Below are 144179 nucleotides of genomic sequence, written 5' to 3' on the forward strand. Positions count from 1 at the left end.
AAGACTGGGCCTATAAATAAAATGAAATAATAAATCAACTGTGTTAAGCATATAATTTGAAGAAAAAGTCCTCAGCAAATAACCTTACAGGTATTGATTTTAAGATGAACACAATTATAGCAAAAAGATTATTCAAACAGGAGTAGGTGTTGTGGAACAAAAGTTATGATCCCACTAAGAATATCCACATCCTATATTGGAGTGGATGGTTAGAGTCCTGGCTCCTCGATTTCTGATGCAACTTGCTACTAATGCACACCCTGGGAGGCACCAGTTAAGAATGCCAGAGTCCCGGGCACCACACGGAGATCTGGATGGAATCCTGGGCTCCAGCCCTTGGCCTGTCCAATCCAGGTTGTTTCAATTATCCAGGAAGTGAAGCACCAGATGGAAGATCTCCCTCTGTCTGACTCTGTCTGTCTCTGTGTGTCGCTCTAACATTTAAAGAAATGGAAAAATGTTAGAAAGATTATTCAGACCACCCATATATTTTTACAGATTCAAGTTAGCTAGAGATGGAATATACCCACTAAAGGAATCTGGACATCATTAACATCAACATGATTAGTTTGTTATAAATATGCAAAATAGATGATAACTGCTGAATATTTTGCTCCCTTGAAATTGCTCCATTATGAAGTGACTGGAGCTTCCATTGATTATTGTTATGTTTATGGCTATAAACATGTATATTAGTGTAACAAGAAGGTGTTAAGTATTAATAATTTTCATTCCCTAGTACAAACTATGATTTAATACATAATTACCAGGTCGTTCTTAAGCGCTTCTTGTTTAGATTTGTCTGCAAAAGTCTGCACAGACCTAAGCCCGTTGACGATGTCCTTCGTTTTCCCAAAGTAGATCTCATTCAGCATACTTCGGATTTTATTTTCCATGTCCTCTACCAGGCGCCCGATGTTGGCTATGTGTGGGGAGCAGTCACTCACAGTCTCATCTTTCTCCATCTGTCTGGTAAGGCTGCCTCCGAGGTTCATGGTACCCGAGCCGGATTTGTTGGTCTGCAGCCACAGCATCACCGTGGAAGTCAGCTTGTAGTGGGCGGTGCGGCCACTGGACTTCTCCTGCACTTCCACCACGTGGATGGACTCCCAGCAGCCTTTGATCTTCTTTGATCCACCTCCAGCCTTCTTTATGAGGATCACTCCCGCAAAGCCATGACCCAGATCCCAGAGGTAGACAGATGAGACACCACCTTCAAAATACAGGTCTCGGTACTGGTCAAAGGCATTGTTGGCTTCTAAACAAGAAGCGCTTAAGAACGACCTGGTGGAGGCTTTGAAGAGAAAGCAGCAGAGCTATGCCCCTGCTCCGCGGTAGCCGGACACGCCGCTCACTCTTTAGGTTCTTTTCCTAGAAAACTCGTTTTCTGCTCCCTGGCCCTGGCCTTTCCCTCTCTGACAGGCCCCTAACAACCCACATCCTCTACCGCACAGCGCCATCTCCCCGCATAAAGCCCAGTCACAGCCCTGCTCCGGCTCCGAGGCCTGCTTCCCACCGTTCCGCTGTCGGAACTCCGGTGTCTGCATAAAGCCCGCGAGGGCCCGGTCCGCCCCGCCCCGCCCCCCCCCATAGGCATAAAGACGCTGTCCGTCAGCCCCTCCCCTCCCCTCCCCCTTTTTGTTACATTGGTGTAAAAAATGTAAAAAAAAAATTTATGAAATAACTGTGGTGTGTGAGAGACAGAAGGAAACCTGGAGGTGCGACTCCAGTGCGTTTGGGAGTTACTTGGGGCGGAGGTCGGCGGACAGGGGCCAGCCCTGGGCGGAAGGAGAGGTGGCTCAGCCGTCCTGTGCAGGCTTGCCCCTGTCCCTCGGAGGCCGCGGGGTGGGGGCGGGGGCTGCTCCTCTGGCCAAGTGCTTTTCTGTCAATTTTTACGGAATGCAAAAGGAGTTTTTTGTTTTTGTTTGTTTGTTTGTTTGTTTTTGTAAAGCTTAACAAAAAATATCTACATCTTATACTTGAGCCTCCATACTTAAAAAAAGGAAAAAAAGAACAAAAAAATCAAATAAAAAGAAACTGGGACGCAGTTAAAAAAAATACATAATTACAACTTCCCAGTTGGTAAAGAAGAGTGATATGATGGTACTGGTTGATAAAAAATTCATTTTTCTTGGCCAGCGCCGCAGCTCACTAGGCTAATCCTCCGCCTGCGGCGCCAAAACTCTGAGTTCTAGTCCTGGCTGGGGCACCGGATTCTGTCCCAGTTGCTCCTCTTCCAGTCCAGCTCTCTGCTGTGGCCCGGGAAGGCAATGGAGGATGGCCCACTTGGTACTTGGGCCCTGCACATGGGAGACCAGGAGGAAGCACCTGGCTCCTGGCTTGTGATCAGCGCAGCGCACCTGCCGCAGCAGCCATTTTGGGGGTGAACCAATGGTAGGAAGACCTTTCACTCTGTCTCTCTCACTGTCTACTGTCTAACTCTGCCTGTCAAAAAAAAAAAAGAGAGAGAGAGAGAGAATTCATTTTTCCTAATTAATCATTAAGCAATTAAGTTAATCAAAATTTTCGACATCCCAATTTTTTCTGCTTGAAATAATAATTAACATTATAACATTTAATAATATTGTTGATTAACCAAGAGATGCTGTTTTATTTCTGACAGTATTTGTTTATACTTGTTCTTTCCCAAATGTATTCATAATTGAAACAACACAAGTGGTGTACTATCTTATTATTCTTAGTCTTTAAGGTACTTCTAGCCTGGGATTCACTCAATAAAACAAACATACCTCTATAAAATAGAATTACAGTATATTTCTAGAGTTCATAAAATATATAATTATAATGACAACTTCTGAAATATGTAATAAAATATCCAAGTGTTTAAGTAAAGATTCAATTCTTAGAAATTCTTCTCCAACTTATTCTTGAAAAATTAACAAACACAAAAGTTTTACTTAGCATATACTTCAGCTGGTTATAAACATATTTTGTGAAATCAGTTAATTCAGAAAAAAATATAGTGGTTAATTTACTAGATAGGAATTGGGGCATGTCTGTCAGTTATCTGACAGTGGGATCAGATTCAAGAAAAGTTTGGTGCCAAGTAATTGAAAAACTGCCTGAATGCATTTTGGGCTTTGATTTCAGAACAATTTTCAAGAAGCTCAACCACAGGCATTATGCAGTATCATGCTTGGAAAACAGGAAGCTGCCTTAAAGGGAATTTGTTACTGTCATTTCTAATCTATCTCAGACAGCTCAATCAAGGACAGACAAGGTGTTTTGCTGCGATGCAGCTGTATTGTACTGGAAAGCAAAATAGTCACAAGAATGGGCTATGTATTCTGGCTGTTCTGTGAACTAACACCATGTACAGCCTTGGGCAAGTCATTTAATGTATAACCTCAATTTTATCAATCCTTAAAAGGCTGTAAAAAATACTTGCTTCAAAGGCTGCAATAAGGTTCATATCAAATAATAAATGGAAAAGTGCTATTAAGTCTAAAAGACTCTATTTATCGAACAGAGGGTGGTTATTATCTCCTTACAATATCCTTGCTGTGGATTTAGAGAATTTATGACCTTGGATGCTGGGTTCTAAAGACCCCTTTAAGAACCTATAACCTTTTCATCTTGATTATAGATAGGAAAAAATAAACATCTAGAGAACACCCTAGGACTGATAAATGGTAAACATGACTCACTGGAATAATATTGGTTTATTCCTAACCTTTAAACTCTTTTATGCATCATGTACAGCAAACTAACCTGTAGAAGATTAAATACATTTATTGGTTGTTGGTCTGTCCTTCATTTAAGAGATGTGTTCTGAAATATTACGTACAAATTCCCTTACATTCAGCTATACTGCAAGTAAGTTACACTTAGATTAAAAATTTATCTTACTCTTTTATAGAACAAAGAATCCTGGGGCAGAAGTTTAGCCAGCAGTTAATATACTGGTCGAGATACTTGCATCCCGCCGGCGCCGTGACTCACTAGGCTAATCCTCTGCCTGTGGTGCCAGCACACTGGGTTCTAGTCCTGGTAGCTCCTCTTCCAGTCCAGCTCTCTGCTGTAGTCTGGGAGTGCAGTGGAGGATGGCCCAGGTCCTTGGGCCCTGCACCCGCATGGGAGACCAGGAGAAGCACCTGGCTCCTGGCTTTGGATCGGCGCAGCGCGCCAGCTGCAGCACACTGGCCATAGCGGCCATTGTGGGGGTGAATCAACAGCAAAAGGAAGACCTTTCTCTCTGTCTCTCTCTCTCTCACTGTCTAACTCTGCCTGGGTTCAATTGTCCACTCTGGCTTCAGTGTCCAACTTCTCATCAATGTAGGCCCTGGAGGCAGTGGTTATGGCTTAAGTAATCGGATTCCCATTACCCATATGGGAGACCTAGATTGAGTTCCCAGCTGGAACTAGATTGAGTTCCCAGTCCTGGACATTGCAGGCATTTTGGGAAGTGAACCAGCAGATAAAAGATCCCTGTCTATGTGCATCTTTCTGTCTTTCTTCCACTCAAATAAAGAATCCTTCAGAATTGAAACGTACAGTGGCATTGTGGTGTGCAGGTAAAGTCACCACCTGTGACACTGGCACTCCATATGGGCACTGTTTCAAGTCCTGGATGCTCCTCTTCTGATCCAGCTCTCTGCTATGGCCTGGGGAAGCAGTAGAAGTGCATGGGCCTAAGTGTATGGGCCTGCACCCACATGGGAGACCCAGAGAAGCTTTTGTCTCCTGGCTTCAAATTAGCCCAGCCCTGGCTGCTTTGGACATCTGGGGAGTGAGCCAGCAGATAGAAGAATTTTCTCTCTGTCTCTCTCTCTCTATGTCTGTAGTTCTATCTTTCAAATGAATGAATGAATGAATAAATCGTATTAAAATTTTTTTGAAACAATGATCTTATAAACTTGGACTTTTATATGCCTTCTGTTCTAAAAGTTGGAATATAAGTTTTTGTTAGACATTTTTTTGGGGTTGAAGGGGTAGGCGCTTCACCCATAAACTGGAAGAAGTACCTATATTGGACCAAAAGATGATACAAATGAAGAATTAAAACACTGTAAATTAAATATTTTTTATTGAACTCATTTTCTTAGGTGGCAAATTACTATATCTATACCTAGTCACTCATTTAACACTACCCTTCCCTTCAGCAAGTGGGGTCATAGTTATCCTCTCTGAGCCTCAGTATACTGGGACCTAAACAGCAGCATCTATATAATAGATGCTGCATCTGAACTTTTCATAGATTTCATGCTCCATGTGATTTTCTTGAGTTTCAGGATCTGGCTTTGGTCTCCTTGGTGTATGTATGTGTTATTACTTTTGTGGAATACTATATGACTAGCTAATACGGCTTACTATATGACAATCTCATCTATGTAGTCTCTAACTCCCAACATTTTCTTTATCCCTTGTCACTCCCCGTCTTCATGGAGGAACGACACAGGACCCTGCGTTGTTCTTTTGTCTGCTCGGCCCTCCCCGGGTTTTCTGCTGGTTCTTCCCGGGTTGGCTACTGTCCCTTCCACCTCCGTGGAAGGGCGGTTCCCCCTGCCACTTTCCCCACTTCCGCGGGGGAGCGGCACACCACCAGCTGGCTCTCTCGGGGGCTGCACAGGTGTTCCTTCAGATAGATGTTCCTCTAGATGTTCCTGGTGCATGTTGTCTCTCTCCTCCTTTATAGTCCTCTTCCGCCAATCCCAACTCTGCTACCCACACGCCGAGTACGCTGCTCTCCTCCAATCAGGAGCAGGTCCTACAGTTTATTGGTTGAACTGGAGGCAGCTGAGTAGAAGCTGTTTCCTCCTCTCCCAGCGCCATATTGTGGGAGAGCAGATGCATAGAATAAGTCTTAATTCCAGTAACTTAGTCTAGTCCGAGTTGCTCCCAGTTGCTCCCCACAATCCCTGACTTCAATACCTTCCCATTTAGCTCTGCTTAGAGGTAGGTAAGGACAGTATTCACTCCTTATTCAGAGCCAACTTTGGGATTACCTGGGCAGACTCTGGAACTTCCCAATGGCCCTGGAGAGTTTATAGTCTTGACTTTTTAAATGGATTTCCTAAGTCAAGTTTATTTGTAATTGAAAATGGCAGCAAGCCAACAAGAAACTAGGTAAGCTAAAATAAATAGACATGTATTGGAAGACTTATAACCACAAAGAGAACAAATACAGCTCAGGGTCAAATTGGGAATAGAAACTCCACTTTCTCCAGAACATACTAGATGTCTTCCGTCTGCATCTTGGCTGCATTTTCTTAGGAAATACTTTCCCATCAGCAGGAAACATTGAACCTGGCAACTTTATCTTCAGTCATTCAGGGTCATCATCAGAAAATGAGTGATCCATGCTCTTTTCTCAAATTAAAAAGCCAGGGAGAAGATCTCTTATTTTGGCCAGTTTAAATAATGGGTTCATTCCCAGAACAATCAACCTAAATCAGGCAGTAAGAGAGATCATTTTGGATTTATTTGTTCACTCTTAGACCAGGAAGTGTTTGAGAAAGATCATTTCCTAGAAGGAGAGGGTGACTGAGGACAAACCATGTTCCAAAGAAGTAAGTTAGAATTGTTGGATAGAAAAGGCAGTTCCATGCTCATGGGTTAGATATCTGGTTGGCATATTAAAAGGCTTTGTAGAAGAATTAACACTTTCTGAGTGCTAGCCAATTTTCAGAAATTTCTCCTAAAATCTCCATTTGCAACTCCTGTTCCAAATAATCCTGAAGTGGGATAATCATTTCCAGATAAAGAAATTAATACTCAGAGTTAATAAATAACTGCTTCCTGATAAAGCTATCAAGCACTGAGAACCCATACATATTTAATTGGAAAGAGAAAAATGTGTGAGATTGGCATGGATAGAATTCACGAGGATGATTGTGAGAAAATAGTGTTTGGTGTCTAGGTCTCATCTTTACCCTTCTGTGCCACAAGAGGTTTGTTCCTTGTAGGGATCAGGTCCAACAACAATTGGTTATATTCCCAGAGTATAAGAATTATAAATAAGTAAATGCTCTACTTTCTTTTCTTTGGGATCTACTTATTCATCACCACAGCATTAAAATAGAAAGTTGATATTAGGGTGTAGACCCAGAGAAATGGGGCCAAGAAGACCAGCTGTCTTGCTGACTATATCCATGCTAAAGACTTTCTCACAGTCTCATATTTTAAAGAGACTCCATTGGGATTTGATAGAAAGTCTTTTAAAAATAGGCAGAATGAGTTTTTCCAAGGTTATCCCTTTGGCACAATGCCTTCTTGAATCCACAGATGTGTTAGCAAGTTATTGGGGGATTCCTGTGACTCAGTTCCTTTTCAAATGTCATTGCATGCCAAATAACATGAACCAGAAAAGGGGATGGTTGCAAACACAGAACATGTAAGATGATAGGATACTCATCTTTATTACATTACATTCTTATTTCATGTTTACTTTGTAATATCTTACACTCATTTACTGTACTTGGATTTGGGTCTGGGTATACAAAAACATGTCTCTTCCATCAAACCCACAATATAGTGGATGCAGTTCGATGCATCTCAAGGTTCAAAACTTTATATTAATTCTCAAGACATTTTTGTGACATGTGTACCGAGTGTTATGAGTACTTGGCATAGATCACAGGAAAGTTCTGGCAACATGTCTATAAAGTAGCTAACATCATTCCCTTGTTGAAGATGAAGGAACAGCTTTTTGAGAGACCCACACAATGAATAGCTGGCCAACGCAGGATTTGAACTCATCTGTTAAGCACTGGAGCCCATACATTTGTCCCATTCCACCACATCCCCAGGCAAAACTTTAAGTTGGAGAAATTGTTTCCTTTCCTCTGAGACCCCAGAAGTAAATATGGGAATGTACTCACTGGTCTGAACATTGACACCAATAGAATTGACTAGTCTTTGACATTGTACTCCATGTTTGTTTAAGCTTTTAATTTGTGACAGTTATTCAAAAACTAGCCTAGAAAATTGGGAAAAATCAATAAATTTTCCCTATCCAATTCCAAGCCTAGAATTCTAGCAAAATCTAAGAAATTTTTTGTGCTGGGGGCCAGCAGCGTGGCTTACTTGGTTAATCCTCCCCCTGCGGCACCAGCATTCCAAATGGGCACCGGGTTCTAGTCCCAGTTGCTCCTCATCCAGTCCGGCTCTCTGCTGTGGCCCGGGAAGGCAGTGGAGGATGGCCCAAGTGCTTGATTCCCTGGACCCATGTGGGAGACCAGGAAGAAGCACCTGGCTCCTGGCTTCGGATTGGTGCAGCCTTGGCTGTAGCAGCCATTTGAGGAGTGAACCAACAGAAGGAAGACCTTTCTCTCTGTTTCTCTCTCTCTCACTGTCTATAGCTCTACCTGTCAAATAAATTAAAAAAAAAAGAAAAGAAAAAGAAAGAAATCTTTTGTGCTATGAAAAGTGTTCTTAGATGGAAAAATAACATTCAGTTGAATGGTAATATGCAAATTAAATGACTCTGATGTAAGAACAACATCTTGATTTTATTATTGAATTTAGATGCATTTTAAGAACTTCTCAAATTATGTTGACAAATATTATATTGAACAATTTTTCATTTTGACTTTCCAAAATTTTTACTACACTTTTTTGTCTCTATCATATAGGAGGCAAAATGCCATCCACACAAACATCACTTTATTTTTTTTCTTTTTTTGACAGGCAGGGTGGACAGTGAGAGAGAGAGAGACAGAGAGAAAGGTCTTCCTTTTCTGTTGGTTCACCCTCCAATGGCTGCTGCGGCTGGCGCGCTGCAGCCGGCGCACCGCGCTGATCTGAAGCCAGGAACCAGGTGCTTCTCCTGGTCTCCCATGCGGGTGCAGGGACCAAGCACTTGGGCCATCCTCCACTGCACTCCCGGCCCACAGCAGAGAGCTGGCCTGGAAGAGGGGCAACCGGGACAGAATCCGGCGCCCCGACCGGGACTAGAACCCGGTGTGCTGGCGCCACAAGGTGGAGGATTAGCCTATTGAGCTGCGGCGCCGGCCACAAACATCACTTTAATTAAGGTTCATACCCTCATGAAGATTCTCATAAAAATAATACTCGAAGTAAAATAGATTGATTATGTAGATATTCTGAAAACACTCTTTGATACAAATTATCATATTTAATCTTAATGGAGACAGTTTTTGATAATTGTTATTACTATGCAAATAAGGAACGGAGGACTAGGGTGATTGGGCCTTCTGTTCAAGGGTACAAGCTTCTGAATGGTAAAATACAGATGTGAACTGAGGGCTGTGTCTGACTTTCCTGGGAGTCACTTATTTTCCTGCTACCCAATTTTTGTTCATTGTTCGTATGAGTCTATTTTCTTCTTCATTCTCAGTGGACAATGCTTTCAACACTTGGATCTCTGCATATTTATTCCCTATTCAGTTATCATTACTTGAACACATATTTCAAAAGGCACTGGGCTAGGCAGAGTTGGGAATAGAGATCAATAACATGCAAGCTTGGGCCCAGCGCTGTGGTATATAGGATAAGCCTCTACCTGTGGCATCGGCATACCATATGGGTGCTGGTTCATGTTCCGGCTGCTCCTCTTCCAATCCAGCTCTCTGCTATAGCCTGGGAAAGCAGTGGAAAATGACCCACATGCTTGGGCCCCTGTACCCTCCTGGGAGACCCAGATGAAGCTCCCGGCTTCTGACTTCAGATCAGCCCGGTTCCGGCTGTTACAGCCATTGGGGAGTGAACCAGTGGATGGGATGGAGGACACCCCCCCCCCATTTCTCCCTCTCTCTGTTTATAATTCAACCTCTCAAATAAATAAATTAATTTAAAAGAACCCAAGCTCTTCTCTTGTGGAGTTTAAAGTCTAGCTTCTAGACAAATTTCTGTAATTCCATTTTACTCATTTGTATGGAATACTTACCCAATATCAGACACTGCACAGGTTCACATATTCAACAAACAGCCCTGAAATTAAAAATCCAAAAGATTGTTATTATTTAAATTAATCACATTGTGAAGCTGTATGTTCCTTTTCCCAAGGTTACCATTACTCAAAATATTTCTGGAATTGCTGTATTTTGCAATTTATTTACTGCTGAGTTGAGCCTTTGTAGTATAGAGGCTGATTTGCAGCATAGCTATACTTATTTAATAAAGATATTAACACTCTTGACACAGTGGGTAGAGGTTTTAAAAATCATTGAAATCCACAGGGTTAGAGGAGACCATCCCAAGTAATATGGATAGGAGATACAGATAGGACAGCAAAAGGTTCCATTTCACTGCTTACTCTGGCTGTCAGGACACAGATGGTACACATACAGGGAGACACTTAAGGGCATATTAATAAAAGTATCACTTATAAGTATGAGGAGGTGAGGGAAACCACAAAGAATACTGCAGAATCCCAGGCCTAATAGCAATTGGTCCCTAGAGGCACTGATGGAGTGAGTAGACCTTGGGATTTGGAAAGAGTGCAAAGAAGATTACATAAAAAGAAATGCAAAATTTGCCCAAGAGAGGTTCAGCCAGCCTACACCAACCTGTCAGGGAAGAAGTTAGGGATAAATACCCCAACCTCACTGTGTTTCCCCTCTCAGTCTGCTGCGCATACTCAACAAGCACATGAAACCAAAGGGGAAGAGATCTCACTTCATAGCACTTCCAAACTAACCTCCTGCTGCAGAGCTGCGTGGACAAAGAGAAAGAGAATTTAGAGGAGAAAAATATCTAGCACTAGAAACTGAGTGAAATGCAGCTTTGACCAGAGCTCTACTGCGGCCATTGACCCGTTGTTTATCTTATTGTCTCCCCTCGGGAAAGGCTATTCTTGAGGCAGAGAATGAATCTCTGTTGTTCTACGTCGAATCCCTTGCACTCTGTAATTACAGGTTGAATGACCACTGAATTACACAGAGCTTGTACTTAGAGAAAGGCATATAAGTGCTATACAATAGACATTTACCCAAATCACACATCGAGTGAATCCATGCACATGAACACTTCTATCCAAGCTCCACTTGCAAACTCAACCTGCATGTATAAGTGCACACTTTCTATTTTTGATGCACTCCAAAAGAATAGGTTGAATACCAGTAACCAATCAGCGACTCCAGCTATTGGCAGTGACTATTACTGTGTCTTGTAAATAGTTTTCAACAAATAGTGCTTTTGACTAAATTGAACCAGAGTTCCATTTGAATTGCACAGTGTTAACACATTTAGGAAATGTAGATCCTGAGCATCTCTCATCATTCATCTCATTCCTGGAGTGATAAGGAAGGAAATTGCAAGTGGATATTGCAATGACAGCCTGAACATCAGTGCTTCCCTCAGTAATAAAAAGGATATTACTCTGTGGGAAAGCACACTGCATGAGATGAAAAGTAGCAGAATGCTTACTTTTAGAATCTTTTATTTCCCATGCAAATTTGCTCTCTTGATGTTTAGAAGCTCAACTAAATATACCACAATGGAATATCTTGGAGAAATGGGAAATGTGCCAGTGTCATGTATGTTGTCTCAGAAAATTTAGATCATCAGCCTCCCTGGTAACAAAACCCTGGGTTCTTAGTGCATCCACATCACATGAACAATGACACAGCTGTCAACATTATTATTCAAAACCACTCATCATATTCTCACATACCTATGCTTGATTTTGCAAAATGAAATATTTCAGGAAATTTTCCTTTTTTTAATTATTTATTTATTTATTTTGACAGGCAGAGTGGACAGTGAGAGAGAGACAGAGATAAAGGTCTTCCTTTTCCATTGGTTCACCACCAATGGCTGCTGCGGCCAGTGCACTGCGCTGATCTGAAGCCAGGAGCCAGGTGCTTCTCCTGGTCTCCCATATGGGTGCAGGGCCCAAGGACTTGGGCCATCCTCCACTGCACTCCCAGGCCACAGCAGAGAGCTGGACAGGAAGAGGAGCAGCCGGGACAGAATTTGGCGCCCTGTCCGGGAGGTCTTTCATCTGCTGGTTCACTCCCCAATTGGCTGCAACAGCCAGAGCTGTGCCGATCTGAAGCCAGGAGCCAGGAGCTTCCTCTGGGTCTCCCACATGGGTTCAGGGGCCCAAGCACTTGGGCCATCTTCTACTGCCTTCCCAGGCCACAGCAGAGAGCTGGATCAGAAGTGGAATAGCCGGGACTCGAACTGGCATCCATATGGGATGCAAGCCCTGCAGAGGGTGGCTCTACCCACTCGCTACGCCAGAGCGCTACCCTCACAATTACTTTATTTTCAAACCCATTCTCTCTGTCTCTTGTTTCCCATGACCCTTGTGAACTGTTTAACTTTATAGGTATTAGGAGCAGCCATTTTGCCTAGCTTTTAAGACCAGTCAAGATGTCTATATACCACATCAGAGAGCCTGGGTTCATCTCCTGGCTTAGGCTTCTGATTCCAGCATCCTGCTTATACAGATCCTGGGAGGCAGTAAGAATGTCTCAAGTAGTTGAATCCTTGCTACTTGCCTGGCAGACCTGGATTAAGTTCTCAGCTTCTGGCTTTGGCACAGTCAGGGGTCATTGTGGGCATCTGGGGAGTAAACCAGCAATGCGAGTAAGCTCTCCCTCTTTCTCTCTCTCTCTCTCTCTGTCTGTCTCTCTCTCTCTCTCAAATAAATAAATAACTTTAAACTTACATGTATGGTAAATGTCAGTGTTCTGATAATAAAATTCAGTGCAACAAGGATCTTTTAAAAAGTTCATGGGAAATGGAATTTAAAGATAAAATTATCTCTGTGCAAAAAACATTTTGAAATTCATGCATATCGGGGTCTTCAAAAAGTTCATGAAAAGGTACATATTGTGGAAAAACTCATGAATTTCAAAGATTTTGCAACAAAATAAGCATACCTTTTAACTCCATTTTCCAGTCACCGAAGTGCTCTTAAAAAAAAAAAAAAAAAGATTTGTTTATTTGAAAGGCAGAGATACAGAGAGGCAGAGGCAGAGGTAGAGAGAGAAGTTCTTCCATCCGCAGATTCACTCCCCAAGTGGCTGCAATGGCTGGAGCTGCGCCGATCTGAAGCCAGGAGCCAGGAGCTTCCTCCAGGTCTCCCACGTGGGTGCAGGGACCCAAGGATTTGGGCCATCTTCCACTGATTTCCCATGCCATAGCAAGAGAGCTGGATCAGAAATGGAGCAGCTGGGATTCGAACTGCTGCCCATATGGGATGCTGGCACTGTAGGTGGCAGCTTTGCCTGCTACGCCACAGAACCAGCCCCTGAAGTACTCTTGAACACTTGCAGAAACTATGGCTTATTATGTTACAGGAGAAATACTTATCAACAGAACCTTGTCCTTTTCCCAAAAAGGGACTCACTATGTTTAGTTACCCTAGAAAATTATTTGCTGAATTTCAGGACATTTTTCCTCCCTTAACATGCCATGAGCAGAGACTTCCATCCAAGCAAGGATAAGTACACACATTTCTTTTATGTTACCTTGGGCTTCAAATGCCTCCACCAAAACTGATGCTTCTTAAAGGCAATGCAGGGTAGAGTTCGGCGTTACACTGAGCTTTAAACCATGAAAGAAACGGAACCCCAGGTTATCTCCTTAGACTCTCTGTGTCTTGATTTCTTGGTCTATAAGAAGCAAATTAAAATAGCATCTACTTGTGGAGCTGTTGGCAGGATTAATGAGCTAATTCTAGCAAAATGCTTTATAGCATAAGTTCCATGTTAGCGTTCCCTTTCCTATAACTCTGCCTTTGCTCACATTCTAGAGGTGCTTCTCATAGTCATAGGGCAAGAAATTACAGGAAACATGACAGGCAATGGTGAGGACAAGATCCAAGATGAGGATGTGGGGGGTGGCAGCAGATAGCTCATAAAGAGGATGGTAAGCCATGGTAGGTAGGCTTCCTCCTATAGAATGAGAAGCTAATCATTGAAAGGCTAAAAACAATGGAGTGACTTGACCAGTACCTTGTGGTAGGAAGCTCTCTCCATTTGCTGTACAGAATAAAAGGATTGGCCACTGAACCGAATCCAGAGAATATTTGAGCTTGCCAGAGTCCCTTGGACTTTGATTGAAATTGCTGACACCCTCCATGGTCACTGCTTTCATTGGTCCATCCCAGCTGGGACTCATCTCTTCATTTTATTGCTTTATGTGTGATATATCCCCTGATATGGAAAAATGAAATTTATTTCTGTTGACTCTGTTTCAAAGGAACTATATTACTATTGTTGACATCATTTCAAATCTCAGAATCAAGTTTACAGGGGGGAAAATAATCTTATGAGAGCTGAATCTGAAAACATTGTACCATAAAATGATGTCAAAGTTCATATATGCACAGGTGTTTAGAAGTTTGAGTCTACAATCATGCAACATTATTTATAAAGGTTTTCTTTGTCATTCAGCACAACTTTAAATTATTTTTGTTCAGGGTTTTATTGATGCTCCAGTATGTGCCTTATTGCTTTCTTATCACCAAAATTGCTTTGGATTATTTTTGCTACTGCTAGGGAATTCTTTCTTCAAGGTCAGTTCATTCTTTCACTTATTCAACAAATATTCATTGAATATCTATTAGCTTTTAGGTGCTTGGGATACACAGTTGACTGGACAGTCCTTTCCGCTTAAAAATACACAGCATGGGAAAGAAAGTTAGAATACATGTAGTTATTCTGTTTTGCACAGTGTGATTTTCTGCATATTTAGAAATAAGTATGGGGTAATACAGAAGCCCATGGGGAACAGAGCATTTGGGGCAGACATAGGAGGTCACAGAAGACTTCCTGTTAGAAGTGACTTCCAAGCTCAGATGTGAAGTGTAAGGTGGAATTTGATGGTAAATGGGTAGAAGGAGAAAAACACTGCTGATAAAGTATGCATCATTCACAGTGATGTGCGGAGAACATGGCATACTCTGGGCTAGCATGTGAGGGGTGGAGAAGTGACCATTGAGGACACACAGGTTGCTCAATTTAGATCTTAAAAGTTTCTCTGTCTCGTAAAGGACCTTGGATCTTATCCCTAGGGCACGGATGTGGGAAGGAAGGGTATGGAAACACTGAGGACTATAACCAAGGGGCTGACAGATTAGGAAAACTCCGCAGAATGGAAAGCTCCCTTCATCTTCATCAAACACCTCCCATCCTTGACTACCCATCCCACATAACACAACGGTGCGCTTGCTTTGAAAACACAGCTTCTGCGGCTCCAGTGGCACAATCGGTTAGCACGCGGTACTTACAAGAACACCCAGCTTCTGATCACTCTCCTCTCTCCGCACCTGTGATCACACATAGCTACACCTTCTCCTAATAAAAACTTCATTGACAATGGGAATAAGGTCCAGGGGTCTCAGGCAGAAACTGACAAGGGTTCTCAGAACAGGACATGTTTTAATTCAAAGTAGGAAACAGGAATTTCCGGTGAGAAGCTGCCTCTAAAAGACACCTACCACTTAAAGACAACACAAGCCTCTGGTGAAGGCCCAATGCCTGTGTTGAAATGAGCCTTTCTCTTTTATTTTTCCACTTTCCCTGCCTCATGCCCTTGCAGAAAGTGAATGTGCAAGATGGCTATTGAAAAAGAGAAAGTGAAGCACCTGGCCAGCACCGCGGCTCACTAGGCTAATCCTCCGCCTGTGGCGCCGGCACCCCGGGTTCTAGTCCTGGTTGGGGCACTGGTTCTGTCCCGGTTGCTCCTCTTCCAATCCAGCTCTCTGCTGTGGTCCGGGAAGGCAGTGGAGGATGGCACCCGCATGGGAGACCAGGAGGAAGCACCTGGCTCCCGGCTTCGGATCGGCGCAGCCAGCAGTGGCGGACACTTGGGGGGTGAACCAATGGAAAAGGAGGACCTTTCTCTCTTTCTCTCTGTCTCTCTCTCTCTCTCTCACTGTCTAACTCTGCCTGTCAAAAAAAAAGGGGGGGGGGGGGATGAAGCACCTGTTACATGGCATGTTAGGTATTTCCTAGTAACTTTCTCCTGCCCATTTTCATCCTTCCAGCAGTCCAATGAGGTAGACAAAAATCCGTGGTCTGAACAAGAGAAACTGGGCCTCGTGGCATTTCATTTCTCCTTTCTCTGTGTCAGGCACTGGGGCACTGGGCTAGAAGCCCGGACATAGAGACCCACCCCTGGTGACAGAGCACAGTGAAGGAGCAGCTTCAGGTCAGATTCCTCGGCTCATGCCTTTCCCACTACATCATAAAAAGGGCTTGGTCCTCTTATCAGGTCTTTTGTTACTGGTGGCAGCACTCACAGTAGCTGGCCAGATGAGTTTCTGGTTCCCTGGCTGTCCCCGCCTTTCCCTCCCACTGGCATTCCCAGTTAGTGGCTGCCTGCCCAGTCAGACTTCAGAGAGCTCATGTTACTTTGCCCTTGGGTGTCTGTAGCCTCCTGATTCTTGACTGCCCACCTGTGTACACTTCCTCTTTGGTTTGTGGCCAACGCCTAACTATCTGCTCACCTGGCTCCAAGGTCTTAGCTTCACTCTGTTCCCAAAAGCCCTTTTCTGACAAATACTGCACAGGCAGGACCTAGGTTCTCTCTAGCTTCCAAGCACCTGTAGTGTCCTCCAATCCGAGGCCCATCAGTCATTTTAGCAAGAAGGATCCTTGAGCAAGAAGGATCTTCAGAAACTGCTCTCTCTTTTCTTTACCTGTCATAAAGAGTTTCATGATGAAGTACAATGCTTTTTTTTTTCTTTACAAAATTTCATCATTTATATATCTGAGAGATATAGCTTGCTTGCAATGGTCAGGGTTGGGCTGGACTGAAGCAGGGAATGGGAACTCATTCCAGGTATCCCACACGGGTGAAGTGTTCAATTCCTTGAGCCATCACTATGCCCCTGAGGGACTGCATTAACAGGAAGCTGGTATCAGGAGTGGGAGTCAGGAATTCCAAGGTAGGACAAGGGCATCTTAAGTGGTATCTTAACTACTAGACAAACTGTCTGCCCTGCTTTGTGCCTCTATAAAGGACTAGGATCCAATTTAGCTCAGTCAATTCTTAAAAATTTAATACAAACAGCAAAATCAAGATAATAGATAGCCGGCGCCGCGGCTCACTAGGCTAATCCTCCACCTTGCGGCACCGGCACACCGGGTTCTAGTCCCGGTTGGGGCGCCGGATTCTGTCCCGGTTGCCCCTCTTCCAGGCCAGCTCTCTCTGCTGTGGCCAGGGAGTGCAGTGGAGGATGGCCCAAGTGCTTGGGCCCTGCACCCGCATGGGAGACCAGGAGAAGCACCTGGCTCCTGCCATCGGATCAGCGCAGTGCGCCGGCCACAGCATGCTGGCCGCAGCGGCCATTGGAGGGTGAACCAACGGCAAAGGAAGACCTTTCTCTCTGTCTCTCTCTCTCACTGTCCACTCTGCCTGTCAAAAAAAATAAAAAATAAAAAATAATTAAAAAAGATAATAGATAAATCTGGTCTGAGGATATATTGAAAGGATCACAAGGCTTTGAGACTTCTGAATCTGAATTGTCACCTACCCTGTCTTTTTACCTGCTGGCAGGAGCAGAGGTAAAGTTGACTCAGAGGAGAAAAAGAGAAAGTACTTTATATTTTTAAAAAGTTTCAGGAGATGATTTATTTAGGCTTTAGCCATCTAGGACCTTTCATACTGAAGATCATCATATTTGAAAACAAATGTCTTAGCTTCGCAGACAACAGGGCTTGAGAAATGTTTATAAAAAGAGGGAATGTCCCGTGGCAGTTACCCAACTTGTAACCTTCCATATGTGATCACCAGAACTGCAGATTATAATGCTAGTGCTGGTGTGCAACCGTTTAATATGGATAACTTTTTAACTAATAATAATGTACTTCCTGATCCAAGGAATGATCAAATTGCATGCTTCAAGCTACAAGGTAATTACTATGGAGAACAGAATTCCCTTGTATGTGTTGACAGAAAGAGACAAAGGGAGAAAGAGGAAGAGGGAGAGAGGGAGGGAGGGAGACACAGAGAGAGAGAGAGAGAGAGAGAGACTGGGAGAACCACAATGTACACTACAATGTACCAGTGCATCTTCTCTCCCTCATTGAGCCACTCTAATGTTCCAAACAAGGTGCTATACCTTTAAAAATGGGGTGATATAGCTTTAGTATACAAGGTGGTCCCATTTTGGTCAACCCCTTCAAAATCTTCTCTTTATTCATTAAGATAAGCCTCCTTCCTCTGAGTATTGTCTTCCAAGGTTATTATGAAAGAAAATAGTAAAATGTATGAATGAGTGCAGGTCTTTTTTAAACAAAAGAAGCCAGTACAGAGGCTGCTATGTAGAATGGATTGAAATGAATTCAATAAGTATAAGCACTGTGCCAGGTACCATTGATTTGTAGCCCACATTTACTCAGATTTCTTATATTAATTGTGGTAATCCAATATGAAGGAAGTTTAATTGTGTGTGTTTATGTGTGTGCTTAAAGTTGTATTCAGACTAAAATACTAGAGCAGAACAAGCACAAAATCTGTAGCACTGGGATTTGAATTTAACCTGCCTGAGTTTAACTAAAGACTCTGCCCATTTCTAGCTGGATAGCACAAGGCAAGTAATCTGAGTTACAGTCAGAGAAACTAAGGTAAGAAGCGTAAAATGGGAAAATGATGATACTGGCCCCCTAGAGAATTTGTGATGATTAAAAGAGATCGTAAGCATACAGTAAATATTTTCAGCAAATGTCATCCATTATATTCTTATCACTTATTGTAATAAGTTTCTCATCCTTGAAACTTGGCTGTAGAAATTTAGAAAAATTCTTATATGTTTCCACAAAAAATTCATGTTTCGTGGATAGTATACCCAGTAATAGGAGCTTCCATGCAAAAATTCCAGAATGAGTCTGCTTATCATTATTCAGTTACTTAAAATATAGACCCTCTTATGCTGTTGAAATCACACTGCTTGGCTGAAAGTAAAGTTCCTAGGTTCTTGCTACTCAAAATGTAGCCAAAAATTCAGCAGCAAATAGTGGCATCTAGGAGTTTGCCAAAGCTTTATAACTTCAGGCATTTTTATCTAGACTGCTAAATCAGAAAGCATACATTTAAAAAAAAATATGGTAGACTATCTTAATACCATTATTTCATTGATTAATTCTAAATAGAGAAAATAATTAGTAAATATGTACAATCAGAATAATATAGAGGCCGGCGCCGCGGCTCAATAGGCTAATCCTCCGCCTAGCAGCGCCGGCACACCGGGTTCTAGTCCCGGTCGGGGCGCCGGATTCTGTCCCGGTTGCTCCTCTTCCAGGCCAGCCCTCTGCTGTGGCCCGGGAGTGCAGTGGAGGATGGCCCAAGTGCATGGGCCCTGCACCCCATGGGAGACCAGGAGAAGCACCTGGCTCCTGCCATCGGATCAGCACAGTGCGCTGGCCGCAGTATGCCAGCCGCGGTGGCCATTGGGGGTGAACTAATGGAAAAGGAAGACCTCTCTCTCTCTCTCTCTCTCTCTCACTGTCCACTCTGCCTGTCAAAAAAAAAAAAAAAAAAGAAGAAGAAGAAGAATATAGAACACCTTAATCTAACTGGTATTTGTAGCAATTACACACTGACATCCATATGTCCATGAACCGGGCACATGATTTTTTTTAAGATCATAGAAAATATCATAAAATATCAGAGTGGAAGTTGATTAACAAGATAAAGATTGCGACAAACAAGTAACACTAGTGATGGAAAATAAAATAAAAAGGCTAGGGAATAAAATGTGAGTAAAAGAAAGCTGAATATACAGATATAAAAATTAGTTCATTTTTCAGCTATTGGGCTACTAAAAAAACATTTTTAACAAAATCCCCAGATGATTCTTCTGCACATGGAGTTTTGAGAAGGATTGGGAGGTTCTAGACTTCAGGGTGTGCCAGAAATGCCTGGAGAACTTGCTAAGACACAGATTGCTGAGCCCCAAGTCCAGTTTCTGATTCAGTGAGTCTGAAGTAGGGCATAAAATTTTGCATAAAGAAGAAGTGAATGGTGATGTTGCTAGTCTAGGGTCTACACTTGGACATAAGTAAGCATTTGGGAGAAACTCCAGAAGCACTTTACATTGGTAGTAAGACCAAACTAGACCTGAAATACCTGCTACTCTAGACCCTCTCCTAGAGAGCTGAAGAACAACATTTAAATTTCTTATGGTGAAAATTTCCAAAGTCCTATCTTCATTTTTTTCTTTTTATACAGAAATATACTGTACATTAACATTATTTATAGTCACCCTAGCTGAACAACAGAATCCCAGAGCTTCTTACTCTTTCTAACCTTTAGTACCCATTAATCAACCATTCCCCACTCCACACTCCCTACATCCCTCTCTGGCTTTCTGGTCACAATCAAAAAACATTAAATGTTTGAGGAGGTAGATATATTCACCCTGATTGGACACTACATGATGCATACTCATTTTGAAACATCACATGGTATCTATAAATATACATAATTTTTATATATCTGTTAATTTTTTAATTAAGAAATACATGAACCCCTTTGTTTCTTGCCTTTTAAAAATTAAATGACTTTTTAAAAATATGAAGTTTGATAACCTCAGAAGTATGATGTGAGAAAATGTCAACACATTAAGAAACAAGTAATCCTTGGGCCGGTGCTGTGGTATAGGAAGTTAAGCTGCTCCCTGGAATGCTGGCATCCCATATGGGCGGAGTCCTGGCTGCTCTGCTTCCAATCCAACTCTGCTAATGCTCCTGGGAAAGCAGCAGAAAATGGCCCAAATCCTTGGGCCCCTTCACCCATCTGAGAGACCCAGATGAAGCTATGGGCTCCTGGCTTCAGCAGAGCCCTTCCCTGGCCATTTGCGGAGTGAGCCAGCAGATGAAAGATCTCTGTATCTCTCCCTCACTCTGTAATCTGTGTTTTAATAAATAAATAAAACAAATCTTTAAAATGAACAAAAAAGAAAGAAGTAATTCAACATGCAGAAGATAAATTGGTAATGCTAGTCCAAATATGAAGAGAAAACAAAGGAAGAGATTTTGGAATAATAAAAGAAAAGTGCTGGGCTGTCAGTGACAAGGACAATGGGATCAGACATCATTTCCCAACAAAGACAAATATGACCGGAAAGAAAAAATAAAACTTGCCATAAAATCATGTCCCACCTACAAAGGAAATACTGTATTCAGAAAGACATTAACAATAAGGCCATTGGAAGAAGAGAAAAAAAGAGCACATAGATGTGGACCTAACATACCTGACACAGTAGGTATGCACTGCTTTAAATTAATCTGTAAAATATCAAACTTCCTCCCAGGCAGATATGTTAAGAAGTATAAATTATTCTAGAAATTCTTACATCAAAATAATATTTCATTTATTTGCTTGCTTTATTTATTTATTTATTTCTGGTGAGGTTGAATTGTTTTCATCTATGATTAGTCATTTTGCATTTATTGTATAAATTTTTTCTTCTTAGTCTTTTTTTGTTTACCAATTTGAAATACCATTTTAACTAAGCAAATTTTTAAAGTGACATCACATGTACTTTTAGATAGCACACAGTGAAGTATGTACTCCCATCCATGATAGGCCCTTTGGAAAGCAAATTAATATACCATGTATCAGGGCAGTAGTGCATCCTTTTACTTGATAATATCACTTTTAGGACTATATGCTAAGAAATTCACATGAAACATATTATATTAATAACAATAAAAAACTGAGAATGGCCCTAGAAAATCACCATATGCAAACTATTCACTTATGAGTTTGGTTATTTGGTTGTTTAATAGAATGGTAAATGGGCTAGGACATCTCATAAAAGATGAAAGAAACAAATTGTTTAGATGTTTAGATTTTCTTTGCAAATATGCATAGAAAAAACAGAAGGAAAAACTTTCAGCTAGGATTATTATAGGGTTCTGGATTATTTTATTCTACTGTAATATATTCCCATACTTTTCCAATGAATCCATGCCATGTTTTAATCACTCGCATTATCTAACATAAAACTTGAAATTTCATCATTAGACATATGTTTATTTAGATGTGAAGAATTTATCCAAATATAAAATCATGTAAAGATGACTTGAAAATCTGTGAATGGATATCTGAGTAATGTTAGTGGAAAGTAGTATATAGTAGGAAAGTAGTAGAACTTTTGTCTTAGAATGTGTATCAGTTAAAGTTCCTATTTGTATTGCGAGAAAAACTTAATTATTTAAAAGATAAGAGAATTTTCTTAGAGTATATCGAATAGCCTGCTGAATCTCCTGGAGAATCCAGTATCAAGGTAGGCAGTGAGGCTTTGGAAAGCAGCACCACAGGGTTGGGTACTGGAATAGCGATTAAATGTGCCATAGGATGCCTTTATCCCACAATGAAATGCCTGGGTTCAAGTCTCAGCTCCATTTGCCATTCCTGCTTCCTGTGAATGAACACTCTGGGAAGCTGCAGGTGATGGATCAAGTAGTTAGGTTTCTACCACTCATGTAGGAGACCTGGATTGAATTCCTGGATCCTGGCTTCAACCTGACCCAGTCCTGGCTATTGTGGGCCTTCTGGTAGTGAACCAGCTAGCCTGACACTCTCTCTCTCTCTCTCTCTCTCTCTCTCTCTCTCTCTTTCCCTTCCTTTCAAATTAATTTTAAAACTTTTAAAAACATTGCAAATCATTCTAAATCCACTGTGTCTTACTTCACAGGTAATGGAAGCTGCCACTGGAAAAACTACTACTACAGCCAGTGGACGTTGCATATTTTTGTTGCACAGGACTAATGTCACCCTAATCACAGCAGATTCTATGCGATTTGAGGTTCATGTCCAAACTAGTCTCTGATTCAAAGCCTGAAAGTGGGCACCTCAAACAGACAGATTCTATGCAAATGCTCAATGCAAGCTGCAATGGAGATTAGGAGGTGAGAATTAGAGGTGAGAATTTAGCAAGCCAGCACTTCTAGCTTCCATTCTGGGATGGGAGGATTGATTTCAAGTAGGGGAATCTGCAAAATTTAGGAAGGAGGTTATTGTACCACGAGCAACAAGGACAAATGCTCCACTCCAGAAGATACATCACTCAAGACTTAACTGGGACAATTCTACCATGGTACCCCAGAGACTTTGTACGTGTGCAGCAAGCAAAGGTTTAGATGACTGTTTTCTGAGTCTTGGAAGACATTCTTGTCCAGGAACATGATGGGATAGAAGATTTTCTTTTTTAAAGATTTAGTTATTTATTTGAGAAGAAGAGATGCAAATATAGAGAGGGAGAGAGAGAGAGGGAGAGAGGTGTTCTATTTGCTGATTCACTCCTCAAATGGCCACAATGACTGAATTAGGTACATCCAAAGCCAGGAACCAGGAGTTTCTCTGTGTCTTTCTTGAGGGTGCAAGGGCTCAAGCACTTGGCCCATCTTCCACTGCTTTCCCAGGCCATTAGCAGGGAGCTGCATTGGAAGTGGAACAGCCAGGACTCAAATGGGATGGTGACACAGAAGACGGAGGCTTAACCTACTACACCACAGCCCCAGCCCCAGAAGGTTGTTTGAAATAGCTATTCATGGAATGGGCACCTGTGGTACAGCAGATTAAGCCACTGCCTGCTATTCTGGCATTCTATATCAGAGTACCAATTCAAGTTCCAGCTGCTGTGCTTCCAATCCAGCTCCCTGCTAATATGCCTGGGAAGTCAGTGGAATATGGCCTAAGTACTTGAATCCCTGTCACCCACAAGAGAGATCAGATGAAGTTCCTGGCTCCTGGCTTCAGCCTGACCCAGCATTGGCTGTTCTGGCCATTTGGGGTTGAACCAGGGGATGAAATATTCTCTATTTCTCCCTTTCTCCCTCCCTTGTGTTGCTCTGCCTTTCAAATGAAATAAATAAAATCTAAAAACAAAAAGAAAATAAATAGCCATTCATCTACAAAGGCTCTCATATCTGGTCAGCCAAAATTTGGCTGTACGGTCACCCCCTTGACCAAGGAATATTAGTGATTGCATTGATGAGAGAAAAGTTACTTCCCTAAAATCAAAATTAGGCTTTTTGGACCAGGAAAAGGAGCAGTGGAGGCTGAATGTTCTGCAGTCACACAGGCAATCAGGTAGGTAAGCAACAGGAATTTGGAAACAGATACCAAATCAAGACTCTTACACAGCTGCTGGAGAACGCAGTACCTGGACTAGTGTGGCCAAAACAGTGCCACACAATCTATTCACAGCCCATTTTCAAACATTTCTGTCTTCACTGAAGAGAGTAAAAGGCACAACCAACATGAAAGTATACAGCAATAATTACAACACAATCACAACAGGACCGAAAGCATCAGCATGACCACAAGCCTCCATTGCGACGATCCCATGCCCTGAGCGGCCCTCAGGCCTCTGTCGCGTCTGGGAGAAAATGGTTACTTCCCCAAGAGAGCTTCTTTTATAATCTCAAGGCAAAGTTGTCTTTTGTTCCAATAAAAAAACTCATTTCCTTAGTTGACAGCTTAATTATTTGCTACACCTTGCACCTTGAACTACTCTTCATTGAACCCTTGACCCTCTTCTGAGTCTAAGGTCCCATTTGGCAAAATTACTAAAATGGAGAAACAGTTACAGTAAAGCGTAATATTTTCTGAATGTGTATTATGCATAAGTGCTGATCTAGAGCTGTACATGTATGACTCATTACTGTGCAATATGACATCTCGTACTGGTCAGTGAACCAGGCTAGAACTGCATTTCTTGGATTCCCCTACCTCCATGTTTCCACATTAAGGTCTGGCCACAGGAAAGCTCTGGGTGAGATTAGGTGATGTGTGAGTGGCAGCTACTGTGATCTCATCGTGGGTGAAGGTGCTGAGGGGCAGATTCAGAGGCTTTGGTGGATTCCAGGCTACTCTTGATTTTCCTTCCTCCATGCTCAATTCTGTTTCCTAACCCTGGCTCCCCTGAACAAAAGTGTCCACAAGGCTAGTGTTGCCAAATTTAGCAAACAAAAATGCAATGATGCTCATCTAAGCATGAATTTTGGATACACAGAATATTTTGGGTTTTTTATTTAATAAATGTAAATTTACAAAGTGCAACTTTTGTATTGTTGTGGCTTTTTCCCCCATAACCTCCCTCCCACCCGCAGCCATCCCATCTCCCCCTCCCTCTCCCATCCCACTCTTCATCAAGATTCATTTTCAATTATCTTTATATACAGAAGATCAACTTAGTATATACTAAGCAAAGATTTCAACGGACTGTACCCACACAACTGCACAACATATAGAGTACTGTCGACTAGTAGTTTTACCATTAACCCTCATAGTAAAACACATTAAGGACAGAGATCCTGCATGGGGAGCAGGTGCACAGTGACTCCGTTGTTAAACAGAATTTTTTAAAAGTATGTCTCATGTAATGCTTAGATACTAAATATCATTTATGGTTTATTTGAAATTAAAATGTATCAGGATATTCTACCAATGACATACTTAGGCCCACCTGAAATTATTTTATGTGAACTCACAGAGGTAGGGGACACAAACATCCAGTCACATTCAACAAATTCTACAGCAACTGGATTTACCAAATTTATGGATATTGCCTACCTAATTCACACACTATTTTTCCAAACTTTATTCCCCCAGAATCCTCCCATCGTTGTATAAGGTTGGACTTTAACAGGAAGATGTTATTATCATTCCTGTCTTACAGGAAGAGAAAGTGCTATGGCATAAAGAGGAACATCTGACAAGTAGTGACACTATTCAGGCAATTCAGTTAATAACTGGCTTAATGACTACCATATACTCATACCAAAATGATGGTACATACTGGGAGTTTTCAAAAATGTCATAGAGAATGTACATATCTTTTAATTTTATTTTTCCATTAGTTTTTTGAAATATATATATACATGTATGTGTATATATGTATATATTTGTGTATTATATAACGAGATTGTGTACAACAACCAGAAACATAAGGAGTCTTCACAGAGTTTGTGGAAAATGAAATTAAAAGACAAACTTGTTTGGTAAAATATTTAATGACTATTTATAAATGAACTTTCAGAGGTTCATGGAAAAAGGCATATTATTAAAAAGAACTACTTAGGCATCTCAAAATGCCCAATTCAATTTTTCCACAAAATTTTTAAGTTCTTATATTATGGATATCTAGTATTTGTTATATGCACAATATAGAGCATTTATTTTGTAAGTACTATATATCAATAAGAGGATACTTCAAAAAGTTCATGGAAACTAAATTAAAATATACTGCATATTTTCCATGAATTTCTTAGGCTTTCTCAGATATAAGCCATATAATTGATCAGGTATAAATTAGATGTAAATATTCATCATGGATATAAAATTTTATTGCAGTTTCATAGAAACTGCTTTTTAAACTTCTTAGTGAATATCAAAATACTTTGTACAATTGAGAATATAAATATATACATCTTCTGATTTGTATAGTCTATTTGTTATTAGTGCCAATCACAAGAAACTGTTTATGTGAAATATTTGAGGTAAATTGTCATATAAACAAAAATAAAAGGTGGAACTGCCTTGAATAATATTGATTACTTGAGAGAGAGAGAGAGAGAGAGAGAGAAATAGGCTCCTCAGCCGGCGCCGCGGCTCACTAGTCTAATCCTCCGCCTAGCGGCGCCGGCACACCGGGTTCTAGTCCCGGTCGGGGCACCGGATTCTGTCCCGGTTGCCCCTCTTCCAGGCCAGCTCTCTGCTGTGGCCAGGGAGTGCAGTGGAGGATGGCCCAAGTGCTTGGGCCCTGCACCCCATGGGAGACCAGGAAAAGCACCTGGCTCCTGGCTCCTGCCATCGGATCAGCGCGGTGCGCTGGCCGCAGCGGCCATTGGAGGGTGAACCAACGGCAAAGGAAGACCTTTCTCTCTGTCTCTCTCTCTCACTGTCCACTCTGCCTGTCAAAAAAAAAAAAAAAAAAAGAATAGGCTCCTCAATGTTCTAAAGAGGATACATTTGAATACAGAAAGTTAATGAGTGCTAAGTGTGGGAGGAGCCCTGAGACAGTTTCTGGCATTTGAAACAAATGCAATGTTTAGAAGAAAATGAAAGATAATTCCACATAATGAGTACACAGCAGACTAATTATTGTAATGAAATAAGTCTAATTAAAAAAGAAGTCAACTTTCTAATGATTACACTGACTACAAACTAATTTGGATAATCCCAAAGACAGCTAAAGATAATATACATAAAGGCTGCAGGGAAAGTTTATAAAGAAGGGTAAGTATATTTGTTTACTGTTACGGTTTAAAGTTAGCATTCTAGCTGTTCCATTCTCTTCTGGTATATCTTTCTCTGTTTTCTTAAGGCATGCCAAGTAAACACAGGAGAAGAGAAGATTTGGAAACAAAATAAAGTCATAGGAGAATCATAATACATTTTAATATGAATTGGAGAAAATATATTTTAATGCAATTTTTTAAAAAGAAAGGGGGGTTGGATATTGTAACAAGTTTCACTCAAGTGGTCAGTGTTGAAATTTATGCATGGAATCCAAACATCACCCACGTCTGTGCATCTCCAGTTTGTAGTGGGACTTGAGGGTGGCATATGGAGCAGATTTTCACATTCTACTTCACTCCAGCTACCACTGGTATATTAGCAGACAGGAGGGCACACCTACAGCAACTGGGGGAGAACAAGAGCTGACTCTCAAATGTTTAAGTAACTTGCAGACTCCTTATTATATATAGTGACTATTAACATTTAAATTATATAACTTAAGTAGATCAATTACTTTTGATATAAAGATAATAAAAATTGAGATTAAAATTTCTTAACTTTTTGTTATCTATGCTCTCAAGGTTATCTACAGTTATATTTATACAGTGAGTATGCCATTCACTGCACACCTCTTCATAAATCCACCTTCAGTGACTTCACCTTGATAGTTTGGAATTGATCATGGTGGAAATATTCGTACTGCAGAAATCAGCAGGTACTGCTTGTAAGAGCTCCCCTCCACCTGATATGGTTGTTAAACATTGACCAGCACATCACCAGATAGAGGCCATTATGGGGAACTGAGTCATGATGTGTAGATCCTAGAATTAAAGGGTGGCACTTGAGCTCTGGCTGCTGTTAAAGAACATAGCAGTGGTGAGAAGTCAGTGCACAGCAGAAACGAAACAGATGAGATCACTGCGGGCTGTCATTTTGAGGAAATGAGGGAGAAGGAAATCAAGACTCTCACTAGGACTTGAGAATTTAGACAGACCAACAGCAACAACAACAACAAAAGCAGGAAAGTGCAAAGAAGTAGACATGGGGAGAAACTACAGAAAAACAATTCAAAAAGTAGATCAGTAAGCTTTCCTGTGCTTCAACCTTCAGTACCTGATCTACATTAAAAAGGAAACAAACCAGCCAGGTGCTGTGGCATAGCAGGTAAAGCCACTGCCTGCAGTGCATGCATCCCAAATGGACGCTGGTTGGAGTCCCTGGAGTCCCAGCCACTCCACTTCCGATCCAGTTCTCTGCTATGCCCTGGGAAAGCAATGGAAGATGGCCCAAGTCTTGGACCCCTGCACTCTCGTGGGAGTCCTAGAAGAAGCTCCAGCCTCCTGGCTTCAGATCAGCACAGGTCTGGCCTTTATGGCCATTTGGGGAACCAGTGGATAGAACATCTCACCTCTCTCTCTCTCTCTTCCTCTCTCTCTCTTTCCTGCTGCCTCTCTATAACGCTGTCTTTCAAATAAATAAATGTCTTTTTAAAAAAAGGAAACAAACCAGATAAGAATATCTTACATTGAGGTATGATTAACATTGATGAGTACTAAGATGAATTTTTACACACACACACACACACACACATGCACTCACTCACACATATACACATGCTTAGGTTGTCAAGAATAGAACTCATTGGGGGAAACTAGGAAATATGAAAATTAGTAGCATAAATTTAGCTTCCTAATTATTCATTGTAGAAGGCTGCGCCTAAGACTCAGATGAGCCTGCGCCTTGAGCTATGATGTTTTCAGCAACAGCACTAGACCCTCTCCCATGTGGTTCTCTGTTGTGATGTCACAGAAACTCAGCTCCAGTTGCATTCAGTAAAGTATTCATGGGCAGCAGAAAGCAAAAGATTTTGCCCAAGGCTCAGAATTTCAGCTACATGAGACATCACTCTTGCAGTAGGAGTCTGACATCAGGGTTTATGGTTGGAGACACTCAGTTCTTCCAATGGTGTCATCATGGGTTGGAACCCAAACTTGCATCAGCTAGTATTGATCATTCTGAGAACTGGGACATAGCCAGCTACCACTCAGTGTGTACAAGGACAGCTCCCTTTCTGGCAAACCAGTCTATAGGGCATGATTCTTTCACAAGTTTATCCTTCTCACTGACATAATATTCTTGATTCTCCACGAGATTGTTGGGATGTAATAGAAAAGTTAGCTGACATGGATTGGAGATTAATTAGTCACTATGAGATAAACTGTTCAAGGAGTTTTCATTTTTTAAGCAAATAGGTCTTCTGCTGCCTTTTCCCTTGTTCTATAGCATATCTCTCTGCCACAAGCCTTGCCTGCACAACTAATACAGGCAAAAAGGACTTTTTCAAAATGCTGTCTGCTCCAAGGAAGAGTGCTATGATTGATTACTGATGTCTGTCATGTGTATGGGGACAAAACAGAGCATATGACTTGTGCCATGTATTTGAAGAGGTTATTTTCCTCACTTTAGAAAATATGTTTCTTTTTAAAAACACAAGCTACAAAATAGAATTTTTCAGTTCTAGGAGGAAATGAGCTATTAAGCCATGAAGATAGATGAAGGAAACTTAAATTCCTATTACTAAGTTAAAGATCTCAATTTGAAAAGACTGCAGATCATACGATTCCAACATTATGACATTGTGGAAAAGGCAAAACTATGGAGGCAAAAAAAAAATCAGTGATTTCCACAGATTGGGGTGTATGTATATGGCGGAGAGCATAAGAAGAGATGAATATGTGTAGCACAGAGTGCTCTTAGGACAGTAAAACTCCCCTGTACAATACTACAATGGTAGATCCATGTCACTATACATATGTCCAAACCCATAGAATGAAGGTTACCTAGAATGGACCCTAATGAAAGCCATAAACTCAGCATGGCAATGATTGTTGATGTAGGTTTATTATCTGTAACAAATGCACCACCCTGAAGGAGGACGTTGATAACCAGGGAGGCTATGTATGTGTGGGGAATCTCTATACCTTTTACTTAGTTTTACTGTAAACCCCAAACTGCTCTGAGAATAAAAAGGCTTTCTGTAAAATGCCTCAGAAGCTACTGCTCTCCATCACGATCTTTCCAACTGCTAGGCCTTCATATCTAATACAATTAGAATAAAATTAGCTTAAAAGGCCATATCTATTCTTGGATAAATTTTCTAGTATGGTCAAATTTGGTTATATCTAAGGTTTGAAGAACATCCATAGTGCAAATTCCCTGGGGGAAAGAATTATTTTGATGTTACAAAGTGTTCTGCATAAAACTGGCCATCTTGAGGCCAGCGCCGCGGCTCACTAGGCCAATCCTCTGCCTGAGGCGCCAGTACCCCCGCGTTCTAGTCCCAGTCGGGGTGCCAGATTCTGTCCTGGTTGCTCCTCTTCCAGTCCAGCTCTCTGCTATGGCCAGGGAAGGCAGTGGAGGATGGCACAAGTGCTTGGGTCCCTACACCCACATGGGAGACCGGGAAAAGCACCTGGCTCCTGGCTTCGGATTGGCACAGCATGCCAGCTGTAGTGGACATTTTGGGGGTGAACAAATGGAAGGAAGACCTTTCTGTCTCTTTCTCTCACTGTCTAACTTTGCCTGTCAAAAAAAAAACTGGCCATCTTGAAATACATTTTCTTCTGTAAAATAATGGCAACATCTCCTTTCTCTTGTCTTTGCAAACCAATCCATTTATTTATTTCATGGCTCTTAAGTGATTTTCTGTTGCATAAATTCAAGAAATCATCAAAATGAAGAGCTGATATCATATATTTTCAGTAATAATTTCTATGATATACACATTACTACCGATGTTGTTTCGAATTTAATTGGTACTTATTATATGTAAAGTACCGTGATTAAATCCTCTACATAACACTATCAATCAGTTTGCAGAATAACATTCTCTGCAGAAAAGGAGTTAAACATATAAACACCAGGGATCTAAAAGAATCAATGATATTCTGTGAAATGAGAGATTAGAATATTTCCCCACAAGTTTGATAAATAATTTACCTTTTATACCATTTAGTAAAATAGTTGATCATTCACTAAATGTTTATTACACAGGGCCAACGCAGTGGTGCAGCAAGTTAAATTGCTGCCTGTGATGATGGTATCCCATATGAGGGCCCATTCGAGACCTGGATGATCTACTTCTGATGAAGCTCCCTGCTAATGCACTTGAGAAAACACTGAAGACAGCCAAAGTCCTTGGGACCCTGTCAGCTACGTTGGAGACATGGATGAAACTCCTGGCTCCTGGCTTCAGCCTGGCCCAGTCATGATATTTTGGCCACTGGGGGAATCAACCAGTGGATGGGAGATCTCTCCGCTTCTTTCTCCCTCTCTCTGTAACTCTGCCTTTCAAATAAATAAACAAGTCTTTGAAAAAAAAAAAAAAAAACAAAAAAAAAACAAAAAACTAGGGGCTGGCGCTGTGGCGCAGTGGGTTAACACCCTGGTCTGAAGCGCCGGCATCCCATATGGGCGCCAGTTCTAGTCCAGCTGCTCCTCTTCCAATCCAGCTCTCTGCTCTGGCCTGGGAAAGCAGTAGAAGATGGCCCAAATCCTTGGGCCCCTGCAATCACATGGGAGACCTGGAAGAAGCTCCTGGCTCCTGACTTCGGATTGGCACAGCTCTGGCCATTGAGGCCATATGGGGGAGTGAACCGTCAGATGGAAGACCCTCCCCCCCCCCCGCCACCTCTGCCTCTCTCTGTGTGTAACTCTGACTTTCAAATAAATAAATAAATCTTAAAAAAAAGAAAAAAACTAAATGGGCCGGCGCCGCGGCTCAATAGGCTAATCCTCCACCTTGCGGCGCTGGCACACAGGGCTCTAGTCCCGGTCGGGGCACCAGATTCTGTCCCGGTTGCCCTTCTTCCAGGCCAGCTCTCTGCTGTGGCCCGGGAGTGCAGTGGAGGATGGCCCAGGTGCTTGGGCCCTGCACCCCATGGGAGACCAGGAGAAGCACCTGGCTCCTGCGGCCATTGGAGGGTGAACCAATGGCAAAGGAAGACCTTTCTCTCTGTCTCTCTCACTGTCCACTCTGCCTGTCAAAAGAAAAAAAAAACTAAATGTTTGTTACAGCATCATATTTATGCAAATTCTACCATTATAATCACATCTTCTGCTTCACTTCACCTAATAATAGCATCAAAGGTGGATAAACATAAGAAAATAATCCCACTTGAAGGGTGAAGAATGAGACTCAGGAAAGCTAAATGATTTGAATTAAACAAGACTTGTCTTTTCAAAGTTTGTAAATTTATGCCTTGTACATACTGCTGTCTTGTTCATTGGATGGTTTCAACATTTAAGTGCAGACTATTCATTGCATACAGCACTGAGTTCTCTTAAAAGTGTGTGCTGCATACCTTCATTCCCATAGTCAAACCTTGCACTATTCTAACAGAGTTCTTAAGATAAAGTTCACAATCGTAAGCATGAACTGTAGCACTCTGGAGGACCAAATCTGCAGGTGACTCCCTGGCTTCATTTCCAAGTATGTGGAGTACCCTGTTTCTAATCACCAGGCTCCTTCTTGAACGAGGACATTCATGCGTGCTCTTCCTTCTCCACCCTTCCAACTAGTTTCATGCATCCTTTGGGTCTACAATTAAGTCACTTACTCATCAAAGTTTTCCCCCAACTTGCTACAGTCTGGTGAAGAGTCTCTGTCATTCACTCTTTGATTCTTTATATAAACAGAACATCCATTAAGAATTTTTAGTTGCTCAGCATACAAATCAAGATGTTATTCAGTCAATTTTCCAAAGTAAAAGTAATCAATAGAGATAAAACTCATGTCTCATCTATGTTCCCAGTTTTCCAGTTAGATCTCAGATGCATAGCAAGATTTACTACTCAGCCATGAAAAACAATGAAATCCTGTCTTTTGCAACAAAATGAATGCAACTGGAAACCATTATACTTAGTGAAAGAAGCCAGTCTCAAAAAGACAAATACCAAAAATACCATATTTTCACTAATCTGTGGTAACTAATAGAGTGCAAAAATGTAATGTATAGGAGTGAAATTAACATTTTGAGATTCGGTGATTGTTTACAGCCCTTGTCTCTAATGTTGAACAGTTTTTTTTTTTTTTAATATCTGTTGAACGCTTTACTAGTGTAGGGTTAATCATATGAGTTTAAAGTAAACTGAAAGTAGATCATTGTAAAATTAAGAGAGGAAGGAGGAGGAAGGGCGGGAGTGTGGGTGGGAGGGAGGGTAGGGTAAGTATCACTATGTTCCTAAATCTGTGTATGTGAAATACATGAAATTTGTATACCTTAAATACAATGTTTTTAAAAAGAAAAAAAAAAGTTCAGCAAGTTAGATGCAACTGCTTCTAGCTTTGAATAAGAAGCTGGTGATTCAAAGAATCACGGGTAAGAGAGTTAATCCCCAGGTGGTGACAATAGCTGCACCGATATCCTCTTTTGAAGGATCACAGAGGCAGTCATGATATTGGTACTGATGATCTAGTTCTAACAATGCGAGGAGTGTAATACATGGATTTTGGTGATTAGTGGCTTGAAAGCAGTGACCTCACTGGACTAATTCTGTAGCTACATTTCAGGCATGACTTTAGCTATCGTCTGACCTCACTCTGGTCCCTTTCTAAGTGTGGTTTTACAAGCTCTCTGCCAATGCTATGAACTATTACGTGTCTTTTCAAAAACTTCTATTTCTCTTTAAATCAGTCAGATTTAGTTTCTGTCATTTAGAACTGCTAAAGTATTCTTGTACATTATTATGCTTGCCATAACTTTAAATATTTATTTCACTTACTACTGCTTCTTCCACTGAATTATAAACTCCATGAGAACTCAGCTGCTCTGTGTTGTTTGTGCCACTGTATATCTAGCGCCTGTCATGGTTTGTCACCAAATAGAAACAAAATAAACTATCTGAATGAAAGAATAAACTAATACATGCAAAAATTATGGAATGATTAGGGGAAAATAAGATATACAAATAAAAATCACAAACATGATCCTCATATAAAAAAGACATTGATAATGAATTAATGTGTGTATATAGGGGCTAGCATTGTGGCATATTGAGTTCAGCTCCTGCCTGCAATGCTGGCATCCCAAGGCCTTTAACTTCCAATCCAACTCCCTGCAATGTGCCTGGGAAAGCAGCAGGAGATGGCCCAAGTGCTTGAAACCCTGCCAACCACATGGGAACACAGAAGAAGCTCCTGGCTTCTGGCTTTGGCCTGGTTCAGCCTTGGCGTTGAGGCCATTTGGAGAGTGAACCAGTGGACGAAAGATCTCTCTCATCTCTCCCTCTCCCTCTCTGTAATTCTGTCTTTTAATAAATAAAATAAATCCTTTTAAAAATGTGTAGATACATAAATATGTGTGTGTACATGGGACTTTGCATGTACAAGGGGTCTTAAAAACATAAAAATGTATATTATGAAAAACAAAGCAAGGATTTCAAAAAAATTTTTGCACCAAACTAAACTTATTTTTTATTTAATTTTTACACCAAGTTTTAGAAGTAGCCTCCAGTGTATTTGTATGTGTTTATATCTATGTATAAAATATGTATATGTGAATATACATAAATGTGAACTAATGAATGACCATTATGTAAGAGAGAATGTGGTCCTTTCGGCCGGAGCCGCCATCTTCCAGTAATTCGTCAAGATGACGAACACAAAGGGAAAGAGGCGAGGTACCTGGTACATGTTCTCCAGGCCTTTCAGAAAACATGGAGTTGTTCCTTTGGCCACATACATGCGCATTTACAAGAAAGGTGACATTGTGGACATCAAGGGAATGGGTACTGTTCAAAAAGGAATGCCCATAAATGTTACCATGGAAAAACTGGAAGAGTCTACAATGTTACCCAACATGCTGTTGGCATTGTTGTAAACAAACAAGTGAAGGGCAAGATTCTTGCCAAGAGAATAAATGTGCATATTGAACACATTAAGCACTCTAAGAGCCGAGATAGCTTCTTGAAACATGTGAAGGAAAATGATCAGAAAAAGAAGGAAGCCAAAGAGAAGGGTACCTGGGTTCAACTAAAGCATCAGCCTGCTCCACCCAGAGAAGCCCACTTTGTCAGGACCAATGGAAAGGAGCCTGAGTTGCTGGAACCCATTCCTTATGAATTCATGGCATGATAAATGTAAGATAAATAAATAAGACCTAATTGAAAAAAAAAAAAGAGAGAGAATGTGAACATCATTAGAAGGATACAAATGACAAAAGAAAAAGAACTGAGGGCATTGCAAAAGAGGTGGTTTTGAGACAAGAACTTAAAGCATAACTCAAATCTGGATATTCACAGGAGAAGGAAGTATTATTATTCAAAGGAATCAGGACAAATAAAAGTATGAACTAAGGCAGAGTTATGAGGTACAGCAAATTGTCCAGTTTGCCATTTACTTAGGATGAAGTGGGCTGTTCTTTGACAACATTAATGTGACAGAACTATTTAAAATTTGCCAGGAGATAAAAGACTGTATACAGCAACATCAGATAATTGAAACAAATCAGAAGTAATAGGGCATTTTCTTAAGTAAAGGAAATGAATGAATGGGATAAATGTACGAAACATCAAAGACATGGGGTAGCAAAGATTTGGAAATTGACTGGATGTAGGAAGTCAAATACGAAAGTTTTGTCATTTTACCAAAGTGAAATTAGAGGCTGCATAAAAGGGAATATATTAATAGCAAAAACAGAAGGAAAAATCAAATGGAAAGGTAATATTTTGTAGAGAAAGCTTCCTCTAGGATTTATTCAGCGTGAAACACACGTGCATGCCAACAGGCAATTGGAAGTAGAAATCTGAAAGTTGAGCAAGAATTCAGGTAGGAGTGCAGATTAGGTCAGATTGCTCTCCCAAGTCCCTTCAAATCCCTTGACATTAGTTCTGTGTGCCTTGCTCCCTGCTTTGGTGTAGGAAAAATCACAGAATGTGTAGCTCATTTTTGTAAGACACTTTTGAGCTGCTTAAGACACATTGTCTGCATATGCAGACACCTGAAGACTGAAGTTGATGCTCCTGCCTCCCTTTGCTCCTTAGCCTTTCCCAGTGACAAGAGGCCTAACTTCCGTTCCAGCTTTGCTGCATGAGCTGACATTATTGCTGGGCTTCCTTTCCTTCTCTATCTCACTTTGCCCCTTGCTTTCTCAGCTTCCACTAAGAGCACTTCTATAATGAGTCACTCGCACCTGAGTCCATATCTCAGGGACTGCCTCTGGAAAGCCAGACTGAAGAGTGTGGGTGCTCCATAGTGTCATCAAGTCATCTTCTATATTGCCACTGATATTTCATTCTTTTTGCTAATATTTATTTATTTTACTTTGAAGTCAGAGTTACACAGAGAGAGAAGGAGAGGCAGAGAGAGAGAGAAAGAGAGAGAGGTCTTCCATCTGCTGGTTCACTCCCCAATTAGCTGCAATGGCCGGGGCTGAGCCAATCCGAAGCCAGGAGCCAGGAGCTTCCTTCAGGTCTCCCACGCAGGTGCAGGGGCCCAAGGCCCTGGGCCATCTTCCACTGCTTTCCTAGGCCACAGCAGAGAGTTGGATCAGAAGTGGAGCAGCTGGGACTCAAACCGGCACCCATATGGGGAAGCCGGCACAGCAGGCCAGAGCTTTAACTCACTCTGCCAGAGCAATGGCCCTGATATTATATGCTTTTTATATCTTTTTATCAATGAGAGAGAGATGATGAGCTTCTTGTGCCAATTATGGATTTCTGCATTTCTCCTTGCATTCTATTATTTTAGCACTCTTTGTTTTTAAACGTAAGATTCATAATCATTTGGAAAGTTTAAACCCTCTTGAAAAATTGATGTTTTTATCATTTTATAATAACTCTTTACCCATTGAAACCTAGTTAATCAAATATCAACATAGCTCCTCAAGCTTTCTTTTGATTATTTGCATGGTTTACCTCATTTTACATTGGCTACATTTGCATCTTTATTTTAGAGTAGGTTTTTTTTTAGATAGTGCATAGCTGTGTCTTGCTTTAAAGAAAATTTGATAATCCTTGCCTTTTAATTGAAAGATTTAAGGAATTTACATTTAATGTGCTTAATACTGTGCTTAATTCTACTTTCTATTTGTTTTCCATTTGTTCCGGATGTTCTTTGTTCATGTTTTTCCTTTGCATTATCTGTTTTGGAAGTATAACACATCAATTATTAAATATTATTAATATATTGCTGTATTGTGGTTATTAAATAATATAGAATATATATCATTGTGATTCCTTTATATTTCCTTTGTTTGGTTATTATTCCCTTTTTTGCTTTTTTGTGATTTCTTAGGGGTTAGATTAGACATCTTTAATTTTTCAAGTACTATTAAATCACTCAAAGTGAAGTATAAGGATTGTAGAACACTATACATGGCATTTCCCTCCAAACGCTTTTTTAATATTGTAATCATATTGTTACATATAATTAAATTAAACTACACTGTTATAATTTTTGCTTTATACAGCAAGTATGATTTTAAATATTTTAATTTTTTAAAAATATCTTGCACTTATTTACATGTTTATCCTTTATGGCTGTCTTCTTTCTTTGTGTGAATGAAGATTTCCAACTAGCATCAATTTCCTTCTGTTTGAAAGATTTCCTTCACCATTTCCTATACTGCATTTTCTACTGCAATCAAATTTTTTCAGGTTTTCTTTATCTGAAAAAACCTGTATTTCACCTTAATTATTAGACCAGTTTTGCTGTGTGTAGAATTTTAGGTTGCCAATGTTTGTTTATTTTTTTCTTTGTTTTAGTGGTGTAAAGATGTTGCTCTATTCCCTTTTGGCTGAAATTGTTCCCTATAGAAGTCTTTTTTGTTGTCTTATCATTGCTGCTCTATATATATAATGTGTCTGTTTTTGCTATTAACTTTAAAATTATTCATATTGTCATTAAATATTATTAAAATAATTTGATAATGAAGTGCTTTGGTTTATATTTCTTTATGTTTCCCATTCCTGGGGTTCATTTACAAATAAAAATTAGAAATCTTTCAGCCATTTTTTCTTTTATTTATTTATTTATTTTTAAATATTTATTTATTTATTTGAAAGGCAGAGATACAGAGAGAGAGAAGGAGAGAGAGATCTTCCATCCTCCGGTTAACTCCCCAAATGGCCACAATAGCCGGGGCTGGGAGAGGCCAAAATCAGGAATCAGGATATTCTTCAAGGGATGGCAGGGGCCCAAGGAATTGAGCCATCTTCTGGTACCTTCCCAGGTGCATTAGCTAAGAGTAGGATTGGAAATGAAGTAGCCAGGACACACACACACACACACATACACACGTCTTCTATGATTCCAATTATGAATCTATTAAAACCTTCATTATTTCACTGCTCATTAACGCTTTGCTCATTTTGTTCAGTCTTTTTTCTTCTGCATGTTGCACATCAAGTAGCTCTTACTTCTATGTCTTCTACTTAAAATAACTAATCGTTTCTTCTGTAGTGTCTGTTATTTTTCCTCCACAGTGTATTTTTCATCTCAGACATTTTATTCTCCATATACATAAATTCAATGTGAGCTTTTTCAGACCTTCAATTTTTGTATATGGTTTTTTAAACCTTCACTCTATGTCTGAACACAAAATATGTTTATAATAACTGTCTAATGTTCTTCCTACTAAAAACGTATCTGTGATTTCTAGGTCTGTTTATACTGATTTATTATATCCTTGTTCTATTGCATAGTTCCTGCTTCTTTATGTCTGGTAATTTTTAATTGGCTGCGAAACATTACAAACTTAATTTTGTTGATTGCTGAAAATTTTTGCACTCCTGTATTATTCCTGAGCATTGTTCTGTAACTCAGTTGAGGTACTTCAGCTTTCTGGTCTTTTTATAAAGCTTTGTAGGACAGGCCCATAGCAATACCTTGCTGAATACTCTATTCAGTATTCCAGTAGGAGGATTTACACTATGGATGTTGGAAACACCTAGTATTCCTGACCCTGTACGAACTCCTGGAATTGTTTCTCCACTTGTTGGGAATATTTCTTCACTGGTCCTGGGTAAGTTACCTACTTTAATGTGCTGACCAGCATTTAGGTGAAGATTTAAAAAGGCCGTTTGCTGACTTCCCAATGCTTATCAATATGCAGTTCTTGCCTAATTCACTGTAAACTCTTGCTCTATTGGCTTCCTGAAATTCCAAGCTTCATCAGCTCAACTCATACAAATTGCCAGCCTCCACCAAGGTCTACATTCCCTGCGCTCTGTAAATGCTCTCTAAGCTGGGACAAGCACAGGACTGACAATGTTTTCTTCCCTGTTTCCAAGGGATCATCTGATATGCAACATCTGCAAAGCTTTGTTTCGTATATTATTTCTGAGATTTTAGTTCTTTTCACTCAAGTAAAGTGAATTCAGAATAACCAGTACTGTTATTTCTACTTTGGTCAGAAAATCAGGTGTTGTTGTTTTTGGTTATATGGAAAAGTTATACATATTCATGGAAAGAGAAAGACTGAGTGGAAAGTAGTTGAAAATTGAAGCAAGAGAAGGGAAAATTAGTGGATGGATCAATTTCCTAAAGGAAGAATAAAGGTAAAATAATGAAATCCTGAGATGGGGCTAATCTTTGCACATGGTAAGACACACTTCTTATGAAACAGGAAGAAAGAAGAAAGTAATGGTGATGAAGCAGAGAAATTTAGATACAGCGTTCATTTGGCCAGCTGATATTACTTGAGCTCCTATTATGTAATGTGAACCTAGTTCAGTTTCTGCCTGCAATGAGGGAAAGAGGATGTAGCAGGGGGAGAGTGAAGTTTGAGTCCCAGCACAGTTTCTCCATCCCCAAAATCTTTCAAATCTCATTCCTGAGCTTTTCACACCCATTATAGAAGTGAGGGGCACATAAATATTCTAATGAATTCTAAATCAACCCACCTTAAAACAGGGAGTCTGATTCACAGCTCACATTGGTATCTGATATCCATCATCTCTTGGTGCCTCCACTGTACTTTTAAATTTAATATCCTGTTATACAACAATAGCTAAGAGATATGAGACAAAGAAGAATAACACTTCAATTCAGCAGTAGCTCTATGTGGAGTAATCACAGCAGGTTATGGAAATACATTGGGTGAGAGTGAACCCTATATTATCTTAATCAGACAGGGAAAGACTGCCAGAGATAACAGTCCTTATGAGTCAAAGGAAATATACAGGAAATATACATAGGATATGTGAGTAGTAAGAAGAAAGAAGAGGGTAGACATTTGACCAGTAGTTTAAGATACAACTTAGGTTGTCCACATCCCACATCTGAGTGTGTTTGTTCAAGTCTGCGCTCAACTACCAATTACTGCCTCCTGTTAATGTGCACCCTGGGAGGCAAAGGTGATGTCTCAGTTAACTGGACTGCTTCTACCCATATGGGAGATCCAGATTACATTCCCAGCTCCCAGGTTTAACCTGGCCTAGCCCTCCTGGATGTTGTAGGCATTTAGGGAGTGAACAAATAGATGAGAAATTCTCTGTGTGTGTGTGTGTGTGTGTGTGTGTTTCTCTCTCTTTCTCTCTCTCTCTCCTCTCTCTCTCCCTCTCTCCCCCTTTCAAATAAATATATAATCTTAAGGAAAGAAGATAGTATATTCCACTAGAGAGAGGAAAAAACAAAAAGGTTGGAGGTAAGAGAGTTATTGGAACTGTAGGTGGATGAATAGGGTGGAGGATGTAGGAAAATTCAATAGAAGTCACATCCTAGGAATACCTCAAACGCGTACAGGGTGTTTGGAATTGATCCTGAGGAAAGAAACCCTAGATGGGTTGTAAACAGAGGAGTGACTTGATTAACATGTTTAGAAACCATGGCAGCATAGAGGGAAGCAAACAAGGGAGGATAGAGAGGTGGCCAGAGTATTCATTTTGAGGATAGTGTCTTACAATAGAGTAAGAATAAAAAGAAGTGGATATATCGTATAGAGTAACATAATAGAATTGCTGGAACCTGGGAGCTGATTAAATACGAGGCTTGATAAGGAGGTACCCAAGAAAACATGGTGTTTGTCTTGGTGACTGGATTGATGACAATGTTTTTAATGAAACAAGTATTACTGGTTAGATGTCCTATGATGTCTTGTAAAATAAGACAAAGTAGGAAAGGTTGGAATGGTCTAGATATGCTTTCTTGCATTGGACATATTACCTGTTTGTGTCCAGCACGAAGATGGGGAAAGTGAAAGAAACTTTGCAATAATAACTCAGAGAAGGGGGAGAGGGAAATGACAACTAGGAATTCTAAGGCCCTTCCAAGTTTAGATGACAAGAATTGGAGAGAAATTGGGAGTTTGGGTTAGTATGTTCTTTCAGCAACCCTGAGCAGTAGGACAATAGAATGAGAGAGGGCAGATGCAGATGCATGTTGAATCCAAGCTGAAGAATATGTAGCAGCAAATGCAAGGCTATTTGCAAAGTGAAAGATGAAGAGCAATATTATGAATCTGAAACAAGATCACTAAAAGGCCTTTCTATAAGCAAAGGCCATATACGGGAGCTGGAAAAGCCAGAATTGGGACCAATAAAGAAGAAATGGGGGCTAGCACTGTGGCATAACGGGTAAAGCTGCTGCCTGCGGTGTCAGCATCCCATGTGGCCACTGATTCAAGTCCCAGTTGCTCTTCATCTCATCCAGCTCTCTGCTTTGTCTTGGGAAAGCAGTAGAAGACGGCCCAAGTACTTGGGCTCTTGCACCCATGTGGGAGACCCAGAAGAAGCTCCTGGCTGCTGGCTTTGGATTGACCCAGCTCCAGCCACTGCAGCTGTTTGAGGAGTGAAGCAGCAGATGGAAGACTTTCTGTCAGCCCCCACCTCTCTGTGTCTGTAACTCTACCTCTTTAAATAAATAAATCTTAAAAATAAAAGGAAGTGAACAGTTGGAAGTGAATGGCCTGGGAATGAAGGAGAGATACACAAACAGGAGATAGTCATCAGAGAGAGTGTGGCATTCCAAGAAATGGCAGAGCAAATCCCCAAGTAATAAAGTGGGAACAGAAGTGATTTGACCTCATTGGAGATAGTAAGTGGTTGTAAGGCATGACTGTTGAAAATGTCACAAATAGGAACCCTGGCATTCCAATAAATGGGGCTCAAAGGAAGTCTATGGGCAGGGGAACTCATACTGGAGGTCAGTAAACCACAGAAACAGGATGAACAAGGAGGAGAAAGATGAGCCTGCAAACAGCTCATGGACAATTATCATGGAGGAGGAGATGGAGGTGGGCTGGAAGTTGGGATGAGTGCTTTTCTTTCTTTGATTCCAGATGTACTGCCATCATTAGAAGGAAACATGATATCACTGGAAAACAGGTGTCAGTATTGGTCATGACAAGGGAAAACAATTCTGGAAAAGAGTTCATTTTTGGGGCCGCCAGTAGTGAAGCATCCCATATGGGTGCTGGTTCAAGTCCCAGCTGCTCCACTTCCTGTCCAGCTCTCTGCTATGGCCTGGGAAAGTAGTGGAGGATGGCCCAAGACCATAGGCCTCTGCACCCACATGGGAGACCCAGAAGAAGCTCCTGGTTCCTGGCTTCAGATTGGTGCAGCTCCAGCCATTCTGGCCAATTGGGGAGTGAACCAGTGGAGAGAAGACCTCTCTCTCTCTCTCTCTCTCTCTGACTCTCTCTCACTCTTTCTAATTCTGACTTTCAAATAAATAAATAAATCTTTTAAAAAATAGAAAAGAGTTCATTTTTTTTTTTTGACAGGCAGAGTGGACAGTGAGAGAAAGGTCTTCCTTTGCCATTGGTTCACCCTCCAATGGCCGCCGCGACTGGGACAGAATCCAGCACCCCGACCGGGACCAGAACCCAGGGTGCCGGCGCCGCAGATGGAGGATTAGCCTATTGAGCCGCGGCGCTGGCCGAAAGAGTTTATTTTCAATCAATTAATGTTACAATAGAAGGAGGTGGGTGGCTCAGTAACAGTCTACCATTCTTCTGTTCTTCATGGAAGGAAACAGAAGCAAAATGGGTGGCCAAGGACATGCAGAATGCAAAAGGAGAAGGCTGGAAGGGACACAGTGGTGGTGATTTTTTTAAATAAGTTCACTTAAGGTTCTTCTGAGATTTTTTTTTTTTTTTTTTGACAGGCAGAGTGGACAGTGAGAGAGAGACAGAGAGAAAGGTCTTCCTTTGTCGTTGGTTCACCCTCCAATGGCCGCCGTGGCCAGTGCGCTGTGGCCGGCGCACCGCGCTGATCTGAAGGCAGGAGCCAGGTGTTTCTCCTGGTCTCCCATGGGGTGCAGGGCCCAAGCACTTGGGCCATCCTCCACTGCACTCCCTGGCCACAGCCGAGAGCTGGCCTGGAAGAGGGGCAACCGGGACAGAATCCGGAGCCCCAACCGGGACTAGAACCCGGTGTGCCAGTGCCGCAAGGCAGAGGATTAACCTAGTGAGCTGCGGCGCCAGCCGTTCTTCTGAGATATTAACACTTCTGGGGATTCCAGGTCATTTTTCGTTCACTCACTAGAACATTTTGGGTGTGTTGCAGTTACTGAGCATCTACCTAATGAATTCTTTGAAGTGGTCTTCCCTCTGAACATTCTGTAAGTGCATGTTGTAAACTTTTAGGCAGGAAATGAAATAAAACAGAAAGATCTGGGCTAATATGGTGGCGTAGGTTAAGTTGTCATGTGCAATGCTAGCATCCCATACCTAAATGCCAGTTCAAATCCTGGCTACTCTGTTTCTGATCCAGCTCCCTGCTATGATACCTGGGAGAGCAGCAGAAGATAGCTCAAGCACTTGGGCCCCTATCACCCACTAGGACAGCCAGATGGAGTTCCAGGTTCCTGACTTCGGCTTGGTATAGCCCTGGCCACTGTGGCACTTGGGAAGTAAACTAGCGAAAGGAAGATTTATTTCTTTCTGCCTCCCTCTTTCAGTTTGTTTTACATAGAAAAAAATGCACGATTTTAAAATGCCAGAACGGGGGCTGGTGCTGTGGTGTAGTGGATAAAGCCGCCGCCTGCAGTGCTGGCATCTCATATGGGGGCCCGTTCTAGTCCCGGCTGCTCCTCTTCCAATCCAGCTCTCTGCTATGGCCTGGGAAAGCAGTAGAAGATGGTCCAAGTGCTTGGGCCCCTGTAGCCCTGTGGGAGACCTGGAGGAAGTTCCTGGCTCCTGACTTCGGATAGGCACAACTCCGGCCGTTACGGCCAATTGGGGAGTGAACCAGCTGATGAAAGTCCTCTCTCTCTCTCTGCCTCTCCTTCTCTCTGTGTGTAACTCTGACTGTCAAATAAATAATGAATCTTTAAAAATAAATAAATAAAATGGCAGAATGATCATTGCCTGCCAATCAGGGACTAAACTCAGTAAGGCTCATTGATCAAACCAATCAAAGTAGAAAACTTTAAATTCCCTATTAAGTAAATGCCACATTTTAAATCTCAGAAAGTAATGACTAAGAGGGAGAGACGATAGGAGGTATAAAGAAAGGTTTCACCCACACCCTGCTTTGTGGCTTTTACCCGATGCCACCACCACACCTATGAGTTTCGATTATTAAAATAATGAGGTAACTACAACTTGCTGAGTAGTGTACAGAGATAACCACAGTTCCTCAAAGGCTAAACCTGAAAGACAAGAGTAAGATCCAGTCTGGAAAATGTCTGACCATGTCCACTAATATTTTTTCCAAATTAAACAGTATGTATGTGTTGCTGTGTGCAGCTTTGTTGATCTTCAGCTGCTTTGTTTCATCTGCTTTGTTTCACTTACAAAGTGTGGACATTAAAACCAGGAATAAAATGGAGATACATCTGGCAGGAGATCTAAACCACACATAGAATGCTTTAAAAAAAAAAAAAAAAAAAAAAAAAAACCTTCAAAGAGTTTTGGGGCAGGAATTTGGAGCAGCAATTAAGATCCTACTAGGGACCCTTGCATCACATGTCAGAGTTTCTGGGTTCAGTTCCAGCTCCACTTTTGATTTCAGCTTCCCCTCCCTGGGGGTCAGCATAAAGGCTCAAGTAATCAGGTGCTTGCGCCTGATGTGGGAAAACCCAGATGGCGTTTATGGGGCTGGTTCCTTGTTCCCTGCCCTCGTCGTTGAAGGCATTTGGGTAGTGAACCAGCAGGCGGGAGTGTTTCTTTCTTTCTCTCTCTCTTTCTCATCCTCTCTCCTCTCCCTCTTTCTCGCTCTCTCCCCTTCTTTTGCTCTGTCTCTCAAATACATTTTTATGTCTCTTTAAATGTTAAAAAGGAAAGAAGTCAGCTTCATACAGGTGAAATTAAGGATTAAATTTCTATGTGGAAAATACAATCTTCCAGGCAGCACCATGTACCTGCTGTCCTACGCAGCTACCATTCGAGAAGCGTTTACTATGTGCCAAGTTCTTTCCCCTTGCCCGCTGTGCCATCTGATGTGCACATCTATGCGTGGTAAATGCCCTCATCCTCATTTCCCTGGAGGGCTCCGTGCCTGCAAACTTCACCTACAGCCAATCCGTGCGGGAGCAAAGACCCTACTCGGTCCGTCCTAGAACACAGGTCCTTCATTTCTCAGGTGTGACTTATGACCTCGAGTTTGCCTCTTGAGTCATAGCCCCAATACCTGCTCTCCTCTCAAATTGTGGATTCTGGGCGAAGCCGGGCTGTGAGACTGGAGTGGAGGCGGAGCCAGGTGAGAACAGGTGGAAACTAAGAACGACAGAAGGTAAAAAGTAGAGCAGGGCCGTGGGGACGGGTGTTGGGAGACTCCGGGAAGCACTGGGCGCTAGCTCGCGGAGTGGGAGGGGCAAGGAGAGCTGGGCAGCAAGGAGGGTGCCAGGCGGCGGCCGCACCTGTGCATGTGACCGCCTCGGGCGCCGGGCGGAGGTGCGCTCACCTGGGCCCACGTGACGGGGCGGGGCCTCGCTTGCGGAGGGCCACGCCCCCTCCCGCTCCGCGCGCCCGGACCCCGCGAACCGGAGCTGCGCCCGGAGGCGGAGGCGGGAGCCGGCGGCGGCGGCGCGCGGAGACGCAGCAGCGGAGCGGCAGCATGTCGGCCGGAGGGCCAGTCCCGCCGCCCCCGAACCCCGCAGTGTCTTTCCCGGCACCCCGAGTCACCCTGCCCGCCGGCCTCGCCATCCTGCGGACCTACTCGGGTGCCTTCGTCTGCCTGGAGATTGTAAGTGGGGCAGCGGCGGCCAGGGTCGCGCCCGCGGGATAGGGCAGGCGGCGGCATCCTTGTCCGGCCTCGCCGGTCTCCACCTTTGAGCCAGCCCTCGGCCGCCTCCTGTTTGACGAGGCCTTTCCCTGCACCCCCTCCCGTGGTCCTCTGCATACCTGGTGCGGGCGCCTGGGCCCTTTCGCCTTGGCACCTGTTACGCCGGCACCTGTTTCCCCCGCCGGCCACGGAAATGGCCTCGGGAGAGGCGCAGGTGGACGGGCGGGGCGGAGGACTGGGGACTTGGAGAGAAAAGGGCTGTTTGGGCTTGGCAGGGGGCCGGCTTGGCTAGAATGGGAGCCAGGGATCTGAGTCTCGCCTGTTGCTAACCTGCCATTTTGTTGGGTGCTGCAAAGGTGTAAGCGATGACTGGGTGACCGGGAGTCTTCCACAATGTGGAAAGCGAGGGCAAGAGCCAGCAGGGAGAGGAGGAGGAGGAGGGCTGATGACCTGGGCACGGTTTCTCCCCCGCTCACCCTTGCCATCATTGGTGCCCTTTGGATTGGGGAAAGGACAGGGAGCAGAGGCAGGGCAGGGAGAAGGGTGAGGTGTGCACGCCGCTCTTGGCAGTTCTTCATCAAGTGGGCGTGAGAACTGTGGCGGAAAGATGGATGCGTGGTTGTCAAGTCCTTCTTGGCCTGCCTGTCTTCCTACAGGAATCCAAACCTCAGCATACTTTGTGGGGCTCAAAGAAAGGTGGAGTCACCTGGCTTTTTCTTCCTGCTCTATTCACTTGAACTTTTTAAAAGGAATTTTATGGAGTTGGAAGCTTCTGAAGGTGGTTGTGGACAGGCGGGAATGTGCAAATATAAATTGGGCAATGGAGGTTGCATCATGCCTGAGAATGGCAAATAAAGAGTGAAATGTTAGCGAGGTAAGGCCTTTTCCACAGGCTGGTTTTGTTTGCTTGGTTTGGGGTTTTTGTCTCTCCCTTCACCCTCAGGTTGGAGTTTGCATAACCTGCATTTGGGTCATCTCGGTTTCGCTTTTGCGCTTGCGAGGCTGCGATGCCCTGTGAGCATTGTTTGTTTTGTTTTTCATGGTGTTGTACAAAGGTGGTCACACCACTCCACATTAAATGTAGCTAAGGTTTGAATCTGAGAGAAGTGGCATCTGTGGCATCAGGAACTGGATCCTGACTGCGGGACTCGGAGAGGCTGGGTTGAGTCGAAGCCGGGTTCAGGAGCATCGGAATGCTTGAGCTGAGGCACTGGCATCTATTTAACAAAAGCAGAGAGATGATGGCTTTGGGCTGGCTGCACGCTGTCGGAGAACAGGAGTGGTCTGGGGAGACAGATTTGATAGGTTCCGGGCTGCTTTTCCCCAACCTCCAGGTGTTTTCCTACCTCTTTCGGAAGTTTTTGCAGTATTTCTTTCTACCTGTACCAGAATTTACAGAACGTTCACTTCAGTAGACTCACTCTCTAAACTTAAGTACTTTCTTGAGCTCATCCTAAGTTATAATATATATGAAATCTTAAATTTGGTTTGCTGCTCTGTGTTTCTAATATTTATCAAACATGTATACATTTCCATATATATATATATGTAAAGATACATATATTCAATGAAGGCTTTTCCATATGATGTCAAATCAAATACCATCTCAAGCACTATCTGTGACCATGTCACTCTTTTGGAAACACTACCTAATTCTAAGGAGAAAAGGGGATGAAAGATGACTTATTCAATTTTCTCTTCTCTCTTTTTTGTTCTTTCTTTCTCCCTTTCAAATCTAGCCAAGTAGTTAGTGCCCAACTCTCACTGTAGTTAATAACTTGACTAGTTTTAAAACTACTGTTGCCAGTTCAGACTAATTAAATCAAAATCCCTAGAGAAGCACCCAGAATTAGCAATTTTTTTTCTTTAATGAAAGTTTCCCCGGAGATTCTAATATACAGTCATGGCCTGGCATCACTGATGGAGTCCTCCATCAAGAATGTAGAGAACACAGCTCTTCTTGCAAATGTGAACTTCCTCCATTAAAACTTTTAGCACATCACAGAAGGGATCCCAGACTCACAAAAGTATCTGTTCTACCCTTTTTATTGTCTGTTACTGCAGTTTTCTTACCTGACATGTGTCTAGAACACTTACTAGATAAAACAGCATCACTTCCACATGTGTTTTTAGTTTTAAAAACTAAAAAAGTGTTTTTCACTTTTTATGCCCAAACATTTTATAGGTTTACATCTCTTTTTCAAAAGATTTATTTATTTTATATGAAAGTCAGAGTTACAGACAAAGAGAGAGAGAGAAAAATAGAGAGAGAGAGAAAGATCTTCCATCCATTGATTCACTCCTCAGATGGCCATAATGGCTGGGGCTGGGGCTGGGCCAAGCCGAAGCAAGGAGCCAGGAGTTTCTTCAGTGTCTCCCACGTGGGTGTCAGGGGCCCAAGCACTTGGAACACCTTCTGCTGCTTTGCCAGGGGTGTTAGCTGGGAGCTGGATCAGAAGTGGAGCAGCCAGGACATGAACTGGCATCCATATGGGATGGCAGTGTCTCTATGCCACAATGATGGACCTAGGTTTAAATTTTATGGGGCTTTCTTGTACCTCTTTTACTTGAATATCAGTCTCCTTATCCCTTTGCTTCCCCCCCCACCCCCACCCCGGCGCTGACCCTGCATACAAAGGGACCAAAATGTCCAGTGCACCTAGTGACTTTAGGGAAACAAGAGGCCACATGGGAATCACAGTGATTCCATCTTCGATCTCATCTTTCTGGAATGCTTGTTACTGGGTCATATGCCTTATATGGAGCAAAAACCAGTGTTGCCTTGTTGTCTCTCTGTCTAAAATGCTCACCTTGAACAGATGTGCAGATGGGATCTAAGTAAAAACCTTTAAAGCACTTTTGCTCACAACTTTTTCAACTTCCCTCTAATTTTCTGGTTACTTTAAAATGTTTGGATTGGCTCCTCTTCAGAAGTGCTTCACTCTGTAAATTAAATGGAAGAATCCTCAGCACAGTCCTAAACAGTAAATACCAGGTAATTTGCACTCTGAAGGCCCATTACTTTAGCCTCTGTCAGTGTTTCTGTACATTCCCCCAACTCTTTCTCAGTTTCGACCTTCCATTCAAACACAGTTGTCTTCAACATTTCTTCATCTATGTGCTGTTGCCTACTGAAAATTAACATGTGAAAACTGTGTCCAATGAAGATGGATTGGGCTATTGGCAGTTGACTAAGCTATGGAGACCGTGATCTTGGAGTTCAGTTCTCACACTAACCAGTTAATTTTGTTCAAAGAGTCTGACACCAAACCCCCTTTTTGTACTCCACTGACAATCGAAATAGAGTAAGTCATTTGTTGGGAGATAATAAAAAAGATATAAATAGCCTTCCAGACCAGGTTAAGCAATTTATAGTACCGGTTTCATAAGTGGAGAATGTTACAACCTCACATGCATGGTATGTTTTTGGTTTTGTCTTTGAGATGGGCATGTTCCTGTCCAGTATAGCTAAACTGTCATTCCTCTGGTTTTGCTCCTCAGCTCTACTTAACAACACATGCTTGCCACAGAGTTTAATACTAAGGTTGTATTCCAGAGTGAAGCCTTTTAGTTTAGGACAGAAAATATCACCTTCAAAAGCTATCATTTTCAAAATCTCTCATTCTTTCCTGAATGCATACTTTCTAAAGCACTCATCAGGTGTTCATTGAATACTAACTGTGTGCAAGGCACTCTTCTGGAACAAAGATATCTGTACCTTTCATCACCTGAAAGCCCTTGTAACCTAGTTAAGAAGATATGCACAAATACAGCTGTTATTCAGGAAGAAAGAATGAAGTATGGGAAGTGAACTATAGCTAAAACATTACTGTGGGCCAAAGAAGATATTCAGGGTTCCTATTCCCAATGAAACTATCTTGCAAAATGCCCAGGAAAGATGGAATATACAATATTAATCACAAAAAAGAATAAAGCTCATTATTGAATTTAGCATGTTTCACATTTTCAGTGTTTGGGAAACTCTACCTTCCCTAGGTTATTCATTCACATCTCTTTGTGGTAGATATTCTGGGATTCTTTTCACTTGTATCTTCAGTGCTCTGGATTCTACAATAATGTTAATTTACTCAGCACATAATTAGGAACATACTATATATCAGGCCTTCTTTTTTATGCCCTAGGACTAGGATAACTACCGTAGTTCTTTCTCTAAAAATAGTTCCTGTATGGTGGGGACTACAGAACCAAGAAAGAATTATAATATTATACATGAAGTGCTAAAATAGGTTTATGAAAACTATTGTGGAAAAGCAGGGTGAAGAATATCTACCTACTGGCCAGACAGGAAGTTTTAATTGTATGGTGACATTTGAGTTTAGCCTTAAATGATGAAGTTCAGTAGACAAAAATAAATAAATAAATAAAAAGTGGGAAAGTGAATTCCAAGTAAAAGCAAGGGCATGTGCAAACCTTAGAGAGAAGAAAGAGTATGGCATAAAGATTCTGTTGATTGTTGATGTTTTGACATGACTGGTAGGAATGTGGAAAGACATGAGGAAAACCAGCAGACAGGATTCAGGTTGTAGTTTTCTGGGAAATGTTTGACCAAAGCATAGAATCCAATGTGTCTGTGATGGGGAACTGTTGCAGGACAGGAATAAACTTGGTCAGATTTAGCAATCTGAGTAGTGAAGTTAGCTTGTAAAGCAGAGGTTGAAGGCAGAGAGATCAGTTAGGAGGCTTACCACAATAGTTTAAATGTTGGCTGATGAGAACCTGAAACAGGGCAAAGAAGCAAGAGTACAAAAGGAGGGAGACTGGAGATTTTGGAGGTCAACCACATATGTCAAGTTTGACATGTGTTGAAATGATACTACACCCGGCTTAAATATGTTACTTGGAGGAGTTAACACAGAAAAGCAAACATTATAGGATGAATGAAGGGGAGAGAAGCATGTACAGGAGACAGATGCAGTCATGCAGATCAATCTGTGAAAGGGGTTCAATGGAAAGCTTTGGCTCAAGACTGAATAACACATAATGTTCCAATGTATAGAGTTTTTTTTCTTGGCTATGAAATAGATTTGAATGGACATTTTCTGTTTACACTGGACAGATTTGCCTCTCTAAATAGCTTTTAATCCTGAAAGAGTTCTTTTGCCTCTAGGTTAAAAATCTTCACCTATATGAAAAGAGTTGCCAAATTTTTATGAGGAAAGATAAATCGGTGCCCTGCCACAGGTTATTGATAGCAATCATTTGGCTTGACTCACAGACCTGTAAAAATACAAAGAACTGAAAAAATGAAAACTTTAAACCAAGTTTTTAAAAAGACTAACATTCAGATACAAAGGAAAAGGTCAAGGAGAGATTTGTTTTTGTAAGGCCCAATAGAAATGTGTTTAGTTGTAAGGGCTGTGGACATGGCATATCTCCATTGATATGGCCAAATAGAAAGTATTGTAGAATGACAAAGACAGGAACTGGGTTGGCCAACCCCAAATCATGCCCATGTAGTACTTAACAAACACTATTTAACTGTTCTGTAGTGCAAACTGAAGAGTATGTGAAAATATTCTGCAGAAATTAGCTGGAATGAGAAAGGGCAGCTTTGGAGTAGGTAACCTCTTAAGTCTTGCTCAATTCTTAAAATACCATAATTCTTGTCCAGATATCTACAGTTTGACCTGAATTTCCTAAGTGTCCTATTTTTAGATGAGAGGGCCATGTTCTTTCTGAGCCAGCCTATATGACACTCTTAACTTTTGTTTAATAGCTTTTAGAAGGAGGAGGCAAAAAAAGAGGCAATGATTTGTAGGGTTCTTGTGATATCAGAGCATTGGCATGCAGGAACATTCTTAAACTACATGATAATTAGTTACCTGCAAATGTGGAAAGACGATTTTGAAAAATCAAAGGAAATTATGAACAAGAATTAAAGGTATCAGAACACATTTCTGGTCTCACCCATTTTAAGTTACTGTCAGCAGTTAAGGAAACTGTAATGAAAATCTGGGTAAAATGGGGGAAAGAAATAACTCTTCATAGCACTCTTGAACATAGTTTTTAAAGCTTTCAAATATGTGGAACTAAAAATCAAAGCTTATTTTCATATAGGCCTCTCCTGTTTATCTGATTTCTTGTGGCTTATTAAGATTAGCCTTGTTTTCCTTTCCCTAATTCAAGACAAAAACAAAAAGCAGATATACAAAAACCTTACCCACTTGTGCCTCTGATTTAGACCTGTACCAGAACTAGTACAGGACCAGTCAGCATGGTTAAAGAGCAGATGGGTTTCATGGAGAGGGATAAAGGACAAGAGGGAGTGGGATAAAGGACAAGGTTTCTTCTGGTCAAAAGTTGCAGTGGTAATTACAGTACTCATAGGCCACCTGGGAAAACCTGGGGTCAAGAGATTGAAAAATGGAGTATCATGAACTAGAGTACCAGGATGTACCAATTATCAGCAACTTTGAACCCCAACCTCCTGAGATCCTGTGGGAGGTGGTGAATGTTGCCAATAATAACTTAAAATTTAAGAAGTACATGTTCCTGCTTCAGTAGTCATCTTTCCTATTTCTGAACACCCATCATGTCCCAGGGTATAGGCTGGGCTCCAGACAGCAGTGTGTTCCTAGCACCTCAAGCTGTATGTTAGAGCATCTCTTCTGGAACAATTTGTTACACAGGCAGTGTGTTAAGACAGTGTTAGTGACAGTGACCTCACAATCCAGCGAGGGCCACGGTGTCTAAATCTGTGATTTCAATCCATTTGTTCTAAATGCCATGGAGGATATATGCATCAAGAACCATGGAAGCACTGGGGTGGGGGGTGATCCAGCCAGGAAGTTCTGCACGGAAGACGTGGCTCCTGATTTTAGTTACCCAGCGAAACCTTTGGTGGCCACATGCTGCACCGAGTAGCATGGACAAATAAAACCAGTCCTCTGCCTGTGCAAGTGACGAAGTGCAGAAAGTGTGATAGGAAATGGGGCATTGCAGGGAGAAGGTGAGCTTGGGGAAGAGGCAGCAGTTTTCTTTAGTGTGGTTATCCTGGAGCTGCAGCTACATTGTGGATTAATTCACCCTTTCCAGGGCTACTTTGTAAAAACATCTACTGGTTATTGTATTGTGTTGATTGAATGTGTTTCCACCTTAAAATCTTTTGGGGCCAACACTGATGTGCAGAAGGTTAGGCTGCTGCTTATGATGCTGGCATCCCAGATCAGAAGCTTGTTCAAGCCCCAGCTGCTCTGCTTCCCATACAGCTCCCTACTAATGCACCCCGAAAAGCAGTAGGAGAAGCCTGAGTACTTGGGTCTTTGCAAACCTATGTGGGAGACTGGGATGGAGTTCCTGACTCCTAGCTTCAGTATGGCCCATTTGTGGAGTGAACCAGTGGATGGCTCTCCCTCCCTCCCTCCCTCCCTCCCTCCCTCCTTCCCTCCCTCCCTCCCTCCCTCCTTCCTTCCTTCCCTCTTTCTCTCTCTCTCCCCCTCCCTCCCTCTCTCCCTCACTCCTTTCAAATATGTAAATAATCTTTTTTAAAATTTTCAAAATATGCATTGGCTGTAAAACGGAATTAATGGTAGGTCATCCTTTTTTCTAGGTGCTGTATTTATGAACATGTTAAATTCTTCTATGACTATATCTCATGTGTGAAGTAACCCAACAATTAAGCATCCATTCAAATATGAGGAGTTGACAAGTAAATAAAATATTCTGAACTTTTGTAGGACCAGAAACCCCATGGTGATTCAGATGAGTTATGCACTGTGTCCTCCAAAAACTGCATATACACTTACACAATTTTATATGATTTTAGAGAAACAAGGAAAATGGATAGAAATACTATTTTAGATTGAACACAAAACCCTGAGAGAGGTAAACAAACTTAATGCTAAAGACGTGACTCTGGAAAGCGAATTGCCGGGTTCAAACCCCAGATCTAACATTTATTAACTGTGTAACTTAAGACAGGTTATTAATGAATCTGTATCTCAATTAATTTAGAAAGTACAATAAGGTTAATTATCTTTCAGAGTTTGTAAGGATTAACTTGGCACAAATGAGAGCCTTACAACAGTGCTTGGAATGTAAGAGCTTGGTAAATGTTAGCTAATATTTCTGTTATCATCATTAGCTTCATTCAAACCTCTTATTCAAACGGGCTCTGTAAACCAAACTGAGAAATGATTTTTCTTTTCTGTTTCCTCTGAGCTTACTGGTGGTTCATTTTTGCTGCAATCAAATGATGAAATGTCAATGTGTAGATAATAAGAAGTTTAGAAAGGAAGGATATATGCTATATACAGACAGTTTTAATAATTAAATGTTTTTCTTTAGCGTTATTCTAACCATCTTTTTTCTCTTCAGATTCTCTTAGCCTTTCCCTACTGTCATTCCAAACATTAACCAAAATAAGTCAGGAATTAGCCTGTTTACTTAATGCAATAATAAGGGTATATGAAGATGGAGTTGTCAAATTAGTTTGAAAATTCTTAGCTAAGATTCAGAGTGTGTGCCTAAAAGCAGATTACTGGGGGCCAGCACTGTGGAGTAGTGGGTAAAGCCGCCACCTGTCATGCCTGCATTCCATATGGGTGCCGGTTCAAGTCCCAGCTGCTCCATTTCAGATCCAGCTCCCTGACAATGTTCCTGGGAAAACAGCAGAAGATGGCCCAAGTGCTTGGGCCTTGCACCCACGTGAGAGACCTGGAAGAAGCTCCTGGCTCCTGGCTAAAGCCTGGCCCCACCCTAGGCATTGTAGCCATTTGGGGAGTGAACCAACAGATGAAAGATCTCTTTCTCTCCCTCTCTCTGTAGCTCGGACTTTCAAATAGACAAATACATCTTTAAAGGAAGGAAATAAAAATAAATAATTTTCAAAAACCAGATTATTAGGCAAAAGTGACATTTGAAAAGAATAAGGAAATTTGCAAAAGGAGTCCTTTGGGGATGTAAACAGACTAAATAGGTGAGAAGTGGAGAAGTCTGTCATCCTTGCAACCAGAATTGCAAGAGTTGCTGCTTGCTAAATACCATGTCTTCCCAGGGGGCCATGTATTTTTCCCATTTCACAGTTTCTAGAGAAAACATGCTTGAACTCCAACTCTGAGGCTTAAAGTTAGTGTGGTTGGTGAGTGAATAATTCTGTGGTTTTCTTATGGAAGGGATTCAGCCAAGTCATATCCTTGTGGTCTGCAGAGACCAAACTAAAGTGACAAGTTTATGTTAAACCACAAAATAAGATCAGTTGTTTTAGGCTTAGGCAGCAGTTGAATAGCTGCAACTCAGAATATATTAGGGTACTTCTGGTGGTCGAGCTAAGGTTAGGCTAAGAAGATAGAGAGGAACTGAGTCACAAGGGAAAGCTGATGTCAACTTTTGGAGGTTCTAGGGTGTTTCGGGCTATGTATAACCTGGTTGCAGTGTGGTCTACTTGTTAGAGTTTCAGATTTGGAATCATGAGTACTGACTTGGTTCCTTGAAGAAATCTCAAACTGAGGTGCGTTTGGTGTTTGATACATAATTATCAGGTTCTTAGGATACCAGAGTCCGAAGGAAAAGTGGTAGACAAGAAGTCAGAACATAGACTCAAATGAAACATGGCATTCCTGATCCTTTCTTCACAGAGGGCATAGCCCGCATTTGCTGTGACACTTTATGAACTGTTAGCCCTCACCTTTTAACCATTTTTCTGCTCTTCTTTGTATCTCCAAAAACATGCTCCTTCCAGGGTCATCTTTACTAAACTGTGATAGCTACACTGCTGAAGCCTCTGAGCTTACAAGGCCCAGGCTTGGATGAAGTGAATACACTGGTATTGACAGGGTTACTAAAAGCTCTGCTTTTAATGTTTGAGGCAGGTTGGGAAGCTCAGCGGGAAAGGTAGCTTCTGCCAAGAGGGAACCACGGAGGGAGGATGCACTGTGTCCAGGCTGAGGTGACCCACGTCCCAGCACCCGACTCTTGGAATGAGGAAGGTGGCTTTCCATAGTGGGCTTCCTGATGCCCTCTGCCCTGGTGAAGAGGGTGTCCCCCTGCATTTCACAGACTCTGACCTTGGGAGACGTCTTTTTATGTCAGGGAGGAGGAGGAACCATTCACAATTCTCCCTTCCCCTTCGCATGCCACACACACCACAAATGAATAGGCGGGTTTGATCACTTTTCCTATAAGCACTTGGTTTCCTTTCCAAGCCACTGAGATGTCAGAGGGCTGTAATTTTGAGTATGACAGAACATTTAATCCATACTGCCTTGCATAAAGGCCTCCCCTGTCAAAGCCTGGTCTGTCTTTAAAAGCCTGCTTCAGAGCCCGCCTCCTCTGCCCACCTTTCCAGATTACTCACATTGTATTTCTCCCTCGCCCTGTCTCTCAGAGCACACTGCGCGGAGCTCTTTTTATAGCACTCATCTCAATCTGCTCCTGAATCAGATTTAATGGTGTCTATTTCTCCCTTATTTAGAGTTCCTGGAGACAGAACCTTGCCTGTTTTGTTTTTTCTTGAGTGTTCTTCTGTCGTGCTTAGCAGTAGGTTTAGGACTGGCCTGTTTGAGTCCTTGTCTGGGTTTATTCAGTGCTGTGTTTAATCCCAAAGGATCGTGTAGCCTCCTCTTTATAGGGAAATTTATCACAGTCCCTAAATCATATTGTTATGCTTATCTATGTGGGTCTGCCTGCCCCATAGACAGTGGTCAATTGTTCTTTATCACCCCTAACATTTATGTATAGGCTCTCAGTAAATGCCTCTTGCATTAATAGGCATTTAATAATGGAGTACATTTCTTAAACTATACTTAACATTATGTAGGTTGTTTGTAGTGGGAGAGTAAGAAATGGCTTCCAGAAAGGAGAAGCTGGGAGACAAAAGAAAATTGCCCCATTGAAAAGACTCTTGTCACCTTCAAATATTTATTACAGGGTAGATAATATTTTACTAAGAGCAAGTTTGTTTATTTCAAAGTCATTGATAAGATGGTGGTTAGAAATTTAATATTCATTAATGTCCATGACTTAGAGTTATTTCATAAAATGTTTGGGGCTATTTGGTAAGGTTTGACTTGAAATCAGAACGTGAGGTTTCCCTCCACAACCACAGATTTGTTACACTGGTACCTTAGTTACTGTTACTCAAGTGATCATTTGTTTTCAAAAATGCTTCTCCAAAGTAGTAACAAATTCTATCACTGGGCCTTTTTTTTTTTTTTAAGATTTATTTATTTTATTTGAGAGGCTGAATTACAGAAGAGGAAGAGATAGAGACAGAGAGATCTTCCATTTACTGGTTCAGTCCCTCAAATGGCCACATAGTGAGGGCTGAGCCAGGCTGAAGCGCAGAGCAAGAAGCCATGAGTTTCATCTGGGTCTTCCACATGGAGGGTGGAGACCCAAGGATTTGGGGCATCTTCTTCTGCTTTCCCAGGTGCATTAGCAGAGAGCTGGACTGTAAGTGGAGCATCCAGGACTCAAACCAGCAACCATATGGGATGCCAGCATTTTAGTCAGTTGTTTAACCCACTATACCACAGTGCTGGCCCTGAGCCTTTTTTAAAACTTGAATTAAACTTGTTTTTGAATTTCCATGACTTGTGCAATTTACATATTCTCTAGATGCTTAAGAAACAAGATAGAGATGATTATCGGTTTTTAATATTTGGAGCTCAAACCATTCTCATAGGGGCATTAGTTTGTTGTTCATTAAGCAAATATTTGAGAGCCTTGTGTATGTATGTGTGTGAGAGGCAGAGAGAGAGAGAGAGAGAGAGAGAGAGAGAGAGAGAGACTCCCTTCTTGCCTGAGATGTTTTATGGGTAAGTTCATAGCCTAGGCTTTTGTAGTACCATATCTAGCATAGTGCCTAACTGATAGGAAAGGTTTGTTAAGTTCAGGAATAAATGGCTTTGGGATGCAGAGACACATCAAGCAGCATGCTACCAAAAAATAAGAGCATGCAAATGGATTGCGATCCAAGTGCATTCAATGTCCATGTGTCACATCCACATAACACATCCTTAATAGGGAGGTTGCCTAGAGGTAACTGAACATGGGATAGAATTAAAATATATATAAAATTAATATGATGAGCTCAAGATTGGGAATGAATAGATGTTTCTCAGATATAGCTGGGTAGGGAATGACTTCCTGGGCCAGCAAGTGTCAGGCGATTCAGATGTTACAAGAGCTTTATCTTTGAACTGTGGGTTTTTACCCCTTTCATACAAAAATGTAAGGAGCTTAGTGTCAGAAGACAAGGATGAAAAAGACAAATCTGATGACAGAAGGCTTGGAATGCCCTGTAAGGGATATGCAACCCTTGTTGCTTTAATGGTAGTGCCCGGGAGACTGATGGCTTTGAAATCATAAACCTCATCACCTTCATCCACTGATTCTCTTCCAATCCTGGTTGCCCAAGCCAGAAAGCTAGGTATTTTCATTCTATGCTCCTTTTCTGCCATGTCTCACATCTGATCAGTCTTTAATTACATCATGTCCACTCTCAGATTCCCTCTCGTCCATTCCCCTCTCTCATCCTCAGTGCCCTGATTCTGGTGGACACTGATGCCATTAGCATCTCCTGCATGGCCCTGAACCCTTCATCACTTGCTCTCCCGTCCATTCTCACACTCCAGGTGGAGGAAGCTTCATCTCTTTGCTCTTGGATAAAGTTCAGCTACTGGGCCTGACTTTCAGGACTCTTCAGCTCAGTCTCTGGCTAGCAACTTTCTCCATTCTCCCTTGGCACTCTTGTCATGCCCAACTCTCTTTCACCTATGTGTGGCTCTCTGCTCCTCCTACATCCTCTCAAGATTCATCCCCTACCCTGGAACACACTTCTCTCACTTCATCCCCCAGCCCTGTCCTTCAGGTTGTTATTTTTAGGAAGTTTTTTCTCAACTTTTAAAATCTGGAATGACAACCCTTTCTTTGAGGACCTGTAGTATCTGATGTTTGTCCATTTGTGACATGTATGAAGCAGCATTTTAATCTCTTGTTTAGTTGTTTCTTCCCTGTAATGTAATGTGAACTTTGCAAAACCAGAGACCATGTGTACCTTGTTTATCATTTTATTCCCAGAACCTGACACAATGCTGACTTGAAATAGGTATTTATTGACTATTGAATCTGTGAATATCTACTTATTCTCATGTCAATTATGGTACATAATTAATGATGGTAGTTTTTATTGTTTACTATCATGTGCAACAACTGCAACTTTTTATTCTGTACATAGACAGTAATATTAAATGTGCAAATAAATCATGATTTAGTAATCCTTAGATGTCACAAATTAGGAAGTTACAGCCATACTTTACTGATAAATTGTCTAAGTAGTAGTGAGAACAGAAGCCAATTTATCTTGGTTTGAAGAGCAGCCATGAAGGGAGGAAATAGAGACCATGTTAAGATGAATTTGTAAAAATGGCTGAATGAAAAGGAAAATGCGTCAACATAGTGATAGTCGGAGAGGCAGTGGAGTCAAAAGTGTTGTGGGCTACGTTGGGCCTACAAATGTATTGCAGATTGTTGCCTTTTACTTAGAAAAGAATTATAAATACAGGCACAAACAGACGTGCAATGCAACAATGTTTATTTACCAAGTGAGGAAAATACACAGGCATTTATGGGCTTTATTTTGGGAGAGTTGGCCAGGAAAGGTAAAGAGGGACTTTCGCTCTGGGGCTACAAGGAGGGAGCTTTCGCTTCACCCAATTTCTTATGAGCTTAGAAACAGAAGTGTTTACATGGTACTGCCCTAGGTCCCAATTAAGGTAACTACTTCCTGGTGAAGAGGTCGTTTGATTGACAGGTGGGTGGATATGATTACACAGAGTGGGGGAGGTGTGGCTTCTCCTCATGAACTTTATCTTTCTAGCTGACTTATCCTATGTCAAAAGATATTTTTAAATAACAAGAGTTCTGGACCTGTTGGAGGCTGAGGAAGAGATACAGGTATGGAGTCATCAGGTCTTCAAATAGAAGATCTGGTCTTGGACCAGAGGAAAGAAGGCATCTGCCATATGAAAGAAAAAGGTTAAAGGATGGGGTTGCAGGGGTCTAAGGGGGAAAAAAGGGGGGAAGGTGTTTAATTCAGTTGTATAAAATATATTATCGAAGCAAACCTGTTACCCTCTTTCTTTTTCTCTTTCAGCTGTTTGGGGGCCTCGTCTGGATTTTGGTTGCCTCCTCCAACGTTCCTCTACCTCTGCTACAAGGATGGGTCATGTTTGTGTCTGTGGCAGCCTTTTTTTTCTCCCTCCTCTTTCTGGGCGTATTCCTGTCTGGCATGGTGACTCAAATTAATGCCAACTGGAACTTGCTGGTAAGAACTTTTTATTTGATGTATGTTGGAAAAAATGTGAGAAACTTATAAACATCTCATTTTATTCTGCCATACCCAAGTCCCTGTTCTGTCTGTCTGTTGACTCTGCTGGGAAAGAATAGGTCTGAACACAGGGGCCACTGTAATGCTGCATAGTTGCCTTGTGGGATGTCAGGATGCCACCTTGGGAAATGCTTGTATTAACTAAGAAATCATTCTGTTACTCCTTTATGACTTAGATGACTTTTACTCAAAAATTATTTCATTTCATACAACGAATGAATTGCATTATAAGTACTAAACAGCTGAACATTTACATTTGGAAGATGAATGCTGTAACATATATCTTGAAATTTTCCATTTATTTCTGCTTCAGCCATTTAAATATACAGATAGGTATACAAATATATACACAAATATGTATATATGTATATACACACACACTTTTTCAGGACACAATTAGTTATATATATATTGTTCTCTAAAATACTTAGGAAAAGGTCATGTTTTATGTGTATAATTAACTCCTGACTTAATGAAGAATTGATGAGTTTTTAAAAATGAATTTTCAATCAATACAATGCTTAATTATGATAACATTAAATTGGATCATCTTACTTCCTGTATTCCTGTGTAATATATGTAATATATGGAGCCTTTCTTTCATACCTGTGGTCATTCATTCTCTGAGACTGTTTCAGAATGGCCCAGTGTAGCATGAATTCTAGTCCATAGTAGGTAGTGCTTTAGTGAAGTTCATGAAGAACCTCCCCTAGATTCTGACCCCATTTTGTTGTTTAGAAACTTAACTCAGACCTTTAGTCAGTCTTTATCCACAGGGTACATCAAATAGTTCATGGAAAATAGAATATTTGGTATAAAAAGATCTGAAATCCATACATAGTCTTCTCATAATGTGGATATTTAAAATTTTTTAAAGATTTTATTCATTTGAAGGCAGAGTTATAGATAGAGAGGGGGAGGAACAAAGAGATCTTCCATCTGCTGGTTCACTCCCCAAATGGCCACAATGGCCAGGGCTGGGCCAACCGAAGCCAGAAACCAGGAGCTTCTTCTGGGCGTGTCATGTAGATTCAAGAGCCCAGGCACTTATGCCATCTTCCACTGCTTTCCCAGGTAGCTGGATCAGAAGTGGAGCAACTGGGACTTGAACCATTGCATATATGGCAGTGGCTTTGCCCACAACACCAGTCTCATTGTAACTTTCCACTGAATTTTTTAATTGACTTATTTATTTGAAATCCAGGAGAGGGATAGAGGGAGGGAAGGAGAGAGAGAGAGAGAGAGAGAGAGAGAGAGAGATCCATCCACTGGTTCATGCCCCAGTACCCACAACAGCCAGGGCTGACTCAGTGGAACTCCATCTGGTTCTCCCACATGGGTGTCAGGGCCTCAGGCACTGCACCAAGGCCATCTTCGCCTGCATGCCCAGGAAAATTAGCAGAGAGCTGGATCGGAAGTGGAGCAGTCAGTTCTCATATGGGATGCCAACATCACGTATGCTACAATGCTGGCCCTTCAATGGACTTTTTAAAGTACCTTTGTATGTTGCTGTCGAGTATAATAGCAATATATTCAGCAGAATTAGGTCAGATGTTAGCGGAAAATACATATGTACTTTATTTATAAAAGATGAGAGGAGAAATATCAACACAAATATTATCAGCAGCAAAATTCATTGAAAATGCCTGGCCTTTAAGCCAGCCCATGGGCAGGTGGCACCCAGTTCAGTTTAATAAAGCCAAGGAAGGAGTAGAATTCAGTGGTTACAATCATGCACATATTGTCATGCATGGGCATATGTCTGGCTTGCTTGATAGCTGTATAGTCTTGGTCAAAATAGTTAATATATCAGAATTTTTGTAAAATGCTACTAATGATATCTGTTTTACCAGATACTAGTGGGGGATATTGGAAATAATGAATTATACTTTGTGTCTAACTGATAGTAATGAAGCAGTAATGATGCAATACCTTAACCACACTGAGACTTGCAATTTAGATTCTTGAAAGTCCTTAGGTTTCTGAGATAGTGTGTTCCTGCATCTTTGACTTAATTTCTCATTAATAACAAAAATATTCCCAATTCTTGGTTATGTGATAAAAGTCAAGGGTCCTTATTTAGGCTACATATAGAGGCTTAAGCTTTTCTTTCCAAATGTCCAACTTCCCTATAAAAATGTATAAATGAATCAGTCTATGCCTAATGTTGGGCACCAAGTTCTTCTAGTATCAGGCCAGCATGTTCTACTTGTAGGCCTGCTGATGCTTCAATATTAGATAATTTACAGTCATTGCCAAAATTGATTTCATCTCACCAAATATTTTGACACCCACCATCCTATTTTGACCCTTCTTCTGGGACATTCCTGAATCTCCTAAGAGCCCAGCAACTAAAGGGTTATTACATGGACAAGTAGTGACTCCATGATCTTTCAATGGCCATATTCTTTCTAATTGGTTAGTGCACATGCCTCACTAATGTTTAAATATTCTTCAATATCATTTCTAGTCTTTTTAGACATATATCTATATCATCTTGTTTCTTTTTTATTGTATTAAGTCTTTGATATGAAGTCCAACATTGAATGCCCTTATGAATTTCCTAGTTTTCCTATATTTGCATTCCCAGCCCATTTGTGGCATTATATTTGATATTCAACAATAAAATGTAAGAATGTTGTTCCAATTACCCACAATCTTGAGGTGACAGTTACAATTAGAAAGACCTATCAGTCTGTTGCAAGGGTTACCTGCAAAGATTAACCTGGGGATTTTTATCTGGAATGGTCCATTCTCACAGAAGCAAAGATGTGATGGAGCTTGACTATTCTTTGTCCAAAATGCTTGGGTACAGAACTGTTTCGGGTTTTGGAGTTTTTGAATTTGGGAGGATTTGCATACTCTTTACCACTCAAAAATGTTCACATGTGGGAACATTTGGGATTTTCAGATTGGAGGTCTCAAGCTATAATAGGAATACATGCTGTGCGGTGCTGTGGCTGTGTTGCGTGTGGCTCATTGTATGGGGGACACACTTGCAAAGAGTAACTCTTTCCTTCAGGGACTTGATTAAGTGCTTTTCCTGTTTAGAATGGGTGCCTTTTTCATATTTAGTTATTTTGAATTGCATGGTTTGATTCTGATGGGATTTGTAACATATCTTGTACACTCTCAGCCAGGAAATTTTTGAGCCATGCTTATCACACAGTCATCACCAGATGGTGATGATTTTTAATTGCTAATTTCTGAAACTGTTCAGCAGGAGTTGCTAAAAAAATTGTTTTTTCCTGTAATAATAGTTTAATGCCACCTGAATACCATTCTTAAAGGGAACAAGAATACATTTGAAAAAGGATGTATTTTTTACAAAGTATTTGTTGTAGTATTCTGACTAGAATATTTCTATTTTCATTACCAATAACATAATTAACATTCATTAACAAACTAACAAATTAACATTCATACTGTATATTTTCCACATTTTCTCTAGTTTTTCAGTTTGGTATAAATGATGAAATAAGAACATAATATGTGAGGCCAATGTTGTGGCATGACAAGTTTAGCTGCCTACCACCTGCAATGCCAGCATCTATTATAAGTGCCAGTTCGAGTCCCAGTCCTAGCTGCTCTGTTTCCAGTCCATCTCCCTGCTAATGTGCCAGGGAAAGTAGCAGAAGATGGCCCAGGTGATTCGTCACCTGCACCCACATAGGAGAGTCATATAGAGTTCCGGGCTCCTGATTTTGACCTGGCCCAACCCCAGCCCTTGCAGCCATTTGGGGAGTGAACCAGGAGATGGAAGATCAATATCTATCTCTATTTCTCTCCCTCTCTCTCTCTCTCTTTCTATCTCTCTCTCTCTTTCTCTCTCTGTAATTCAGCCTTCCAAATAAATAAGTTAATATTTAAATAAATATATATATATATGTTAAAACGTATTAAGTGCTAATATGTTGCTCCATTCTGATAATGGGGAAAAGATGTAGGTTTTGATTTTTAAACAGTTTTCCTTTGTGTCTTATATTTCTGGGGATGAAATAATATCCTTTTTGTCTAATTTTGAACAAGAGATTCCATGTTTCTTTTTCTGATTGTGAGGTAGGGGTATAAATGAGAGATGTATTTTAGAAAAATTATAGGTATTTTAAAAATCCTGTTCAGTTATATGTGTTCCCCTCCCCTTTAGTCCCCCAAAGTGTAGTTGTCACACACATTTTGAGTAAATCACTTCATATCTTAAATGTCTGGAGCTATATTTTCTGTCCCTACCTTCATTTACTTTTAATTTACTATTTTGACCTTTATGACAATTATTTTTGGATGACAATTATTACTGCCATCATTTATATATTTTCATGTTTTTGATTTATCTTAAAATCAGAGAGAGACAGATAGACAGACTGGTTCACTCCCCAAATGCCTGCAACAGGGAGAGCTGGGCCAGGACCAGAACTGGGGAACCAGTAATGAAATCCAGGTATCCTATGTGGGTAGCAAGAAGAGAATTTCTAAAACCATTACCACTACATCGCAGAATTTTCACTGGGAGGAAACTGGAGGCGGGTACTGGGGCTGGAAATCAAATCTGAGTATTGTAACGTGGGAAGCAGGATCTTAACTGCTGGGCTAAATACCCACCGTAGTCCTTAATTTATAAATAAGAAAACTAAATTTCAAAGTAGCTGCTGTACCCTTTTTTATGCTGCTGTTATATAAATCAGGACCCCTCTACGTACAATGAAGCTTTTCTTTTTTAACTAGTTAGTGGAAACTTGACCCTGCACTGCAAAGCAAAGCCTGGACTCAAGATAAGAATGTGAGGGGTAGTCACTGGTTGCTGAGAAAACAAACTAGGCTTGAGACTGAGATTGTCCAGGGAAAATATAATGACAATTGGTCTGTACTCTGAGAAGTGTGATCTTTGAGAAAATTGGTGAGGAGCCAGAGTAAATGAAGATGGAGAAAGGGGGTGAGGGAGTGTGGTCATCTACTACTGGGGTGTGCCATGGACAGTGGTTCAGAGTGATCACCTGGAAATTTGTCAGAAGTGACATTCTCTTATTGCACCCAGACCTACTAGTCAGAAACTCTAGGGGTTTGGCCTCGTAGCTTGTGTTGGAACAAGCTTTCTAGGTGATTCTGATACATGTTAATGTTTGAGAACCTCTGGCTTACTAAAAGTGATCTCAGTTGTCCACAACAATGAAATAAACCTTATGGAAGATCTTCTCACATACATCCCACACACAGTAGGAATTGGAATAAAACACTCAGGATGGCCAAATATACATGTGGGGGTTTAGGAATAGTTGCAGACTACCTGACCATTTACTTTTCAAGAGTTTGCTGTAGAATTACTAGTGCAGTTTTGAATGGCACAATATGATATCCCCTTGACCCAATTCCTTTCCAAAAGTTTGAAAAATATGTATATTCTTAGAATAAATTCAATGTAAAAATAATAATTTGCTGTAGCTGGCAATAGCAGTAAAGAAATAAGCTCACAATTAATTTATTAATTAAAATTATGGTAACAGCCAAGAAAGGAAAGCTTGGCCTGCCAGAAGAGCAGGTGTCATCTCAAGCCCACTGGGGATCAGACTCTAAGGTGGATTCAAAAGTGTAAGGGCCTTTTATATTTGAAGAAAAGCAGATAATACCTGAGAAAGGTAATGGATGAGGAGGAAGGATAAGGCAGATGGCAATGCCACTGGACACAACAGTGGCCAAATCCATGAGAAGCTCCAAAGCACTGTCTGCCATTTAAAGAGTTTGCACTGGACACAAATGGCCAAATGCTGATATCCCCACTGTGTTGTAGGTAGATGAGGCTACCCAGGAAGAATGTTGGTTCAAACACTGCAACAGATCTTCCATACACTGAGGCCAGAGGCTGTCAGCTACCTGCTCCTTACAGCTGAATATCAATTCTTTCTTGAAGGACAATATGTACAGTATATAATTCCAGGTGCTACAGCCTTATCCTTGTACCATGTAGACCCGCTTCCCCATTCGTGTTTCAATAGTTGATCCTTCAGGATTCTAGTGAGCTGCTCGTTCTGAAGGAGCGCTTCAAGAGAGGTTAGGGAAAAACTACAGTCCTTTTGCTGCTTCTCATCTCCATGCACCTGCTACCCATCATCACCCTCTTCCTCTAATGATTTTATATTTCTTTTGGTCAGCTCTCAGATTTGCTGGTCTCACTGGTTTATCTGCTCCTATAACTTAACACTTTTTTCTAAGGAAATCCAAGGCTCTGGTAACCATCTTTCTTCAGGCCAGTGCTGTTGCACCTGTCCATTTTTAGTTACAATTGTGGAAGAGTATTCTAAGAGGCCCCCAAGTAGATCACCTGAGTTTCACTTAAACTAACCCCTGCTTTCCTTGTGGCACATATTCTAGGACCACATAAAAAGGTACTCTAAAAAGTCTGTGGAAAATTTAATTAAAATATGTGATTATTTTGCTGCCAAAAATCGAAATCCATGCATATGAGGGGTCTTCAAGAAATGTATGGAAAATATCTATTATGAAAAACTATGCATGGGTTTAAACTTATTTGCACCAAAATAAATATATTTTCATTCCAATTTCCCAAAAACTTTTTGACGTGTACTTGCAAACTTCTTTCTGCTCTCCTGTCCAACAACAAACCTACCGTCTCTTGATAGTAAGAGTCAACTTTCCTTGTCAAGATGGTGGCTCCTCTTCATACCTGGACAGAAGGAGTACAGATGCTCAGGTTGCAAGCATAGCTTATAGTTCATTGGGACCCAGAGCTTGCATGCTCTGGCAGGGGCATTCCCTTCTAGGGACCAGCACCCCTAACAATGCAAAGCCAAAAGTTGTGACAACAGAAATCACAAAGTCTTCTACAGATGATGGGAGTGATAGAAGGTGGAAAAACTACTGCCTCTACTCCTCGATTTCTACTCTTCAAGTGAGGATACAAAAGCGTGTAGAAATTCTTCAGTATGCATCTGCTGTATGGTGAAGAGCACCCTTCCTCACAGAGTATTGCCACCAAACTGTGCCTTCAGCCAGGCAGCCCACTGTGTTATCAGGACAGCAGCTTCTGCACAGTATATGATCCAGTTTCTGATCATGCACCTATCCCCACTCTTCCTTTGCAGAGAAATTGGTTACTTGGTCAGAAGCTGTGATGTGTAGATGTCTATACATCAAGCAGTCTGCTCTGCAGGTTGCTTGGATCTATATTCTGGCTGTGGAGGAAGAGAAAGCAAGTCAATATTTTGGATATGTTTATTCTTATGGGAATGAACCATTCAATAAGTGTTTCAGTTCTTGTGAGGATGGACCATTATGTCCTCCAGTAAGGTGAAAGCATAATTTTCTGTAGCTTAGGGTAGGTGGCTGGTTATTTCCCTAGAGAATAGTGCCAGATCAGGGGCTCAGGCTTGGTCTCTGTTGGCAGGTTCAACATTTGGAAGAGACACAGATAGATCACCTTTGGCAATTAATAGTTGATGCCATCAGCTACTGGTCCTTCCCATAACTGTGTTCCCCTAACTGGCTACTTAATTCATATGCCATAATGCCAATTATATATATATAGTGATCAATAGCAAAGTCTTGATAACATCAACTGAAAAAGGCATTTGTATATGTGATATTCCATGATAGTCATGAGATAGTGTGACAGAATGATCTTCATGTCTAATCTTATATATCTTCCTTTCCTCTGAACCTTTTATCTCTTTCCTCCCATGGTCCTGACCAGCCTGACAGGTCATTTCCCAATGACTGTAAAAATCTATGTATATTCTTACCTTGGACATAGGTCCTCCCATATATCCTAAATACTATCTTTCAAAGCCAACAATGAGTGTAACTACAATACACATGTGAGTATATGCAGCTGCTGTCCCTTTTCACTTTTCAACTGCATGTCAAACCAACTCTACCATAATCAAAACTCAAGGTTTTTCTTTTGTCCTAAGTGAGATGTAAGAGAGTCCCCCTCCTCTGTGTGTCCTTAGGTATGAGCTGAGAAAACAGGACTATTGCATCCTGGTAAGTGGTTTGGAAGCCTGCCTGCCTGCTCATACAGCTGATTTCATGCCCTCTGGCCCTGCTGAGTGATTGATAACAGACATGCCACTCCCATTTTAAGAATGCTGCTGGCCCACCTCCAGTGGGACTTGATGGCTTCCACAGAACCCAACCCGTAATAAGCAGTTCTGGATGCCTATCTCTTATTGCCTCAAGATCGGGTGCTACTTCTCCACCATAGCCCAGTGGCACACCAGGAACTACTTTTCAAAGAGGAAATTCTCCACTGTAGTTTAAATGCCTGGCTCTAGCAACCTGCATGATGATGTTTGTATTGACATTACCACAAATTGCATACTGTATCATTTCCTCCAACACTTCAGGGTATACTGTGATCTGACTTCAAGAACAACTGGATAAGATGCCCAAACACAGAGTTCAGAGTACAAGAACATTATTGTGTAGAGACACCTGTGAAAAATAAAAAGGGAAGCAGCAAGGAAAGCTTTCAAATAACAATTAAATTGATAGTCCGGGAAAGGAATGAAGAAAGAAAATTGGTCAGGCATAGAAAAGGAAAGGCAAACTCAAGCAGTACTGGATTATGGAAGACTCTAGAAGCACTGCCATGTGTAGAATTTCAACCTTAAGATACAGAGCACTTCCTAGGGACCAATAGGAGGCCAGCATGGCTGATGCGCAAAGAGGAATCAGGTAGTAAAAAAAGTAAGAGCCAGGTTACACCAAGAATTGCAGGTCGTGTCGCTCGCTGTTCTTTGTTTTAAGACAAATTGTTTCTGAGACTCCACCTTAGTAAATTTAATGAGCCTCTAATGAATTCAGATAATTAGGATTCAGCTCTGTTTCATTTAATCACTACAAATTTAGATTTTAACTTTTATCAACTAACATTTGTTGAATGTACTTGAGCATTTCTCCTATACATTAGACTCATGACCAGTATGAAACAATTTTCCTAAATCTTTTGAGATTAGATCAATTCACAAATAAGAGGTGCTTGGTTGAAAGCATTTTTAGCAGTATGCTATTATAATTCTCACTCCTGGTTAGTTAAATTTGTCCTAGCAGATTACTCTGGGTATAATAAGACAATTCCTATGGACAATACTGTTTGCTGTCTGGGCGTTTACCGAGGCAGGGCAGTATTTTTTTTGCAATATTGCTACATCGATAATAGAGGCAGTTTGATAGAGAGAAAGAAGGTGGACTTTGAAAGGACACTTGCATACTATTGGTGGGAATATACATTAGTGCTATCATTATGGAACATAGTATGGAGGTGTTTCAAAAAATTAAAACTACCTTATGATGTAGCAGTCCACTACTGGGCATATATCCAGGGGAAGTGAAATCCGTAAGACAAGTCTGCACTCCCTTGCTCACTGCAGCATTATTTATAAGAGCCAAGATAAGGAATAAACCTAAGTGTCTATCACTTAGCGCTTAGGATGAATTGATTAAAAAGTGTGGTATAGGAGAGTTTTTCAGAAACTTCATGGACATTGTGTATTATGAAAAAAAAAAAACATGCAAGAATTTGAAACTATTTTGGACCAAAATTAACCTATCTTTTAATTCCATTTCTTTTTCCTTTTTTTTTTTTTTTTTTGACAGGCAGAGTAGACAGTGAGAGAGAGACAGAAAGGTCTTCCTTCCATTGGTTCACCCCCCCCAAATGGCTACTGTGGTCAGCATACTGTGCCGATCCGAAGCCAGGAGCCAGGTGCTTCCTCCTGGTCTCCCACGCAGGTGCAAGGCCCAAAAACTTGGGCCATCCTCCACTGCCTTCCCAGGCCACAGCAGAGAGCTGGACTGGAAGAGGAGCAACCAGGACAGAATCTGGCGCCCCAACTGGGACTAGAACCTGGGGTGCTGGCGCCGCAGGTGGAGGATTAGCCTAGTGAGTCGTGGCGCCGGCCTAATTCCATTTCTTAGTGAACTTTTCAAAGTATCCTCCTCCATCTATACTAGTCAGCCTTTACAAAGAAGGAATCATGTCACTTGCAACAACATAGATGAACATGGAGGACATAATATCAAGTGAAAGCAATCAGGCACAGAGAAAATACACTGTATGACTGCACTTGTATCTAAAATCCAAAAAAGTTGAGTTCTAAGAGTAGAATGGTGGTTGCCAGGGACTGGGAGGGAGAGGGGAGCTTCAAGTGATATTGACCAGAAGATACAAAATTTCAATTAGAAGGAAAGAATAACTTCAAAATATCTATTATACAGCATGGTGACTAGTTAATACCAATGTATTGTATTCTTAAAAATTATCTAAGAGTAGACTGTAAGTGTTCTCACCACAAAGGAGAAAAGTATGTGAGACAATGTATACATTACTTAGCTCAATTTAGCTATTCCATTATGCATATATATTCAAAACATATTGTATATGATAAATGTGGACAATTTTTGTCAATTAAAATATTTTATAAAAAAGAAAGTGGACTTTTGAAGCAGAGAGACTATGTAAGTTTGAATTACCCCTTTAAAAGTTAATTTTTATGTGGTTCTGGGACAGTCATTTAACTGAAAAGAAATTCTCTGTTTGTAAAATGAAGGTAATAAATGTGGTTGTAAGGATGAGTAATAATATGTATAACTGGTATATGGGAGCTGTTAAAAATAAAGAGCAGTGTAATAGTGGTATATTAATTCAGGTGAGACAATTTTAATAGAGTTATGCTTCACATTAATGCCGACAACATACAAAATAGCCTAATAAATAATTCAGTTCCCAGATTTTTTTAGAAGCATATGATGTATTTGTTTGTAATAGAACATAGGGACATATGTCTTTGAATTGTATTTTAAAAAAAGTCTTCCATGACTTTCAATGTATGGAATGAAGATCTTAAATATGAAACTAGTGATTTCTCAAATATAAAATAATTTTACAGTTAATATAGATAATTGACTAAAAATATATCATTGGAATGCTGTTTTACTTTTAAAGTTAGTGTATTGTATCCCTTTTGTATCTTATGTTAACTAATTCTGATCTCTGTGGCTTCTTAATCCACACTGAAATTATACATTTCATTATAAAATTTAGTCTTTCAGAAGGTTTGCTACTTTACCAATTAAGACTTATAAGTTGTTTTTCATTTGCATTCTAATGGCCTAACATTGCTAACACAGTGCAAATACACCACAAGTATACTTAAGACTGTTTGATTAAATGTTTTTATCTTCCTGAATTTAAACTTGATTGTTTGAAATAAGTAATAGAAAATCTTATTATTTTTCATTGTAGATGTCTTTCCTCTCCTCTTTCAGGATTTTGCCTACCATTTTACAGTGTTTGTTTTCTACTTTGGAGCCTTTTTATTGGAAGCAGCAGCAACATCCCTGCACAATCTGCATTGCAACATGACCATGTCTGTACAACCTCTCCTGAGTAATAACCAGTATAACATAAACGTAGCAGCCACAGTGAGTATTCAATAAGTACAGTTCACCTGCATTTCCTCTCCTCCCTCAAGGTCTCTAAGAATCTCCTGAGGCAACACCAGTCTTCTATAATAATAGCCATTAGCATTAAACATATAATAGCCATTTATCTGTACCATAACCTTATGAACAAAGTACTGTTATCAACCCTAGAGGTATGGATGATTGAACTGGAACACAAAAAAAGGTTGACATTCATGGAAAACTACAGCAAGGCAGTAGTTCAACTTGGCTTTTCACAGCAAAGTCTCCTTTTGAAAGGGAATTAATTGTGCTTTTTACTTCTTTTAACTTTCAAACATGGTAAGGAAGAATTGTTCCCTTCTTTGCTCTTTAGTATTCAATACCTATTTATAATTCATTTTAACGCAGTGAATATTTACTGCAGGCCTTCTGTGTGACAGGTAATTTTCTGAGTGTGGGGAAAGGGGTGAAAAACTTGTAATGCCTACAATCGAGGAAGTGCAGGTTAGTGAAGGAGACCAATAAGCCAACAATTACAGTAGATGACATACAGAGGAAACACATTCCAGTGGAAAACTTTGGGATTTTTTAAATCCTCTTCATTAATGGGATAAATTTGTCATTTTGTATTGATATTGGTAATTTGAAAAGTGATATTATTTGTGTTCTTATAGGTAATTTTTAAGATCTCAGAAGTCCAAATTATTTCCTGAAATGCCTTAATGTTTAATATGACTGTCTAGCAAATTAGTCACCAGATGTTTTACTATTTTACCCAATTAGCCCACGAATAACCTGGTACTTCCTTATAGCCATTGAAACTTGTTGGAAGCACCCCTGTACAGTAAAATTTTCTACAGTGATAGGGACATTCTATATTGTGATGTTAAATATGGTGGTCACCAGCCACTTGTGGCTATTGGGTAATGAAAATGTAGCTAGTATTACTAAGGAACTGAATTTTTGTATAAATAGTGACATATGGTTAGTTGCTATCATACTGGACAACACAGGTCTAGAATCTTGATTTTGAAAAGGGAAAGACATGATTTTAAGAGCTATTAATGTAAGTTTTACAAGTCTGTGTTAGGATTTATCAAAATTCATTGAGTGCTTATGATGAACTGGACTGAAGATGGAATTACAACAGAAAGAAGACATGGTTCTAGCTTTGAAAGATTTATGGTTTATATCAGTGATTTTGACTTTAAGAAACCAGAGCAGTATTTAGCCTAGTGGTTAAGATATCTGAGTCCTACATCCAAGTCCCTGGGTTGGATCCCCAGCTCTGACTCTTAACTAACTTCCTGCCAGTGCACATGCTGGGAGCGAGAAGGTGGACTCAAGTGCTTGATTTCTTGGCACCCACATAGGAGACCAATGTTATGTTCCTGGCTTCTGGCTCCAGCCCTGTCTGGACTCTGGAACAGCCCCAGCCATTGCAGGCATTTGGAGAGTGAACCAGTCGATGAGTACACTGTCTGTCTGTATCACTGTCTCTGTATCTCTCTTCTTCCCTCTTCCACCTGCCTCTTCTTCACTCTACATTTCTCTCCCTCACTTCAGCCTTCTCTTTCCCTCTCAAATAAATTTAAAAATTTTTTTTTAACTGAAAACATTTTACTTCATGAAATCTTACTTATAACCCGACATGTAGAAGGTGAAAGCATAGGTATACTAGCTGAAGTACAGGAAGAGGGCCTTGAATGATGGCCATCTATTTTTAAAAAGCTTCCTCCACTCATCTAAACATCCCTGCCATACTTTTAGAATGCTTGTGAGCCAAAGTTCACAAAGAAAAATCATCGTTTACAAAACAAAGTTCAGGGACTTGGAGTTGACTTTTTCTCTTCCTATTAGTTATCAGTTACCTTGGATTTTCTTCTACATGTGTTTTAACTTCTGAACCCTCCTTTCAAGTGTGGGCTAGATTCTCATCACCTCTCTTGGATCACTGAAGTAGCACCAGATTGGTTTATTGATAGTCACCCTGAGATCTTACTTTCCCAAGAATACTAGGTGCCCCAAGTACTAGCTGATTAAAGGTTCAACAGCTGGGGCATGGGTTTTGGTACAGTTGGTTAAGCTGCTGCCTATGATGGCAGTATCCCATATAAGCACTGGGTTCAAGTCCCAGATGCTCCACTTCTGATCCAGTTCCATACTAATGCTCCTGGGAAGGCAACAGAAGATGGTCCATATACATGGGTCCTTGCTACCCACATAAGCGATCTGGATGGCGTTCCTGGCTCTTGGCTTTGGACTAATCCAGCCCATGCTGTTGCTGTCACTTGGAGAGTGAATCAGCAGATGGAGGATCTCTTGCTTGCTATCTCTGACTCTCTCTTTCTCTCCGTAACTCTGCCTTTCGTACACATAAAATAAATCTTGATGTGAATGGAAGGGGAGAGGGAGTGGGAAAGGGGAGGGTTGTGGGTGGGAGGGACGGTATGGGGGGGAAGCCATTGTAATCCATAAGTCGTACTTTGGAAATTTATATTCATTAAATAAAAGTTAAAAAAAATTAAAAAAATAAATAAATAAATAAATAAATTTAGGGGGCCAGCACTGTCACATTGAGGGTTAAGTCACCACCTGCAATACCATCATCCTATATGGGTACTGGTTCGAGTCCCTGCTGCTCCACTTCTCATCCAGCTTCCTGCTAATTTGTCTGGGAAAGCAACAGAGGATGGACCAAGTCCTTGAGCCCCTGCACCCACATGGTAGAGTCGGAAGAAGTGCCTGGCTTTGGCTTTGGCCTGGCCTGGCCCAAGCCTTTGTGGCCATTTTGGGGAGTGAACCAGCAGATGGAAGACCTCTCCCTGTCTCCATCTCTCATTCTGTAACTCTGCCTTTCAGATAAATAAATAAATAAATAAATAATTTTCACCAGCCTCACTTTGCCCTTATAGCTCAGTTTTCATTGTTCTCCATCATAGAATTCTGGTTGTTACTCCTCTGTGACTTTGTCCCTGTTATCCTTTCCTTTCTCTCTGCTTGAGTGAAGCTGCTTCAGTAAATTTCAACATGCTTCAGATTCTACATTAAATCCCATTTCATTCAAACACTGCAGTCTAACTGAATCTCTAGTTCCTGAGTTTTAGTAGCACTAAAATGATTGAGCCATTCATTTGTGACATTATATTGAGTCCTTCACATTTTCCTTTCACTGTACCTGAGGGGAAAATTCATTTTTACTGTTAATTCGTTCACATTCAGAGGACATTGGCCAGATTAGATATTAGAGAACAGCCAACAGAAGATGAGTGAGGAGAACAACTGAAAATTCTGCAGGTATTCCATCTCAGAGCTGCAGCTTTCTGGTTAATACTCCTTGCACGAAATCCAGTTTTATCATATTGTACTGCTTTGTCTTCTAGTTTTCTATAAATCAGAAACAGCAAAAAGGTGAAGGCCAAACATAGTTGTATACATGTAATTAATGCTAAGGGAATCTAAGGAATGACATTAAGGAATATAATTCAATATAAAGTTCAGACTTGTGCATAAGGGCTATCTCCTTCACTGGAAAGAGCCAGTCTGATGATTCCTTTCTGTGGGATTTTTGCTGAGTTTTAATATCACTTTCCAATGTGAAGTGGTTTGATGCATTCTCAAATTCTGGCAGTTGCTGTCTTCTTGGACTATGAAATCATTACACAAGTGCATACCTCCTACTGGATTTTTAAAAGCAGTGTCTGGAACTTCCCAAATACTTAATAAGTGAGCCTACATATGTGAACAAATGTTCAACATAAGATTATCTACAAATGAGAAAACTATTAGGGGCTAAAATACTTAAAGACAGGAGTAATGATGTGAGGGGATAAAACAGTAGAACAATTCATCATAAAAGTTTTAAATATAAATCAGTAGTACAAGTAGCCATCAGCATTGAAGTATTTTTGTCAATTTTCATATAGTTGTCCTTTACAATAGTGTTTCCTTAAAGTCAGTGTTACAAATCTGATGTCAACTTTTTTTCTTTTTCCTTAGATTTTTGCCTTTGTGACAACAGTATGTTATGGTTGCAGTTTGGGTCTGGCTTTACGAAGATGGCGACCGTAACACTCCTTGGAAACTGACAGTCCTGTGTTAGTTTTCATTTGTCTACTTCATATGTCTGATCAATTTGGATACCATTTTGTCCAGATGCAACATTTTAAAAACAATTTGATGTAGAGAGAGAATCTAAGGGCAAGTTTTGGTTTATTTCATGGATGGAATTTTATTTTTATTATGATGTTTAACAGAGAAATGGCCTTTAACTTTCTTTCATCCTGCCTTTCTTTTTGTAAGATAACTATCTTTCATGTTCATGAAATATACAGATACTGTTCATGTAAAAGTAGAACCATAACTGTTTGGTTGCTGAGTCACCTGAACCTTAATTTTAATAGGCGACAAAAACTTCCTAAAAAAAACATATTTCAAATCACTTCCTAATGACCTGTATCCTGTATTGGAAAATAAGAATGGCATGCCTCTTTAATAAAGGACCAATGATAAATATTTTAGACTTTGCAGGCAATATAGCCTTTGTGGTCACTATTCAATTCTGTTGTAGCATGAAATCAGCTATAGACAATCTGTAAATGAATGGATGGCTGTGTTTTAGTAAAACTTTATTTATAAAAAACAAGGCAGGGTAGATTGGCCCTCACACTCTAGCTTGTTGATCTCTTGTGTGAAGCTTTTGTTACTTATTCTGTATTTTATTGAACTGATTATGACAGATTTTAAACTTTAATAAGTCAAGCCACATAATATTTAGTCTTAATACACAGGAATCACATTGCCTTTTGTTAACGGTCAAATACTTACCTTTTGAGGGACAAACAGTTTCTCAAGATAATTAAAGCAGAGTCTTAGGTATAAAAAAATTAATTTATGAGGTAAACCCTAGTTGCTTAATCAAAATAAGGATCTCCTAACAACTGAGCAAGACTGTCACTGGAGAGTCCATAGAACAAGATCCAGAGAGATCGTTAATTATGACTGGAACTGGTATCTTCTACTTATGTCTTATTTTGGATTTATTTATGCTTCAGAATACAATTGTATATCCTGTGCATGAATATGCAGATATTTATGTATGCGTATGTGCAGCTTTTCCAAATAGAGCTATTTGAAGAGTTAACTTTTTACTTCTAATTATTTTTCATTGCTTTCTGCATTATATTTGAATGGTGTGTTAAATATAACAAAGTTGTAGATTCTTACATGTTTTGATAGTAGCCTGGACATATACATTGGTGAGAGATGAAAAGAATCAGTCTTGAAATAATAGCCAGCAAACACTGTCTCTGGCCAAAAGCACAGAAGTATTTGACCCTAACCTGTAGACAACCTGGTCATGAAAGAGAGGTGCCATATGAATTTAATGGGAGAAGTAAGTGTTGGACTGCAGTTCCCATCATCATGCTATCCAAGAAATGTACTTGTCTCCTGCCCCAAGAGGGCTACTTCTGGGGAAAAAAGGACTGTAAGTTGATCCCTTCTTCCAGCCCTCAGCTCTCTTGCTGAAATCATCCCATGAGTGCCAAGTATAATCTGGGCGATTAACTTTAATGAAACATATAAGAACCATGAATTAGGAATGATCAATGTTCAGTGATCACATAAATGCTGTTTATCTAATAATCTCCTAGGAAGAAGGACCTTCCTGTAGCTTGGTTTTTGATAAAAATCATAAAGACAGAAGACATGTTTTAGTATGTGTCTTGAGGAAATGAGTCTTATGACTTTATACTCTTGTCAAATCATTGCTATAATATCCGACTTCCTGGATTTTTCTAGCTCTATACCACACACCTAAACCTGTGTTATGATTTGTATATTACAAAGTCATAAATGTGCCATAAGGGTATATAGTCCATTCTAGTCAGAAATGTTTAAAGTTAGTCTGCTAGGATTTAATTGTGAGATTTTACTTTTACTTCCAAAGTATAACAGGTCTGTGCTTGGTGGCATTTAATTAAATGATTTCATTAAAATGCTTTGGTGGCATTTCTGTAAATGGATTGCTTCTAGATCATTAAGAGCCAAGCCTAAAACTCATCTAACTGTGAATACTTAGATTTGTAGATTAATCATATTCTAGATTTGTGAGTTAAGTGACAAAGCACTTGAACAAAAATTGTGGCATTTAAGAATTTCTTTATATATCTTAGCTGTAAAAATGAGAAAGTGTTGGTTGGTTTTAAAATCTGGTAACTCCATGAGGAAAAGAAATTTATTTTATAAGTGTTATGACTCTAATAAAGTATTCATTTGATAATCTTTTTGGTCTTTTATTTTTCATACCATTCACTTTGAAATTCAGTTAGAAGTTTGATATAAATTTGACAGTACTTCTAATATATAAGAGCCCATAATATAACAGTTTCCATTTTAACCAATTCTATTTAAAAGAGTCTCTCAGGAAACGTCAGTAATTCTTTTCTTTGATAAACACAAAACTGAGTAAATGTTTGGGAGTAATACGACAAGCTAAGAATTATATCCAATTTATTTTATTTAAAAGTGTTTATGCAGTACTTCATATATACCTGGTGTATTTCTAAACATTTTTTCAAATATTAGCTAATTTAATCCTTATCCTAACCACCCAGTAGAATGGATGCAACTGTCCCTTTTTAAAGATTAGGGGTCTAGAACATAGACCTAAAGAAATAGGACCATCCACCTTGCAAGTCAGAAAGTGATATGGAAACCCCAGCAGGCTGGCTCCCAAGTCCAGGCTCCGAATTTCTGGGTAATGCCTCAGTTCTCCCAGATTTTACATAGAAGTCCAAACATGTGACCCTTTTGCACCAAAGAAATTTTTAGTAGAACATTTAAGACTTTGTTTATAGTAGGTGTAGTCTAGAATGTTTTTGTTATAATAAGAAATCATTATTTTAGCTGTAAGAATGTAGCCAAACCTACATAATGGAGAAAAATCAGGCAGCTTTGGTCTACAAATGTCCCTACAATGCTTGGCTGCCTGAATATTTCACCACTCTGTTCTTTCTTACATAGACTATGGAACTTCAGTCTGCTCCAGTATCTTGCATAGAGTCAGCCTTTTCCTAAATTATCCTGACTTCCTAATTGTCTCTGGAACTGATTTCAAAAATGTCTAATCAGAAATATCCCATGTAATCTTTACACAGGGACTATGTCACCTTTGCGTATCTGAATAATCTGAGATTAGACATTGTCACAAAGGTTCCATCCTTAATATCTTGCTCAGGTTTGTTATTCAAGAAGCCAGCATCTCACGTGGCAACTTACATTCAAATTGGAAGGGTCCAAAGTTCAGGGGAGGTGATATCTCTAGAATACAAATATGAATATATCTATATATCTATATAACTATGTAAAGTTTTAAAAGTTCAGCTTTGCAGAAAGTTATGCTGTTTCTCTAGAAAAAGGTCACCATTTCTCTCTGGAACATTCTTTTCAAATACTTCCACAGCTTGCTTCTTCACCCTCTGTGAGTCTTAGCTCAGTTGTCTCTTTTGCAGTGACATCTTGACAGAGAACTGTTTTTGAAGCTGCCACTCACACCACCACTCCCATTTCTTCTTTCCTGTATTTTCCTCCAGGACACTTACGGCAGATAATTTCTATTCAGATTACTCCTACTTCTCCACTAGAGTGTAAGTTTTGTGGAGGGCAGTCATCTGCTTTGTTCATAACGAAATCCCCAATGCCTAGAACAGAGCAGAGGAATCAGCAGGCACTCAGGAAACATGTATTGAATTAGTGGAAGGATGATAATTCGTGGCAACACCTACTCTTGTATTCAATACATTCTATAAAAATTGATCTCCCTAGCGCTTTAATTTTGAGAATAGAATGGCTAGGTGTGGGGAGCAACTCGGACTAGACTAAGTTACTGGAATTAAGACTTATTCTATGCATCTGCTCTCCCACAATATGGTGCTGGGAGAGGAGTAAACAGCTTCTACACAGCTGCCTCCAGTTCAACCAATAAACTGTAGGACCTGCTCCTGATTGGAGGAGAGCAGCGTACTTGGCGTGTGGGTAGCAGAGCACGGATTGGTGGAGAGGACTATAAAGGAGGAGAGAGACAACATGCACCAGGAACATCTATCTGAAGGAACACTTGCCGCTCCCCCGCGGAAGTGGGGAAAGTGGCAGGGGGAACCGCCCTTCCACGGAGGTGGAAGGACGGTAGCCAACCCGGGAAGAACCAGCAGCAAACCCCGGGAGGGCCGGGCAGGTGAAAGAACAACGCAGGGTCCTGTGTCGTTCCTCCACGAAGAGGGGGAGCGACAGCTAGGTGTTTTAAACCTAGATCTGGGTGTACCTAGGATAAAGTCTAACCACACAGGATCTCTGGTATCTAAATATCTGTGTGTAGTAAAAAAAATTCTACATCAGAGGAATTGTGCACTTGAAAATCAGGCATCCCACCTAAAGTAAGTAGATCTGTATCCCAATTCTTTCATAACAAAGACGTCACTATAGCCTTAGGTAATCTGTGAAGTATGATCAGAACTAAGACTTAATGGCTAAAAGCTGTCATTTTTCTATAATTATAGTGGGAGTGGATAACTATGGCTCTTAACTGGGATCACACATGACGACAGACATTGTTTTAACCCTAAAGTGTGATATCTGTATATAATATTTGGCATTTAAACTTTTCATGTATCTCAGCTCTAAGATTTAACCTTTAAGAGAATTAGTCTAGATGAATGATCTTGTTGAATTCCTTATCTGTAGTTTTAATGGATTATTCTAATTTTGCCTGGTGTCCTGAGTTAATATACAGCTTACCTGAAGCAATGAAGTTCTGATGCTTTTGTGTTCTGAGTCAACCTGCCTTTTATAAAATTGTGTGTGTTGTTGCAAATATGCCATCATAATGAATACACCAAAACTTTCATGTGGAAATTTTTTAGAATATGAATACTATTTATTCATTTACTTGTATTACAGGTATCTAAAAATATTTAATAGTGATTGAGTGAAGAACAGTTATTTTTAAACAGGTTTTAACACTTTTCTTAGTTTTTGAGCATTTATACCTGGTTTATGTATGTGAAATATATGAATTACTGTCAACTTATTTTAACTATTAGTAGAGCATTTTAATTTGTAGGTAATAAAAGAGTTAAAAAACTTTTTGTTTTGTCACACTGTATAATTAATCTTGCAAATCTCGGCAAGTGCAAATGCTCTATTTTGGAGATTATAGATATGGGGTATTGACCGGAGGTCAGAAAAGTGGATTTATCATTTCTAGTTTGATGGAAGTGTTCACGAGATAATCAACTGAAGCATCTTCACATAGGGTCTGGCAGACAAAGGCACTGACTTTTCTCAATACTTGCACTTTGGCTTCTCATTAAGATGACAGGTACCCTATTTCTTTGGTAAAGTTGCCTAAATCCCAGAATTAACACTTGTCTAAATATAGTTTTATACCACAAAGAAATTTTCAATAAGTGAATATACTTTATGCTCTTTCCCAATATCACATGACTAAGTTGCAGAGTTAGGTTTGTTTTGCTTTTGTTTCACTTTAATAGTTACACTTTCAGAGTGAATTAGGGAAGCATCATTTGCACAGCAATGACAGGGTTTCATGAATGTTATTCAGCATGATATAACACATTGAAGTAGCTGTATGACTTGAGGCAAGTCACTTCATTTATCCAAGCCTATACTCAACAGTGGTGACCACATTTTACTTGCCTGGGAGAGAAAGTCCTTTGGGAAGAAGCAGCCAAGATGGAGTCAGAAGTAAAGGTGTTCACTGGAGGCAATGGCAGTGGGAGAGACAAGGGGATGTGAGCAGGAAAGTTTTCTGTCCTTGATGCAGGTCTGGCCCTTGTGAAAGAAGTAAAACTCAAAAGTCTTAACCACGTAACAATGAGCTCCAATGCAAAGGCTGCCCATGAAGGCGTCTAACACTAGCTAGAAATGATGATCCCTTGTACCACGCCCAGTCACTGGTTGTGGATTTCCCAGAGTTGCCATCTGCTTTTTCCTCAGCCTCATCAGTTCTTACTTTTGGGGTCAAAATTCCCTATGGAAATCTAAGACTCTGAGCTCATTTGCTCAAAAACTGAAGGAAGATTCTGAAGATGCTCACAACTGGAAGTTGTCAAACAACTTCACTCCCTGTGGACAGTACTTGGAAATCTGAACAGCACACTACCTGACAGCTGCTTTTTGCCCCTGTGCAAGTAAATCCACTTCTCCACACAGACCCTGGGTGCTACTGCTCAGTGGACTTTCCGTCACCCAGAAAGGAAGACTTGGAAACAGAAGGTCAGTGGGATAGACTCATGGCCATGTCCCTGCAGTTGTCTTGGGGCCACTGCAGTGACACTGTCTCCCCAAGTATCCATGCGGCATTCCCCTAGTGTCTATCACCTACCTGTGCAGCTCTTGGTGGATTCTCTGGTGCTGTGACCCAAACCCTGTTCCTTAGGAATCTGAATCCTCAACAGCAATATCTTCCTCAAGTTGGGATCACTGCACTTGTCCATTCATGGTCACAATTGGAAGTACCCAAAAGGTGCCCAAGTGGATCATCTGAGTTACATGTTCATTCCTCCCTCTCTCCCTTATATAATACCAGCCCTACCCATCCTGATCAGAATCAACTGCCCCTGCAAAAGGGGCAACTTCATCTTGTCCATTGGTCTCTTAAAGAGTCCAAAATTCTTCCAGCATCTATCAAAATTTGTTTTCCAATGAAATCTTTTCACTGTCTACAAAGTTACAAGGACAGAAATCACCAAGTTTATAGTGAGTCATTGGGACTGAAGGTAACTGGTGCTAATACTGCTTTGATCATTTTCCCTAGCCTCATGTGTCCTTAGTTTTGGAGTCACAATGCCCTATAGAAGTCTCATATCCAATGTCAATATGATACCCAGAAAGGTGGCACCCCACTTTTACAGAGTCTTGCCTCTGTGTTGATGGTTCAGTTGGTGCCATGTCAAAACTCCTTCAGGCCAGCTGCTTCTGGATGGCACGTTATATGATCTGATCAGTGACCACAGTCATGGGGATCTCTCACATTCAGTTTGATTCCATGGTTGTAAGTCAAACACTCTGTAAGCCCAGTGTACTTGAGTGTATATATTCTTATCTCAGGACACTTTCCTTTCATGAAAAAAGAAAAGTAATAAATTCTCATGACCCTGGATTCGACCACGGATTCACAGATATGAAACTAAAAGCATTCTCACTAAAAGCATAAGCAACAAAAGATGAAATGGAGAAATTAGGCTTCATAAAAATTAAAAACTTGTGCATCAAAGGACATCATAAAGAGAAAAATAACTTACTGAATGGGAAAAAGAAACCCTTGCAAATCATGTGTTTGATGAGGGTCTAGTGTCCAGAATTACATAAAGAGTGTTTGCATTTCAATAAAAAGTCAAGCAGCCCAATTTAAAAAATTGGCAGTTGGTTTGAATAGCCATATATCGGCAAAGAAGATATATAAATGGCCAACAAGCAGATGAATAGCGATACTATATATCATTAGTCATCCAAGAAGTACAAATCAAAACCACAATGAGATATCACTTTACACCTACTAGAGTGGCCTGGCTGGTTGTAACTTACTTTTAAGGAAAATAAGTGGGAATCTTCTTATTGCTGATGAGAAAGCACTTGCTTTAGGAAAATAGTTTGGCAGTTCCTCAAAACATTTTTAAAGGTAAACAGAGAATCATGTATTCATAATTCACCCGGGTGTTCATTTAAATGTCCCTCCTTCATGTTTCGGGGTCCCAGATTTTCCACACCAGGGTGTTGAATTTAGCATTATAAATTTGTCTAGCAGTGTACTGGACTTAGAGTTCAATGAACCTGTCAGCCCCTATGTGTGCTCTTTAGCGGTGTTTCTCTTCTGCTGCCAAAGAGAGGATCCTGTTAATAAACCATGTCTGTAACATTTAGTTTTCACTGTTAACGACCCTCAGTTTCTCTCTATTGTTCTACAGAGCGTCAGTGAAACAAATCACCAGCTTTGGCTGTTCGCTAGTAATCTCATGTGTTGTTCCCTCTGTCCTCATGACAGTGTCCACCTCTACTCTGACATCCCACTGTGTGAAGGTGATTGTGTTTACTCAATAATGTGTTTGCTTTTTATCAGATCTATGGATTATTGTTACAAAATATAACAAATTTGCTATTTGTTAGGAGCACTATTTCCCTCAACAGTACTATTGTGAAATTTGCTAATATTGTAATAACTAATATTTTTTAGTCCAAAGAGATGTGCATAGATTTTGCTTCCAAATATAGAAAAGGAATCCAGATGACTTGCCAAGAGGAATAATGTAAGAGATTCTCTACAATTCAAATGACCTTCTTTCGGGGAAGCACATATTATCTGGAACCATTAAGTCCTGTATTTACTTATGGTATTTAATCATTTTATGTATGAATAGTGAGCACTCTATACTGATCAATTATAAAATTCTTCTTTGGCCTCTTCTTTTACCTCTTCTACTTTGGAATCTAGAGGTCATTTCAGGTAAATCAGACATGGGCATTTAAGATGTTGAAATATTTTTTGTTCGATAATTTTGGAGAGCACATGTAAATTGGTAGTGTATTGATTGTATTTGCTCATGTTTTAAAAATTGCATAGCTTAATGGTTTATTTTCCACTGTATTTTTTTCTCACTTGTGAATAAAGGAAAAAGTAGGAAAATGTGATTTAAGAGCCTTGCATTCATCTACTGATCCAACAAAGATTAACTGAATGCTTATGTTTTATATCCTAAAGAGTAAGGAGACAAACAATAGACTAAATGATCTCTTTATTTTACAGGGCTTCAATTTTGTTGTAAAGAGAGAGGTGATAAGTAAATGCAAGTTACACTGAAATGTTAAATACTCATGAGCAGTAAAGCAAAAAGCACAGCTAGGTAAAGAGTGGGAAGGGAAAGCCAAACTGGAAGACAACAGACAATGAGCAGGATCCTGAGACAGAGGGAAGGAGCCACACATGAGGGCACTTTCATTCCAATTCCATGGAAAAGGGAATGAAAGGACAAGGTAATTTTTGTAAGAAAAATTTTGAAATCCATGCATGGAAGAGTTATTCAAAAAGTTCATGGAAAATGTGTATTATTAAAAAAAGTATAAGACTTGAAAATGCAATCCCCCTTGGAAGTGACTATTTTGGGAATCTAATGGAACAATGAATGTAAAAAAATCCCTAAGAAGTTTCAAGAACTGTGTGGTTCAAGGCTCCTCATATTGTCTACTATTTTCAATACAGCTATCATAGATTTGACAAAAATGTTTTTGTAATATAAGTATCAGCTTTCTTTAGGCTGATAAATACAAATAACAAGAAATTATACATTGATGGTGTTCTCGGTTGGTAGTTGACTGGCGGACTTTTAGAGTTTCATCATTTTCTTAAGGCAATGCCCACTGGGTGACCCTAACACTGAAGTGAAAGCTGCACTCAGAGAAGTTCTCAAATGTAAGTTCTGTGTGATTCTGAGTGAATGGAAAGAGGTCCTTTAAGTTATGCAAAATATTAGTTCAGAATCTACTTAGGTCAGGCACTGTATGAGACTGGACTATAATGGAGACTAAGATGCAGCACCTGTCTCTAGAGACAGAGACAAGAAAACATACAATTAATAAAGAGGAAGTCAATTTTAGAAAAGTACAGGATACAGTGGAAGCTAGGGAAGTGCTAGCTATTTGGTCTTGAAAGGAAGAGGCACCAAAAATGGCAACTTCAGTCTTGACCAGAATGCTTCTTTTTTTTTTTTTTTTTTTTTTTTTTTTTGACAGGCAGAGTTAGACAGTGAGAGAGAGAGAGAAAGGTCTTCCTTCCATTGATTCATCCCCCCCAAAATGGCCACTACGGCACACTGCGCCAATCTGAAGCCAGGAGCCAGGTGCTTTCTCCTGGTCTCCCATGCAGGTGCAGGGCCCAAGCACTTGGGCCATCCTCCACTGCATTCCCGGGCCACAGCAGAGAGCTGGACTGGAAGAGGAGCAACCGGGACAGACTCCTGACTGGGATTAGAACCCAGGGTGCCTGCGCCACAGGCGGGGCGTTAGCCTAGTGAGCCACGGCGCCGGTCCCAGAATGTTTCTTGATGGAAGTGAAATCTATGAGATCTAAAGAGTGAATTAGAGTCAGTCAAGAAAATAAGGAGAAGGTCATTTCACACAGAAGGGCCCACTCATAAAGGACATCAGAGAGACAGAGAGAGAAGAGACAGAGAGAGAGAGAGAGAGAGAGAGGATTTGCTCAGTAATCAAAGTGGTTTGGGGCAGCTCAGAGTGGAGTGAGACAATGCTGTGGTTGTTAGAAGGGACCCGTGATGCTTTCATGTCATGATAAAGAGTTTGGACTTTTTCTGAAGAGGCTCAAGGACTCCCCAAACAAAACTGCACGTTCCTAACTATCCTCTCAAAATTTCTCTTTCTTTGCCTATAGATGTGGTTATTTTCCCCGAGTCAAGGACTATGAATATTGGAGTTTTTGCATTTCCCATGGAAGAGTCTATTCCCCTGCCTTGGTCAATTCATGTTGTGTTTCCTGTCAGGAGCACACAGCAGTTTACCTGCAAGTGCTCAGGGTAGCAAGTCCTACTTTTAAGTCTGCTTTCCTTTCTCTTCCTACTAATGTACTCTCAGCAGCCCCCAGTAACTTCCCTGTGTTCTGTAATCTGGTATTCTAACATGGCAACATGCTAGCTCACAACTGTCTATTTCTGAAATGAAGAATGGCTAGAAGCCCCTCCACCGTTTTTAATTTTTGCTAACAGATTAACAAAGGTGGATATCTGTTATGCAGTACAACTATGTACCCCATCTTCTCTAGTCAGAACTACTGAAATAGTGCTAGAGCAATGGCAAACAAACACAGGAGCTGACTTACTGTGCCTTCATGGTGGTGAGGCATTTGAGGGTATTTATCATAGCCTGGCCATTTGAGTATGTGTTTTTCCTTTAGTCTATTTGGTGAGGTTTTCTATTCCATCAAAGCTAGAAGGTAGGAAATGCCTTTCACAAAATTTCCTATTAACCTATGAGATTCAAATTACTCTTGACATTTCAGGCTGACCATTGGATACTTGACCTGAAGACATTTTTAATGAAGAAGTTCCTTGAAAACAGCAGAGACAGCAGCAGCAGCAGCAGCAGCACAAATCTCCTTTTGTGTTTTGTGGGAATCAGGAAAGATGGTTTATAAAGCAGATCTGGGGAGAGCAACAGATGTCGATAGAGTATCTTGAAATCAGAGTAATTCGAATGTCTAAACATAAGAAGTAGCTACCAAGAAAGAATTTTAGGATTTTTTCTGGTTGACAAGACTTTTTAACAAGTTACTGATCTTCCCCACTTTTACTGTAGAATAACATCAGCAACTAAAATTTAGTGGGCATTTATTATATGATAACTCAAGACATTCTTTCATTATCATCATTTTACGGATATGGAAGACGAGAGGACTTGTGCAATGGAATGCAGCAGAGAGTGCAGCCACTTTTCAAACCCAAGCCATCTGGTCTAGGAAACCAGGGAGTGTGGGTATCCAGAGCATTTCTAAGGGCCACATTCTGAACCAGAAGCTAGGGGATGGATCTATACTTCTTAGATTCTATCACAGCCATGAATTTGTTCAATGAATGCCGGAGTGTCTCATAGTGAAAAACAGAGAATTTCTATGGCTCTCCAGCTGCCTCTGCTTCTGCACCTCACTCTGATATCAGTCTTTTCATCAGCCATTGAAAATGTGACAAAAGGGCACCAGGCTATGAAATACAGAGATGAATAAAAACAAACGTAACATTGGTGCCCTCGGCTCCCACTGTGTGTTATCCTACATTTTGTGGGGACCATGAATACCATAAATAGCAGTGGTGAATTATTATTATTCAGCCCAACTGAAAAAATTATCCCAAAGCAAGATTGCAATCAAGCATTGGGATGCTTTTTTATGGAGTCTATGTAGTCAGTTTTAATATTTGCACTGCAAAACCTCACACGAAAATCCTTTTTCTGTCTAGCTGATCACTTTGTAATTCGATCACTTTGTAATTTCCATTTTTATTAGATTTATATTAGCGGAGGAGCATGCAATGCTGAAGCAAATGTTCAGAGCTGTTGTTTTAGCTGTTCTTACATCCAACCAGCAGAGGGCAGTCAGAGTACATTTTAGAGACTGCAGGCAGCTACTCAAGGGTGGGAAACTCCAGAAATATTTTCCATTCTAACATGATGCACTGTTGAGTCTCCATCCTCAGGGTAACATGAAAACTCAAATTTTAAGACCATATGTAACACTGTTTTAAGTATGAGCTGATAGCTATGGCCCCTTTTAAGGTATTAGCCAAAGCTTAATCATTGAAAGCAATGATAGCACTAAATGTAATCAGAACGCCTGTAATCGCAGGGCCATGGGAGGCAGGGTGGAGACTAAAATCACTGGTGCCTTTATGTTTGTGAGATAATCACTATGTTTCCATTAAGAATTATCTTTTCAACGCCTTTCAGTATCTTTCGTTTTAGTGCAAATACGATTTTTGAATGTCTGAAACAAGCTATGTTTGCAAAACTTGGCTTCTCCTTCTACTAAGGTTGGGCACTGCTCTTCTACCCTCTTGCTGAAAACCTTAGTGATGACTAAGTTATTAATCACAATTCATGCTGAGGGCCCTTATGAATGCTACACAAAAAGTAAAAACAAAAGAAAAAAGTGCCATATCTTAGAGTAAGCTTCCTTTTCTGTCTCTGCCTTCTTGATACAAGGCACAGTTATTCCTCCCTCCATTTAACATTGCCAGAGGGTGCCAAGAAAAGAACACAGGGTCTGAAGCCAGGTAGAACTTATTTCATATTTTGGCTCAGTGATGAGATTTGAGGCAAGTCTCTTAATCTCTGGGTCAGTGTTGAACCCTGTCTGAAAGATGAAACATGCTCTGATGTTGTTGAGCAGTAAGCATGTAAGAAAAAGCTGAGGAGGTTTCCAACATGGTGGAATAGCAACAGGACAGTCTGAATCACATGGGTCAAAATTAATGTTTAAAAAGGATTGAAACTACACACTTGAGATAAAGCCATCCGGAATTTGCAGTGGAAACCCAGCAAGAGTGGCAGAGACTGAAAAAGAAAAGAAAAAAAAAAAGAGAGAGAGAGAGAGAGAAAATGACAAAGGCTCCCACCTGGAGAGGAGAATGTAGGCCCCAGCAGGCCAGGTGAGAGGGGAGGGGAACTTGTGGATTTCAGGAGCTGCAGATAGCAGGAAGGAGTGCTTGGTGACCTGCTTCTGAAGTTACACGTGGAAAAAGAATAAATGCACAGATAATCACCTCCCTCTCCCTCCCCCAACCCTGCAGGAACCAGCAGCCGCCGGAAGAAGCCATTCTGCTCCTCTGGTGTTTTTTGTAATTTTTTTTCTTTGTTTTCCTCTAATTTTGGACCAAGCAGGTGGCAGCTGCCCCTGCATCCCATGCACGCACCCAACAATAGCAGAGGTCGCTTCACCCTCCACGCAAACAGCAAGGAACACAATAATTCAGAATACCTTCCCTCAACATGCAAGCCATGCAACAAGGGGAAGCCACTTCTATCTTTTTTTTAAGGTTTATTTATTTATTTGAAAGTCGGAGTTACACAGAGAGAGAAGAAGAGGCTGAGAGAGAGAGAGAGATTTTCCATCTGCCGGTTCACTCCCCAGTTGGCCACAACAACTGGAGCTGCACCGATCCGAAGCCAGGAGCCAAGAACTTCTGGTTCTCTCATACGGGTGCAGGGGCCCAAGGACTTGGGACATCTTCCACTGCTTTCCCAGGCCATAGCAGAGAGCTGGATCAGAAGTGGAGCAGCCAGGACTCAACCAGTGCCCATATGGCATGCCAGCACTGCAGGCGGCGGCTTTACCCACTATGCCACAGTTCTGGTCCCAGCCACTCCTATCAAAAGCTCGTGCCCATCCACCACCATTGAGAAGTGATTCCAATAGGCGGGGGTTCCATGCATACACCCCTGACCCACAGACCTATAGCAGCTCACAACAGAGGGAATGGTGCTCACAGGAAAATCGCCATAGAACAAAAGGTGCAGTTTATTAAGGAGTCCAAACTAGTGCTGAAAATACCAGGAACTTAAACGAGGGTGTCCCACAGCTGTGAGGAGAAGGGATGGTCACACCAACAAATGTGAGCACCCTCCTCTGCAGACATACAGAGGAGAGCTACAAAGCCCCACAGGGGCCTTACTTTGGATACTTGTTCCACCCTGGAATGGGGAACACAGCAACTAGGCCACACCCTCCACAGGCATCCTGGTACCCAGTGAAAGTATAGGCAACCTACTAAGCCACACAAATGTGGAAAAACAAAGGAAAAAATTTAAATAAGAATAAGGAAGACACTTTGAACCCCCAAAGGAACCCTACAACAATTCAATAGTACAAGGAGAAGATGAAGAAATTGAATATATGCTATAAATTCAGAAAATTAATCATCAGAATACTTAGAAGTAATCAAAAGCAAATTCACAAACTAAATGAAATTTTTCCATGAAATTGAGATATTAAAGAGAAATCAGAGTGAAATACTAGAAATGAAAAACATTATAGATCAAATACAAATGCAGTGTAAAGTCAGCAACAAGAGTAGATGAGACAGAAGAAAGAATATCAGAACTAGAAGACAAATTTCTGGAAATTTTTCAGTCAGACCCCCCCCAAAAAAAAAAAAAAAGAAGAAGAAGAAGCTAGAAAACTAAAAAGCACTGTTGGGGATCTACAAGATACTATCATGTGACCCAACATATGGGTGCTGGGAGTTCCTGAAGGCATGGAAACAAAGAAAGAATTAGAAGGCCTTCTTAATGAAATAATAACAGAAAAATTCCCCAATTTGGAGAAAGAAACATCCAAGTACAGGAAGCACATAGAACTTCTAATAGACATGACCAGAAAAGATCTTCACCATGACACATTGTAGTCAAACTCTCCACAGTAAAAAATAAAGATTCTAAAATGTGCATGACAGAAATGCCAGATCACATTCAGAGGATTTCCAATTAGACTCACAGCATACTTCTCATCAGAAACCCTAAAGGTTAGGAGAGAATGGCGAGATATATTCCAAGTCTTTAAAGAAAAAAATGTTAACCCAGAATACTGTAAGCTGCAAAGCTCTTATTTATGAATGAAGGTGAAATGAAGACATTCCATAGAAAACAAATTGAAAGAATTTGTAACCACCTGCCCAGTCCTACCAAAGATGCTAAAGGATGTGCTACACACAGAAACACTGAAACATGATCATCACTATGAAAGAAGGTGAAGGCAGAAAATTGCCCAGTAAAATATAAAGATAACCCAAAGTAAAAATAGGACTATTAACAGAAATATGGCAGGGCAAAGTCATTACTTAACAATAGTCACCTGAATATAAATGGTCTCAACTCTCCAGTTAAAAGAAACAGACTGGCTGAATGGATTAAAAAACAAAACCCATCAATTTGCTGCCTACCAGAAACACATCTCAGGGCAAGCACTGTGACACAGCCAGCAGGGCCACCACCTGCAGTGCTGGCATCCAGTATGGGCGCCGGTTCAAGACTCAGCTGCTCCACTTCCAATCCAGATCTCTGCTATGGCCTTGGAAAGCAGTATAAGATAGTCCAAGGCCTTGGGCCTCTGCACCTGTGTGGAAGACCTGAAAGAAGCTCCTGGCTCCTGGCTCCTGGCTCCTGGCTTCAGCCTGGCACAGCTTCAGCGTTTGCAGCCATCTGGGAAGTGAACCAGCAGATGGAAGACCTCTCTCTCTCTTTCTCTCTCTCCCCTCGCCTCTGCCTCTGCCTCTCTGTAACTCTGCCTTTCAAATAAATAAATAATCTTTAAAAAAGAAAGAAACACATCTCATCAACAAAGACGCATGCAGACTGAAAATGAAAGGATGGAAAAAGATAATTCATGCTAACAGAAACCAAAAAAGAGCTGGAGTAGCCATCCTAATATCAGAAAAATAGACTTTAACACAAAAACTATTTAAAAAGACAAAGGGCACTATATAATAAGTAAGGGATCAATTCAACAGGAAGAGGTGACTATTATAAATGTATATACACCTAATTACAGGGCATCTGGCTACTTAAAAGAAATGTCAATAGATTTAAAGGGAGACATAGACTTCAATACAGTGGTAATGGAGGTCTTCAATACCCCACTTTCAGCAATGAATAGATCAACCAGACAGAAAATCAGCAGGGAAACAACAGACACTATAGGCTAAATGGACCTAACAGATATCTACAGAGCTTTCGACCCTAGAGCCAAAGAACACATATTTTTCTCACCAGTACATGGAACTTCCTCTAGGATAGTCCACATGCTAGGCCATAAAGCAAGTCTTACAAAAAAGTCAAAATCATATCATGCATTTTCTCTAACCACAATGGAATAAAGCTGGAAATCAAGCACCTAAGAATCTCTAAAACATATGTAAACACAGGGAGACTGAACAACATGCTCCTGAATGAACATGAGTCACCAAAAAGAAATCAAAAGAGAAATCAAAAAATTTCTGGAAACAAATGAAGAAGACAACACAACATATCAAAACTTATGGGACATAGCAAAAGCAGTATTAAGAGGAAAATTTATAGCAACTGGTGCCTACGTCAACAAACTGGAAAGGCTCCAAATAAATGAGCTATCATTGCATCTTGAGGATTTAGAAAAACAACAGCAAACCAAACCCAAAACTAGTAGGAGAAAACAAATAATTTAAATTAGAGAAGAAATTGACAAAATTGAAACCAGTAAAACAATAAAAAAAGATAAGCAAAATGAAAAGCTGGTTTTTTGAAAAAATAAATAGAAGTGACACACCATTGGCCCAACTAACCAAAAAAAGTGAGAAGACCCAAATTGTTAAATTTAGAGTTGAAAGTGGAACTGTAACAACATGCCACAAAAAATAAAAAAAGAATCATCAGAAATTACCACAAAGAGCTGTACACCTACAAAATTGGAAATCCAGAAGAAATGGATAGACTCCTGGGCACATATGACCTACCCAAATTGAGTCAAAAAGACTAGTAAACCTAAACAGAATAATAACCAAGACAGAACTCAAATTATTACTAAAGACACTCACAACAAAGAAAAGCCCAGGACTGGATGGCTTCACCACTGAATTCTACCAAAAATTTAAAGAACTAATGCCAATTTTCCTCAAGCTGTTCAATACAATCAAAAAGAAGGAATCCACCCAAATTATTTATATGAAGCTAGCATCACCTTAATTCCTAAACCTGAAAAAGATACAACAGAGAAAGAAAACTAAGACCAATCTCTCTGATGAACATAGATGCAAAAAGCCTCAAGAAGATACTAACCAATTGAATCCAACAACACATCAGAAAGATCACCCACCCAGACCAAGTGGGATTTATTCTTCATATTCAGGGATGGTTCAATATTCGTAAATCAATCAATGTGATACATCACATTAACAGATTAAAGAACAAAAACCATATGATTATCTCATTAGACATAGAGAAAGCATTTGACAAAATATAATACCCTTTCATGATGAAAGCTTTAAGCAAATTGGGAATAGAAGGAACATTTCTCAACACAAACAAGGCAATTTAAGACAAACCCATGGCCAGAGTCCTATTTAACAGGGAAAAGTTGGAAGCATTCCCACTGAGACCCGGAACCAGACAAGGATGCCCATGATCACCAATGCTTTTCAATATAGTCCTGGAAATTCTAGCCAGAGCCATTATACAAGAAAAAGAATTAGAAGAGGTGCAAATCAGGAAGGAGGAAGACAAACTATTTGTATTTGCAGAAGATATGATCCTATAAGTAGGGGATCCAAAAGACTCCACTAAGAGACTACTGGAACTCATAGAAGAGTTTGGAAAGGTAGCAGGATAAAAAATCAATACACAAAAATCAACAGCCTTTGTATAGGCAGACAATGCCACAGCTGAGAAAGAGCTTCTTTATTTTTATTTATTTATTTTTTATTTTTTGACAGGCAGAGTGGACAGTGAGAGAGACAGAGAGAAAGGTCTTCCTTTGCCGTTGGTTCACCCTCCAATGGCCGCCGTGGCCGGTGCCCTGCAGCAGGCACACCGCGCTGATCTGATGGCAGGAGCCAGGTACTTCTCCTGGTCTCCCATGGGGTGCAGGGCCCAAGCACTTGGGCCATCCTCCACTGCACTCCCTGGCCACAGCAGAGAGCTGGCCTGGAAGAGGGGCAACTGGGACAGAATCTGGCGCCCCCACCAGGACTAGAACCCAGTGTGCCAGCACCGCAAGGCAGAGGATTAGCCTAGTGAGCCATGGCGCCGGCCTGAGAAAAAGCTTCTAAGATGAATCCCATTCACAATAGCTACCAAAAAATCAATTACCTTGGAATAAATTTAACCAAATATGTCAAAGATCTCTATGATGAAAATTAAAAAACACTAAAGAAAGAGAGGAAGATATAAAAAATGTAAAGATCTTCCATGTTTGTGGATTGGAAGAATCAATATCATCAAAATGTCCATACTACTGAAAGCAATTTAAATATTCAATGAAATACCAATCAAAATATCAAAGACATTCTTCTCACATATAGAAAAAATGACGTTCAAATTAATGTGGAAACAAGGAGACACCAAATAGCTAAAGCAATCTTATACAACAAAAACAAAGCCAGAGGCATTACAATACCAGATTTCAAGATATACTACAGGGCAGTTATAATCAAAACAGCATGGTACTGGTATAAAAACATATAGAAAGACCAATGGAACCGAACAGAAACATCCAAAATCAATCCAAGCAACTACAACCAACTTATCTTTCACAAAGAGCTAAAATCAACCCCTGGAGCAAGGACAGTCTCTTCAACAAATGGTGCTGGAAAAACTGGATTGCCACAATCAGAAGCATGAAGCAATACCTTTACCTGGCACCTTTCACCAAAATCTACTCAAAATAGACTAGACTTAAATCTATTATCTGACACAATCAAATTATTTGACAACCTCGGGGGAACCCTACAAGACATTGGCATAGACAAAGAGTTCTTGGAAAAGACCCCAGAGTCATAGGCAATCAAAGCCAAAATCGACAAATGGGATTACATCAAACAGAAACACTGCTGCACTGCAAAATAAACAATCAGCAGGGTGAAGAGACAACCAATAGAATGGGAGAAAATATTTGCAAATTATAGAACTGATAAAGGTTTAATAACCAGAACATGCAAAGAGATCAAGAAACTCAAAAGCAACGAAACAAAGAATCCAGTTAAGAAATGGGCAAAGGACTTAAACAGACATTTTTCCAAAGAGGAAATTCAAATGGCCAACAGGCACATGAAAAAAAGCTCATGATCGCTAGCCATTAGAGAACTGCAAATCAAAACCCAATGAGGTTTCACCTCACCCTAGTTAGAATGGATTTCATGCAGAAATCAATAAACAACAAATGCTGGTGAGGATGTTAGGAAAAAGGTACCCTAATCCACTTTTGGTGAGAATGTAAGCTGGTAAAGCCATTATGGAAGACAACGTGGTGATTCCTCAGAAGTCTGAATATAGACCTTCCATATGAACCGGCCATCCCACTCTTGGGAATCTACAAAGAATCAACCCAAATGCCTGTCAATTGAAGACTGGATAAAGAAATTATGGGATATGTACACCATGGAATACTACACAGCAGTAAAAACAAATGAAGTCTGGTCACTCACAACAAAATAGATGAAACTAGAAAACATCATCCTTAGTGAAATAATTTCTCAAAGAGAGAAATTCTATATGTTCTCCCCGACATGTGACAACTAATAAAAGACAACACTCAGAAATGAAATTGACACTTTGAGAAGGAATGATTATGAACAACCCTCCTCTTTACTGCTGAGGAACACCTTCTTATTCTCTATCTTTATCTTTCTCATTTATAATATTTTCCTTATCTTTTCCTACAATTCATTGAATGCTATACTTAAAATGGAGCTAATCATATATGTATAAAGTTAATTGAAAATAAATCTTAGTAACGAATAAGAGTGAGAATAAGAAAGGGAAGAGGAAGAGGTGTGGGAGTGAGGGTGGGAGGGTGGGCACAGTGGGAGGAATCATCAAGATCATAAAGTTGTAACTGTGAAATGTATGAAGTAGGCAACCACAAAGCAGTATAGTCCTACAAACATTCATACAGACATACTTCTAAGGGAACAACCTAACAACTAGCCATAAGACCTCCAAATCCTAAGCTAGCTGATAAAAACAGCAGATTAAGTGTCACAAAGATCAAATGGATAGGAACAACTGGTAAAGTGACCATATAGATATTATCAATAGTTAATGTGATCATATTAAAAGGACTAAGTGTTTTGAAACAAGAATAGGCAGAATTAAAAAGGAGTGAAAGCTCCAACATGGGAAGCAGTCCATACAGCAGACTCACAGAATGACAATTGCTTTAAGTAGCACTCCTACTTCAGAATCAGCCCTTAAGGCATTGCAGTCTGACTGGAAAGCTCAGGGGGAGCATTTCAGGCATGGAAAGCCACGACACTCTGGGGGAAAAAATGTCCTACATAAAGGAACCTTGTGGGTGAGATCCCAGTGGAAAAAAGTGGCCACAGAGAAGGAGGTACTTTGCTTATGGCCTTTCAAGCTACTGGATCCAAAAGGCTTCCATGGCCAAGGCATCTCATGTCAGGAGCCTTGGGTGATCACTGATATAATATATAAGAATGTTACTTGTTAAATAAACAAGAGTCACTGTGCACTAATTTCCCATGCAGGACCTCTGTCCACAAAGAGTTGTATCATGAGACTTAATAGTAAAACTCTTCTCAAGAATCATTTCCTTTTAGTGTATTAAAAGGAGGATATTATTATGTCTCATAAGGTATAGTCATGTCTAAGAGCTCACAAATGATGTATCATTCTTGGGTTCTTCTTTAAAGACAATTAAGTTTTAAAAAGGAAAGAAGGGGGAGGAAGGAAGGGAAAAGAAGAAGGGGAAAACACCTTTGAGAAGCAATAACAAAGAACAGCCCTTGTTTAGACTGTTAAGGAACAGTTCTTTTAGTTTTTTACTCCATTCTTTCTCTTTTTTTTTCCTTCTCTCTGTTTCCTTTTCTTTCTCAGGTCAAACAGGAGATGGGGGAGGAAGGGGTTGTGAGAAGAATTACTATGTTCCTAATGTTGTATTTATGAGATACATACAAATAATTTAAAAAAAAAAAGAAATAAAAGAGAAAGCTGCTGTTGCTGCTGTTTTTGTCCTTTTTGTGACCAAACTAGCCAGACACTATCCTGAGATTTCCATTCAATGAGTAAAGGAGCCTCATTTCATTCTGGTAATACATGCCTTAGCTCAAATCACTCTGGATTCTACCTAACCTCTTTGTTTTCAATTGTAAAGAGCAAAATTTAAATTTTATTTTTATTCATCCCCCAAATTGTTATATTACTTAAAGTTCCTCTTATTTTTCGTTTATTTTTCCCCAAAGAAACTTTTGATTTAAGGAATATAGACTATGCATTTCATAAGTACAACTGTAGGAATATAGTGATTCTTCCCACCATACCTACCCTCCCATCCATTCTCCCACTTCTCCTCCTCCTCCTCCCTCTCCCATCCCCAGTCCCATTCTCCACTAAGATCTATTTTTGATTAACTTTATACACAGAAGACCAATTCAATACTAAGCAAAAAGTTCAACAATTTGCATGAAAAAAAAATAAAAAACAAAACAAAACAAAAAACTATTCCTCAACAGCTGAGACAAGGGCTGTTCAAAGTCACTGCATCTTGAAATTAAATTCACTTCTTTCCTTTTTTTTAGAAACTTAAATTACTTTAAAGAAACATCCAAGAGTGATACATCTTTTGCAAGCACTTAGACATAATTATAATACACTCTTGAGGACAGAGGTCCTGCATGGGAAGTTAGTGCACAGTGACCCTTTTTGTTAATTTAACATTTAACACTCTTATGTATGACGTCAGTGATCACCCGAGGCTCTTGACACAAGCTACTTAGGCTATGGAAATTTTCAATCCACAAACTCTGTCATTATTTAGATAAGACCATAAGCAAAGTGGAATTTCTCTCCCCCCTTCGGAGAAAAGTACCTCCTTCTTTGATGACCGCTTCTTTCCATTGGGATCTCACCCACCGAGGTCCTTCATGTATAAATTTCCTGTTATATAAAATTACTTTCTTCTATATGCCTTCCTTTCCTTCAAGAATATCATCACCAGCAGTAGTAAGAAAAAATAAAGAAAAGTGTTGTCATTACTTTAGCAGCCGTTGACTCTGAGTTTGAGTAATAGTTACCTCGCAGAAAGGCACCTGATTTGGTTCATAAAGAAACAATATTTTACCAAATGCCACAAACATAATCAAAGTCCTTTTTAGGTGACTTGCTTATTGCAATGTGTCTTAGATGTGTAAACTGCAAGCAACAATAAAAGTATGATTTTAACAAAACACTTTCATAATTTGTTACCCTCAAAAGCTTTCTAAAAAAGGCAGATAATGTTCACATGCTATTTAGAAATAAACTGATGCTAATAGATCAACCTTCCAGCTCTCAACAGATCCCAGCAGCCAGATTTCCAGACTCCTCATCCAGTATTTCACGGAGTACATTATCTTATTTACAGCCTAATTCCAAGTACTTTAAATAAGAAAGAATTTACAAAGTATGGACAAGTATGCTGTCACACTCAGAGATAACCAAAAATTTTGTATGTGAATGGTGGAACTGAGTTAGCCCATGAGGAGACCTTGCCAGGTAAAAAGGCAAATTCTTCAATCTGTAAGCTAGTAACATCTCTTGTTTAGTTAATTTTTAAGATTCAATCTGGTTTATGGATATAATTCTGAAACACCTTTGAGAAGTTGCTTAAGTATTGATGGCCACATGAAACTTAGCAAGAGTAGGGAATGTAACAGTTTGTCACCATTTAAATGATTAGAACCTGGAGTTACCTATTACAAAGAACTGAGTCGTAGCCACTTATTTTTCACTATGAGTGCTTGGCATCTGTATGCTGTTAGACTCTTGATTCTCAGCAAATCCTAAAGAATAAAAGATGATATTGGCCTATGGTATAGGCATGCATAATTAATAAACGATTGTCAACAAGAGTGACAGAATGGCAATGATATGCATTTGTAACAGGATCACAATAATATCAAGCCTAACTCTGCAGCAGGGCTATATGACCAGGACTTTGCTATGTTATTTCATTCCATCTTTATGATGACCCTGTGAGATAGACTGTCATTATTAAGCCAGTACAGATAAGAAAGAGAAGACTCAAACAAGGTCATTGTGCATGAGTTTTCAGGGAAAGAATGAGAAAATGAGGTCATAGTGGAGATGGGGAACAAATTATAACAAGCCTTAGATGACAAGCTATAGGCTTAATATTTTATTCTGTAAGCCCTGGAGAAAGGCTGAAACTAAAAAGCGAGTTTTAGTAGGATTACTCTGGCTGCAATGAAGAAGGGCAGAATGGACGCAGAGAGACTGAAGATACTCAGCAAGCAGTGCTACACCCCAGACACAGAGATATGATGATCAGAGGAATGAAGGCAGGCAGAGGAAAGAAGGAAGGGTTCCCTGGACCAGGAGAAATGTTCATGATTTAAAGGCTCAGAGAATCAGGGCCTCAGATGTTGATGTGAAAGAAAAAAAAATGAAATAAATTCACGTAGATATAGAAGTTACTTTTTTTTTCAAACAAAAAAATTAATCTTACTCCTGGGAATTTACCCAAACAAAAAGAAGACAGCATATGAAAGAGTCACTGTGCCCTCACGTTTACAGCAGCTCAATTCACAGCAGCTAAGATATGGAATCAACCCTGATGTCTATCAACTGATGACTAGATAAGTACATTATGGAATATATACACTATGGAGTACTACTCAGCTTTGAAAAAATGAACTGCTTTCTTTGCAACAATAAATAAGCGAGGCCTCAAAAGACAGATACCATATGTTTTGCCTGATCAGGGGTAACTAATAGAGTACCTAAAATGTAATGTATTGGAGGAAAATGTACATTTTGAGATTCAATGATTACTTATGGCCTTGTTTATTCTTTTGAGGAACAGTAATTTTTTTTATTTCAAAATAATTTGTTGGAGGCTGGCGCCCTGGCTCACTTGGTTAATCCTCCTCCTGTGGCGCCTGCATCCCATATGGGTGCCAGGTTCTAGTCCTGGTTGCTCCTCTTCCAGTCCAGCTCTCTACTGTGGCCCAGGAGGGCAGTGGAGGATGGTCCAAGTGCTTGAGCCCCTGCGCCGGCGTGGGAGACCAGGAAGAAGCACCTGGCTCTTGGCTTCAGATCAGCACAGCGCTAGCTGTAGTGGCCATTTGGGGAGTGAACCGACAGAAGGAAGACCTTTCTCTCTCTCTCTCTCTCTCTCTCACTGTCTATAACTCTGTTAAATAAAAAAAAAAACTATTTGTTGAACTCTTTACTTAGTGTAGGGTTAACCTTCTGAGCATAAAATATACTGAAAATAGATTTTTGTAAAAATTAAGAGTGGGACTAGGAGAGGGAAGAGGAAGAAGAGTTGGAACATGGGTGGGAGGGAGTGTGGAGTGATCTAGACATAGGCACAAATGCTATGTTCCTAAATCTGTATATATGAAATACATGAAACTTGTACACCTCAAATAAATTTTTTAAGAAAAAAAATCAACCTATGATGAAATTATACTCTTACCTATAAATGTGAATTTCTAAATGTGGAAAAAGTCTTTTTATCTAAAACTGTGCTTGTTCATCAAATATTACAAATATGCCATAATTCTGGGCATAGGGTAGGCTTGTACTGTTTGGGACCATATGATGAGTGGAGGCATGTGACCTCTGATATTTGGGATTGTTTGTTAGTACTAAACAACATTGCTTATTCTACATGACATACTAGTAGGTTGAATCATGAAAAATTTTGAAAAGCATTTTAGAGTTAAGAGGCAAGTTACATACTTTAGGAAAGTCAAAGCATATTTAATGTTTTATAGAAGCCTTCATATGCAGCAATGGTGTGTGTATGTGTGTTCATTCAATCAACAAAAGTTTATTGAGGAATATTTTAGGTCAGGTATTGTTATAGGAAATGAGGATATGAATCTCTCAACATCTGCTCACCAAGAGTTAACAATACTATGAAAGAAAATAGAATTATAGAGTATATTATAATAGCTTTACAAACAGAACTACAGGTGTGCACAGGAGGATACTGATCCCAGCTGGGCATTATCGGAAAAGCTTCCTGGATGAGCAGGTGTCTAAGCTGAGTCTGAATCATAAATATAAATTAAGTTTTGAGGATATGAGTATCTTTGGAAAATGAAAAACCATGTAAAACTGAACAATACAAAGTGGCCTGAGCATGTTGCAAGAACTGTAAATAGGTTATTATGATTGGGACACAGAGTGGGAACCAGAAACTGTAAAAATTAGAAACCAGGTCACCTGGAGTATAACCTCCATATAAAGAAGTTTGATTTGATCTTGAAGGAGAAGAAAATTGCAGACATGAAGCTGTTTGATGATTTGATCAGTTTTTGTTTGAGAAAGTTTTCTCCACCAGCAGTGAAGGAATGGATTGTAGAGAGTGATAACTGGAAATAGGAAAGTGAGTAAGGAGGCCATTGAGTGATCTAGACAAAGGATGATGACATCCAGAGTTAACATTGTGGCAGAGCAAATGATGGAGAAAAGGAACAACATAGGCACAATGCAAACCAACTGCAGCAGCCGGTGATGTGGCGTAGTGGGTAAAGCCGCCGCCTGTAGTGCCAGCATCCCATATGGGTGCCGGCTTAAGTTCCGGCTGCTCTATTTGCAATCCAGCTCTCACTTTGGCCTGGAAAAGCAGTAGAAGATGGCCCAAGTCTTTGGACCCCTGCATCCACATAGGAGACCCAGAAGAAGCTCCTGGCTTCAGATTGGCACAGCTCTGGCTGTTGTGTCCATATTCGGAGTAAACCAGCGAATTGAAGACCTCTCTCTCTGCCTCTGCTTTCTGTAACTCTACCTTTCAAATAAATAAATCTTAAAAAAAAAAAAAAGGTGCAATTGGTAGAACTTAATAACTCAGGAGTCTGCTTTAAGTGCCTGAATGAAGAGTGGTACCTTTCACTAACTGCAGGGTAAGGAATGTCTGGCCCATGGGCTATATATGGTCCAAAAATTCACAGGACCTAGCCCTCTCAGGGCAACTGCAGACTGGACTTGAAATTCAATAAATCTATAGCATGTTATTTTTTAAGTTGATAATTTTGTAAGGCCCATACATGTTATAAATATCCAAATGACCTTTGGCAGAAAAAAAGATTCCCCACCCCTGGGTGACTAAGGTTTGCTGTGTAGGTGTCACAGGAAGAGGGGGCAGTGGGTGGGAGAGGGATATAATAGATTTTATTTGAAATTCATTAGTATATTTGACTTGTTAAATTTCTTGTCAACTATAGTCCCTAATCTCATAAGATACATACAAGATGTGAGCTTTGGAGACCAGAGTACATAAGAGGTTGGCAATAGCTAGGTAGGTGATGTGTTAGTTCACCTGTGAAAAAATGTACAGAGGAATAAAAGAGTAACACTAATGCACAAGGAGTAGATGGAGGAAAAGTAGCCCAAGAAAGAAATCAACAACCATCCAGAGATTTAGATCAATGTGATTTAATGAAAATCAGTAAAAGAGGCCGGCGCCGCGGCTCACTAGGTTAATCCTCCGCCTTGCGGCACGGGCACACTGGGTTCTAGTCCTGGTCGGGGCGCCGGATTCTGTCCCGGTTGCCCCTCTTCCAGGCCAGCTCTCTGCTGTGGCCAGGGAGTGCAGTGGAGGATGGCCCAAGTGCTTGGGCCCTGCACCCGCATGGGAGACCAGGAGAAGTACCTGGCTCCTGCCACCGGATCAGCGCGGTGCGCCGGCCGCAGCACTCTGGCAGCGGAGGCCATTGGAGGGTGAACCAATGGCAAAGGAAGACCTTTCTCTCTGTCTCTCTCTCACTGTCCACTCTGCCTGTCAAAAGAAAGAAAGAAAGAAAGAAAGAAAGAAAGAAAGAAAGAAAGAAAGAAAGAAAGAAAGAAAGAAAGAAAGAAAGAAAGAAAGAAAGAAAATCAGTAAAAGAAAGATGAAGGAGAAAGCTCAACCCACCAAATGCTGTCCAGGCCATTCATGAACTTGCTGTGGACTATTCAATTGAGTTTGGATCATTGAGATGAGAGTACAATGAGCTAAAAAGGATAGCAAGTATTCATTTCACAAGTAGTTATTAAACACCTACTTGCCATAAAGAAAAAAGACAAGGAAGTGAATTTCATGTACCCTGACATCAGTAAAGAAAAGGAACTTGATTCCTTCCATGAAATTCTAGATTCCATCTTTTTCTTCATATTACTCAAAATGATCTCAAGCTATTCTGGTGCCTACAGACCCTCTGTTCTTTATCTACTACTACAAAACAAAAAAGCTCTGGAAACTTGTTTTTTTTTTTTTTTTTTTCTCCCCGAACTAAAGGGAGACTCTTTATGCTCCTTCTCAATGAAACAGTTATACATTTTAAAACAGAAATATTAGTATATGAGTAGATATGATTACAGGGCCCTAAACTGTACTTCATTTTTGGTCATATAATATGTGGCACATGTTATTTGCTTGCTGGTTAGAATCCAAAATAAATAATGGAATTCTAAAACACATAAGTCTTCAAGCATTCTTGATGAGCAATTATGGACAAGTAGAGTTATAATACTTGTAACACCTCAGAAAATATACTGTATGTGTTTTTCTTTCCAGATTAGGCATTGCTGATGGGAGCCATATATAATATTTATTTTGAGTGTGAAACTTTCTGGCAGAAACCAAGTTATTGCACCAAACAACAGTCTATTTATCCCTCTCTATGGCAACTATCACCACTGCTCCAATGCACTCAGTTACAGAGCAATCAGGAGACTGGAGGGTGCTCCTCAGCTTGCAGAGAAAAGTCCTGTCCTGGAGTTGACCTTGCTCCCTTGAGCATTCTGTATGCTTCCTTTGCTCTATGGCTCAGGGTCTGCTGGCTCCCTTTTCTGCCCTGCACCTGGGCCTACTTCCGTTTTCTTTTCCATGAAATCTTAGGCCAGGAGAATCTTCCCGCTCTTATTTGGCAAGCTTAGGATCATTACCATTTCAGAGCTGGAAGAAAATTTGGAGCAAGCGTGGGGTTCAATCCCCTCCGTTTAGAAACTAGGATATTGAGCTGCAGAGAATGAAGGGACTTGGCCACAATCAGCAATGAAATTTATGACAAAGCTAGGACTTCTATCCATGCTGCTAGTGCTTTTCCCATTCAGGAGATCATCAGTTGAGTGGCTGCAGAATAGACATGCATTTATTTATGATTATTGAAGTTACATATTCATGCATTTATTTATGGACATTTCAGTACAGACATTTTTGTTTGGCTTTATCGGATTGTTTGTCTTACTATCTAATATTTATTGTCTTTTTCTTCTAGGGACAATACCTCAAAATTTCCACTTAAATGTCATTTTCCAATCTATATACTGCTGACTCAAGCAAAATTCACCCAAGTCCTAGTTCCATGCAAATAAATGGAGAACCACTTCCTTCAAGACCAGTGATTAGCTCAGAAATGAACTCCTGACCAAAGATCTGGAGAGTTTTGATACAGCTATCAAGAGGGGAGCATGCATGTCTTTTAATCCTCCACTATGCTGGAGGTGCATGGCATCAAGTTATTGAAAACCATTTTGCCATCACAGGAAGTTGAGACAGGAAAGCAAGGCTTAGAGTTGGAAAGACAAAATTCGGAGGACGTTACTTGAGACTGTAAATTCTCATATGTCTAACACCTTCTCCATCTGGGACTTTTTCAGCCACACAAACCAATTAATTTCTTCATTTGTTTAATCTTTGGGTGGATTTTCTGTCACCTGTAGACAAAAGCTCTTTAAACAATAAAATCATTTTTTAGAAAGTTTCTTCAAATACTGTCAATTTATTTTTTGATTTCTTCTAAAAGTCTGTCTAGTACTTCTGGAGCCTTTAGAAATCAATAACTTGCTGAATTGGAGTGGAGTGAGGGAATAGGAAGAGTGGAAACTTTCGCCTCTTACCACTATGCTATCATTTTCTGCTCTACATAAATGACACTACTGCCAGTGTTACCAACATCTAATTTTCTCATTACATCTTGGATATTTGGATCTATTTGCTAATTTGAAACTTACATAAGAATCATACATTTTTATGTTGCAAACTGAATTCTAGAGTTGGACTTTTCTGTTTATTTGTGCTTATAAAATAATTTCCTGTTCTTAAGAACAAAAAGAGTTTAAAGGGCCTTTTACAATCAAATAGGTTTTTTTTTTAATCAAGTAAATAAGTCTCAAGAGGTTTCTTAAACTTCAAGACACTAACAGAAGGGCATGGTAATGAGTTAAGTATAAACAACTCATAACCATCCGGATGATCTTCAATCCAAAGGGTTTACAAACCAAAGGGAGAGTTTTTGATTTACAAAACCCCCCTCTGGAGAATGGATAAAATTTGACATGTTTGTCTACACTAAATTAGGCTACTTTCTTTGAATAATTACTTCATTTGCATATAGGAAGTGTCTTCCCAAGGACCCCAAACAGGGTTTGCCTGAGTTAAATCAACAGAAGATCTCAGTTCAAAAAGACAGCTCATATTCCACTGCTCAGATATGGTAAACCAAAGATTACAAAGCAGTTTCAGGTTTAGGAGGAAAGGATAGGGTTGATTAAAGACATTAACAGTGAGTGCCTAAGCCTATCTTCTTCTGAAAGAAAATTACACTTTATTCAGTTTCCAAATCACTTGTATACTTACCTCTAAACTTATTTCTGTTTTGGCCCTACTATTTCCCCAACTTTACTCCATGCTATTCTCTTCTTTCTTACTCCTATTTAGCTATATCATACTCCTTTGCTTTTCTTTAAATTTTTACCTAATTTAATATTATTTGAAAGGCAGAGAGAGAGCGAAGTAGACAGAGAGATCTTCTATCTACTAGATTACTCCCTAAATGCACACACATCAGCCAGAGTTGAGCCAGGCTGAAGTCAGAATTATGGAATACAGTGTAGGTCTGCCACGTGGGTAGCAGGAACCTGAGTATGTGGACCATCATTTGCTGCCTCCCAGGTGGGGTATGCATTAGCAGGAAGCTGGACTTGAACTAGCCATTATATATGGGATGTAGATCTACTGGCCAAATGCCTGCCAAATACCACTTTCTACATTTTACACTTGTCAAGCTCTTTCACCCTTAAGGCCTCTGAATGCTCTATGGTTCTGCAAATTGCTGCATATAATATTCTCAAAGGGACCTTCTTCTATCATTCAATCTCATGTAGTTTATACCTTATTATTCTCTCTTATAACATCCTGTTAACCTCCTTCATATCAGTTGTGATGACCATACATACATTACCAACTTTTTCTTTTACCTATCACTTCATTTTAAAGCATAAGCTACTAAAATGAAGAAATAATTTTCTTTTTTGTTCACTGGTGTGTCTTCAGAGCCATTTAGACGATCTGCTACATAATGACAAACAATATTTGTGGAATGAGTCAGAGACTGAAGGAATTAAGGATGCAGTTGCACAAATATGCTCTTTTTCCACCTTTGTTCACCAGGATTTCCCTTTAATTAAAGTATTATTTATACAGAATGATGTTTGATAAATTTAAATATTAGGTATCCTCATTAGTATTGGTGGGAAGATGCTTTACTTATTAGTTTAGCTTCCATTAAGTTTCAGTAAGAAAAGCAGTGTATAATCAGAAACTAGAAGCTTTCCCACTAATGTTGTGAACAAGATATCACCCTGGATATCCAGATAATGAAATAAAACAAGAAAAGGAAGCAAAAGTTACACTGACTGGAAAGGAAGAAAAAAAACTCTCTTCATTTCCAAATAATATCTTCATCTATGTGGAAAATCTGAAAGAGGGAACAACAACAAGAATAACAAAAAAAATCTTCAAAGTTTCAGGGTACAAAGCTTAGTACAAAAAGTCGGATACTGGGTCCAGCGGATTAAGTTGCCACCTGCCATGCCAGCATCCCACATGAGCACTGGTTAGAATTCCCATAGCTCCATTTCAGATCCAGCCACCTGCTAATGTATTAGGGAAACAGCAGAAGATGACTCAAAGTACTTAGGCTGCTATCATGCACTGTTAGATCCAGTTTCTTGCTCCTGGCTTTGTCCTGGCCCAGCCCTGACCATTGCAGCCATTTAGGGAATGAACCAGTAGATGGAAGATCTCTGTCTCTTCCTCTCTGTAACACTGCCTTTCAAATAAATAAATAAATCTTTTTTAAAAAGTCATATATTAACAATGAACAATTGGATTTTGCAACTCAAAACACAATGCCATTTTAATTAGAACCACTCCCAAAATGAACCATTTAGGTATAAATTAACAATACATGTATAAGAAATATATGAGGTAAACTACAAAACTCAGACGAAAGAAATAAACTAAGTAAATGGAGGAATAAAGCATCTTGATGTATAAGAAGAATCAGTATCATCAAGATGTCAGCTTTTCCCAGTTTAATCTGTAGATTCAAAACAAATTCAATAAATTTTGTGGATATTAGTAAATTTAAAGTTCATATGCAGAAATAAAAGACCCAACAAAGCCAACATGATATTGAAAGACAAAAACCAAGGTGGAGGACTGTGGGGCTGGCATTTCGTCCAGCAATAAAATGCCAGTTATGACAATCACATGCCATGTCAGAGTGTCTGGGTTCAATACCCACTTCCAACTTCTGATTCCAATTTCTTGTTAATGTAGACCCTGGGAGACAGCATTAAGGTTCAGGGGTTGGGTTCCTGCTATCCATGTGGAAAACCTGGGTTGAATTCCTGACTTCTAGCTTAGACCTTCTGCCATTATGGCTATTTCAAGAGTGAACCAGCAGAGAGGAGCTCTACTCTCTATCAAACATACATATTTTAAAGGAATAACACTAACTGCAATATTAACTATAAAGTTATTGTTATCACTATATTTACAATAAAGCTATTATTATATTACTATAAAGTTATTATAATAATATAATAATGGTATTGGTGAAAAACAAAGAATTCAATGGAATAGATATAGCAGAATAGTGAGTCCATAGATAGACTCACATTTAAATAATATAAATCCAGTCAAGTGATCTTTGAAAATGTTTCAAATACAATGCAAAAAAGATTATCTTTTTAATAAACAATTCTGGAACAATTTTCTCATGCAAAAAAAAAAAAAAGAATCTAGACACAGACCTTATACCATTCAAGAATTCAGAAGGGATGATAGACCTGAATCTGAATTGCAAATTTATATAGAATTTCTAGAAGATAACGTATGAGAAAATTTTAGGTATTCTTCAGTTGACAGTACCTTCCAAGGTACAACACCAAAGGCACAATCCATGAAATAAATAATTCATAAGCTTGACTTCATTAAAATTAAAAACTTCTGATCTATGAAACACAGTGTCAAGAAAATAAACTATAGACTGGTAAAAATATATCTGAAAGAGTTACAAACAATAAAGTACCATTATCTAAATATATAAGGAACTCATATAACTGAACAATAAGAAAACTCTAACAAAAAAATCAGCAAAATATCTTAAGAGACACTTCACCAAAGAAGATATACAGATTGCAAACAAACATATGAAGGAATGGTCTTTGTCATATACCATCAGGTAAATCCAAAATAAAAACAATGGACTGCCATTACATAGCTATAAAAATGATAAAAATCCAAACATTGGCAAAATCCACAGGCACATTGATTCATTGCTTGTGGGAATGCAAAATGGCTCATTCAGTTTGGAGAAGAGTTTGGCGGTTTCTTACAAAACTAAGCATATTATTACCATAAGATCCAGCAATCATATTTCCTGGTATTTGCCCAAAGTAGTTGAAAATTGTGTATAACAAAAACTTGCACACAGATATTTATAACAACTTTATTCATAATTGCCAAAGTGTGGAAGCAAGCCATCCAAAAGGTGAGTGGATATATAAACTATGGTATATGCATATAATATGCAATGCTAAAAATAAATGAGCTATCAAACCAAGAAAACATATGGAGTAATATAAAATGCATATTACCAAGGTGAAAATGGTCTATACAAAAATTCTACAAAATGTATGATTCCAACTGTGTGACTCATTATCAAAATCAAAGCTACAGGAAAAGTAAATATACATATATATATATGTATATATATGTATATATATGTATATATATATGTATGTATGTATATAGTTGTTAGAGGTTCAGTAGAGGAGGAATACATCAACAAAGAACATAGAATGCTTTAGGGCAGTGACAACATTCTGTATAATACTATATTGATCAAAATCCATACAATGTAAAATACTGGATTAGACCCTAATATAAAAAATGAGGTTTGAGTAATTATGATTTGTCAGTGTAGCTTCATCAGTTGTAACCAGTATGCCATTCTGGTGGGGAATATAAATAATGAGGGATGCTATGCATGCGTGAGAACAATTGTACACAGGAAATCTCTGTACCTTTCTCTCAATTTTGCTGCCAATTTTGCTATAAGCCTAAAAATTCTCTAAAAACATAAACTATTTTAAAAGGAAATCTTCAGGTACCATATCTGTATGACCTATAGTTTAGTTTTAAAAAGATGATAACTATCTTAGTCTGTCATGCACTGCTATAACAAAATGGCTGAGACTGGTTATTTTATCAACAGAAACATGTTTACCCACAGTTCTGAAGGCTAGAAGTCCAAGATCCATGGCACTTATGGCTCAGCTGTCCAGTGAGAGAGGCATTTTCTAAATTAGGGGAATGCTATGTCTTCTCACATGGCAGAAGACCAGAAGAGCAAGTAAGCAAAAATGCTATATGAGACATCTGTCATATGGGAATTAATCTACTAACAAGGGAGGAGAACTCACAATTACTTCTAAAAGGCCCATCCCTAATACAATCACCTTGACAATATCTAATTTTTGGGGAGGGCAGGAGAATTTATACCATAGCAAAAATATTATACTGATTTGTTTAACATTATTTAATTATCTCTACCATTAGGAAAATCAAATATCCAGATTTCTCAGCAATAGAATGAGTTCTTTTATTTTTTTTTAACTTTTATTTAGTAAATATAAATTTCCAAAGTACAGTTTATGGATTACAATGGCTTCCCCCCATAACTTCTCTCCCACCTGCACCCCTCCCATCTCCCGCTCCCTCTCCCATTCCATTCACATCAAGATTCATGTTCAATTATCTTTATATACAGGAGATCGATTTAGTATATGTTAAGTAAAGATTTCAACAGTTTGCACCCACACAGAACATAAAGTGCAAAATTCTGTTTCAGTACTAGTGATAGCATTAATTCATATTGGACAACACATTAAGGACAGAGATCCCACATGAGGAGTAAGTACACAGTGACTGCTGCTGTTGACTTAACAAATTGACACGCTTGTTTATGGTGTCAGTAATCTCCCTAGGCTCTGGTCATGAGTTGCAAAGGCTATGGAAGCCTTTTGAGTTCACCGACTTCGATCTTATTTAGACAAGGTCATAGTCAAAGTGGAAGTTCTCTCCTCCCTTCAGAGAAAGGTACCTCCTTCTTTGATGACCCGTTCTTTCTACTGGGATCTCACTCACAGAGATCTTTCATTTAGTTTTTTTTTTTTTTTCCAGAGTGTCTTGGCTTTCCATGCCTAAAATACTCTCATGGGCTCTTCAGCCAGATCTGAATGCCTTAAGGGCTGATTCTGAGGCCAGAGTGCTACTTAGGACATCTGCCATTCTATGAGTCTGCTGTGTATCCCGCTTCCCATGTTGGATCATTCTCTCTCTTTTTTATTCTATCAGTTAGTATTAGCAGACACTAGTTTTGTTTGTGTGATCCCTTTGACTCTTAGACCTATCAGTGTGATGAATTGTAAACTGAAATTGATCACTTGGACTAGTGAGATGGCATTGGTACATGCAACCTTGATGGGATTGTATTGGAATCCCCTTGCACATTTCTAACTCCACCATTTGGGGCAATTCCGATTGAGGATGTCCCAAATTGTACATTTCCTCCCTCTCTTATTCCCACTCTTATATTTAACAGGGTTCACTTTTCAGTTAAATTTAAACACCTAAGAATAATTGTGTGTTGATTACAGAATGAGTTCTATAATTTTTCTTCCTAGATGTCCACTTGCAATGAATCAGGCTTACAAGTTACCTTGAGATTTAAGACCAGAGGTGAAGTGACTCAGTAGTGACGAAAAACTGAAAAGTATCAGGTGGAAGTTGACCAGTGTAAGGTCGAATTTGCATATGTTTGTAGAAACTGATCTTACATCTATGTGTACTCACAAAATAATTTTGCCATAAGCCACAATGCATTGTTCCATTTGGTTTTATGACAACTTGGAGGATAGGCATTGAACAGGTATGTCATATCCCCACTTTCTGTGTGAGAAACTAACCTCGCCCCTCAAATCTTAATCCAGGAATTTGCATGACATGACTACATGGGAGCTACTCAAAGATCAGATCTCTCATGGTATCTGGAAGACAACTGAAAAGCAAGAAGATAATAAAGATCTTTTTATTTTATTTCTTATATGATTAAAAGTACATAAATCAACAGCTTATTGAGCTTAAAGTTTATGTTGGGTTTGATAGGGTAAAATAAAAGTTCTAAAGGCAAAAAACCTCCTGACCAGGAATTATTGTTCTAGTTGATAAGATCAAAGATGCACACCTAAAAATGTAGTAATAGCAAACAGCATAACACATAGTTGGGAGAGACTCAGAGCATTGGTGCTACAGGAATTGGATAGGGAAGGAGGGTGTCAACTTCATGCTAGAGAACACTAGTGTGCTCCTTGGAGAAGATGGAAATTCAATGCAGTAGAATCAAATTGTACACAAAGAATTGAGGGTAAACTCTCAGCCTAACTCAACAAAGAGCACAGAAGAAATCATGCCATGCTTCAGGAAAGGAATTGACTTAGACAAAGCATAGAGACTAGGTGATTTTCAGAGGACCTTCAACCCAAACTAAGAAGGTCAGGATCCCTAGGAAGTGTTGTTAGAGCCAATCATGTACACAGTAGAAGGGCAAAGTAAGAAAAAGGAAAGAACACTAAAAAGAAAAGAAAGAAGGAAGCTGTATTCAATAAAGGGGAAGTGAGGAAAGGCAAAGAGTTTATAATGGAGGGTGATGCTGATTCAAATAGACAGTCATGTTTGTTCAAATATACCATATTTTTGAACCAACAACATGAAGACTCATGATCAAATTTTGGTAGAAAATCCTGAGTACATGGCTGCCATATTCATAGGCCACACTGCTTATATTGGTAGTTTTCAATTTACATACTTTGAGGACAAAGCCTGGTAAAGGTTTATGTTGCTATACATGCTGCTTTAATGGATCCATTCAGGCAACTATAAATTTCAAGTGCATTGCTCAGTGACTGGACTACCATTGCAAACATCCACCTGCAATCGGGAGATTAAAAGGGGATCACAGGACAAGAAGATGGGAATAGGATTAGGACACATATTCTGGGAGAATGGAGAGTTGACCATGAAGACTTTCCCTGGGAAATGCACTGTGATATGACCCCACTAGGGACTGGATTTTCAGGAAAAAGAAAGCAGTGATTGTGGGCTCCAAAGGACGAGTTCTGTGTGCTCAAATCAATTAGCTCTTTTAACTCTTAGAAGAACTCAATGAGGAATTTTTATAGCACCTATTTTATAGGAGAAGGAAAAAACATCAAGCAAGTTGTCCAACATCACACAATTCAGTGGTGAATGCAGCCTGAATGTCAGAATTCAATTTTTTCTAATCACCTCTACTGTCATCATCTCGTTCAATCCACTGTTGGCTCTTGTCACGATTTCTGCATTTGCCCACAAAATATCCTTGATCAATGCTGTCCCTCTAGTCTACTCCCTATATTATAATTGAAGTGACACTGTCAAACCAGAAACCAGATCAATTCGCTCTCACTGAAAACCAATACTTTCTCTGGCCAAAACGCTAGTCAATCTCCTTAGCAATGGCTGTAAACAGCCAATCATGCAGTGTCTCATCATTTTGAGAATGAAAGGAGAGGCTATTTGAGTTAATCTGGAGAGTAGGCGTGAACCAGAACTGTCACAGGCAAGTACAGACAAGCCATCTCACTGTTATACAGCCTTTCGTGACCTGCTTGTCACTGCCTAACCTCACCTTTCACCACTACCCCATCACTTTCTTGAAATCTCCTCTGCATCACACTATTTTCACTTTAGGGGTGTTGGCACACTTTCTCGTTGTCTAGTTCCTCTTTACCAGTTTTACTTCACCTGGCTAATTCCAACTGATCCTTTAAAACCCAGATCAGAGTTTACTTCCTCTACAAAATCTTCAACTTCTCAAGGCTGGATGCAGCTCTATTCTAACAGGTTCCATTTTACCAGCAGCATGCCCTTAGATTACTTTTAGCCCACTCCATAATTGCTTATTTTCTTATACATGTTCCTTCTTGATTGGATGCCCTTGTAGGCCAGGATCATATATTACTCTCATATAAAACCATAACTCCAAGCATATAGTTTAACCCCTATCATATAACAGGAGTTTGTATTCAAGGATACTTCAGAAAATTCATGGAAAATGGGACTAAAATGTAATTTTGTTTGGGTTTACTAACAAAGATTTATTAATTTGATAGTAAGGAAGATATGTTCTACCATGAGACTGATTAAGTGCCAGTTGCTGGGGTTAGATAGGCAGAGACCCCCCATGCACACTGAGTTTCCATGAACTTTTGACCCTCATAAAGAGATTTGATAAAACATTAGAATAGATGGACAGATGGATAGATGGAGATAGATAAAAAAATTAATAAACAAAAAATTTGTAACAAGCTCATGAATCACCGATGTGATTCAAACTTCATATCCTTCAAGGTAACCATGTTCTACCCTGGCTCTGCATTTGAATCCCTGAATTAGAATATCAAACAAAGCTGGGAATCTGTATTTTTTGAAAGATCATTTGATGATTTTTTATGCAACCGTTCTCCAGCAGGATGGGATTTAAGAAACTATAGATCTGCTGTGACCATGTTACAGATTTTCTTCATTTCTATATACTTTGCTTTGACAGGGAGAAATGTTAACTTTCTGATAGAGATTTGCTCTGGAATCACTAAGTTACAATATCCTGACAAAAGCAAAACAGGAATATATCCTTGGTACACTAAGCCCTTAGAAGAGTTCAGTTTCCACATTGACATGAAAACAACCAAGATAGATCATTCAGACATGTATCCTACAGTCCCCACTTTGGATATCCATCTCTTTGGTCTGGAGCTGGCTCCTATTGGCTCATTCCTATGGTTAACATTTTAAGATAAGAAAGACTTCTTAGAATAAGCCAGTGCTGAGAGCGGGAAGAGGGCAAGAGTCCTCCTTAGGGATTACATTTGCTGAATATTTTAAAATCACCACATTTCCTATCTTTAGCATTTGAAAAATATTGACTGTAACTGAAAAGTTTTAAATTTATGGCAGGTTACAAGGGATTTTTCAGTGTAGCCTGGCCCAACTATTCCCTTTGAAGAACTTCCTATAATATAGTGCACTTCACCAATGAAGAGAAAAGAAAAATAGCCTGTCTCCTTGAGAACAAGAATAAACGGACTACAAACATGAATTGTAAGCCATCTTCTGAGCAGAGGAACCGAGCTTCTCAGAGTGAGTGACCAGCAAATCTGTGGCTACAGCCATACCTTATTCAACTGTCTCTGGGAAGCAAGATGGTGCAAAGACCTATCTCTGCTGACTTCTCAAAATCAACCCACCTCTGAACTCTCAACCTGCAGATAAAAACATTTTTAAAAAATGGAGAATGGTTTGAACTCTTACTAAAGGCAGGAAAATGGAGGTCAGAAGAGAGACTCCACCACTGCTCCTTCTGCCAATTTATTGTAAGTGTTGGATGCAATACCCAAGTTTGGGGCTCAGTATTTTATGCCTTCATAAAAATAAGCCTTCCAGTACTTTCCTTAAGTGCCAAGCTTAATTACCGCAATTTATCACCATAAAATGCTTTGCATGTTTTGGTTAGAGTGCCATATAAAAGGTCAAGATACCAGCCTAGGCTTGCTTTGCTCTTAGGAACTTTATTGTAGATATTAAAATTTTGACTTTATTATTTTAAAAATATCTCATACAAAGCTAAAGATAGATAAGCATCTCAGGCTTTGGTAATTTAGCCCATGATATACTTGGGTGTATCATGAATGAGATTAACGCTAGGCTTTGTATCTCCATGTAGCAGGAAATTGCTTATAAACAACTCAGAAGGGCCTCTCTGGAACATATAAATTATGGGGAAACTGAAAAATGAGTAGCTGTACATCAAGATTGGAAGCACATGGTCAAAAGTTACAAAAAGATGATGCATGTAAATATGGAGTAAGACAGGGAAAAATCTGACATAGAGAGCCTGAAAGAGATTGTAGGTGTTTGCAGACATCAGGCCAAATGGACTTCTTCATTAATCCAGTTAAAAATTTTTACTATCCAAATGTTTTTTAAAGAATTTTTTGGAAATAATTTTAGGCCTCTTAGAAAAAATGCAAAATTAGAGCACATTATTTTGTTTATATATATATATATATATATATATATTACATACTAATTTTAGCATTATCAATGATCTTGGCCTGAAAAGTTATTACTATTGTTTTTGCCGAATGATAGCTTTTTTAAATTTCCTCATTTCTCCTACCTATATTGACATTATACTCTGATGCAGAACTGTCTCTTATTACTTAATCAGTTATGTATTCAATCACTTGCGTAAGTATGGACTCATATATTTGTGTTATTTCATAGATTTAAATCCAAAGTTACCATTTGTCTAACTGATCATATACTTCAGGATAATATGTTAGGTACTAGAAATATAATGGTAAGCAAGATTAAGGCCTGTCGTCACTAGTGGTATAATAGGTAAAGAAAAAAACTTGGGTCACCTCTGAGGCATGGTGGGTAAAGCTGCCGCCACACCACGCAGGCATCTCATACAGGCACCAGTTTGAATCCTGGCTGCTCCACCTGTGGCCAGCTCTCTGCTTATGCTCCTAGTAAGCAGTAGAAGATGGTCCAACTGCTTGGGCTTCTACACCCACATGGGAAATCTGGAAGAAGTTCCTGGCTCCTGGCTTTGTCCTGCCCCAGCCCTGGTCATTGTGGCCATTTGGAGAGTGAATCAGTGGATGGGCGATCACTCTCTCTCTATCTGTAACTCTTCCTTTCAAATTGAATAAATAAGTCTTTTATTTAAAAAAAAAAGAATTCAAAGTAAGAAACCCTATGATGCTGGTGCTTTATGAACTTCAGAAATCCTTCCAAGAGGAAGATATTGTAATAAATGGCAAATCCATTCTTCTAGTGTTCAAGCCAAAAATCCTTGGAGTTGTATTTGACTTTTTTATTTATCTCACAGACAAGCTCAAAGTTACTGTTTCTAACTTCAAAATCCATTCAGAAAGAGGCTCCTTCTAAATACTTCTAGTAGTAACCCTATCTAAGATTGCTTTGCCCTCCCTTACTCATAGTATCACAGCAGTCTTAAGTATCACTATGTTCCTAAATCTGTATACAGGAAATACAAGAAATTTGCATACCTTAAATAAAATTTTTAAAAAATCTTTAAAATAGTGCCCCTGATGTAAGCCTTTTTTCTCTTTAGTTTCTTCTTAGTACAGCCACAAGAAGGGTATCTATAAAGCATAAATTTGTTAGGCCCAATAAGGAAACCTTTCATGGCTTAATGTCCCATCATATCCAAACACCAAGAACACCAAGAAGCTGAAACTCCCTTTGTGAATGTGAACTGAAACTCAGACTTGCACTGTAAAACAAGTTTTGGTGCAGTCAAACTGGGTTCAAATTCTAATTTCATCCCCCACTTGCAGCACAGCCTTGAGCAATATATATTTAAATTCTGCCTAAACAGGTTTTGTGCCCTAAAAACTCTGTCAAACTCAAGCAAAAAGCAAGAGGGTCTGTCTCTCAATGTTTAACAGAAATGCTCAAGACTCTACTTTCCATTTACCCTGCAAATCTGATGTGGTAATGTTTATACAAATTACAGTCTTCTGAAATTCAGGTTTTCCTTCTCTTCTTCTTGCACAGAATCTGATCCTAGCCCAGGCTTATCCCCTGAATACATTGTTTGGTGCCCCTTTAACCCAAACATACAAACATGGGTCACTCCTGTTCTTCACAGAGCATACACCCATGCTCCTCCTCAACCCAAGGAGACACTGAAACTTGCTTTCCCCTCCTCACATAAAGGGAAGCTTCAGCAATTTCCAAAATATTAAGTCTGATAATGTTGATGCCCTCATTCTTTCCTAAATATTAGACACAAGAGCAAATGTATAAGTGAACTAGAAAATGGAAGATCCCTCTCTCTCTTCCCCCACTCTGCCATTCTGTCTTTCAAATAAGTAAATAAGTCTTTTTCTGAAAAGTGTTCATCAATGGATAAATCAATGAAGAAAGAGTACTGTGTATGCTGTAGCTTTCCTTATCCATAGATAAGACCCCCAGTGGATACCTGAAAGCATGGATACTATCGAACCCTAACATACTATGTTTTTACTCATATATATCACTATGACCTAGTTTTGTTTTTAGATATGGCACAACAAGAGATTAACCATGATATATATTATAAAAGAAAGTAATAGGCCAGTGCCGCGGCTCACTAGGCTAATCCTCCACCTGCGGTGCTGGCACTCCGGGTTCTAGTCCTGGTTGGGGCGCTGGTTCTATCCCAGTTGCTCCTCTTCCAGGCCAGCTCTCTGCTGTGGCCTGGGAGGGCAGTGGAGGATGGCCCACATGCTTGGGCCCTGCACCCGCATGGGAGACCAGGAGGAAGCACCTGGCTCCTGGCTTCAGATTGGCGCAGCGTGCCAGCCGTAGCGGCCATTTGTTGGGTGAACCAACAGAAGGAAGACCTTTCTCTCTGTCTCTCCCTCTCACTAACTCTGCCTGTCAAAACAAAAAAAAAAAAAAAAAAAAAAAAAAGAAAAAAAGAAAGAAAGTAATTATAGCAAGATTCTCTTATAAAAGATATGTGAATATTCTCTTTCTCTAAAATATCTTATTGTGATATACTATATTTTTGGACCACAGTTTATCACATAAATAAAACAATAGATAAAAAGAGGCTACTGTTACACAATGGAATGCTACTCATCCTTAGACAAAAATGAAAATCCTATCATTCTGGCAACATGGATGTATAGAGGACATTATGTTAAGTGAAATAAGGCAGTTACAGAGAATAAATACCACATGATCTCACTCATGTCAAATCAAAAAATATGAAACTCATAGAAGCAGATAGTAGAATAGCCGTTACTACGGATTGGAGGGAAAGAGACATGGGGGAGATGTTAGTCAAAGAATAAAAAATTTTGTGTAGATGACTAAAGGAGAGTAAGTTCAAGAGAAGTTTTGTACAACATGGTGAAAATATTTAATTACAATGTATTTTATACTTAAAAATCTCTGAGAGTCTGGTTGGTGGTGTGGTATAGCATGTTAAGCCACCACCTGCAACACCAACATCCCATTTGGGCACCAGTTTGAGTCCCAGTTGCTCCACTTCCTATCCAGCTCCCTGCTGATGTGCCTGGGAAAGCAGTAGAGGACACCCCAAGTGCTTCAGTTCATACACCCATGTGGGAGACCTGAATGAAGCTCTTGGCTCTTGACTTCAGCCTGACCTAGCATTGGCCATTGGGACCATTTGAGATGTGAATTAATGGATGGAAGACCTCTCTGTCTCTCACCACCAAACATGATAAGTATGTGAGACAATGCAGATGTTAATTAATGTTTTGATTTTGCCATTCCTTGATGTATACATATTTTAAAACATTGCTTTATATACCATTAAATATGTACCATTAAATATGACAATTAAAATAAAATTTAAAAAGGTAGCATTACTTGTTCAAGTTGAAGGACAATAAGTCATTTTTTAAAAAAGATTTATTTATTTGAAAGGTAGAGTTACAGAGAGAGAAGGAGACACAATGGGAGAGAGATTTCTTCCATCCACGGGTTCATTCCTCAAATGGTCACAATGGCCAGGGCCAGGTCAGAACAAAGCCAGAACCCTGGGATGCCATCTGTATTTCCCACGAGAATGACAGGAGCCCAAATACTCCAGTCATCTTCTGTTGCTTTCCCAGGTGCATTAGCAGAGAGCTTCTTTGGAAGTGGAGCAGCTGGGACAGGAATCAACACTCACGGGATGCCGGCATCATAGGTGGTAGCTGAATCCACTCACTGCACCACAGGATGGTCCTCAAAAGGCATTTTTACTTCCTTTCTTTTTTTCACCCTGCCCTCCTCTATTACAATTCATAAATAAAGGGGTTCCATTTTATGTTCAAAATGCATTGCAAAGCCATCATCTTTTCTCCATTTTAACTACCATCACTGGTGTCTTAGTGAAAATCACCTCTCTCACCTGGCCTCCCAGCTTCTGACCACCTCTAATGTTTTATTTATAAATGAAATAAGAATAAACATTCAAAAACCTAAATCACATAATAGCACAACTTAAAACCCCTCAATGATATTTTATTACTCTCAGAATAATTGAAAGTTCATTACACCAGTCTTCGAGCTGGAATTCCTAAACCAGATGACTTCAGTCTATCCTGCTGGGTGTCTCTGATTCCTCCTCTGCTCCAGTTATGGGGGTCTGCTTTCATATCCCTACAACACTGAAGTCCTTTCTTCTTCCTGAGCCCCCAGAGTATATTTCCACCTGTGCCACTCTTCCTCTGACTTTGCAGTTGGTTGTGGTCCCCTCTATATATCCCTCCCTCAATTCACCATGGATAATTTGACCTTGATAATTTATGCTCTCATTTTCTCTTAATTTCCTTCTTAGCATGAGAAGTCACAGTTATTATTTATCTTATTAAAGTATGCTTTCTTATAAAATTGAGCACCATTTATTAACCTGACATATATTTTCTGAGTGTTTACAATGTTTCTGATACTCTTCTACCCCACTCACCTGACAATGATATTGTAATTGGATATTCAGGTGGCCATCATGAAAGTGTAGTAAGGAAAATTCAATCTTATCTAATTCTAAATGTAAGCAAATACCAGGCCTAAATTTCAGGTGTCTATCTTGATTATATTGTTAGCATTATTGAACAAATTTCTGTAATGCAAACTTTCAGCTTTAACAAAGTGTTCAAGTGGGCAGAGAATCATCAATGTGTAGATACTGAACCCTTGTCAGCATGTTTACATGTTCTGTTCTGCTTTTAACATATAAGGTGGTGGTGACATTTACTTGTTTTCTTTAGTCGTTCATCCTGTAGATTCATGTAGGTGTCTCCATCTGGAGTTTTATTTCAAGTGTGCTTTGAATGGCTGCCACAATTTGTATAATACTGTGATTTTATTTTATTGCAAGCACATGGAGGAGTGGTGGTTAGGGGAACAGGAATAGCTACCCAGGCATCCATGCATGTAAACTCAAACCCACTGAAGCCTCCAGAGGGCAAACCAGAGATGCAAGTGCATGTGAACACACTGTAAACAGAGCACAACCTAGGTCCACACAGAAGGTAGAGATTTAATCATCCTTAAGTAGATAGAAAGGCAGAATTTTATAATTTTTTAATTCATTCACTTTGAATTACCTATTAATATGGTTGAATTATATGAAGAATGCTATCTCCAAAAGTCAAAGAGTAACATTGTGCTATATTGAACCCTGGAATCACTACCACAGTGCAACGCAAATGGTAGATATTGTAAGGTCAAAAGGCTCATGAATCCCTTTGATGGGAAAACTTCCTGCCAGAATGAGAATCACCAAGCATGTGCAGAGGGCAAGCTCAGATCAAAGAAAGAGGTAGAACTGTCCATGTCAGTAGGTTGTCTGAGATGTACTCAATAGAAACTCAGGAAGATACAGGCAGCAGTCTTGGATGGGAGCAAGGACGTAGATACCCACTTGTCAAGCATGCCTATCTACACTTTAATACTTTTATACCCTGAAAAGAACAGAGAAGTGGAAAGAAGTCATGATGGTTTGTTAAGTCATCTGGTTACTATCATAATCTACTGAGTCTCTGCCTGAAAGATCCCTACAATTTGGTCAATATTCCCAAGTAGGTACTGGGATGTAGTGTGTTCCAGGTAGCATCAGTTATCTTCATACCCTGGTTACTGCATCCTACAATTCACATGGCAGTCACATACAGAATATATTTTCCCAACACCCCATACAATTTAACTGCCAAACTTGTCTTCCAGATCATATTTATATACCTATAGTACTAAACACTCATTGCATTTCATCTAAGGACACTCCAAAAGCAACAGTTCCATTCAAGTGTCTCTAGTATAAGTTTCTGGATATTAATTTCTATTCACCCAAAAATAAAATGGTTCAAGTCTGCAACTTATATACTTAGAAGATAATGCTTTTCTCCAATATTCTAGGGGGTGCCTTATGAGTCTAGTGGTCTCCTGGATCCCTCTCATTCTGGATTTGTGTTCACATTAAATGTTCATCTAACCTCTTTTAATTTCACTTACAGTGGCTGCTATCTACTTGTCATACTATTGTGTCTTAGATTGGACAACCTTGTCCATATTTCATTTCCCAAAGTATCAACCACTAAAAGTCCTTTGTGAAACTTTTTACTGATAATTGGCAGAATCACAGAAGGAGAACAATTCAATACCACAGTTATAAAGACCTTGTTTGGAGGTTGACACTGTGGCATAAAGGGTTAAGGTTTTACCTGCAGTACTGGCATCACATATGGGCATTGGTTCGAGTCCCAGGTATTCCACTTCTGATCCTGTTCCCTGCTAATGTACCTGGAAAAGCAGCAGAGGATGGCCCAAGGCCTTGGGCCCCTGCTACCCATGTGGAAGACCCAGAGGAAGCTCATGGCTTCAGCCTGACCCAGCCCTAGTTATTGTGGCCATTTGGGGAGTGGACCACTGAATGGAAAAGATCTCTCTCTCTCTCTCTCTCTCTCTCTATTCTCACCTTTTCTCACTTTGTGTCTGCCTTTAAATAAATAAATAAATCTTTAAAAATAAAAATTAAAAATAAAGACCTTGATCCTATGAAACACAGGGATTATTTAATTTCAAACTGGCTATTCATCTCCTCAGTCTCCCACTCTCTCACCTGCTGTAGCAGACCTTCTTCCCTCATTCCCCCTTTCCTATGTGTGTGTGTGTGTGTGTGTTTTTGTGGGGAGCAACCCGGACTGGACTGAGTTACTGGAATTAAGACTTATTCTATGCATCTGCTCTCCCACAATATGGCGCTGAGAAGGGAGTAACAACTTCTACACAGCTGCCTCTCGCCAATTTGATTGACTGAGCTGCAGGAGCTGATCTTGCTCCTGATTGGAGGAGAGCAGCGTACTCGGCGTGTGGGCAGCCGAGTTGGGATTGGCGGAAGAGGACTATAAGGGAGGAGAGAGACAGCATGCACCAGGAACATCTAAGGGGAACATCTATCTGAAGGAACACCTGTGCAGCCCCCGAGAGAGCCGGCCAGCTGTGTGCCGCTCCCCCGCGGAAGTGGGGAATGTGGCAGGGGGAACTGCCCTTCCACGGAGGTGGAAGGGATGGTAGCCAACCCGGGAAGAATCAGCAGCAAACCCGGGGAGGGCCGAGCAGACAAAAGAACAGCGCAGGGTCCTGTGTCGTTCCTCCACGAAGACGGGGAGCGACAGTTTTCTTCTCTCCCTAGAATTTTCAGGCCTTCAATCTAAAAGCTCTCAATTCTTTCTTACTTTATTATGGAGAAAAATTCACTTTCTATATAGTTTCTTCCTCCCAGACTACTGTAGGAACCTATATTCACATTTGTTTTGTAGAATATTTCTGTACACAAAAGAACACTTTTCTCACTTAGCTTTCTTTCTTTGGCTTCTAAGATAACCAGTTCAAACCATAACAAGTTTCAAAATAACAAAACATTCCTCCCTACATCCTTGTATTAACTCAAAATGTGCCTCCTTAATGATTTCATCTAATAGTTTTAGCCTTTCAATGTTATTCATTGATATTCATTGATATTCAATGATATTCATTGATTTTCTATGTTTCAGGCACCACCCATTGATGGATGTGCAGATCCTATCCTTTTCTCTCAATGAACAAAAATCTAGATATAAATGTAATAAGTTCAAAATCTTGAGATAAGATCATTTGGACTTATAATGGGTTCTCAATCCAATAGCTAGTATTCTTACAAAACAAGAGATGACGGCCGGCGCCACGGCTCAATAGGCTAATTCTCCGCCTGCGGAGCCGGCACCCCGGGTTCTAGTCCCAGTCAGGGCGCCGGATTCTGTCCCGGTTGCTCCTCTTCCAGTCCAGCTCTCTGCTGTGGCCCGGGAGTGCAGTGGAGGATGGCCCAAGTGCTTGGGCCCTGCACCCGCATGGGAGACCAGGAGGAAGCACCTGGCTCCTGGCTTCGGATCAGCGTGGTGCGCTGGCCTCAGCAGCCATTGGGAAGTGAACCAACAGAAAAGGAAGACCTTTCTCTCTCTCTCTCTCTCTCACTGTCCACTCTGCCTGTCAAAAAAAGAGAGAGAGAGAGAGAGAGAGATAACACAAAGACACAAGAAAAAAATGTCTTATAAAGATGGTAGAATTTAGAAGGAATGCCAGGATTACAAGAAAGTGAATAAGGCTAGGAAGTATTCTTCTCTAGAGACTTTGGAAGGAGTGTGGTGCTTCTAATACTTCCAGCTTCCAGATTTAAGGGAAATTGGTGCAGAACCCAGGAAACTAATACCTAGGCCCACATAATATTAATTTAAGAGTATGTTGTCTGAACTAGGAACATCAATGTGAGCAGATTAAGGGGTTAGTGAAGGGATAAGAATCAAAGAGTATCCTGACCTATAAAACAGTACATGTATGAGGATACAAAGTGACAATGGCTACTATTTTTATATTTCCTGTGATAACAAGAATAGCCAGGCAGAAATTCACAACTGTGACAAAAAGACAATGTGCCCCACTTTATTAATTCATAAGAATACCACCAGTGGTCCCAACATCCCATCACAAGGAATAGGAGACATTCAATTGAACCTTTATCATAATGCCTACCTCATACCTATTTTGAGAATCACATTGAACTACAAATAACAGAAACCACATGGCAACAGCTTCAACAACAGAGATTTGTTTTTTTTTCACCTAATAAGGAGTCCAGAGATTAAGCTGTTGTTGGAGGCCAGCACCTATGAGAATCTCTTGGACTTCTGCGCATGCATATTGTGAAAAGTGATTTCTAATCCACCCCCCACCTTTGAAAATGATGTTTTCATTTTAGGTGAGAAACAAAAAAGGTAAAAGGGAAAGGGAAAGGGGCTTTCTTATAAAGAGATTTGTTCTTATTTTAAACACAAGGAAGAAAATTTGTTCCAGTGGTTTTGTGCATCATCTCATTGATCAGCATGCAATCACATGGTGACACCTAGGTGCAAAGATTATTAGGAAATTTGATATCTAGCTCCTCAGCTTCTTTAGGAAAATATAGAAACAAATAAATGTACTGGAAATGAATGAAAAATGAAGTAAGATGCAGTATCTGCCAAAGATAGAAAGAAATGGAGGCAAAATGTAGGTTTTTTTTTAAGAGTTTATTGATCTCTGATAGCATTTATTAAACTTGTCAACTTTAAAAATGTGTGCATTTGAATCTTGGGAAAGCATCATCTGTAGATTGAAGCACAATCTACTTTCCTTATTGGAGGTTTGTTGATTCACAAGGTTATTTTCCCCTTCATTTTATGGGGTGATTTATGGAAGAGGGAAATGAAGGAAGACCAATCAGGAAAGAGCAAAGTGCCCTTGCCCTAAAGCTGAAACCACCATAGCAGGAACCATAGCAGGAACCTTTAGATTTTCTGGCTCCTAGAGTCAGATCACATGAAAAGGGATAAATTATGCCACAATCTTCTCAGAGAATTCTTGGATATAAGCATCCAACAGTGATGATACAAGACTTAGTTCTATTTCTGGGGTAATCTCAAGGTTCAGAACAATGTAAAAGGGGTAATATCCTCTGATACTTGAAAACTGTTTATATTTCAAACTCCAGATGAGTTTAAACTTAGCCAGAAGGATATTTCTAAAAATCAAATCTAATTATACACACAAACCTGGCATCTTTCTCTCTCAGTGTAGACCAAGCGACAACACCAACAAGCAAAAAGCAGCAGCTATTAGATGAAGGGAGTGAAAGCTCACTAGCATTGACATGACATAGTAAGCAAAGACATCCCACTCCCTACAACCTCTCCTGCCCGTTTTTACCTTACACACACACACACACACACACACACACTTTTGTATCATTGTCAACAGAGCAGGCACTGGGAAGAAAGTGAGAAGAGGCAGAGATGCAGCATGAGAGTCAATCCTATCTGTAACAACACACTCTATCCAAGACACATATTATATAGGAGAATATATTATATAAGAATTATGTAAGAATATATTGTATAAGAGCCTGAGCTCTTAGAAAATGAATGATTGACTTCCCAAAAGAAAACTGCTTTTAATCAGAAGCAAATGAAATATTATTGGTTGGGCTGAGATATCATTTTATTTGTTATTTCCCAGAGAGGAGAGAGTTCAACAAAGCAAACCTGCCAACACATATTGGAAGAAATAGAACTGTCTCATGTTGCAGAACATTGAATTGAGACTCCTTAGTCAAAACTCCTACTTGTGCCAGTAGCAAGAAGAGAGCAAGAAGTAAGAGACATTAGGGTTTATTCAGAAAATGAAAGTTTCAGAACGTCTAGAGCCAAGAAAATAAGACATAAGGGGAAATACATAGGATTGAGGAGATGCATGGTGCAGGGGTTTTTTATTTATTTATTTATGTATGTATGTATTTATTTTTTTGACAGGCAGAGTTAGACAGTGAGAGAGAGAGAGAGAGACAGATAAAGGTCTTCCTTTTCGTTGGTTCACCCCCCAAATGGCTGCCACGGCTGGCATGCTGCGACTGGCGTGCTGCGCCAATCTGAAGCCAGGAGCCAGGTGCTTCCTCCTGGTCTCCCATGCGGGTGCAGGGCCCAAGCACTTGGGCCATCCTCTACTGCCTTCACGGGCCACAAAGGACACTAGTCTTGTTTATGTGATCCCTTTGACTCTTAATCCTATCATTATGATCAATTGTGAACTGAAACTGATCACTTGGACTAGTGGGATGGCATTGGTACATGCCACCTTGATGGGATTGAATCGGAATCCCCTGGCATGTTTCTAACTCTACCATTTGGGGCAACTCAGCTTGAGCAGGTCCCAAATTGTACATCTCCTCCATCTCTTATTCCCACTCTTATATTTAACAGGGATCACTTTTCAGTTAAATTTAAACACCTAAAAATAATTGTGTGTTAATTACAGAGTTCAACCAATAGTACTAACTAGAACAAAATAAATACTAAAAGGGATAAAGTATTAAGTTGTTCATCAACAGTCAGGACAAGGGCTGATCAAGTCACTGTTTCTCATAATGTCCATTTCACTTCAACAGGTTTCCTTTTTGGTGCTCAGTTAGTTGTCACCGATCAGGGAGAACATATGATATTTGTCCTTTTGGGAATGGCCTTATTTCACTAAGCATGATGTGTTACAGATTCCTCCACTTTGTTGCAAATGACCAGATTTCATTGTTTTTGACTGCTGTATAGTATTCTATAGAGTACATGTCCCATAATTTCTTTATCCAGTCTACTGCTGATAGGTTTTTAGGTTGATTCCAGGTCTTAGCTATTGTGAATTGAGCTGCAATAAACATTAAGGTACAGACAGCTTTTTTATTTGCCAATTTAATTTTCTTTGGATAAACTCCAAGAAGTGGGATGGCTGGGTTGTGTGGCTGGGTTATATTCAGGTTTCTGAGGAATCTCCAAACAAGACTAGTGTCTACTAATACTAAATGAAAGAATTAAAAAGGAGAGAATGATCCAACATGGGAAGTGGGATACACAGCAGACTCATAGAATGGCAGATGTCCTAAACACCACTCTGGCCTCAGAATCAGCCCTTAAGGCATTCAGATCTGGCTGAAGAGCCCATGAGAGTATTTTAGGCATGGAAAGCCAAGACACTCTGGCGAAAAAAAAAAAAAAACTAAATGAAAGATCTCTGTGAGTGAGATCCCAGTGGAAAGAACAGGCCATCAAAGGAGGAGGTACCTTTCTCTGAAGGGAGGAGAGAACTTCCACTTTGACTGTGACCTTGTCTAAATAAGATCGAAGTCGGTGAACTCAAAAGGCTTCCATAGCCTTTGCAACTCATGACAAGAGCCTAGGGAGATTACTGACACCATAAGCAAGAGTGTCAAATTGTTAAGTCAACAACAGGAGTCACTGTGCACTTACTCCTCATGTAGGATCTCTGCCCTTAATGTGTTGTACAATGTGAATTAATGCTAGAACTAGTACTCAAAGAGTACTTTACACTTTATGTTTCTGTGTGGGTGTAAACTGTTGAAATCTTAACTTATCATATACTAAATTGATCTTCCATATATAAAGATAATTGAACATGAATCTTGATGTGAATGGAATGGGAGAGGGAGCGGGAGATGGAAGGGTTGCAGGTGGGAGGGAAGTTATGGGGGGGGGAGCCACTGTAATCCAAAAGCTGTACTTTGGAAATTTACATTTATTAAATAAAAGTTAAAAAAACACATTGTGACATGATTTTACCGGTAATGAAGAACCACTAAGGTTCAATCAAGATAATGTAATGTTAAAAGCTGATTGTTAGAAATATCATTCTGGTTTTAGTTGAAATTAATCATTTCAAAATGTGGAGAGATTAGAAAGGAAACTGTCTTTGGACTCCAGATAAAAGATGTTGCCAGAACTAAGATAATAACAATGGGTGAACAGAAATAAGGAAAAGAAAAAGCCAGTTTATTTAACAGAAACACAAGGCTTAGTAGTAGATTAGGTATACAAAGTAAGTGAGAAATGCAGAAAAACTCACATAAGTTCTTGTATATTCAGCTTACATAATTAGGTATATGGTGATATTTTCATAGTAAAAATGTACATGTTAGAGGGAGCAGATTTGTGAGTCTTGAATGGTGGTGTCTAGTAGGTGACTAATGATTTAGATATTGAGTTTTAGATATATATCTTTGCTAAGGACATAGATTTGAAAATCACTGTGATAGAAATGACCCAGATGAATTTGAGAGCAGAAGAAAGAGGCCTCATAAGAAACCTACATAAAGCAAAGATCAAGGCAGAAGCCTAAAAAATAGTAAAATTCCAAGACTAAATTAAATTCTAGTATATTCCTATTGTGAGTGATTTCTTATTTCACAGGCTCACTTGCTCAACCTTTTCAATATCATTCATTTTATTCATCTTTGTAAAGTTGATTAATCAAATGTCAAACTCATCACCATTTTTGGAATGCTGAACTTGCTGATGATCAACAAGTCTGGGACATCAAAATTGCCATCATGTTAATTATTAGTGATATTCAGGTTTAATGCTAATATTCAAATCTTCACTTTCAAATATAAATAGACATTCAAAATGTGACTTGGAGTGAAACATTTTCTCCTTATGTATTTTACATGTTGCAGCTCTACCCTAAGGACAATCTAATGACTTAAGTCCCATGTCCCCATCAGCAGTATTTAGAGTAGTTGAGTTCAACATAGAATAGCTTGCTCCTGCTTTGATCCAAATTGAAAATGGGAATATATTTAGCATCACAAAGGTTGAGTGTATTGACCTCAGCTGAGAGGGTTGAGAAATTACTGTATTGTACAATAATGTCCAATATTATAATTTGCTAATATGTTTAACATACTAAGCACCTTATGATATTCTGAAATGTGTTCTTAAAATTCACATTGAAAATGAAATAAGCGAATCCAGAAAAATCCTCTGTTTTCCTGATGTGCCTATTCTTTTTACCAAAAGAATTTGGTGAAGTTCAGTGGCAAGAAACAATTCTCTCTAAATTTATGGTACAGTACATGTGAGAGGAATAAAGATTTTTTGGTAAAATAAAAAAAGGCACTATGGTATGATTCTAGGACCAGGGAAGATAGCAAGGATAATTAAGCGAGATAAAGGAAGAGAGGAAATCTAATGGAGAGCCCTAGAGGAGGAATTGGCCTTGGATAAGAGGGAGGACCCATCCTCTCTGGTAACTGGTAAGAAGGAGAAATAGGATATTCCTGACTTTTATCTTATTTGTTTAATTTCCATTTGGAGATTGACTGTGGGGAGCAGCCCGGACTGGACTGAGTTACTGGAATTAAGACTTATTCTATGCATCTGCTCTCCCACAATATGGCGCTGGGAGAGAAGTAAACAGCTTCCACACAGCTGCCTCCAGTTCAGCTAATAAACTGTAGGACTTGCTCCTGATTGGAGGAGAGCAGCGTACTCGGCGTGTGGGCAGCCGAGTTAGGATTGGCGGAGGAGGACTATAAAGGAGGAGAGAGACGGCATGCACCAGGAACATCTATGGGGAACATCTAAGGGGAACACCTGTGCAGCCCCCGAGAAGAGCCGGCCGGCGGTGTGCCGCTCCCCTGCGGAAGTGGGGAATGTGGCCAGGGGGAACTGCCCTTCCACGGAGGTGGAAGGGATAGTAGCCAACCCGGGAAGAACCAGCAGCAAACCCGGGGAGGGCCGAGCAGACGAAAGAACAGCGCAGGGTCCTGTGTCGTTCCTCCACGAAGAGGGGGAGCGACAATTGACTAAATTTGAAATTGGACTTCTGTCTTGAGGGTTGGTTTATATCCAGTTTACCTTCAAAATTTAGGTGCAACCTTGAAAGGTTCCAAATTGCAGCACTGTCCTTCCAGCCCCCTGATCAGTCAAAATCTCCACTCAGCTCCTGTACACTTGGCTGCTCTGGTGTTTGCAAACACCTTGAAAGAAAAGTAGTGACTAATATCGAGTTCTCTGCCCTTCCTTTCTCCTTGGGACCTGAGGTTCACAAATTCTCAGCTCACCGTTATTTTCAAGCGATTTTTTTCATTTCCTTTATTCAGATAGTTTGGTTGTTCTCAGGAAGAGATTTAATCTTATACAGGTAGTCAATTAGTTTACGGAAGACTACTGTTGTCCAATTTTACCTATAAATCTTTCCAAACAATTCTCTGTACTCCATATTCGAGATTCTGATCTGGGATCAAGTATAGTTTTAAAATACCATATAGAAGATTCTAAATGTCGTCCCCATACCCACACCCCATCTCTACCCTTTCACACTTATCTGTTGATTTTTGCTTGTTCAGACACCCTTCTCAAGAAGCTACTCTGAGGATTTCTACAGAGGCATAAAGAATAATCTTTAAACTTGGAAACACCTCCATCATTGCAGCCTTCTCTTTGGACACTACAGATTCAAGTATGAGACACAGTCATCATCCAAGAGGCATTATTGGCTGGCGCCCCGGCTCAATAGGCTAATCCTCCACCTGCGACACTGGCACCCTGGGTTCTAGTCCCGGTTGGGGCGCTGGAATCTGTCCTGGTTGCTCCTCTTCCAGTCCAGCTCTCTGCTGTGGCCCCCGGAGGGCAGTGGAGGATGGCCCAAGTGCTTGGGCCCTGCACCCCATGGGAAACCAGGAGAAGCACCTGGCTCCTGTCTTCAGATCAGCGCGGTGCACCGGCCGCAGCGGCCTTGGGGGGTGAACCAATGGAAAAGGAAGACCTTTCTCTCTGTCTCTCTCTCTCACTATCCACTCTGCCTGTCAAAACAAAAAAAAAAAAAAAAAACAAACAAACAAATAAATAAATAAAAAAGAGGCATTATTTCCAGGTAAAGTAAAGCTTTAAAAGAGCTTCTGCAATGCAGAAAATTTTTTAAATATATGTTTTTATGATTTGCTGCTCAACCATCTCTAAAAGAAGTTAACAACTCCCTATATAATATGGACATAGATTTTTTTTTGCCTCGGGTGTTTTTTGCTAGAGGGCAAAATAGAAATTTTTGCATTTGTTGACCCAGCATTGCATGTAAAACTGCCACCTGTGACATCAGCATCCCATATGGATGCTGGTTCATGTGCCAGTTGATCCACTTCTGATCCAGCTCCCTGTTAATGATCTGACAAAAGCAGCAAAAGATGGCTCAAGTGTTTGGGTCCATGCCATCCACTTGGGAGACTTAGTTGAAGCTCCTGGCTCTTTGCTTTGTCCTGGCTCAGTCCTTACTGATAGGACAATGGGAAGTAAACCAGCAGATAGAAGATATGTGTGTGTTTGTGTGTGTGTGTCTCTCTCTCTTTGTAACTCTGACTTTAAAATTAATATTTTTTTAAAAAAAGAATTTTTTTGAATTTACAAAAATACAAATGTGTCTCCCACTATTGTCAAGGTTAGAAGCACCATGCTCTGCATTTGGTAGGTGACTCTAAATGGAAAGTATTGGTTGTTCAGCAAGACGGACAGGTTCAGAAAGAGACCACGTGATCAGTTACCCAGTAAGAAATGAAGGCTTTCATCTGAAAGGTAGGGATTATAATTTCTAGCTTTTCTAAATTCTTTTGAGCAACCATAAAAGAAGAATGATTGGAAAATAGGACTTTAAAAAATACCTACTTTGAGAACATCCACTTACATTTTATCAAGGATAAATAATTTTATTAGCTTGAATTCTATACCTGTAAAGGACTTAATTAAAGCAGGAAGTTTGAGACAAGGCAAAGCAAAGCAATCAGTTCTCTAAGGTCCTGTGCTCATTTCAGCACATAATTTATGATTAGTTTGTGAAATTACCCCTCCCTCGAATGAAACCAAAGGTGGAAGGTGGTCACCCTGAATCCTTTCTTTGAGACTTAAATCAGCTCATACAGCATTCACGGTAGTGATCCTGACATTTTGATAAATGTAGCCAATAAACATTTGGGGGAACTTAAAAAAGTTCATGGAAAAGTCAAGCAAAAGATAAGTTCCTTTTGATTCAAAAGCTTTTGAAATCTATGAATGATTTCTATAAATATTAATTTTTCCTGAACTTTTTGAAGATCCTAATGTGCATGACATGGATTTAAAAAATTTATGCTCTCAACACAAAATATTTCAATTCCATTTTCCACCAACTTTTTGAGTGCCTTCACATGTACCACACTGACTCAAATTTCATAGCATGACAACAGCAAGAGGAAATTTTTCAAGGGTTTGAAGGACACAGCAACCACGAGGAATACCTATGACACTGACAAACTAATGCTCAACATACTCCTTTTTGAAAACTTTTTTATTTATTTGCATATTTGCTTGTTTGTTTGGGAGACAAGGAGAGAGAAATCGCTCTCCCATCTGCTGGTTCATTCCCAAAATGCCCACAACAACTGGGTTTGGATCAGTCTGAAACCAGGAGCTGGGCACTTAATCTAGGTCTCCCATGAATGGCAAGGATCCAATTACTTCAGCCACTATTGCTCCCTCCCAGGATCTGTATTAGCAAGGAGCTGGAGTCAGAAGCTGCAGCAAGGACTCAAATGTGGGCAATCCAGTATGGGAAACAGGCATCTTACTGGCTTCTTACACACCAAGCCAAAGGCCTGCACCTTCCTTTTATTAAAAAATGAAATTGCAGGCCAGCGCCGCGGCTCACTAGGCTAATCCTCCACCTTGCAGCGCTGGCACACCAGGTTCTAGTCCCGGTCGGGGCACCGGATTCTGTCCCGGTTGCCCCTCTTCCAGGCCAGCTCTCTGCTGTGGCCCGGGAAGGCAGTGGAGGATGGCCCAAGTACTTGGGCCCTGCACCCTATGGGAGACCAGGATAAGTACCTGGCTCCTGCCATCGAATCAGCTTGGTGCGCCGGCCGCAGCGCACCAGCTGCAGCGGCCATTGGAGGGTGAACCAACGGCAAAGGAAGACCTTTCTCTCTGTCTCTCTCTCTCACTGTCCACTCTGCCTGTCAAAAAAATAAATAAATAAATAAATAAATAAATTGCATATTTCAAAGAAATTCTAGAAAAAGGATTATACTTAGGACCCTCTAACTTTTAATCTTTTAATATACACAGAAAATCTTTCAGATCAGTCCATTTTCTGTGGCTATAACAAAATACCTTGGACTAAATAGAATAAAGAATAAAAGTTTAGTCTTTTAAATAAAGAATAGAATATTTGGCTCATAGATCTGGAGGTTGGGAAGTCTAAGACCATGGCCCAAGAATCTGTTCAGCATCTGAGGAGGACCTTCTGCTTCAGAAAAAGGCAGAGCACACCACGTGGTGAGACAAAGCAAGTTTGATAGCTTGGATTGCTCTCCCTGTCACCACAGGCCCTTCTCTCTTAACATCATCTGATCATAATTACCTCCCACAGGCCCTACTCTCTTAACATCATCTGATCATAACTACCTCCAACAGGCCCTACCTCCAAATGCCATTAACATTTGATGTTGTGTGCTTTGTTTCCAGTTCATGAACATGTGAAGAATGGACTCAAATCATACCATTTTTTGTTTTCCAATTTTCTACAAAAAAAGTGTTTTATGTTTATAAAAAACAGTTCTTTAAAAAAGTCTTTAAACACTTTAAGCTGTTCCCCTTGGCTACCTGCTAACAGTTCCCTTTGGGACTGAGTGAACTGGGCAAACTTGTCTTAGGCGAAGCATTTATCACAGAGTTATCATTTGAAATTGCTCCACCATGACCTGCTTAGCAGTGACAGGACATCCACCATGAGTACATTGCTCATCCAAAACCTAAAATATTTGATAACCTCACCCTCACCATTACTTTCTCATCCCTTGAAGGCAAAATGAACTTGGACTCTAGCCTGTTTCATTTGTTATACAAGTCCAAGTAGTCATTTCTCTACTTGGTCATCATTGTAGACTAGAGTTCATTCTAAAATGATCCACATGCACATTATCAACAATGTGATTAACACAGAGCTAGTCAATACAGAGGATCAAACTGGATGATTTAATCTCAATTGTACTGGGCAAAAATATCTTCTCAATAGCTTGCCATTTATCTTAGTCATTTCTTTGTGTTGTACTAAAGTCTCTTCTGGTTAACACTCAACAATACAATGGTCTTTGTTAATTGATGAATTGCATTTTTAATTTCTCTTCACACACACACACACAAATCATGAAATCACACTATTTTTTGCCATTTTTAGTGAGGAAATTACTTTACTAATCACATAGGCAAAGTGAATGGTAAACTGTAACTCACTATCAATCACCTTGCCTGTCTTTTGCTGTCACCTCTAGGAGCTTCAAGGGAAAGTATTAAGTATGCAAGCTACTGAATGACTTTGCCAAATTATGGAACATCTCAGAATCCAACTTCCCTTAGTTGCTCCAAAGAGAAAGGAGAGAAGCAAAGGTTTTCTATCAAAATAATTTACCTCGAGTCATAAGGTATCTGGGGAATTCTCTGCCACACTGACCGGTTCTCCAAGGTATCTTTCATTCAATCAGTTTCTGACACTTTCTCCAGAGAGAGTGTCAGACAGAACAGATTGAGTGCTGAGGTCCCATCAGACTGACCCAAACCTCAGATGCCAGTCACAAGCCTCAGATTGTGACTTGTGCATCTGAGCCTCTGGTTATAAATATGGTTCCCACAATCCCATCCAGGGTTCAATTCATTTCCTAATACAGCTCATGGGACTCAGCAGAACCATTACTTAAATTTATCCATTCATTACAAAGAATACAAATGAACGGCCAGATGGAAGAAATGCAAAGGGCAAGGGATGGAGGAAGAGGTGCTGGTCTTCTGTGCTCTCAGGGGAGCACCGTGTTCCACACATTTCCACAAGGTCAGCAATTTGGAAGCTCACCACTCCCTGCACTTTTGTTTCTTTATGGAGGTTTCATTATGAAGACATGATTGATTGCATCATTGGCTATCGGTGAACAATTCAACTTTCAACCCTACTCCCCTTCCCAGAGATTTATAGGGCAGCTGAAATTCACAACTCTGACTATGACTAATCTTTCTAGTGACCCCATCCTAAAGTTACCTAAGAGTCCTCTACCACTATTTATCTCATTAGCATAAAAAAGACACTCCAGAGATTCCAAGGGTTTTAGGAAAAATTAGGAATCAGAGGCAGGGACTAAATACAGTATGTCTTATTATAACACAATATCACAGTTGTGAGGTTGCCATGGTAACAATATTGATTTCAATGTGCTGTTGACTATTAAGATGAGGCAATGCACATGGGGGTTTATAGCACTGCCTAGCATCAAAAAAGCACTAAGTAAATAGCATTATTACCTTCAATGAAGACTTACTTATACATGAACTCTTTCTTAGCACTTACAATATATAAAACATAACAAAATGGATTTTAAGTATTATAGGCATCTTTGCTGTTTGATAGTAACTCCTCAGGGCTGTACTATAACTAATCCTATGGAAAACCTTGAGTACAGCTAGCTGGACTTCTGTCTAGTCCACATTTCTCCATTCAGTATCCCAGAGATATGAAAAGCCTCACTACATTCTATATCAAAGTCTAGATGCACTCTGCCAGGATTATTCATTGTCATGATATACCTTACCTGTCTAGAAACCTCATTATAAAATAAAGGAAAAATTAAAAGAAAGTTGTGAGAATAGGTGTGGTAACATATAGAGTGGAAACACACATTAGGTTTCTTTAAACCAAGAAATCTGAAGCTGAACTCTTTATCCTGGGTTAGAAATCTGTTCTTCTTTCCTATGTCACATTAAATGATATCATCATTATTCCTCTACTCGGACTACAGACGGCAAGTAATGAAATCTATCTATTGATGTTTTCAGTATATCTGTAATTAAAAAAAAGTCAAACATTTTTCTAATGAGAGAATACAGAATGAACAGTGTGTATCACTTCACATCTCACATATTAATACTTTGAATATTTTTCCATATATTTCTATCTTTTTTCAAGGAAATGTAATGTTATAAACTTACTTGTATAAAACTCACTCACTTCATTCTCTTTCCTTCTTTCATAGAGAAAGTAACTGTGTTGAAATGTTGATTTAATTCTGCATACTTTTTTGTAAAGTTTGCTCTATATGTCTCTATCCATAAATAATATACATTAATCTTTTACATTTTTACAAGATATATAAAAGGCACCACACTATGTCCATCTTTCAATAACTACATTTCTATTTCATATTTTCCCCATTTTTTAATGATGCTAAGTCAAATTAGCACATTATGCTAAGTCAAAATGGCACAACAGAATTTTCTCACATTATAGAAAATAAAAAATAAAGATTTAGAATGCCTTGGGAATGTTAGAGTGGATTCATCAAGTAAAATCTGCTCAGTCTGCCCTACCTACATAGCCTGGATGCATTCAGAGTGTATTACCTTCACCAAGGCTGGGAGAAATACATTCATAAGATGAATCTAACATCCTCAAAGACTTGAATGATGACTGTTGCCTATGACGTGGGAATGACAGTGGAACGCAAGACCGTCACCCTGTGCTCCCTGGTGTCACTTAGTTTAACTTTGATATCTTAGTAATTTATTGTATTATAATTTTGCCTAGTATTATGTGTGTGGAACTGAAATTGCTTTAAAGTGAGGGGAAGGTATTTTTCATTGAAATTTAATCAAGTCCCATCTCTGTTCTTCATTCTACCTTCTTGCTAATGCAAAATCTAGGAGGTAGTAGATGATTGCTAAAGTGCTGGGGTTCCTGCCACCCATGTGGGAGACCAGAATGAGTTCTAGGCTCTTGGTTTGGGCCTAGTTCAGCCCAGGCTATTGTAGTCATTTTGGGAGTAAATCAACTCTTTGATTTTCAAATAAATAAATTTTTTTAAAATATGAGCCCTATACCTTAGCTGGACTTAGAAGCATTGTTATAGTTACTAATATAATAATCCTCCGGGATTCTTACATGTCGCAAAGCATACAAAATCCTAGTTATCTAACATTTAATGGGTGGAGTGTATAAGTTTACCTTCTGTATAAAATGAAGCTATGAGAATTTTGAAGAACTTCCATTTTTCCTTTATACTTCAAAGAATATGAACTATAATGTAAATACTGAAATGTAGTCCTGTTTTGGGGATGTGTAATGAAAGCAAAAATAAAACATTAAATTTTGAAGAAACAGACAACTAAAACTCATTGGAACAATTCCATTGCAATATATCAGAACCCAACCATTTTGTACCACCTACACTGATCCAAGCTACCATCACTTACTGCCTCCTAACTGGTCACCTCACTATCACCCTCACTATCCAGTACTTGCTTCTCAACATGGAGCAAGAATAACCTTGTTAATAGCTAAATCAATCACATCACTCTATCTCAAAAACTTAATACCTCCAATTCTCTCAGAGAAAATGTAAAGGCCTATATAACAACCTGCAAAGTTTTACATCAGTGATTCTCCAACTTGACTATGCCAAGAATCACCTAGTGCTGCAGTTATAGAGGTGATCCCTTCTGATCACCCTTGCAGAAAATATTTGCTGTCAAGACATAAGGAGGACAGTTACATGACAGCCTTCAACTGAAGACTTTGAATGCATCTTAGCTTTCAAGGAAAGCCTTTGATTTCCCAGGTTACCCTCAACCAATGACTCCATTGAGAGGCTACTACAACCAGGCTAGTAGAACCTATTGATTCCCAACATGGGACTTTTCTAATTGGCAATGTTCACTGCAAACTCCTCAATATAGTAGCAGAGACTTTGCCTGAAGTGCTCTCAACTCAATCCTGCTTTCATCTCTGATCCCTTCCCAAATTTCCTAAATTTCCTATCTGATTAGTGGACTGAAGTCTTCTCCTACCTAATCTTGTTTCTTATCCCTTGTATTTATCACAGATACATCTTTCAAGGCATAGTTTACACCTTCCACCTCCTGCTTCTGGAACACATAATCATTTGACAATAGAAGAAACTCACCAGCCAGCTGCCAATAAGGACACAAGTGATTAGCATAAGGACACCAGTGATCAGGGCTTTGTCCATTCTCTGCATAGTAAAAAACAAAATGTTGTAATGTGCATTCTACAACAAAGAATAAAACTTCTGGCATCTAAGAGAGCCCACCAAATACCTAGGAATACTTATCTGGCCTATATGCTGATTCATATGAAGAGGAGCCAACTTTAAAAAGCCCAGGTAGGCTGCAGAGAAAGTCGCCCTACCATTTAAGCCATAGAATCAAACAATTGCCTATATTTCCGGTGATATTAGTGGCTTAAAAAATGCAGTGTCAAATTTATGAGAAGGACAAATGGCAGTACCACAATAAAGGCTCCCAAGGTTACAGAGAAAAGCCATGCCTATGAAGGGGGGTTTTTGCCTTTGTGAGGACAGGTTCTAAGGTGATACTGGATACTGGTACAGATTGAATGTCTGCATCCAAGAATTCCCACCAAGAGCTGAGCTTTGAGCCACCAAGTTATAAAATCAAATCAAATTTGATCAAATATTTAATAAAATCAATATTAATATTTAATTAAATATTTAATAAAATCAATATTAAGATAAAAATGCTATGTATATCCAGAAATGAACACTGTAAGACTTGAGAGGACAATTTAGATGCATGATTAGGTATCCCAGGCACATCCTAATGAAACTATGGGCAGAGGAGTTCTACCTAACCTTCAGAAGGAGGAGGAAATAGCCTAATAGGTCAATATACAATAGCAATACAAAATTAATGGTGGCTATAGTATAAACACACTCAGAGATGATGATAAAAGACACTGAAGAGGAGAACTTTGGGGAAACTCTGAAAGACATTGTCATAGGCGAAGACTTCTTAAAAAAGATCCCAGAAGCACAGGAAATCTAAGCCAAAAGAGATAAATGGGATTGTATCAAGCTGAGAAGCTTCTGCACCTGCAAAAGAAACACTGAGCAACATGAAGATGCAACTGCTAGATTGGGAGAATATTCGCAAACTATGCAACTGATAAAGGATTAATATCCAGAACTTACAAAGAGCTTAAGAAACTCAACAACAATAATAATAACAATAATCCTGTTAAGGAATGGGCAAAGGACTTGAATAGGCATTTTTTTAAAAGAAGAATTCAAATGGCCAACAGACCCTGAAAAAAAATGCTCTGAATCACTAGCCAACAGGGAAATGCAAATCAAAACCACAATGAGGTTTCACCTCACCATAGTTAGAATGGCTGTCATACAGAAATCAACAAACAATACATGCTGGTAAGTATATGAGGAAAAAGGTACCCTGATCTACTGTTGATGGGGTTGTAAACTAGTGTAGCCATTGTGGAAGACAGTGTGGAGATACATCAGAAAGCTGAAAATAGATCTACCATATGACCCAGCAATCACACTCCTGGGAATTTACCCAAATAAAATGAAATCAGGGTATGAAATAGTTATCTGTATACCCATGTTCACTGCAGCTCAATTCACAACACCTAAGATATGGAATGTCCAAATGTCCATCAACTGATAGCTGAATAAAAAAATTATGGTAAGTAGACACTACTCAGCCATTAAAAATGAATGAAATTCTGTCTTTTGCAACAAAATGGATGCAACTGGAAATCATTATACTGAATAAAGTAAGCCCCCAAGAGACAAATACCATATGATTTCCCTGATTTGTGATAACTAATAGAGTACCAAAAACAGGTAAGGTATATGAGTGAAATTAGCATTTTGAGATTCAATGATTGTTTACAGCTCTTATTTCTACTGCTGAGGTACAGTGCTTTTTCTTATTATTATCTGTTGAACTCTTTACTTAGTTCAGGGTTAATCTTATGAGTATAAAGTAAACTGAAAGTAGATCATTATAAAAAAAAAATTAAGAGAGGGAATAAGAGAGAAAGGGGAGGAACAGTGAGAGCATGGGTGGGAAGTAGGGTAGGGTGAGAAGTACCACTATGTGCCTAAATCTGTACACATGAAATTTGTTTACCTTAAAATAAATACATAAAGTAATTAGGAAAAATAGACACCAATGTGCTATTAAGCCTGGTTTATTCACTTTTAATGGGAAGAGAAATAGCTTCCAGCAAGAGTACATGTGGTATATGGTAGTATTATATGACCTGAAAGACTAGTCAGGATTCTAGAGGAAAAAAAGACTTCTAGTCTGAAGACTAAAATTCAGGAGTGTTATTTAAAATTTACAAACTCAGCAGTAAGAAAACAAAACAAAAGTATAAAAACAGGCCAGAAACCTCATCTAAGAATATATACAAATGGTGAATGAGCATTTAGCATATCATCACGGAAAAGCAAACTTAAAAATTAGGTAACAAATAAAGTGTGGGTGCCATACTAATGAGCATATATTTACAAACATTCCTTCAGTGAGTTATATCTCTTATATAATAATAAAACCTTCTTTTCTCACTTTGTGATTTTGTCATGAAACACACATTATGTGATATTAATATTTTAACCCCTGCTTTCAAGAAAAATAGTATTTCTGTGTGTGTATATATATATATATACACAACATTTACATATGATGTTGATACAGCAAAATGTTAAAATGCATTAAATATATGTATTCATTGAACTCTTATTTACACTTTTTGCTAATTGAAATATTTTTAAATAAAATTAGTATAAAAATAAATTTAAAAATGAGATAACACTGTGTACTCATTAGAACAGCTCATTCAGAACACTGACAGCACCAAAAGTAGCGAGGATGTAGAGCAGCAGGAACTCTCTTTCCCTGCTGCTCCTTTATCTGGTGTTTATGTAATCTGAACACATCTTCAGGAGAGACAGGTGGGAGTGGTCCTTAAAAGCATGGACTCAGAAGGTAGAATTTTTTGAGTTTGAATCCTGGATTTGAATCTTCTCTCTCTTTCTTATTAAGCTTGTGACATTTAGCAAGCTATTGTCATTTTGGCACTTCATTATCCTTCTCTAAATTATGGAAATTATGATGTTATCTACTTCATTGTGATGATTAAACATGTTCAAGGATATTTAAACTCCTAGACCAGTCCCTAACATACAGTTTGTGATTATACTTGCATGCAAAAGAATGATCCAAATGGACTCTCATGTTTTCTTCTAATGCAAAATTGCAAAGATTTTTGTGGTTTAAAGATTGCCAGGTTTGCCCATTTCTGAAAATTGTCCCCCACTTCTTCCAACTCATCTTCAGCCTCACTGTCCTTTCCAGGGAACACAATGCTCTTATAAGTGTCTGGACAACTCTCCATCCTCTCCTCTTCTACCATTACTATGTCTATCATCAATCAGACTTCTTGTCATCACCTAACAATCAACCCACTTCCTTCTCTTCTTTCTCATGCATTTCAAAGAAGGACAAGCATTTCTGAGGCTTTTTCTTCAGTCTTCTCCCTATACAGCAGCTCTTATTTCTTCTACAGAGGAATCACACAACCATTCTCCTGGGATGGAAATTTAAAAGGTTCAAATGCAATGCCAGCACTCCAATTTGGAACCCAGTCAGGAGTTCCATAGCTATGTACATTCAACACTTTGCCCTTTGCATTCCTGGTGTACATCAGACTGTAAATTCTTTTAAGGACATGGCTTATGTTTTGTACATCTTTGTATCTTTTCTAGTGTCTGCACAATGCTTTGCTCAATAAAGAATTGTTAACTGAAAATAAATAGAATAAAATGGAACTTAATGTTCTTGGAAACTCATGAATAGTTTAATTGCCTAACAATGAGTTTATTTCCTTAGAGTATTTTGTTTTATTTGAATAATGTCTATTATTTTTATGTAAAAAATTGAAAAATACAAAAAAAAAAAAATACAATGCCATGGGGCCAGAGTTGTAGCAGCTAAAGCCATGGCCTTTGACACCAGCATCCTAACGTGCACAGATTCGAGTCCTGGCTGCACCACTTCCGATCCAACTCCCTGATGATGGCCTGGGAAAAACAGCAGAGGATGGCCCATGTGTTGGGCTCCTGTTCCCATGTGAGAGATGCAGATGAGGTGCCTGGCTTCTGGCTGTGGCCTGACCCATCCCTGGCTGTTGCACCCATCTGGAGAGTGAACCAGTGGATGCAAGATTTCTTTTCTAGGTGTCTCTCCCTCTCTTTCTGTAACCCTTTCAGATAAATAGATAAATGTAAAATCATTTATCATAAATCATCATATGTGTATATATGTATACATAATGCTACTACCCAGGGATATCCATTTCTGTTATTTCTGTTGTATTTTATTCTCATAAAATTTGATAAAATTTTAAAAGTTAGATATTATTTCCTTTTTTTCTGTTGGTATGCTGTAGAAGTTTATTCTAAAAAAACTGAATGTATTTCCCACTGTTAAACAAAAAACAATCTTTATACCAAATTTATTTTTTTAACAATTAGTGTCATTCATTTCAAAGTTAACGTATGACAAAGTTCTTTAGAACCAGTGCTGGGCTAGTCACCACGGGCAGTTTAAAAAGACTCAGAGTGATTGGGCTCTAGGTTTCAGTGAGAAGACAAGAGATCAGAGGAAAAGGAAAGAAACATAAAGGACGATTCTGTTCACAAAAATCCAGCCCTTAGGGATGTGTGGCACTCAGTGGCTGTACTCCTTGCCTTGCCTTCTAAAAAATTCCCACATCATTGACTTTTCATTCACACTTCTCTTTCACTCCCCAAGCTAAATTTGGCATCCTCTTCAGACAGCCTAGGCATCAAGTTTGTGCCAGCCTGGTTTTCTGCCTTGTTATAACCTTCTTGCCATTGACAATTACAAATGTCCTCATTTTAACGTAGGCATAAAATAAAATGCCTGAATAAAACCAGAGGGCCCATTTGGTTATCTAGTAAAAACTATAATACAGCCATGCTAAACTGATCTTCTGTATATAAAGAGAATCGAAAATGAATCTTGATGTGAATGGAAGGGGAGAGGGAGTGGGAAAGGGGAGGGTTGCAGGTGGGAGGGATGTTATGGGAGGGAAACCATTGTAATCCATAAGCTGTACTTTGGAAATTTATATCCATTAAATAAAAGTTAAAAAAAAGAAAATGATAAAAAAACTATAATACAGCCATAACATCAATTAAATTTCAGCAAGTAACCTGTATTAATGCAGTTGTGATTATTATTTCATTTACATTAGCTTGTTCAAAAATTAATAAGGCTAATAGCACTTGGAGAATATGTATAACTATAATAACAAAGAGGCAGCATAGAAAAATGTCAAAAATACTGAAATGCTATTAAGAGAGATGGAGTCTGATCTCAAATATGCCAATAATTAGTTGTCAGGGACTCAAATTGTGTCTGTAGGTGCAATCATTTATTTATTCAACAATTGTTTTTACAATATTTGTTCTCTGTGGTGCACCCAAGTGCTACGCTAGGTTCTAAGGATACAAAGATTAATAAGACAAAATTATTGTTCTCCAGAGCTCCACAGTTGATTATTCAATTTCAAGTAGATAAATAAATATCTAACATCATAATATTTATTATAGAAGTATGTATACAGTTCAATGGGATGTTGGAAGGATCAAAGAAATTTTATAGCATCTGGCATCCTTATGACATTGTCTTTCAGTGTGTTTCCTTATCTCAGATTTCATTATCCTGAAGTTTGTTCTCAGTTCCGATGATCTGTAAAAGGAGACAACACGTGACATCATCCAGGGACTGGCTTAAAATGTCCTAAATATCCTGAGATTAATCACAATACAAACAATTTTCTAGATATCTCACTGTTTTGGACAAATAGGAATTCATCATTATTTCCTTAGATTATTGATTAGAAAAGGAGTCATATAGTCTTGTAGAGAAAGAACAGCTTTTGGTGGAAACTTGGGACAAAGTATATGAGTATCATGGGATCCATTCTACTATGGCTGTCTTTCCTCCTGCTACACTTCTCTGGTTACCTGGCTCTAAGGCACTGTCTATCTGATCTTAG

At 39.7% G+C, this 144179-nt stretch overlaps 2 protein-coding genes and 1 pseudogene across 3 annotated transcripts; 2 read left to right on the forward strand and 1 right to left on the reverse strand.

The window, feature by feature from the left end:
• Positions 1-752: 752 nt before the first annotated feature.
• LOC103348163 (F-actin-capping protein subunit beta-like) lies at positions 753-24226 on the reverse strand. Its single transcript, XM_089336193.1, has 4 exons — positions 24177-24226; positions 1747-1882; positions 1425-1634; positions 753-1316 (listed from the first exon to the last, which is right to left on the reverse strand). Exons 1-4 carry the CDS (start codon positions 24224-24226, stop codon positions 753-755), a joined length of 960 nt encoding a protein of 319 aa, XP_089192319.1.
• A 10513-nt stretch (positions 24227-34739) lies between these two features.
• LOC100351989 (large ribosomal subunit protein eL21 pseudogene) lies at positions 34740-35322 on the forward strand (annotated as a pseudogene).
• A 10679-nt stretch (positions 35323-46001) lies between these two features.
• On the forward strand, positions 46002-78353 carry MAL2 (mal, T cell differentiation protein 2). Of its 2 annotated transcripts, none has more exons than XM_002710747.6 (4): positions 46002-46263; positions 60419-60589; positions 71933-72088; positions 76070-78353. In XM_002710747.6, the coding sequence occupies exons 1-4, from the start codon at positions 46135-46137 to the stop codon at positions 76139-76141; spliced, it is 528 nt and encodes a 175-aa protein (XP_002710793.1). In that variant the 5' UTR covers positions 46002-46134; the 3' UTR covers positions 76142-78353. The 2 variants fall into 2 exon arrangements, 1 of the variants encoding a protein (XP_002710793.1); XR_016235912.1 differs by having other exon boundaries at positions 46018-46263; positions 71910-72088.
• The last annotated feature ends 65826 nt before the right edge of the window (positions 78354-144179 follow it).

The sequence above is a fragment of the Oryctolagus cuniculus genome, chromosome 6, assembly GCF_051225735.1.
Source record: "Oryctolagus cuniculus isolate XC-2025 breed Fujian yellow rabbit chromosome 6, ASM5122573v1, whole genome shotgun sequence".
In the NCBI taxonomy this organism is placed as follows: Eukaryota; Metazoa; Chordata; class Mammalia; order Lagomorpha; family Leporidae; genus Oryctolagus; species Oryctolagus cuniculus.

Coding starts and splice junctions, on each gene's coding strand:
- MAL2 (XM_002710747.6), top strand. CDS start 46,135: ATGTCGGCCGGAGGGCCAGTCCCGCCGCCCCCGAACCCCGCAGTGTCT. Junction 46,264..60,418: donor CCTTCGTCTGCCTGGAGATT/GTAAGTGGGGCA, acceptor TTTCTCTTTCAG/CTGTTTGGGGGCCTCGTCTG. Junction 72,089..76,069: donor ACATAAACGTAGCAGCCACA/GTGAGTATTCAA, acceptor CTTTTTCCTTAG/ATTTTTGCCTTTGTGACAAC.
- LOC103348163 (XM_089336193.1), bottom strand. CDS start 24,226: ATGGAGGCTTGTGGTCATGCTGATGCTTTCGGTCCTGTTGTGATTGTG. Junction 1,883..24,176: donor GGTCCTGTTGTGATTGTGTT/GTAATTATTGCT, acceptor AAAAATTGACAG/AAAAGCACTTGGCCAGAGGA. Junction 1,317..1,424: donor GAGGATGTGGGTTGTTAGGG/GCCTGTCAGAGA, acceptor GCAGGGGCATAG/CTCTGCTGCTTTCTCTTCAA.